The 120,000-nt window shown below is 44.2% G+C and overlaps 3 protein-coding genes and 1 long non-coding RNA gene across 11 annotated transcripts; 3 read left to right on the top strand and 1 right to left on the bottom strand.

The window, feature by feature from the left end:
- Window positions 1-45,826: 45,826 nt before the first annotated feature.
- LOC124004657 (aryl hydrocarbon receptor-like) lies at window positions 45,827-48,220 on the bottom strand. The gene is made up of 2 exons (XM_046313327.1): window positions 47,124-48,220; window positions 45,827-46,634 (listed from the first exon to the last, which is right to left on the bottom strand). The coding sequence occupies exons 1-2, from the start codon at window positions 48,198-48,200 to the stop codon at window positions 46,458-46,460; spliced, it is 1,254 nt and encodes a 417-aa protein (XP_046169283.1). The 5' UTR covers window positions 48,201-48,220; the 3' UTR covers window positions 45,827-46,457.
- Window positions 48,221-54,328: 6,108 nt separating this feature from the next.
- Window positions 54,329-94,785, top strand: LOC124005221 (serine/threonine-protein phosphatase 6 regulatory ankyrin repeat subunit A). 4 transcript variants are annotated; one of them, XM_046314261.1, is made up of 27 exons: window positions 54,802-55,093; window positions 55,906-55,980; window positions 65,601-65,684; window positions 70,686-70,764; window positions 71,404-71,474; window positions 71,587-71,787; window positions 73,167-73,254; window positions 81,557-81,699; window positions 81,920-82,132; window positions 82,517-82,595; window positions 84,350-84,464; window positions 84,724-84,870; window positions 85,200-85,268; window positions 85,398-85,538; window positions 85,759-85,870; window positions 86,078-86,104; window positions 86,280-86,354; window positions 86,842-87,043; window positions 87,549-87,636; window positions 87,857-87,974; window positions 88,183-88,402; window positions 89,261-89,432; window positions 89,578-89,723; window positions 89,834-89,916; window positions 89,992-90,074; window positions 90,209-90,300; window positions 92,967-94,785. In XM_046314261.1, exons 1-27 carry the CDS (start codon window positions 55,067-55,069, stop codon window positions 93,257-93,259), a joined length of 3,243 nt encoding a protein of 1,080 aa, XP_046170217.1. In that variant the 5' UTR covers window positions 54,802-55,066; the 3' UTR covers window positions 93,260-94,785. The 4 variants fall into 4 exon arrangements, with proteins under 4 accessions (XP_046170220.1, XP_046170218.1, XP_046170217.1 ...); XM_046314264.1 differs by lacking the exons at window positions 54,802-55,093; window positions 55,906-55,980 and adding an exon at window positions 54,329-54,352; XM_046314262.1 differs by lacking the exon at window positions 86,078-86,104 and having other exon boundaries at window positions 54,801-55,093.
- A 329-nt stretch (window positions 94,786-95,114) lies between these two features.
- On the top strand, window positions 95,115-106,859 carry LOC124005222. Its single transcript, XM_046314265.1, has 10 exons — window positions 95,115-95,186; window positions 99,175-99,246; window positions 99,762-99,972; window positions 100,070-100,153; window positions 100,962-100,998; window positions 101,247-101,521; window positions 101,983-105,054; window positions 105,285-105,538; window positions 105,879-105,966; window positions 106,097-106,859. The coding sequence occupies exons 7-10, from the start codon at window positions 103,761-103,763 to the stop codon at window positions 106,252-106,254; spliced, it is 1,794 nt and encodes a 597-aa protein (XP_046170221.1). The 5' UTR covers window positions 95,115-95,186; window positions 99,175-99,246; window positions 99,762-99,972; window positions 100,070-100,153; window positions 100,962-100,998; window positions 101,247-101,521; window positions 101,983-103,760; the 3' UTR covers window positions 106,255-106,859.
- A 529-nt stretch (window positions 106,860-107,388) lies between these two features.
- On the top strand, window positions 107,389-118,128 carry LOC124005223. Of its 5 annotated transcripts, none has more exons than XR_006833590.1 (9): window positions 107,389-109,012; window positions 109,415-109,493; window positions 110,020-110,087; window positions 110,200-110,387; window positions 112,322-112,384; window positions 112,871-112,955; window positions 114,327-114,479; window positions 115,760-115,864; window positions 117,838-118,128. It is a non-coding gene; the product is annotated as an uncharacterized LOC124005223 (long non-coding RNA). The 5 variants fall into 5 exon arrangements; XR_006833589.1 differs by having other exon boundaries at window positions 114,327-115,082; XR_006833588.1 differs by having other exon boundaries at window positions 112,325-112,384; window positions 114,327-115,864.
- Window positions 118,129-120,000: the final 1,872 nt, after the last annotated feature.

Raw genomic sequence — 120,000 nt, 5'->3', positions numbered from 1 at the left:
CTCTGTCCCAGGTTGGATACGCCATGCTAGGAGATTCTTCCCTCCATGTGGGGACATAGAGGTTGCCTCTGTCCAAGGTTGGATACGCCATGCTAGGAGATTCTTCCCTCCATGTGGGGACATAGAGGTTGCCTCTGTCCAAGGTTGGATACGCCATGCTAGGAGATACTTCCCTCCATGTGGGGACATAGAGGTTGCCTCTGTCCAAGGTTGGATACGCCATGCTAGGAGATTCTTCCCTCGATGTTTGGCAAGAGAAAACCTATCTTGTGATGTGGACGAAGTATTGTGGCCAGACCCAGGCCGGAGAAGAGATGAAGCGTAGCTTAGCATTCAATTAATTTCAAAGGCCTTAATTGGCATGGGATACATATGTTTACATTGCCAAAGCAAGTGAAATAGAAAATAAACAAAAGAGAGAAAAAAACAATAGAAAATTCGGCCATGTCCGGGGGCTCTGTGGGGTTTGTTTGTGTTTGTGAACAGAGCCCCAGGACCAGCTTGCTTAGAGGACTCTCTCTCTCTCTCTCTCTCTCTCTCTCTCTCTCTCTCTCTCTCTCTCTCTCTCTCTCTCTCTCTCTCTCTCTCTCTCTCTCTCTCTCTCTCTCTCTCTCTCTCTCTCTCTCTCTCTCTCTCTCTCTCTGTGACAAACAGAAATTATGATGAAACCCAGCAGGAAGCCAGGCCCAGTATGTAAGGAGGAACACTAAGTGTTGCAACACCAACAATGGACAAACATAACATGTCTCCTCTACCCTCATATGATCTTAACCGATGATCCATGCATGGGAGGATGGCAGGAGGAGCCATGGGATGATGGCAGGAGGAGCCATGGGAGGATGGTAGGAGGAGCCATGGGAGGATGGTAGGAGGAGCCATGGGAGGATGGTAGGAGGAGCCATGGGAGGATGGCAGGAGGAGCCATGGGAGAATGGCAGGAGGAGCCATGGGATGATGGCAGGAGGAGCCATGGGAGGATGGTAGGAGGAGCCATGGGAGGATGTCAGGAGGAGCCATGGGAGGATAGCAAGAGGAGCCATGGGAGGATAGCAGGAGGAGCCATGGGATGATGGCAGGAGGAGCCATGGGAGAATGGCAGGAGGAGCCATGGGAGGATGGTAGGAGCAGCCATGGGAGGATGGCAGGAGGAGCCATGGGAGGATGTCAGGAGGAGCCATGGGAGGATAGCAAGAGGAGCCATAGGAGGATAGCAGGAGGAGCCATGGGAGAATGGCAGGAGGAGCCATGGGAGAATGGCAGGAGGAGCCATGGGATGATGGCAGGAGGAGCCATGGGAGGATGGTAGGAGGAGCCATGGGATGATGGCAGGAGGAGCCATGGGAGGATAGCAGGAGGAGCCATGGGAGGATGGCAGGAGGAGCCATGGGAGAATGGCAGGAGGAGCCATGGGAGGATGGCAGGAGGAGCCATGGGAGGATGGCAGAAGGAGCCATGGGAGGATGGTAGGAGGAGCCATGGGAGGATGGTAGGAGGAGCCATGGGAGGATGGTAGGAGCAGCCATGGGAGGATGGCAGGAGGAGCCATGGGAGGATGTCAGGAGGAGCCATGGGAGGATAGCAAGAGGAGCCATAGGAGGATAGCAGGAGGAGCCATGGGAGAATGGCAGGAGGAGCCATGGGAGAATGGCAGGAGGAGCCATGGGATGATGGCAGGAGGAGCCATGGGAGGATGGTAGGAGGAGCCATGGGATGATGGCAGGAGGAGCCATGGGAGGATAGCAGGAGGAGCCATGGGAGGATGGCAGGAGGAGCCATGGGAGAATGGCAGGAGGAGCCATGGGAGGATGGCAGGAGGAGCCATGGGAGGATGGCAGGAGGAGCCATGGGAGGAGGAACTGTTTTTTCTATTCCCTGTTTTTCCTGAGTTCAAAGAGTCCTGTTATCTCAGACATAGAAGGTTTTCTTATGTCAAACACATTGATTAGTAAGACAGAGAGAGTGTATCTCACAGCGATGTTACATCATCTCAAGATTCAAGATCAATATGAATCACCAACACTGATCACCAACACTGGACAATTGAGGAGTGGAAAAACACTGCCTGGTGTTTCGAATCCCGGTTTATGTTGTGTCTGACACACGGTAGGTCCCTTGATACCAATTGAGCAATGTTTAATGCCACAAAGAATTCAGGCTGTTCTGGAGGCAAAGGGAGGGGGGTATATCAGCTTACTTGTATGTGTGTTATGCGTACATGTGTCTCCCATGACCAGTTTGATTAAGCATTTCTACATTTTAATGTGTGTCTATTTATCTATTTTTTTTTTCCGTTTAAAAAAAACATTTTTTTTTTATTAACAACAAATCAATACATAAAGCACATGAGGGAACACAAGCATACATGGATTACAAACAATGGACAATCGAGCTAGGGGGTACAATATCACATTACAATTTATCTTTATGTCCACGGTTTGAACATAGTTTTATCATACTACCCAGGGATGTTACAGAATGAAGAGTTTCATCATGCTACCCAGGGATGTTACAGAATGAAGAGTTTCATCATGCTACCCAGGGATGTTACAGAATGAACAGAGTTTCATCATGCTACCCAGGGATGTTACAGTTTGAACAGAGTTTCATCATGCTACCCAGGGATGTTACAGAATGAAGAGTTTCATCATGCTACCCAGGGATGTTACAGAATGAACAGAGTTTCATCATGCTACCCAGGGATGTTACAGAATGAAGAGTTTCATCATGCTACCAGAATGAAGAGTTTCATCATGCTACAGGGATGTTACAGAATGAAGAGTTTCATCATGCTACCCAGGGATGTTACAGAATGAAGAGTTTCATCATGCTACCCAGGGATGTTATAGTTTGAACAGAGTTTCATCATGCTACCCAGGGATGTTACAGAATGAAGAGTTTCATCATGCTACCCAGGGATGTTACAGAATGAAGAGTTTCATCATGCTACCCAGGGATGTTACAGAATGAAGAGTTTCATCATGCTACCCAGGGATGTTACAGAATGAAGAGTTTCATCATGCTACCCAGGGATGTTACAGTGTGAACAGAGTTTCATCATGCTACCCAGGGATGTTACAGAATGAAGAGTTTCATCATGCTACCCAGGGATGTTACAGTGTTTCATCATGCTACCCAGGGATGTTACAGAGTTTCATCATGCTACCCAGGGATGTTACAGTTTGAACAGAGTTTCATCATGCTACCCAGGGATGTTACAGCTACCCAGGGATGTTACAGAATGAAGAGTTTCATCATGCTACCCAGGGATGTTTCATCATGCTACCCAGGGATGTTACAGAATGAAGAGTTTCATCATGCTACCCAGGGATGTTACAGTGTGAACAGAGTTTCATCATGCTACCCAGGGATGTTATAGTTTGAACAGAGTTTCATCATGCTACCCAGGGATGTTACAGAATGAAGAGTTTCATCATGCTACCCAGGGATGTTACAGAATGAAGAGTTTCATCATGCTACCCAGGGATGTTACAGAATGAAGAGTTTCATCATGCTACCCAGGGATGTTACAGAATGAAGAGTTTCATCAGAATGTTAAGAGAACAGAGTTTCATCATGCTACCCAGGGATGTTACAGAATGAAGAGTTTCATCATGCTACCCAGGGATGTTACAGAATGAAGAGTTTCATCATGCTACCCAGGGATGTTACAGTGTGAACAGAGTTTCATCATGCTACCCAGGGATGTTACAGAATGAACAGAGTTTCATCATGCTACCCAGGGATGTTACAGAATGAACAGAGTTTCATCATGCTACCCAGGGATGTTACAGTGTGAACAGAGTTTCATCATGCTACCCAGGGATGTTACAGTGTGAACAGAGTTTCATCATGCTACCCAGGGATGTTACAGAATGAAGAGTTTCATCATGCTACCCAGGGATGTTACAGAATTGAACAGAGTTTCATCATGCTACCCTGGGATGTTACAGAATGAAGAGTTTCATCATGCTACCCTGGGATGTTACAGCATGAAGAGTTTCATCATGCTACCCTGGGATGTTACAGAATGAAGAGTTTCATCATGCTACCCTGGGATGTTACAGAATGAAGAGTTTCATCATGCTACCCTGGGATGTTACAGAATGAAGAGTTTCATGATGCTACCCTGGGATGTCAGAGAGGATGTAAATATGACCAGGTGACAACCTCCCTAAACCACTACCCAACCACTACCAAGGGGTGTTATAGTTTGAACAGAGTTTCATCATGCTACCCAGGGATGTTACAGAATGAAGAGTTTCATCATGCTACCCTGGGATGTCACAGAGGATGTAAATATGACCAGGTGACAACCTCCCTAAACCACTAGGGACCATCCCTAGGTGGAGGTGCCTGGTAACAGGGCTTTCTGAGGTAACAGTCCCCCGTCCCTCCTGCTGGCCCTCCTCTGCCCTAAGAGGAGACACAGCCCTGTTGGGAAATTACCTCCACACACCAATTACCAGTGTAACTGGGAGCCTCGGGAGCCTGCAACATTACATCAGCTCTCTGACGGTGACTCACCACGGCATGGAGAGACCAGGAAAAGCCCCCTAGTCTAGATTACCTGCTGAGGTGTATGGGTAAGATAGGATAAAATCACTTTAAAAAAGAAAGAAAGTACATTTTCTCTGACTGTAGCATACTTTTGCGGCTGGGCCTCATAAAAGCACAAAGGCATTAGAACTGTTGATTTGATGTCTATACCCAATTAGCTTACATCTGGACGCGTTATGGGAGTGAGTTTCCCTGGCTAATGATTGGGCGCTCTCACTTTTATTAGGTTAGCCTGTCTGGCGTCTGTGGTATTTCCTGTTGGACGTTCTGGGTGATGCAGAGGGCACTTTACATGTTGGATCAAATAACACACAAAAAGCTTTTAAAAGGCAGTAATGTTTGGTTCCTCAATTTAAAACAATGTTTGGTGATGAGGCTAATTATAATGCAATAATGCAAGGGAACCCCTGGGAGTCTAGGACGCGCCTGTGGAAGTAAAATAACAGTTTGGGTTTACTTTTTTAGAGTATGTGTTTGCGTGTGTGTGTGTGCACAGTGTGTGTGCAGAGTATGTGTGTGTTTGTGTGCAGTGTATGTGTATGTGTGTGTGTGTGTGTGTGTGTGTGTGTGTGTGTGTGTGTGTGTGTGTGTGTGTGTGTGTGTGTGTGTGTGTGTGTGTGTGTGTGTGTGTGTGTGTGTGTGTGTGTGTGTGTGTGTGTGTGTGTGTGTGTGTGTGTGTTCATGCATGCATATATACATGTACATAGATAGACCTACTGTATATATTCAACAAAAAAACACAGTAATGTACCCTTCTCCTGAGTGCTGCAGCTACTAGAACATAGTTATGATCAATCTATAAAACAGACTATTCCCCTTATTCTGATCTTACATTAGAAAGACTACACTGAGCGTACAAAACATTAAGAACACCTGCTCTTTCCATGACACAGACTGACCAGGTGAATCCAGGTGAAAGCTATGATCCCTTATTGATGTCAATTGTTAAATCCACTTCAATACGTGTAAATTAAGGGAAGTCTTGAGACAATTGAGACATGGATTGTGTTACATTCAGAGGGTGAATGGGCAAGACAAAAGATTGAAGTGCCTTTGAACGGGGTATGGTAGTAGATGCCAGCCGCACTGGTTTGTGTCAACAACTGCAACACTGGTGGGTTTTTCACGCTCAACAGTTGTGTATCAAGAATGGACCACCACCCAAAGGACAACTTGCCACAAGCATTGGAGTCAACCTGGGCCAGCATCCCTGTGGAACACTTTCTGCAACTCAATATTTCCTGGTTAAATAAAGGTTAAATAAAAATAAAAACATTAGGAAGGTGTTTCTAATGTTTTGTACACTCAGTGTTTACTCTTGTGTTAAATGTGAAAGCCCATTTTAAAAGCATCCTAGCTGCATTGTATCCTGACCTACAGGTCAGCGTTCTATCTTTAGCCAGGTCCCTGATGCTATGCTTTCAGCAGGCTGCATTGCTAGGCTTTCTAAATATAGCGGTGGTAGCCAGCAGCCAAACACAAAGGACCACTGAAAACTGAGGCTGTCGCTCCGCCTCTCCGAAATCATCTAACTGATCTATGTGTTCATCTCTGTAGGAAACCATTGATCCACTATTTCTACAGATTGAAAGATCATGCTCTCTTTTATAATAATAAAAAATGTTTGCTAGGTAGCATCAGCTAGCGCTAATCAGCTGGCTACCTGCGACAAAAATCTGGTATTTTTCATCTTTATAGCTTGTTCTCCATCTTCTTTTTAAATAGTGAGCCAACAGTACTCTATTTCAAAATGTGTCCTTGATTTCGCAAAATTATAGATTGGGAATAATATAGAGTTAGAAAGCGAAATAGGGATGAAGACTTGAGTATTTTCAACAACTGCTCAATTCTGAAACATTCTAAATATTATACATACTATTCAATTATATTCATTAAAATAAAACATAAAAAAATATGACTAAACTTATTATATACTCAACTAATGATGGATAGTCGACAGTACATACCCTGGAAGTAACAGTAGTTAACTTGACTTGACATTTTCTCAATGACCTTTAAAGCAGCAAGGATTCCATTCCTAGACTTTGAAAGGTCAACAGAAAAAACGAAGCAGGAAATCAGATTGCCTATAGGAAGGGGTGGCTGTCGCTCATTGTCCCAGAGACTTCCACCTACGCCACAGTTTCTTTTCTTGACCACGGTGAGTGTGTCCTCTCCTGCTGTGTTGTCTCAGAGGTCTCAGACACAACAATGCTGCTGTAAAAACACCTCTTCCTCTGACTATTAACTAAAACAGTGCAGTATTAGCTAGGGAATAGTCCACACAGACTTGACTGCCACCACTGTTAAAATAGTTCATTTCTGTGTTCCAATTTCCAAATAACACCCTATTCCCTATCTAGGGCTCTGGTCTAAAGTAGTGCACTAAATAGGGAATAGGGTGTCATTTGGGATGCATCCATGTCTGTATTAAAATGTAAAAACCTGGAGGGCTAAAGATTGAGGGCCTTGCTTGCTACAGGTGACATTATTGAGGTCTGGGATGTTATTTCAGTATCATATACAGTATACCATACTTAAAAATGCACACAACCCACATGTTTTAGTTGAGCTACGGGCATTTACGAACTACTTGTAAACTGCTGGGCCTGGGATAACTTTTTAAAAAAAAATGAAATAATCACTCCTGAGAGAGTGTCTGACCTTCTATTTAAATTGCACCTAGAGCTCCCAGCTTCCTGTGTTCCTCTCTTCAGAGTGATGAGGCAAGAGGCCAGGGGTCATCCCATTTGTTTGGTAGAAAAGCAATGGCAGACCTCTTACAGAACGTTCACTTCCACCACTGATGAGTCCCTAGTCTCCCAGTCTCCTAGTCTCCCAGTCTCCTAGTCTCCCAGTCTCCCAGTCTCCCAGTCTCCTAGTCTCCCAGTCTCCTAGTCTCCCAGTCTCCTAGTCTCCCAGTCTCCCAGTCTCCCAGTCTCCCAGTCTCCTAGTCTCCCAGTCTCCTAGTCTCCCAGTCTCCTAGTCTCCCAGTCTCCTAGTCTCCCAGTCTCCCAGTCTCATAGTCTCCCAGTCTCCCAGTCTCCTAGTCTCCCAGTCTCCTAGTCTCCTAGTCTCCCAGTCTCCAAGTCTCCCAGTTTTCCAGTCTCCCAGTCTCCCAGTTTCCCAGTCTCCTAGTCTCCTAGTCTCCCAGTCTCCTCCCAGTCTCCCTCCCAGCCTCCCAGTGCCCAGTCTCCTAGTCTCCCAGCCTCCTAGTCTCCTAGTCTCCCAGTCTCCTAGTCACCCAGTCTCCCAGTCTCCCAGTCTCCTAGTCTCCTAGTCTCCTAGTCTCCCAGTCTCCTAGTCTCCCAGCCTCCCAGTGCCCAGTCTCCTAGTCTCCCAGCCTCCTAGTCTCCTAGTCTCCCAGTCTCCTAGTCACCCAGTCTCCCAGTCTCCCAGTCTCCCAGTCTCCTAGTCTCCTAGTCTCCCAGTCTCCAAGTCTCCCAGTTTTCCAGTCTCCCAGTCTCCCAGTCTCCCAGTTTCCCAGTCTCCTAGTCTCCTAGTCTCCCAGTCTCCTAGTCTCCCAGCCTCCCAGTGCCCAGTCTCCTAGTCTCCCAGCCTCCTAGTCTCCTAGTCTCCCAGTCTCCTAGTCACCCAGTCTCCCAGTCTCCCAGTCTCCTAGTCTCCCAGTCTCCCAGTCTCCTAGTCTCCCAGTCTCCCAGTCTCCCAGTCTCATCTCCAGCCCCTGTCTACATCAATCACCCCCACCACCAGCATCTCCTTGTCCTCACAGCATAGACTTTCTCAAGCTGAATTGATATGAGGATGGACACAAGGACCAGGAGGGGATCTGCAGCTCTCTGCTGTGTGTCAGAGGAGAAGTCTGCTGTTCTGCATAACTTCATGAGGATGGACACGAGGACCAGGAGGGGATCTGCAGCTCTCCACTGTGTGTCAGAGGAGAAGTCTGCTGTTCTGCATAACTTCATGAAGATGGACACGAGGACCAGGAGGGGATCTGCAGCTCTCCGCTGTCTGCCAGAGGAGAAGTCTGCTGTTCTGCATAACTTCATGAGGATGGACACAAGGACCAGGAGGGGATCTGCAGCTCTCCGCTGTCTGCCAGAGGAGAAGTCTGCTGTTCTGCATAACTTCATGAGGATGGACACAAGGACCGGGAGGGGATCTGCAGCTTTCGCTGTGTGTCAGAGGAGAAGTCTGCTGTTCTGCATAACTTCATGAGGATGGACACGAGGACCAGGAGGGGATCTGCAGCTCTCTGCTGTCTGTCAGAGGAGAAGTCTGCTGTTCTGCATAACTTCATGAGGATGGACACAAGGACCAGGAGGGGATCTGCAGCTCTCCGCTGTGTGTCAGAGGAGAAGTCTGCTGTTCTGCAGGATGTTTCAAAGATGGGGTCCAAAAGAAGTCTGCTGTTCTGCAGGATGTTTCAAAGATGGGGTCCAAAAACGCAGCACGAGAGGCAATCCATGTGCGGGAGATCTGCACCTCCTACTTCTTAGACGAGGTTGCTGTTCCCTGGCAACACCATACACTACACTATGCACAACCAAAGGCTCATTTAAGAGCCATTCACATTGCAAAAAGAGTATTCTTCAATTTACTTAGCTATGTCAACTGTAGTTTTTCATTTCACAGTTTCTCTCCCTTTGATTTCTACTTCTCAGATGAGGGTGCTGTTTAGGTAAGGGTGTGTGATGTCCGTACAAAAACAAAAGAGGCTATTTTAAGAATTTGAACAATTAGACACCTTATAACCCACACCTACACAGCCGTGTATCAATCTGATTGATGGGTTGTGTTGTGCAGTACGCAGGTTCAGGTGTATAACTGTGGCTCCTTCCACCTTCGAAGAATAGGCAAGAGGGCCGACCATGGAGAATAGGCAAGAGGGCCAACCATGGAGAATAGGCAAGAGGGCCAACCATGGAGAATAGGCAAGAGGGCCAACCATGGAGAATAGGCAAGAGGGCCGACCATGGAGAATAGGCAAGAGGGCCAAACATGGAGAATAGGCAAGAGGGCCAACCATGGAGAATAGGCAAGAGGGCCAACCATGGAGAATAGGCAAGAGGGCCCAACCATGGAGAATAGGCAAGAGGGCCAACCATGGAGAATAGGCAAGAGGGCCAACCATGGAGAATAGGCAAGAGGGCCAACCATGGAGAATAGGCAAGAGGGCCAACCATGGAGAATAGGCAAGAGGGCCAACCATGGAGAATAGGCAAGAGGGCCAACCATGGAGAATAGGCAAGAGGGCCAACCATGGAGAATAGGCAAGAGGGCCAACCATGGAGAATAGGCAAGAGGGCCAACCATGGAGAATAGGCAAGAGGGCCAACCATGGAGAATAGGCAAGAGGGCCAACCATGGGGCCAATATGGAGAAAGAGGGCCAACCATGGAGAATAGGCAAGAGGGCCAACCATGGAGAATAGGCAAGAGGGCCAACCATGGAGAATAGGCAAGAGGGCCAACCATGGAGAATAGGAAGAGGGCCAACCATGGAGAATAGGCAAGAGGGCCAACCATGGAGAATAGGCAAGAGGGCCAACCATGGAGAATAGGCAAGAGGGCCAACCATGGAGAATAGGCAAGAGGGCCAACCATGGAGAATAGGCAAGAGGGCCAACCATGGAGAATAGGCAAGAGGGCCAACCATGGAGAATAGGCAAGAGGGCCAACCATGGAGAATAGGTAAGAGGGCCAACCATGGAGAATAGGGGCCAACCATGGAAGAGGGCCAACCATGGAGAATAGGCAACCATGGAGAATAGGCCAACCATGGAGAATAGGCAAGAGGGCCAACCATGGAGAATAGGCAAGAGGGCCAACCATGGAGAATAGGCAAGAGGGCCAACCATGGAGAATAGGCAAGAGGGCCAACCATGGAGAATAGGCAAGAGGGCCAACCATGGAGAATAGGCAAGAGGGCCAACCATGGAGAATAGTAAGACACTTCATTATTTCTATAACTACTCTGTATTGCTTGTCCTCGTGTGTCTGTGCATGTTTTTCAGTATTCAATACTCTGCAGCCACTTAGTGTGGAGACCAGATGAGGCCAAACACACATATTCCTGTTGAACACTGTCTCTTTAAATACCGTATTTTCTCAATAACAGTCTCTCTCCTCCACTTCACCCCTCTTTCCCCTTCTCTCTAAATCCTCTAGGTTATATCAGCTGTGTCGGTGAACCCCTCCCGCATCTGAACTGGCTACATAGAGGGCACAGCATGATCAGAGGTGAGAGGTCACTTGGTCGGGTCAACAGGAAGTATTGTTAAACAGATGCTTTACAATGAAATACAGATAGAGATGTACTAGTCCCCAAAGTCAGTTTTGCATTTCACCTCCTGATGATTATGATGACTGACAGTGTTAGAATAAAAAAAACACAAGACTTAAACATGCAATCTCTCTCTCTCTCTCCATCGGTCTCTCGACTGCAGGTATGTTTTGATGTGAGAGAGGATGCCAACCCCGAGTCCTGTCATCGCCACCTCACCTGCTCAGGTCGACTGGGAGCCATAGGCTGATTTTCAGACACCACTAGAGACACTTTTATGTAATTGTGATGAACTGAGAGAATATTAGGGTAGCACTGTGATTCATTAATCATATCCTGTCTTCCCTGTTGCTCTGTTCTTACCTCTTTCCCTTTCTGTCTTTTACATCTCTCTCACCACCTCCTCTTTCTTCCTCTGTATTTATAATGCACAACAGATGTGCATTGGAGTACAGATTGAACTAATATTACAAGTATAATATTTATAATGCATGTATTACATATTTATAACACTTGGATAATGAACTTCTTTCAATAAAGCGTCTCACATTCTCTACTGGTTTATATTAAGTCTCTAATTTGATGAAATACTACACCTATCCTGTGTTTATCAGATCAACGCAGATGAAGGAAATTAGATACTGAGATGAACCGGTTTTAGAGAATATACATGATGTATAGGAAGTATAGTGTACTGTTTTATCAATTATATTTCTGTATATATGAATTACAAATCAGCCTTTACCTAGTTAAATCCTGGTTCTAGTCTATTTGATAGTTACAATGTGTAACCATTGCCGTCCCAGAACCAGGATTAGTAAACACTGTTGAAGTGTATAATTGTAATACATACATGCAGACAAAGCATCATTCAAAGACAAATATTTGATACTCCTGGTATTGGATATGACTGAAAAATAATCTCACAGGCGTTGGACTAGTAACCGGAAGGTTGCGAGATCGAATCCCCGAGCTGACAAGGTAAAAATCTGTTGTTCTGCCCCTGAACAAGGCAGTTAACCCACTGTTCCTAGGCCATCATTGAAAATAAGAATGTGTTCTTAACTGACTTGCCTAGTTAAATAAAGGTTAATTAATTAATGAAATACTTGAACTGCACCTTTAGTTGCCAAGGTAGAGTATATGATCAGTGAATATATTAAATGTACAGGCTACAATACAGTGGTGGAAAAAGTACTCAATTGTCATACCTGAGTAAACGTAAAGATACCTTCATAGAAAATGACTCAAGTAAAAGTGAAAGTCACCCAGTAAAATACAACTTGAGTAAAAGTCTAGAAGTACCCATGGATCCATACACAGATCGGCTACATAGCTGGCTACATAGCTGGCTACATAGCTGGCTACACATCCATAGGCATACAGGTAATTTTATCCTCCACTGCACAATAAGCAAGAAAATAGTTAGCTAGCTGTTAGCTAGCTACGTTACCTTGGCCTCATTGCATGGAAAATATTAGCAAGGCAAGCGTACACAATTGTTCATTACATTTACAGTAAATGCTTTAGCAGCTATATTCTTTACATCCACTGTTTCACAAGACGACTGGTTGTTTCAGGAGTCGATAAAACATTAAACAACTAGAATTACAATTTCATATTCATGTCACAACACCCATAGAGCTAGCCAGCTAGCTGGCTAATGTTAGCTAGTCAGATAGCTGGCTAATGTTAGCTAGTCAGATTGCTTGCTAAATAGTGATTTTCATAAATGAACTTAATGACAAAAAAATGCATAATCGTTTGTCTCTACATTAGTATTTTTGTCAGCCATCTTTGCTGAATAAAGTCTCCAGCCTTAGGGTCTCCTAGCATCAAATTGGTAATGGGAACCACTCAATATGATTGATCATCGCCCAGTGGTCGCCACTGGTGATTTGCATAAAGTTGGGAAATGTTGAACTTTTTCACTGCCTCCCACGCCACCTACGCGCCGCACAAAGGACTCCGCCCTCTCCGCTTCTCACCGCTTTCCTCCCATTGGAAATGAATGGGAAGCGGTGTGTCACAGCACGGCACCGCCTGCTAGTGTACAAGGTGCATAAGGGTAACGATAGGTAGGACAGTGGGTCCATCTGGGATAGAAACCCAAATCCCTCTGCAACAGTGCCCCCTGGAGGTACACTGTGAATGCATTACTTACCTGCAAAAAATGTCCCACCCTGCAGTAAAGACAACACACACACACACACACACACACACACACACACACACACACACACACACACACACACACACACACACACACACACACACACACACACACACACACACACACACACACACACACACACACACACACACACACACACACACACACACACAGAGATAAACAGACACCAGACACACATGCACACATACACACACACACATGCACGCACAGACACACACACACATGCACGCACACACACACCCCATGCTGTGTTAGGGAGCGGCTGCAACGTCGCTGACCTCTCCTTTCATCTCAGATCCAGTAACAACCATGTTGACTTTTCAAACCAGCCCCAGTAATAACACTGGGACTAACAAGCTTTAGACTGATATCCCTAACATCCACAGACTGGGAGCAACAAAAACCATTACATTCGTCTCAGAACTATGGGATCTGATGAAGCTGAATGGGAGATATTTCAGTTTTATGCCTCTACTGCCTAAAACACATGCAACCTGTGACAAATCTGTTGAGCCACAGAACAACATGATGAAAAAAAGAGAAGATTTCATCAAACATTTCAACCCTGTTCCCTTTACTAAACAAGGCATGTCAGAATAAGCCAGTGTACCTCTTAACATTCTGAACATAGAAAAGAGAAATCAGAAACTGAGGGGAAAACGCTAAAGATCAAAAGAGCCTTTTCATGCTATCGTGTTTCTGCTCTGCCTGCTGATGATGCTAATTGATGTTGAAATGCACCACATTCTTGGTGTTTGTAGAAAACTTTTCTTCTTTCCTTTCCAATAACTTCAGAAGCCTTTAACACATTTCTCTCCTCTCTCTACAATATACATGATTGATTGACATTTTCCTTTGCCTTTAATGTGAACACGATGGATCTTCCCCATTGGGTTCTCCACCGCTTCTGGGAAATGGTCAATTCAGTCAATGTCCTGGTGGAGAAGATCAGACCGTCGGAACAACACCCAGTTAAAGGAGAGAAAGCAGAGGATGATCCCAGGTTGTCACCTCAAAGGGAGGAAGATTATGTTGAGGAAACAGATGGGCTGGTAACCTCTTTCACACCTATCTGGACAGAGGGTCTTTACGAGGGGTTGTGGGGGGACTCTTATATCCTTGGATCTCCAGGGCCAGTCAGAGTCAGTGTGTCCAATCCCTGTGTAATCCCCCACCAGTTTGTTCTGCACATTTCACGCCAGGTGGGGGGAGGGGCATAACTCACAGGCCCCATAACTCACAGGCCCCATAACTCACAGAATGGGGTCTGGCTGCTTCAGGCGAGGTGGTAGGTACCCCTGTCAGATGAAAGAAGACAACAAAGACAGCCCCTTTGGACACAGAGCGTGGCAGCCCAGGGGAAAACGGGCACCCCAGTGGCTGATGGGACGAGATGGGGAGGAGTGACACCTCGTGACTCTGTGAAGTCTGTTGAGGGTCTGTTTCTGCCATCAGGATCAGTAGACGTCTCAGTGACAGCATCACATCATTCTGAAGATCCAAGTCATCACCAACCTGGGCTCCATGTTTTACAGGACTAACTGGGAGAAGAGGATATTGGGCAAGGGCATTCTGGATCTCTACAGGCCCTTGTTATAATATGGGGGGGAGGTTCGTGTTATAGACAAACACACTACCATGATACACTTCCACACTCCATCCCCAGGTGGCAGCACTAAAATGGTCTATCTGCTGAGCCAAGCTTTTATTTGCACACAGGTGCAAATAGAGAGAGAGGGGAGGTCGGAAACCTCTCAGTGTCATGTTTTGTCATTGGTTATCATGTCTTGTCTCTGTGCTTCCCTTCTATTCGTTTCCCTCTGCTGGTCTTATTAGGTTCTTTCCCTCTTTCTATCCCTCTCTTCCCCTCCCTCTCTCCCTCTCTCGCTCTCTCTCCCTATCGTTCCGTTCCTGCTCCCAGCTGTTCCTCATTCTCCTAAACTACCTCATTTACTCTTTTCACACCTGTCCCCTATTTTGCCCTCTGATTAGAGCCACTATTTCTCCCTCTGTTTTCCGCTTCTGTCTTTGTCGGATCCTTGTATGATGTTCGCTGTTCTGTGTCCTTGTCTCGCCCTGTCGTGTTTTATCTTCTTCAAATGCTGCGTGTGAGCAGGTGTCTTAGTCTGCTACGGTCGGTGCCTTCCCGAAGCAACCTGCAGTCTATGGTCGAGTCTCCAGTCAGTCCTCGCTACTGACGAGTGGATTTAAGTTTTTCCTGTTTTGTTTTCTCCTTGATATATCCAGGATTATTACTTTTGTCATTTACTGGAATAAAGACTCTGTTTTCGTTAAGTCGCTTTTGGGTCCTCATTCACCAGCATAACACTCAGAGGCCTTTCTTTGTGTTAGTCAACCTCTGAAGTTGGGAATGCTTTTTTGTAGTTATTTTTTGTTGTACATATTTACATTGTCATCATGAATAATCTGCTTGGATTGTCCGACCATTGGAGTCATGACGGAGCTGGCCCTGGCCCTAAGGTGGCTGTCTCCTGGGCACATTCAACACCTGGTCGCATATACTTACTTCTCACGTTTATGCACACATCAAATCTGAGCACTGCTGCACTAGGGAGAGAGGCTTGCTCTCTATTGCTGCAGCTGCGGAGGGGCCGGTGTTTGTGAGATGGGAGTGTGCAGATGGAGGGAGAGAGAGGGAGATGCTGTAGCCAAGGCAACTCGGCGACAGCCAAGCCTTGCTAACTTGTAGCAGTCACAACGTTATTTATCATCCCATATAACAGTGCCTGTCTTGACTGGAGTAGCCTAGAGAAGCTAGCTACACAGTATAGCTAGCTAGGCTAATTGAAGCTACATGCTGTGCCCATTCGGATAAGCCACAACCCCATTCAGTAAAATCCAACCCCATTCAAATGAACCACAACCCCATTCACATAAACCACAACCCCATTCATATAAACCACAACTCCATTCACATAAACCACAACCCCATTCAAATAAACCACAACCCCATTCACATAAACCACAACCCCATTCAAATGAACCACAAACCCATTCACATAAACCACCCATTCACACAAGCCCATTCATATAAACCACAACTCCATTCGGGTAAATCAACAGGCTACCTGTTGATTGCTTGTTGTAGCCTATTCCTGTTCATTTCACAAACTTTTAATTCCGTCATTTTATTCCAAGTTGCATTGCATTAGTGAACTCTGCTACACACTTGCTACACATTGAGCCTCTTTGCTGCTTTGACTGGGCAACGTAAACAACAAGCTCCACATGGGTCGGCCACCGGTCTATTTATGGGTCGGCCACCGGACTATTTATGGGTCGGCCACCGGTCTATTTATGGGTCGGCCACCGGTCTATTTATGGGTCTATTTATGGCCACCGGTCTATTTATGGGTCGGCCACCGGTCTATTTATGGGTCGGCCACCGGTCGGCCACCGGTCTATTTATGGGTCGGCCACCGGTCTATTTATGGGTCGGCCACCGGGGGTCGGCCACCGGTCTATTTATGGGTTTCTATGGGTCGGCCACCGGTCTTTATGGGTTCTATTTATGGGTCGGCCACCGGTCTATTTATGGGTCGGCCACCGGTCTATTTATGGGTCGGCCACCGGTCTATTTATGGGTCGGCCACCGGTCTATTTATGGGTCGGCCACCGGTCTATTTATGGGTCGGCCACCGGTCTATTTATGGGTCGGCCACCGGTCTATTTATGGGTCGGCCACCGGTCTATTTATGGGTCGGCCACGGCCACCGGTCTATTTATGGGTCGGCCACCGGTCTATTTATGGGGCCACCGGTCTATTTATGGGTCCCACCGGTCTATTTATGGGTCGGCCACCGGTCTATTTATGGGTCGGCCACCGGTCTATTTATGGGTCGGCCACCGGTCTATTTATGGGTCGGCCACCGGTCTATTTATGGGTCGGCCACCGGTCTATTTATGGGTCTCTATTTATGGGTCGGCCACCGGTCTATTTATGGGTCGGCCACCGGTCTATTTATGGGTCGGCCACACGGCCACCGGTCTATTTATGGGTCGGTCTATTTATGGGTCGGCCACCGGTCTATTTATGGGTCGGCCACCGGTCTATTTATGGGTCGGCCACCGGTCTATTTATGGGTCGGCCACCGGTCTATTTATGGGTCGGTCTCTATTTATGGGTCGGCCACCGGTCTATTTATGGGTCGGCCACTATTTATGGGTCGGTCTATTTATGGGTCGGCCACCGGTCTATTTATGGGTCGGCCACCGGTCTATTTATGGGTCGGCCACCGGTCTATTTATGGGTCGGCCACCGGTCTATTTATGGGTCGGCCACCGGTCTATTTATGGGTCGGCCACCGGTCTATTTATGGGTCGGCCACCGGTCTATTTATGGGTCGGCCACCGGTCTATTTATGAGACGCACTTCATTGAAAAGTTTGTTGTTCTATTTTTTTTACAATTTCACATGTATACTGACATTTTATTTAGAAAAAGCCTTTCAGCGTTAAAATACATGAAAGTGTATGAAAATACAGTGACATAGCAGACATTGTTTGTCAAATAAAGTTGAAGTCAAATTATAGTTTAAAATTAAACAAACAAGAAAATACATTCCTTTACCTTTAAAAAAATATATATATATATTACAGAACAAGAAGAAAAACACAGAAAACACACAACATTAATCTAACATAAACACTTGCGACAGCCTCTTTAATTTCTTCCATTTCTCATCCATACATGATGAGACATGAATGATTCATGGCCCAGCATGCACTGGGACAGGAAATGGAAATAAATAGAGGGAGGCTTAGGTTGCGTCCCAAATGGCACCCAATTCTTTATAAAACACTGCTTATGACCAGGCCCGGGGAATAGGGTGCCATTTGGGACGTAACCCAGGCTAAAACCCCAGCCAGCCAGGTCCCCCAGCCCCAGTCCCCCAGCCCACCTCTCAGCTGCAGCCTGTCTGAGTGACTGAGAGAGCCCCTCTGTGGCGCAAGGCTACTCCCCCGGTAAGTGCAATGGGGAGTATCAACATTCCTCCAACTAGGCTATACAACAGTACAGCACTGCCCACTCATTTATAAAAGAGAAGCTGTTGTAGGATAAATGTCGTGGTCTGTCTGTAAGGACTGCTCTGACCCTCTCTCCCTCAGTGTGGCTCCAGCTGCAGGTGATGTTGCATGGGGAACATTGGAGTAGAGGAGTGAGGAACATGACTGGAAATGAGGGATGAGTTACCCTACATACAGTACTGTGTAGAATGTTCTCCACTAACAACACTGAGGGATGAGTTACCCTACATACAGTACTGTAGAATGTTCTCAACTAACAACACTGAGGGATGAGTTACCCTACATACAGTACTGTGTAGAATGTTCTCCACTAACAACACTGAGGGATGAGTTACCCTACATACAGTACTGTGTAGAATGTTCTCCACTAACAACACTGGAGGGATGAGTTACCCTACATACAGTACTGTGTAGAATGTTCTCCACTAACAACACGGAGGGATGAGTTACCCTACATACAGTACTGTGTAGAATGTTCTCCACTAGCAAAACTGCAGTGTCAGAATTAGATGTTTTCTAAGGTTTCATCCCACATCAGTAGTGCGCTATATAGGGAATAGGGTACCATTTGGGATATACATAGATAATGTACTGTATATATGGCATATAGCTAATGTATTTATAAAATATATATATAAATCAAATCAAATCAAATCAAATATTATTTGTCACATACACATGGTTAGCAGATGTTAATGCGAGTGTAGCGAAATGCTTGTGCTTCTAGTTCCAACAATGCAGTATAACCAACAAGTAATCTAACTAACAATTCCAAAACTACTGTCTTATACACAGTGTAAGGGGATAAAAAATATGTACATAAGGATATATGAATGAGTGATGGTACAGAGCAGCATAGGCAAGATACAGTAGATGGTATCGAGTACAGTATATACATATGAGATGAGTATGTAAACAAAGTGGCATAGTTAAAGTGGCTAGTGACACATGTATTACATAAGGATGCAGTCGATGATATAGGGTACAGTATATACGTATGCATATGAGATGAATAATGTAGGGTAAGTAACATTATATAAGGTAGCATTGTTTAAAGTGGCGAGTGATATATTTACATCATTTCCCATCAATTCCCATTATTAAAGTGGCTGGAGTTGAGTCAGTGTCAGTGTCAGTGTGTTGGCAGCAGCCACTCAATGTTAGTGGTGGCTGTTTAACAGTCTGATGGCCTTGAGATAGAAGGTGTTTTTCAGTCTCTCGGTCCCAGCTTTGATGCACCTGTACTGACCTCGCCTTCTGGATGATAGCGGGGTGAACAGGCAGGTTGTGGTTGATGTCCTTGATGATCTTTATGGCCTTCCTGTAACATCGGGTGGTGTAGGTGTCCTGGAGGGCAGGTAGTTTGCCCCCGGTGATGCGTTGTGCAGACCTCACTACCCTCTGGAGAGCCTTACGGTTGAGGGCGGAGCAGTTGCCGTACCAGGCGGTGATACAGCCCGCCAGTATGCTCTCGATTGTGCATCTGTAGAAGTTTGTGAGTGCTTTTGGTGACAAGCCAAATTTCTTCAACCTCCTGAGGTTGAAGAGGCGCTGCTGCGCCTTCTTCACGATGCTGTCTGTGTGAGTGGACCAATTCAGTTTGTCTGTGATGTGTATGCCGAGGAACTTAAAACTTGCTACCCTCTCCACTACTGTTCCATCGATGTGGATAGGGGGGTGTTCCCTCTGCTGTTTCCTGAAGTCCACAATCATTTCCTTAGTTTTGTTGACGTTGAGTGTGAGGTTATTTTCCTGACACCACACTCCGAGGGCCCTCACCTCCTCCGTGTAGGCCGTCTCCTCGTTGTTGGTAATCAAGCCTACCACTGTTGTGTCATCCGCAAACTTGATGATTGAGTTGGAGGCGTGCGTGGCCACGCAGTCGTGGGTGAACAGGGAGTACAGGAGAGGGCTCAGAACGCACCCTTGTGGGGCCCCAGTGTTGAGGATCAGCGGGGAGGAGATGTTGTTGCCTACCCTCACCACCTGGGGGCGGCCCGTCAGGAAGTCCAGTACCCAGTTGCACAGGGCGGGGTCGAGATCCAGGGTCTCGAGCTTGATGACGAGCTTGGAGGGTACTATGGTGTTGAATGCCGAGCTGTAGTCGATGAACAGCATTCTCACATAGGTATTCCTCTTGTCCAGATGGGTTAGGGCAGTGTGCAGTGTGGTTGAGATTGCATCGTCTGTGGACCTATTTGGGCGGTAAGCAAATTGGAGTGGGTCTAGGGTGTCAGGTAGGGTGGAGGTGATATGGTCCTTGACTAGTCTCTCAAAGCACTTCATGATGACGGAAGTGCCCGCCCCTCTTCTTACCAGAAAGGTGTTTGTTTCTGTCGGCGCGATGCGTGGAGAAACCCGTTGGCTGCACCGCCTCGGATAGCATATCTCCAGTGAGCCATGTTTCCGTGAAGCACAGAACGTTACAGTCTCTGATGCCCCTCTGGAATGCTACCCTTGCTCGGATTTCATCAACCTTGTTGTCAAGAGACTGGACATTAGCAAGAAGAATGCTAGGGAGTGGTGCACGGTGTGCCCGTCTCCGGAGTCTGACCAGAAGACCGCCTCGTTTCCCTCTTTTTAGTTTTTTTGGGTCGCTGCATGCGATCCATTCCGTTGTCCTGTTTGTAAGGCAGAACACAGGATCCGGGTTGCGAAAAACATATTCTTGGTCGTACTGATGGTGAGTTGACGCTGATCTTATATTCAGTAGTTCTTCTCGACTGTATGTAATTAAACCTAAGATGACCTGGGGTACTAATGTAAGAAATAACACGTAAAAAAACAAAAAACTGCATAGTTTCCTAGGAACGCGAAGCGAGGCAGCCATCTCTGTCGGCGCCGGAAGTAGCATATAATAAGAATAAGAATTATTGTCTAGAAACAGTGACAAAAGGACAAGACGTTAAGAGAGACATTATTATGACATTATTCAAATCCACTCCAACACAGTACTGTAGATGTGCTGTAGGTAGGAGCAGTGTAACCTCTAGATCACCTGACCAGCTCTCCACACCACATTTCTGGTGTTCCTATCATGACAACACACTGAGATAGACTCCAGCTCTCCACACCACGTCTCTGGTGTTAATATCATGACAACACACTGAGATAGACTCCAGCTCTCCACACCACGTCTCTGGTGTTAATATCATGACAACACACTGAGATAGACTCCAGCTCTCCACACCACGTCTCTGGTGTTAATATCATGACAACACACTGAGATAGACTCCAGCTCTCCACACCACGTCTCTGGTGTTAATATCATGACAACACACTGAGATAGACTCCAGCTCTCCACACCACGTCTCTGGTGTTAATATCATGACAACACACTGAGATAGACTCCAGCTCTCCACACCACGTCTCTGGTGTTAATATCATGACAACACACTGAGATAGACTCCAGCTCTCCACACCACGTCTCTGGTGTTAATATCATGACAACACACTGAGATAGACTCCAGCTCTCCACACCACGTCTCTGGTGTTAATATCATGACAACACACTGAGATAGACTCCAGCTCTCCACACCACGTCTCTGGTGTTAATATCATGACAACACACTGAGATAGACTCCAGCTCTCCACACCACGTCTCTGGTGTTAATATCATGACAACACACTGAGATAGACTCCAGCTCTGGTGTTAATATCCACAACCACTGAGATCTCTGGTGTTAATATCATGACAACACACTGAGATAGACTCCAGCTCTCCACACCACATGCCTCTGTTTAACCTCACACACACACATACAGTAGATGAATATACTCAGGACCCTCGTCCACTTGACCCAGCTGCATTCTTCATGCTCTGAAAACAGCCGTTCATTGCTCTGTTATCCCCTGCTAACATTATACTGTAGCAAGATAGGAGGGATGCTGACATCCCTCAGACAGACTAAATGTAATCAGAACACATCAGAGCATAAAATCCAAATATAGACCGCCCCAAGAGGATACGTCCCAAATGGCACCCTATTCTCTGATATAGTGCACTACTTTTCACCAGAACTGTTTTCAGCCATGGTCAAAAGAAGTGCACTAAATAGGGAACAGGGTGCCATTTGAGATGCAACCCAAACCTCTGAGGCCATGCACTATAAACCTGTCTCTCACCTCTCAGCCTTCCTCCTTTCTCTGAGCCGCTGTCTGTCTCCACTCCTTCCCAATCTGGCAATACAGTACATATCAACAGTCCCAATCTGGCCCTGCCCAGAACTACATATCAACAGTCCCAATCTGGCCCTGCCAAGATCTACATATCAACAGTCCCAATCTGGCCCTGCCAAGATCTACATATCAACAGTCCCAATCTGGCCCTGCCAAGCACTACATATCAACAGTCCCAATCTGGCCCTGCCCAGATCTACATATCAACAGTCCCAATCTGGCCCTGCCAAGTACTACATATCAACAGTCCCAATCTGGCCCTGCCAAGATCTACATATCAACAGTCCCAATCTGGCCCTGCCCAGAACTACATATCAACAGTCCCAATCTGGCCCTGCCAAGAACTACATATCAACAGTCCCAATCTGGCCCTGCCAAGATCTACATATCAACAGTCCCAATCTGGCCCTGCCAAGCTACATATCAACAGTCCCAATCTGGCCCTGCCAAGAACTACATATCAACAGTCCCAATCTGGCCCTGCCAAGAACTACATATCAACAGTCCCAATCTGGCCCTGCCCAGAACTACATATCAATAGTCCCAATCTGGCCCTGCCAAGATCTACATATCAACAGTCCCAATCTGGCCCTGCCAAGCACTACATATCAACAGTCCCAATCTGGCCCTGCCCAGAACTACATATCAACAGTCCCAATCTGGCCCTGCCCAGAACTACATATCAATAGTCCCAATCTGGCCCTGCCAAGATCTACATATCAACAGTCCCAATCTGGCCCTGCCAAGATCTACATATCAACAGTCCCAATCTGGCCCTGCCAAGCACTACATATCAACAGTCCCAATCTGGCCCTGCCCAGCACTACATATCAACAGTCCCAATCTGGCCCTGCCAAGATCTACATATCAACAATCCCAATCTGGCCCTGCCAAGAACTACATATCAACAGTCCCAATCTGGCCCTGCCAAGCACTACATATCAACAGTCCCAATCTGGCCCTGCCAAGCACTACATATCAACAGTCCCAATCTGGCCCTGCCCAGCACTACATATCAACAGTCCCAATCTGGCCCTGCCAAATCTCCCAATCTGGCCTGCCCAGGTGTTACATATCATATCAACAATCCCAATCTGGCCCTGCCAAGATCTACATATCAACAATCCCAATCTGGCCCTGCCAAGAACTACATATCAACAGTCCCAATCTGGCCCTGCCAAGCACTACATATCAACAGTCCCAATCTGGCCCTGCCCAGCACTACATATCAACAGTCCCAATCTGGCCCTGCCAAGATCTACATATCAACAATCCCAATCTGGCCCTGCCAAGATCTACATATCAACAGTCCCAATCTGGCCCTGCCAAGAACTACATATCAACAGTCCCAATCTGGCCCTGCCAAGAACTACATATCAACAGTCCCAATCTGGCCCTGCCCAGCACTACATATCAACAGTCCCAATCTGGCCCTGCCCAGCACTACATATCAACAGTCCCAATCTGGCCCTGCCTCCAAGTCACTCTCATATCAACAGTCCCAATCTGGCCCTGCCAAGATCTACATATCAACAGTCCCAATCTGGCCCTGCCAAGAATATCTACATATCAACAGTCTACATATCAACAGTCCCAATCTGGCCCTGCCCAGAACTACATATCAACAGTCCCAATCTGGCCCTGCCAAGCACTACATATCAACAGTCCCAATCTGGCCCTGCCAAGATCTACATATCAACAGTCCCAATCTGGCCCTGCCCAGAACTACATATCAATAGTCCCAATCTGGCCCTGCCAAGATCTACATATCAACAGTCCCAATCTGGCCCTGCCAAGAACTACATATCAACAGTCCCAATCTGGCCCTGCCCAGAACTACATATCAACAGTCCCAATCTGGCCCTGCCAAGCACTACATATCAACAGTCCCAATCTGGCCCTGCCAAGCACTACATATCAACAGTCCCAATCTGGCCCTGCCCAGAACTACATATCAACAGTCCCAATCTGGCCCTGCCCAGCACTACATATCAACAGTCCCAATCTGGCCCTGCCCAGCACTACATAACAACAGTCCCAATCTGGCCCTGCCAAGATCTACATATCAACAGTCCCAATCTGGCCCTGCCAAGATCTACATATCAACAGTCCCAATCTGGCCCTGCCAAGATCTACATATCAACAGTCCCAATCTGGCCCTGCCAAGATCTACATATCAATAGTCCCAATCTGGCCCTGCCAAGATCTACATATCAACAGTCCCAATCTGGCCCTGCCAAGAACTACATATCAACAGTCCCAATCTGGCCCTGCCCAGAACTACATATCAACAGTCCCAATCTGGCCCTGCCCAGAACTACATATCAACAGTCCCAATCTGGCCCTGCCAAGCACTACATATCAACAGTCCCAATCTGGCCCTGCCAAGAACTACATATCAACAGTCCCAATCTGGCCCTGCCAAGCACTACATATCAACAGTCCCAATCTGGCCCTGCCAAGATCTACATATCAACAGTCCCAATCTGGCCCTGCCCAGCACTACATATCAACAGTCCCAATCTGGCCCTGCCAAGATCTACATATCAACAGTCCCAATCTGGCCCTGCCAAGAACTACATATCAACAGTCCCACATCTGGCCCTGCCAAGACTATCTGGCCCTGCCAAGATCTACATATCAACAGTCCCAATCTGGCCCTGCCAAGAACTACATATCAACAGTCCCAATCTGGCCCTGCCAAGCACTACATATCAACAATCCCAAATCCCTCTAAACAGCATATATACCATAATGTATACATAACTTACTCATTATAGGAAAGCTATTACTATCATGTATCACAAGTAGGTGATCAAATAAATTAAGATCCTACATCTGTAATATGTACATTTAGGTAGGAAAATTAGTGTCCGTGTGTGTGTGGGGGGGGGGGGGGGATTGCGTCATCTATGAATCTGTTGGGGCAGTATGTGAATTGGAGTGGGTCCAGGGTGTCTGGGATGATGGTGTTGATCTGAGCCATGACCAGCCTTTCAAAGCATTTCATGGCTATAGATGTGATTTATACGGGGCGATAGTCATTTAGACAGGTTACCTTGGCGTTCTTAGGTACAGGGACTATGGTGGTCTCCTTGAAACATGTAGGTATTACAGACTGGGTAAGGGAGAGATTGAAAAAGACACTTGCCAGCTGGTCAGCACGCATCCTGTATCCTGTATCAAATTGTACTGAAAAGTAGGTGAAATGTGCTGTATAAAACATGCATTTATGAAAAGTTATGGAGAGATGTTTTCAGCCTCAATCATTTCTGAGGAGATACTGTGAAAAGTACATAGCTTGAATGGAAAACTACATTATATTTTATCATAAGCGCATGACACAGTTTATCAAGTGATTTGTTGGCACATAGCTAATATTCTTGTTTATTGCCAGACAGGCATGAAACCATTTACTTCCTGCCCTCATAACTAAATGCTAAGTAGGTAAATAAATAAATACAAGAAGCATTTGACAGAAGAGCACACTGTTGCCTAGTAACCTAATGGCATGCTGAGGATTCATCTCGGAATTAAACAGAACGACTACCACAGCCTACAAGCCTTTCAATGGTCCTCTGTAGAATTCTCTATTCCCAAATGACAATCATGTACTACAATATACAGCACAACGTACACATATAGTCTCCCTACTGGCTGATGTATAGTAACTGTACTGTCTGATGTATAGTAACTGTCTGATGTATTGTAACTGTACTGTCTGATGTATAGTAACTGTCTGATGTATAGTAACTGTCTGATGTATAGTAACTGTACTGTCTGATGTATAGTAACTGTCTGATGTATTGTAACTGTACTGTCTGATGTATAGTAACTGTCTGATGTATAGTAACTGATGTACAGTAACTGTCTGATGTATAGTAACTGTCTGATGTATAGTAACTGTCTGATGTATTGTAACTGTCTGATGTATAGTAACTGTCTGATGTATAGTAACTGTCTGATGTATAGTAACTGTCTGATGTATAGTAACTGTCTGATGTATTGTAACTGTCTGATGTATAGTAACTGTCTGATGTATAGTAACTGTCTGATGTATTGTAACTGTCTGATGTATAGTAACTGTCTGATGTATAGTAACTGTCTGATGTATAGTAACTGTCTGATGTATAGTAACTGTCTGATGTATTGTAACTGTACTGTCTGATGTATAGTAACTGTCTGATGTATAGTAACTGTCTGATGTATAGTAACTGTCTGATGTATAGTAACTGTCTGATGTATAGTAACTGTCTGATGTATAGTAACTGTCTGATGTATAGTAACTGTCTGATGTATAGTAACTGTCTGATGTATAGTAACTGTCTGATCTATAGTAGGATATTGATGGACCATAAACACATTCTATAAGTCAAAAATGGCATTATTTATATTGTTACTGCCTATATATCTACTGTACGTATGAAACTTACAGTAATAAGGTTAACTGCTTTATGTTGTTGAAACTGATTCTATAATGCATTTCAATTTGTCAAGTTAAAACTGATTACTGTTGGTGAAAATGCTGGTTAAATTGACGGCACACATTTTCAAACGTGTGAAATTCAATGTGTGAAATATGACTACCGTCAGAGCTTCTCATTTCGGTTCACATATGGGCAGTAATCACATAGCAAAATATGATCGGGTTTTTTTGCCCCCAATTTTCAAATTTTTAGATTAGTAATGTTATTTTTTACACAGTCATGTTATAAAGCACATGACTGTTGACTACTGTGCTGTATATCATTCCTCTGACCAGTGTCATCATACATACTTCCTCTTCCTCCATCCCAAATGCCACCCTATTCCCTATATAGTGCAACGACTTTTGACAAGAGCCCTGGGGGGAATAGGGTGCCATTTTGGACACATCACTGTTGTGAACCTCAGTACTCCCAAACCCTACACTCTCACATCACTTTAACTGTCATTAGTCTGGTGAAAAGGCCAACAAGGGGGCTCCCAAAGGCCATTTCATATCAAGAGAATAATAAAAAGAACCAAATGTTCAGCATTTCTTCTTTCAGTTCCCTTACATGTCCCTCTCTACATTACAGGTCAGGTGTCAGTAAGATGTGAGGGAAAACACAGCCCGACACACTGTATAACAAGGCAGCAAATCAAACCTGCTATGGAGACATCTACTATATCAAAGGAGTGTTTGTGGAACAGAAACTATGATGACCAAGTCATTCAACAACAGGCCTTTAGTTTCAATTCCCTCTAAACTACAAGGCAATGCACACTTCTCTTTACTGTGACAAGTCCCATTTGAAACAATATCTACGTCCTAAATGGCACTCTATTCACTCGACAGTGCACTACTTTTTACCAGGGCCCATGTTCAACAAGTGCTGTTCCAACTGGTTGAATGAACACATTCACAGGCATTATTCTTTCCTGTGTACAATGTGTCAAAACAATAAACAATTATCATCAAACTCAGTAAACACATTACATTACATTCACTTTGCATTCACAGTGTTATCGCAGAATTGGGCCGACAAGTAAAATATCCAACTAGACATGAATGTATTGTTAGTGTGTGTTGACTAGCAGCACATACTGTGCTGTGCCCCATTGGATCTGACTTGCCAATGTGCTTAGTAATATGGCCACACCTCTACGGACGTACATGATCATAATCTACAAGTGACTAACAATACCTGTCAAATCAACGTGTTTCGTCCCTCTGTATTTAATCCAACAAAATGTTTTCATCTCAGCAACATTTTGGTACCATGAAACTGAGGTCTGCATCCCAAATGGCGTCCTATTCCTTATATAGTGACCAGCTCTGTCAAATGCAGTGCACTATATAGGGAAAAGGGTGCCAATCAGGATGCACTGTGTCAAACCTACTGTAAGTACATGGAGCTGTTAAAATGACTCGGTCCATCCATGACACAGTTCAGATGGTACCTGCCCCCTCAAGCCATCTGAACAGCACAGAGTGGACATCTGTGAGCCCTCACACTGCCAAGATAAAGTCTGATGTAAAAATATCATCATATTCTGAGGTGGAGAAAAGACTGAAGGGTTGTTTGCACGTGGTCTGAGATGGGCTTTCATATCAAAACACATGAGCATTTTGTTCTTGTCACAGTTGAACATGTCAAGTGAATACTGGCCCCCGCTTCCTGTGTGTTCTCATTACCGCGCCGAAATAACAGTTGGCTTTTGTCAACATCTGACACCTCGAGACAGAACATTGGCAGATACAATAGCTTCATAAAACCTGAAATTTACTCAAAAGTGGAATCAAAGCCATCTAGCAGCATGTCTGCAATAAGTTACCATAGGAAACTTGGCAACTCAAACACTGGAGTCAACAAGACAGTCAAATATGCCCTTTCACCAACATCACAACATCCCTACAGCCAATGCTGATTGATATTTCATTGAGCTGTCCACTCTTGGATTTAGAGTGAAATCTGAAAAATTATTTTAAAATCGCAAGGAATCAATGTTGACATCCTGTTTTTGTATCTTAAGATACGTTTGATTGTGTCGGGGGAATGGGGGGGATATCACTTACCACTAGCTGGATCTGTTGGTTGTATGGTTGTCTGTCAGACGTACCGCTCGTAGGCGATCAGCCAGGATGACCGTGGTGGGTTTATAACTGTGCTGATTTTTTCTTCTGTGCTGTTGTCCTGTCTTTGCTGTTTGGCTGTTTGACTAGAGAAGGTGACTGTAGAACAAGAGATCCACAGATATTATGATGCTGATGAGAATGGACCATCTCTGTAACCAACAGGTGAACAATCTAGATAAGGGATAATACAGATATACTGATAGCGTGTACTGTAAAGCCACACACACACACACACACACACACACACACACACACACACACACACACACACACACACACACACACACACACACACACACACACACACACACACACACACACACACACACACACACACACACACACACACACACACACACACACACACACACACACACACACACACACACACACACACACACACACACACACACACACACACACACACACACGCACACACACACTCACCACATGAGGTGGGTGGCACCTGAATTGGGGAGGAAAGGCTTGTGGTAATGACTGGAGCAGAATTAGTGGAATGGTATCAAATACATCAAACACATAGTTTCCAGGTATTTAATGCCATTCCTCCCCTCAGCAGCCTCTACTGACATACATAGCCATATAAACCTTATGTAAATGCATTTAAACAACCACTTTTTTAGTCAGCTGCTTTACACCATGTCTATCTATCTGTGGAGATAATAGCAGAGATGATACTGTTGCAGGCAGCTAACTCATTGTTACTTCAGTCACGTCTGGTGGTGAGATCATACATGTGGGCATTGGTCTATTTATAGTCTGGCTGTGGTACTGCTTGGAGACAGAATCAATGCGCATGGCATTTTATCTGTCTACCAGCGTAAAACAATAAGGGGGACAATATCCGGTAGTTTATGCTCCTGCAGATTCATGTGAAGTATGTGCAATATGAATTCAGTGAGGTGATTATTAAGTAAAACATTTTGGTATCATGTAATAAACAACCACTTAAAAAAAAACATTAAAAAGCAAGTGGCAAGATACAGGTGGGCTATGAATGAAAACATGGAAGTCACTTTTGAACTGTGATAAAATACAATTAAGTTCAGACCAAACTAGAGTTGACAGTAATAGGCTAAATAACAGTAATACATTCCGATTCAAATCAGTAAATTCTCTACTAAAAACATAATGTTTGCTACTGTAACGAACTGATGCACTATTGTATCTCATTGCAAAGATTTGACACTAGCTATCTTACCTTCTGTACAACAAAACCACGTTGAGTTGAGAAGAAACTCGGTTGGATGAATTTGGCAACGGTAAAGTGAATGTAGTACCCTGCTCGAAGGCAGATAGAGGGCTTCGGGTCAGGCGAGCGCTGTGTTTTAAAATCGAAGCGAATAGAAATGCTCAGTGTCTAAAAGCGGTATGACGAATGGGCTAAAAATAACTACGAGGAGAGAGCAGGAGCGGTACAATCAAAATTATAGCCTATGCGGTATTGAGGGATTGTAGACATAGCAACGGTGTTTATAAATACATGTGGATATAAAGTGATGTTATATTTCAACCTCTACACGATTGCACTGGATAAAGAAGAACTAGTCTTAAAAATCATGCCTTGTTACAGGTGCCAGAGAATATCTTGATAACAGATTACCCTACATACATTTAAATAATACTAGACTACCTTGTGATTGTGTTTTTACTTTGTACTGCTATTACAATAGATTGAATGTCACAAAGGAATGTTATTAATGAGTGATAGGGTTTATATTGAAGTTTGCCTTTGTGAGAAAGTGCAGTGAGTATGCTGCAGAACAGGCTGCTTATGTTCTGTTGGTTTGGGCTGTCTGAGGTGTCTGGGGTCCACTGTGGTGGGCGGGAAGCTGTGGTCTGTGTATGTGTATGGGTGGCGGGGGTGGTTGTCCTCGGGGCCACTGAAGAGAACTTTCTCCCCTGGGTGTCTTGTGGCAACCTGGTCTCAGAGCATATCGTATTATTCTGTAGGATGATATGTTACGTTTCGTATGGTATGAATTAATTTGTGGCTGTCCATCACTCATTTCATATGATATGGTACCAATTACAATTAGTATTATATGTTACGAATTTGCAAAATGTACAATGTGTTATAGATTTGTAAATGCATGATATGTTACGAATTCTAGCTAGGTGGCTAACGTTACCGAGCTCGCTAATATTAGCTAGTCTAGCGGTTGGGATTAGGGTTAGGGTTAAGTTTAGGATTTAGGTTAAAGGGTTAATGTTAGGGTTAGGGTTAGGGGAAAGGTTAGCTAAAAGGTTTAAGGTAAGGGTTAGGGGAAGGGTTGGCTAATGTGCTCCACAAGCACTTCGTATTATTCTGTATGAAAATCCAAGGCTAGCTTTTTTCAAACAGAAGTTTGCATCCTGTGGCTCTAACTCCAAAAAGTTTTGGGACACTGTAAAGTCCATGGAGAATAAGAGCACCTCCTCCCAGCTGCCCACTGCACTAAGGCTAGGTAACAATGTCCCCAACGATAAATCCACGATAATCGAAAATTTCAAAAGCATTTTTCTACGGCTGGCCATGCTTTCCTCCTGGCTACCCCTACCTCGGCCAAAAGCTCCACACCCCCCGCAGCTACTTGCCCAAGCCACCCCAGCTTCTCCTTCACCCAAATCCATATAGCAGTTCTTCTGAAAGAGCTGCAAAACCTACCTTTCTGTTTTTCTATTGTGTTATTATCTGTACGCTTGTTTATTCCATGTGTAACTCTGTGTTGTTGTTTGTGTCGCACTGCCTTGCTTTATCTTGGCCAGGTCGCAATTGTAAATGAGAACTTGTTCTCAACTAGCCTACCTTGTTAAATAAAGGTGAAATAAAAAATATATTAAAACAACACTCCATTTAGTATGATATGTTATGTTTAGTATGGTTACATAAGACAGATGGTTACTTAAGACAAAATGGAGGGTGGTTGGGTGGGAATTTAACGTGAACGTCCATAAGTAGTTGCAAAGTAGCTCAAACGTAGGAAGTAGTTGAAAAGTTGCTACTTAGGTAAAATGCTAAAGTTGTCTGTGATGAGATTTGAACTTGCAACCTTTCGGTTGCTAGACATTTGCGTTAAAAGCCCATCCAACCACCATCCTTTAGTTTTTTCTGTCTTATGCTACCATACCAAACAAAGTATACTATACTAAATGAAGTGTACCAGATTTACATACAGAATAATACGAAGTACTCTGAGACCAGGTTGCTCCCCTGTTGGAGGAGGGGAGCCACGATGAGGGATGAACTCTGATTTACTGAGGATTTATATGATTTATGGCTGTAGTGTAAAGTATGTGAGGTATTTGTCAGAATCAATTGTCGTGGGAGTGTCAGGACAAAAACTTACCTGAGGATTTCAGTAATACTGTCTCCTAAATGGCACCCTTTTCCCCATAGAGCTCTGGTCAAAAGTAGTGCACTTTGTATGGAAAATGGGTGTCATTTGGTACACAACCAATGTGTTGAGGTATTTGTTAGAATCGTCATGGGAGTGTACCTAAAGTGTACCTGAAGATTTCAGTAATACTGTTTTCCTAATTTTGACCACAAAAATATACAACCTATGTCATTTATGCATGCCAATAAAACAATCACTCAGAGTTATGTGAGGAAGGAAGGGTTATACAGAGAAGCACTTGAACAAATAAACAGTGTTGCTGTCTGTCAAGCTGCAGCTGGGTGCAGCAGGAAGGAACAGATAAAACCCTGGTGTTCACTCTTCACCTTCTAGGAAACAGCTTCCCCTGCTGCCTACGTCTGAAGTTGCATGGAGGTCCAACCACTGTCTTATAGCACGTCTGTACCACTTCAACAGTTATCCAACAGTGGCTATGTACCAACCAATAATCTATCACCACCAGCTAAGCCTATGCTGCACTAGGTACATATTTATGATTCTCTACTGGAGCCCATTCTACACTAGGGACATATTTATGATTCTCTACTGGAGCCCATTCTACACTAGGGACATATTTATGATTCTCTACTGTAGCCCATTCTACACTAGGGACATATTTATGATTCTCTACTGTAGCCCATTCTACACTAGGGACATATTTATGATTCTCTACTGGAGCCCATTCTACACTAGGGACACATTTATGATTCTCTACTGGAGCCCATTCTACACTAGGGACATATTTATGATTCTCTACTGTAGCCCATTCTACACTAGGGACATATTTATGATTCTCTACTGTAGCCCATTCTACACTAGGGACATATTTATGATTCTCTACTGTAGCCCATTCTACACTAGGGACATATTTATGATTCTCTACTGGAGCCCATTCTACACTAGGGACATATTTATGATTCTCTACTGTAGCCAATTCTACACTAGGGACATATTTATGATTCTCTACTGTAGCCCATTCTACACTAGGGACATATTTATGATTCTCTACTGTAGCCCATTCTACACTAGGGACATATTTATGATTCTCTACTGTAGCCCATTCTACACTAGGGACATATTTATGATTCTCTACTGTAGCCCATTCTACACTAGGGACATATTTATGATTCTCTACTGTAGCCCATTCTACACTAGGGACATATTTATGATTCTCTACTGTAGCCCATTCTACACTAGGGACATATTTATGATTCTCTACTGTAGCCCATTCTACACTAGGGACATATTTATGATTCTCTACTGTAGCCCATTCTGCACTAGGGATACCTTTACATATTTATGATTCTCTACTGTAGCCCATTCTGCACTAGGGATACCTCTACATATTTATGATTCTCTACTGTAGCCCATTCTGCACTAGGGATACCTCTACATATTTATGATCCTCTACTGTAGCACATTCTGCACTAGGGATAACTCTACATATTTATGATTCTCTACTGTAGCCCATTCTACACTAGGGATACCTCTACATATTTATGATTCTCTACTGTAGCCCATTCTACACTAGGGATACCCCTACATATTTATGATTCTCTACTGTAGCCCATTCTACACTAGGGATACCCCTACATATTTATGATTCTCTACTGTAGCCCATTCTACACTAGGGACATATTTATGATTCTCTACTGTAGCCCATTCTACACTAGGGACATATTTATGATTCTCTACTGTAGCCCATTCTACACTAGGGACATATTTATGATTCTCTACTGTAGCCCATTCTACACTAGGGACATATTTATGATTCTCTACTGTAGCCCATTCTGCACTAGAGACATATTTATGATTCTCTACTGTAGCCCATTCTGCACTAGGGATACCTCTACATATTTATGATTCTCTACTGTAGCCCATTCTGCACTAGGGATACCTCTACATATTTATGATCCTCTACTGTAGCACATTCTGCACTAGGGATACCTCTACATATTTATGATTCTCTACTGTAGCCCATTCTACACTAGGGATACCTCTACATATTTATGATTCTCTACTGTAGCCCATTCTACACTAGGGATACCTCTACATATTTATGATTCTCTACTGTAGCCCATTCTACACTAGGGATACCTCTACATATTTATGATTCTCTACTGTAGCCCATTCTGCACTAGGGATACCCCTACATATTTATGATTCTCTACTGTAGCCCATTCTGCACTAGAGACATATTTATGATTCTCTACTGTAGCCCATTCTGCACTAGGGATACCCCTACATATTTATGATCCTCTACTGTAGCACATTCTGCACTAGGGATACCTCTACATATTTATGATTCTCTACTGTAGCCCATTCTACACTAGGGATACCTCTACATATTTATGATTCTCTACTGTAGCCCATTCTGCACTAGGGATACCTCTACATATTTATGATCCTCTACTGTAGCACATTCTGCACTAGGGATACCTCTACATATTTATGATTCTCTACTGTAGCCCATTCTACACTAGGGATACCTCTACATATTTATGATTCTCTACTGTAGCCCATTCTACACTAGGGATACCTCTACATATTTATGATTCTCTACTGTAGCCCATTCTGCACTAGGGATACCCCTACATATTTATGATTCTCTACTGTAGCCCATTCTACACTAGGGATACCTCTACATATTTATGATTCTCTACTGTAGCCCATTCTGCACTAGGGATACCCCTACATATTTATGATTCTCTACTGTAGCCCATTCTGCACTAGGGATACCCCTACATATTTATGATTCTCTACTGTAGCCCATTCTACACTAGGGATACCTCTACATATTTATGATTCTCTACTGTAGCCCATTCTGCACTAGGGATACCCCTACATATTTATGATTCTCTACTGTAGCCCATTCTGCACTAGGGATACCTCTACATATTTATGATTCTCTACTGTAGCCCATTCTGCACTAGAGCCCTGAGGGGTGAAATTAGTGTATGTGGGCCCTGGTCAAAAGTAGTGCCCTATATATGAAATAGGGGCCCATTTGGTACACAACCAGGGTCTTCTCTTGTTCCCCATCGAAGTATGGGGTAGGGTGGGTTGGGGTGGGGTATGTCACGGTGTGTCACAACAGCCGGTTGCTCACTTCAAAGCCAGTCAGTGAACCAGAAGCTGTGGGCCCTCAGACCTGACACTTTCCCACTCCTCTGGTGACATCACCGGTCATTGCTGGGAATGTAAGGAGAAGAGAGATGCTTTTATCTTAACCAGGAGCAAAGGCATGCACGATTAGGGCAGATTATATGCAGATTTGTCATCGTCATAAATCCACAGCTGTCCAGGGCCTCACATTTTTATTTGTCACTTCAAAGGCATTCTTCACTGTCTCTCTTTGGTTCATTGTTTTGGTCATGGACTGCCGGTGGACAAATGCATTTTCAGTCAGTCAGTGTGAAAGTTGTTTTTCAACAATGCATATTGAAACAATGTTTTTCTGACATAAAAGTAGTGTTCTGTCAGGGCCAATGATTTGGATGTCCAGGGTGGATGGTGACTACAGAGCTGTCCATTAAATTCCCTCTGCTGGGTGACTGGCTGATGACCCAAAACTAAAGAGGAGAATGTAAGACGTTCCAAGGCCACACTAGCATGTCTCCAGTGACCACCTGAAGCACCAGTAGCAGCCATGGCAGGACATTATCAGTCTTGATTATGCAGAAAGGCCTTGTGGCCCATAACCATTACACCCCTGCAGCGATGGGAAATGACTGTTGAGCTGATGCAGTTCCTGTTCTTCTTGTTCTTGTTTTTGTTCTTCCCCTCTTCCCCCTGCTTCCCTCCTCTTCCTCCTGCTACCCTCCTCCTCCCCCTCAGTCTGCTCCCCTCCTCCCCCCCTGCTCCCCTCCTCCTCATCTCCTCCTTCTACTCCTCCTCTGCCTGCTCCCCTCCTCACCCTCCTCTCATCTTCCTGCTCCCCTCCTCCACTCCTACTCCCCTCCTACTCCTCTCCTCCTCCTGCTTACCCTCCTCTCCTCCCTCTGCTCCCCTCCTCCTCCACTCCTCCCCTCCTCTCCTCCCCCTACTCCCCTCCTCCTCCTCTCCTCCCCCTGCTCCCCTCCTATTCCCCCCCTCCTCCTCCTCCTCCCCCCTCTCCTCCCCATACTCCCCTCCTCGTCCTCTCCTCTTCCTGCTCCCCTCCACCTCCCCCTACTCCCCCTCCTCCTCTCCTCCTCCTGCTCCCCTCCTCCTACTCCTCCTCTGCCTGCTCCCCTCCTCCTGCTTACCTTTCTCTCCTCCTCTTCCTCTCCTCCTCTCCTCTCTTACTCCTCCTCCTCACCATGCAGCAGCAGCAGTAACAGCTGAGTGACCTGGTGGGTGACAACTCTTTCATCTGAGGTTCTCCTCTCCACTGGCCAGCTGTTTGCTATTCCTCATTCTGACAGCCTGAGACAGAGGACCAATGCTTCCATGCTGAATCTCTCACACTCACACACACTCACACACACACTAGCACTGTGAGGGTCAGCAGTCTTTTCACCTGCAACCATCTGCAGTTGCTAATAACTATGAGCAACCGCCCGACTATAATGTGATGAAGGTCAAATCTGAGGCCAGCACCAGACCTATGAAGGCCAGCACCAGACCTATGAAGGCCAGCACCAGACCTATGAAGGCCAGCACCAGACCTATGAAGGCCAGCACCAGACCGGCTAATAAAGACAATGCCCTGTAGTCAGAGACGGCAGAACGATTTCTGCAGGATTTGTATTGTTTGATTGAGATATGTTTCTGCTTATAATTTTAAACATTTTGGCTATTTGTTAGTCAACTTGTCTGTAATTAGATACATGCAGCCTCTCTTCTGTCATTATACGTTGCCCTAGAAGACTAACCTTGCTCACCAGAACAATGTCATGCATTGATACAATGAATGATTCAATCTAGTTGACATTGGTAAAGTTTTCTCTGTGATCTCTGCTTCTTTCATGGAGAAAAGACGTTTAGGGACCAGGGAGAAAGTCCAATAACAAAAAATAAAGGGAAAAGTTTGAGCGGTTTTAGGGAAATATAAAGCTGTGAAAACAACCCAACATATTTCTGATAACATTTCAGTTCGGCTTGGATGCACATTTTATGTGGTTGAAATACGATCGGCTTTTATGACGCTGATAAATATAGATACTGTCTGTAGAGGCGCTATCTGCACATTCATAGAGGTGCTATCTGCACATTCATAGAGGCGCTATCTGCACATTCATAGAGGTGCTATCTGCACATTCATAGAGGCGCTATCTGCACATTCATAGAGGCGCTATCTGCAAATTCATAGAGGCGCTATCTGCACATTCATAGAGGTGCTATCTGCACATTCATAGAGGCGCTATCTGCACATTCAGAGAGGCGCTATCTGCACATTCATAGAGGCGCTATCTGCAAATTCATAGAGGCGCTATCTGCACATTCAGAGAGGTGCTATCTGCACATTCATAGAGGCGCTATCTGCACATTCACATTGGCTCAAGATCAACATTTCCCCACTCCTGTCCCTGAGTAAAAATGTAGCCTATATTCGGTGTAGTCCTGTCATTAAACTGTAAGAAATGCTTGATTCTTAAGGCTATGTGAGAGGTTATAGACCGACAGTCAGTGTCCAGATTTCAGTATCTATTTAACCCATCTGAACAGTAGGATACAGTTCCCTTGACGGGCCACAGGCCTATTTAAGTCACTGTCTTGTGACTGTTGAATTCATAGCACCTCACAATCATCACACACAACACATCCGGCACTGCTATCATCCTCTTTCACCACTTCACCAAATCTTTCCTAAACATGACGTTTCTGGCCCTTCATTGTCTTTACTTTCAACTCTCCATTTTACAGCTTTTCTCTTATTAAATTAAACTCGGATATTGTCCTTTTTCCTTCTGTGTATCGACCCCTTTCCCAAAAAGAGCCATAAAGATTAGGTGTATGCACTAATGCCACTGATAAAATAATTACAAAAAAAACTCAATGTAGCCTTAGAGATACACATTTCACAAAAATGATACCTGCATTTCTTAAGGTATTGTTTTCTCTTTGTTCAGTTCACCCGCCAACAAACTGCCTTTCATCCACACAATCTCTCATGACCACCCAAAACCCGCCCAGCCTGTGGATATAACCGCGGTAACTGCAGGTTATTAGTCAACCCGCGCATCACTAACACACACACAGACACACACACGCCACTGTGGCCCACTGCAACACAGGATACAACCACACCTGGACTGAGTAGCCCAATCATCAGATCAACATCACGCATCAGGTCCTAGTGCCATAGATCCCTGCATTAGCAGAATATACAAGCTGGCCTGGGCTTCCTCAGTAGTCAGGGGAGAGAGGGTAGAGCACAGGTGCTACAGGTCAGTGTACACACATTACAGAGTCCAGGGATGGGGGTGGAAGGGGGAGGGGGTTAGGCTGCTGTTCAGGAGAAAGGGGGTTAAGATCAGGGTGAGGCATGTGAGAGCGAAGGGCATCTGTTTTCTCCATCTCCCTGTGTTTACTCCCCTTCTCCTTCTCACCCTCCTTTCTGCTCCTCTCTTAATTCAATTTGTGGGAACCCCCATCCCTCCGCTCTCCCCTCCCTCCCATCCAGCTGTCCCCTGTGAGAGTGCTTTCCAGCTGGGGTTTCTAGGGCCTTAGGGGGGCTTAGGGACAGATCCTGGAGGATTACCTCTGGCTAAAAGGGACCAACCCACCCAAAACCATCAATTCAGTGGTGGAACTACACACCATGGCTGCCATACCCACCACCTTTCCTCTCTCCCCTCTCTTTCTCTCCTTTCCTTGAAATGTGAGACCGCCAGGCATAACTGGTGAGCATAACCCACAAGGAGCTCTCTCTTTCTCTCTCTCTCTCTCATTCTCTCTCTCTCTCTCTCTCTCTCTCTCTCTCTCTCTCTCTCTCTCTCTCTCTCTCTCTCTCTCTCTCTCTCTCTCTCTCTCTTCTCTCTCTCTCTCTCTCTCTCTCTCTCTCTCTCCCCCTGTCTCTATCTCTTTCTCTCTCTCTGCCTACTACTAGAACAGTAGGACATTCACCAGAGAGTGATAATGAGTGTGTTCAGTTTTCAGTCTCCCCAGATAGATGAGAGTTGACACCACATCCTGACCTGGCTGCTCATGGCTCAACTGTGGAAGGAAGAGGCTAGACTTGATCTGTGATGTAATGGCCACCCAATGGGACAACTATACAGGCTGTATCATAATCGGCCGTGATTTGGAGTCCCAAAGGGTGGCGCACAATTGGCCCAGGGTCGTAAAGGTTAAATAAATAAAAAAGTCTCATCAACAGAATGGCTGTTTGGTTCACAATATGTCTGTATTTGCTGTGCGGTTATTTAACTCTTATTTTACCAGGTCAGTTGACTGAAAACACATTCTCACTTACAGCAACGACCTGAGGAATAATTACAGGGGAGAGGTAAGGGGGATAAGTGAGCCAATTGGAAGCCAGAGATGATTGAGATGACACCAGGGTTAACATCCCTACTCTAACAATAAGTACCATGGGATCTTTAGTGACCACAGAGTCAGGACACCAGTTTAACGTCCCATCCAAAAGACAGCACCCTACACAGGGCAATGTCCCCAATCACTGCCCTGGGAAATTGGGATATTTTTTTACACCAGAGGAAAAGGGCCCTCCAATACCACTTTTTTTTGTAATGGCTGGTTGATACTTTGTGAGTTACAGTTGAGCAGTGGTAACTGAATTATAATACCATTCATGCTATCATGAGTTACTTCAACTATTCTAATATTGCTTTCAATGTTAAGGAATATGGGACATTTTTGTATCAATTATTTTTCTGTCAAGGATTCATTAGCACTCTTGAGAGAGTGAAAAGGTCATATTTAAGTTAACAGATCATCATGAGCACAGAGGAGTGTGAAAGTCTCCTAACACGGAATGTTAGCCACAGCAGCTGATGATGCAGGACAATAATCTCCTCTGGATGGACAGTGGAAATAGCTCCGACAGGACTGGCCGGGAATGGAATGCCAGCGTGGCTTAGAGCCAGACAGAACTGGCAAGGAATGGAATGCCAGCTTGGCTTAGAGCCAGACAGAACTAGCAGGGCACCAGTGTGGCACAGAGCCAGAGGCTTGGACACAAGAGGGGCAGTGTGTGGAGCACAATCGACCAGTTCCCACAAACCAAATCCATCCTGACTCTAATGGTTCCAATGGTCATGTCACATTCCTAGCATGGCAAAAATCCCTGTCATTGATAGCTTGGCATTTTAGAATATTTTTTGGGGAAAGAAATCTGCAGTTGTTCCCCTGTCTGGAAAGAGATGCCTCACTCTGTCAACCTGATGTGTAATTTAGACCTAAATATTGCACATTCTCTCATGGCTCTGGTGATGTCGTGGTTTCAGGGAGAGTAGACAGCAGGGGGCGGTGTGATACCACAAAGACAATACTAAGACCTATTATATCTGTCTAAAATGAGGAAAATACTCTCAGCTATTCTAAAATAAAATAAAATATATACAATGTTTGTCTACAAAAACAAATAGTATCTATAGATTTTCACAGAAAAAGCTGTGAGAACTGAATGCCACCAAACTAGACGATTCACATTCCTCAACAATCAACCGAATTAGACATGTCAGTTTAGCCACAAATAAAACATGTCACATTTTATTCTCCCATAGACAACAGGCCTCGTGTGTTTCAACATGACATAACACATAAACAATGGGGTTAACAGGTTGTTACTACCAGTCGATAGAAAGTTATGGAACGGCAATCCTTTCTGCCTACCTACTTCACATGTTGTATTACTGTGAAAACACCCTCAGAACTGGGACATCTCTGGTTAAGTATCATCATGAGATTCCAGGAGCCAAGATGTAAACATTCCGTGAGGAGCACAGTAGTGGTGATCTATATAGGTTAGTTACCATCATAGTGGTGTTCTATATAGGTTAGTTACCATCATAGTGGTGATCTATATAGGTTAGTTACCATCATAGTGGTGATCTATATAGGTTAGTTACCATCATAGTGGTGATCTATATAGGTTAGTTACCATCATAGTGGTGATCTATATAGGTTAGTTACCATCATAGTGGTGATCTATATAGGTTAGTTACCATCATAGTGGTGTTCTACTGTATATAGGTTAGTTACCATCATAGTGGTGGTCTACTGTATATAGGTTAGTTACCATCATAGTGGTGTTCTACTGTATATAGGTTAGTTACCATCATAGTGGTGGTCTACTGTTTATAGGTAAGTTACCATCACTGGGGAACGGAGGTGATATTGTAGCTGTGTTATCAGGGTTAAGACACACTTTTCCATCATTATGGACTGGTTTCCAAATGGCACACTATTCCCTTTTTTGTGCACTACTTTTGACCAGAGTTGTAGAGAATATTGATAAAGCTGAGGATGAATGGGCTTGAAGGAGGATAGGACTCAACATGCTCTGCAGTGCAGCAGTCCATGGGTACTGCTCTGACTGTCAAAGCTACAGTGCAAAGGAAGAAGCGCCTTGGCTTGCAGTCTAACTAAGGTTCATTGAGGATTTGGAGCAAGCTAGATGTGTGAGAGTCACTCTAGGACAATGGAAGTTGAATTGAAGATGTTTATTATTGAATGGTGCATTTCATCCTTCTTCAGGGTGTTATAAAGCTGCATCAGCTCTACTGTGTTCCTGTCTGTCCAGAGTGTTGGGGTTTTACCTAGCGGCACTCTAAAAAGTTTTTTAACTTTCAATAATTTTTTTGTCATTTAGCACATCAAGGGGCCATGTTTGGTACTTCAGATTATTACAGGTGTCTAATCATCTCTTGGCCCACTGTGTGGCCTCATCACATGTAAAATATGAAATCATTCAAGATGACAACACTGTAAAACATTTTCCTAAATATCAACCAAACTTAGCAAATACCATCAGTGTTAAATATGAGGGTTTCAGCATAAAATATCCTTTATATATTTTGCTACTATGTCAAGATGTATTTGTTATCAATGTTTTGCCATCAAACTAGTGGCAGCTGTGATAAAAGTCAATAGTTGAAAGAGTTGCAGAGTCAAATGATAATAATGCCATTGTTGATTAGATGCTTTTTTCCTTAGTTAAGCGTATTTAGAGAAAATAGCCTGAGGCGTCAGCACAGATCTGGGTTTGATCCCCATCTGTGTCGCAGACGGCCATGACCAGGAGACCCATGAGGCAACGCACGATTGGCCAAGCGTCGCCCGCGTTAGGGAAGGGTTTTTCTTTCCGTCCAGGATGTCCTTGTCACATCGCGCTCTAGCGACTCCTGTGGCGGGCCGGGTGCATGACACGCTGACACGGGCACCAGATTTTCCTCCAGAAACATTGGTGCGGCTGGCACCCGGGTTAAATCAGCAGTGTGTCAAGAAGAAGTGTGGCTTGGCAGGGTCGTGTTTCGGAGGGCTCTCAACCATCGCCTCTCCTGAGTACGTATGGGAGTTGCAGCGATGGGACAAGACTAAACTACAAATTGGATATCACAAAAATTGTGGAGAAAAAGGGATCCAAAGTACAACAAAAAAGTATAATAAAAAAGTATAAATGACTGAACTTAACAGAATTTATTGCAGTCTATGTTAATTACCAAAATTATAGAAGATTCCAGTAACTTTGGTAAATTACCGGTAGCTTTACAAGCCTAACTTATTTATGACAGAAAACCTACCCTGTACAGCAGTATAAATAAAACCCTTCAACTGTATTTGGTCAAGGGCTAGTGTAAATAAAACCCTTCAACAGTACTTGGTCAAAGGCTAGTGTAAATAAAACCCTTCAACAGTACTTGGTCAAAGGCTAGTGTAAATAAAACCCTTCAACAGTACTTGGTCAAAGGCTAGTGTAAATAAAACCCTTCAACAGTACTTGGTCAAGGGCTAGTGTAAATAAAACCCTTCAACAGTACTTGGTCAAAGGCTAGTGTAAATAAAACCCTTCAACAGTACTTGGTCAAAGGCTAGTGTAAATAAAACCCTTCAACAGTACTTGGTCAAAGGCTAGTGTAAATAAAACCCTTCAACTGTACTTGGTCAAGGGCTAGTGTAAATAAAACCCTTCAACTGTACTTGATCAAGGGCTAGTGTAAATAAAACCCTTCCACTGTACTTGGTCAAGGGCTAGTGTAAATAAAACCCTTCAACTGTACTTGATCAAGGGCTAGTGTAAATAAAACCCTTCAACTGTACTTGGTCAAGGGCTAGTGTAAATAAAACCCTTCAACTGTACTTGGTCAAGGGCTAGTGTAAATAAAACCCTTCAACAGTACTTGGTCAAGGGCTAGTGTAAATAAAACCCTTCAACAGTACTTGATCAAGGGCTAGTGTAAATAAAACCCTTCAACAGTACTTGGTCAAGGGCTAGTGTAAATAAAACCCTTCAACAGTACTTGATCAAGGGCTAGTGTAAATAAAACCCTTCAACTGTACTTGGTCAAGGGCTAGTGTAAATAAAACCCTTCAACAGTACCTGATCAAGGGCTAGTGTAAATAAAACCCTTCAACAGTACTTGGTCAAAGGCTAGTGTAAATAAAACCCTTCAACAGTACTTGGTCAAAGGCTAGTGTAAATAAAACCCTTCAACAGTACTTGGTCAAAGGCTAGTGTAAATAAAACCCTTCAACAGTACTTGATCAAGGGCTAGTGTAAATAAAACCCTTCAACAGTACTTGGTCAAGGGCTAGTGTAAATAAAACCCTTCAACAGTACTTGGTCAAGGGCTAGTGTAAATAAAACCCTTCAACAGTACTTGATCAAGGGCTAGTGTAAATAAAACCCTTCAACAGTACTTGGTCAAGGGCTAGTGTAAATAAAACCCTTCAACAGTACTTGATTAACATCAGCGTGTGAAAGAACGGAATAACGGTAAACTTTCTCTTCCTGCAGTGTCATGATTGCTCATTACATAAATTATACACAATTTCATACAAAACACAAACAAATGCAAAACTGAACATTTTCATTGATTGAATTTGAACATATCTAAAGTTTGATTTGTCTTTTGACAAAATAAATTAAATAAACCCCGACTTTCACATAATTATTATATTATGATCTCCAAACAAGGGGTCTAATGTTCCACTGCACTATTCTGCATAGCAACATGAACATGATTGGCTTAGTTAAACAAGGTACATTATTTATAGTGCTACATACAACAGTCTTCTACTTTCACTAAGAGTGCAATAGGTTATTTTGCCATAAAGAAGTGCATACATTTTCTTCAAGTTAGATATGTAGATCAAACACATTGATCTGCCACTTGAACTCAATGGCAAAGACCCAGATGGCACCCTATTCCCTATAGATGGCACCCTATTCGAAATATAGCTCACTACTTTGACAAGAGCCCTATGGGTCCTGGTCAAAAGTAGTGCACTACATAGGGCATAGAGTGCTATTTGAGATGTAGAAAATGTCATTGGGTCTTGGACTACTAACTCATCTATAAATCATTATTACTTTGCCTGTCTTGCAATGAAAGTGAGTGGGCTGAAGAACAGATAGACAGGATCCATAAAGCGATCAAATTGCTCAAAATATTACTTCATGATTTAGTAGGATTGTCAATGCATTCTGTACAGAAATATCAAGCACTGTGTAGACAGATACTCCATCTCATGGTTGCTCAAATAGCTTACGGTTTGCTTCATTCAACTGCACCTTTACATGCAAGTGATTATTTCTAAGCAATCAATGGCTTATATATATTTAAAAGCAAGGCTCCGTATTCAGAAAGTGTCTCAGCGTAGGAGTGCTGATCTAGGATCAGATCCACCCCCCTTCTCCATATAATCATATTCATTATGATCTAAAAGAAAACACTGATCCTAGATCAGCAGACCTACTCAGAGATACTTTATGAATATGGGCTCTTTGGATTGGTAACATTTGAGTTCTGCATCATCTCATCTTACTCATTGACCAATGGAAGAACTGCTTGTTCAGTATTACATCAGGTTCATGAACTGGCATGCTGACACACTGACCAGTAAACCATGACTGCACCAACAGGATGTTTTTCTAGACAAACAAAATGGCTGACAAGAGTTTTCTTTTTAAAGCAAGTCCACATTCAAACAGGTCATTAGTCCATTACATTTCTATGCACTACCTGGCATGATGACTCCTTGCTGTCCCCAGTCCACCTGGTCATGCTGCTGCTCCAGTTTCAACTGTTCTGCCTGCGGATATGGAACCCTGACCTGTTCACCGGACGTACTACCTGTCCCAGACCTTCTGTTTTCAACTCTCTAGAGTCAGCAGGAGCGGTAGAGATACTCTGAGGGATCGGCTATGAAAAGCCAACTGACATTTACTCCTGAGGTGCTGCCTGTTTCACCCTCTACAACCACTGTGATCATTATTATCTGACCCTGCTGGTCATCTATGAACATTTGAACAGCTTGGCCATGTTCTGTTATAATCTCCACCCGGCACAGCCAGAAGAGGACTGGCCACCCCTCATAGCCTGGTTCCTCTCTAGGTTTCTTCCTAGGTTCTGGCCTTTCTAGGGAGTTTTTCCTAGCCACCGTTCTTCTACACCTGCATTGCTTGCTGTTTGGGGTTTTAGGCTGGGTTTCTGTACAGCACTTTGTGACATCAGCTGATGTAAGAAGGGCTTTATAAATACATTTGATTGATTATCCATTTCCTCTAGTCTCCCTCCGTCTGTCTGTCACAATCTCTCTGTCTCGGACTGTCCCTCTGCCTGCTGTCTGACGTTCAGACAGTCTCTCTGGATGTGAATCTCACTTTTACATTTGAGTATTTTAGCAAATGCTCTGATACAGAGCGACTTAGTTGTGAGTGCATACATTTTCATACTGGTCCCCCATGGGAATCGAACCCACAACCCTGGCGTTGCAAGTGCCAAGCTCTAACAAAATGATCCACACGGGACATCTCCAGTCCAAGTCCTCCATATTCCCAGACATGCCCTGGTTCCTGTTTTAGATAGCAGCCCAAATTGTACCCTATCCCCTATATAGTGCACTACTTTTGACAAGGGCCCATTTGGGAAACAGTTTTAGTGGTCGCAGGGGAGCCATATGCAGCTGGGTGCCAGACAGGAGGATCCTTATCCCTCTAGCCTCTGTTGTGTGGTGCTGTCGTCAGTCAGGGCTCTGCTCCCTCCGAAGGACCGGGGGCAGCTGTCTGGCCTTGAAATGTCTGGTTCTGGAGCCTCCAGGGAGGAGGGCCTTCAGTCTCACATAAATCCACTCAGAGGGAGGTCAGGGTAGGGCGTGCTCTCAGCAGAGGGAGGAGGAGGCTGGTGAATTGGCTGCTTTGCTGCTGCATGTCCATGGTCTGCCCCCCTGGAGGACCCAGGGTTGGGTACAGGGCCAGGGGCTGGACCAGCCTCCTTCAGGCTCCCGTTCTGGAACTGGAACAGAGCAAAATGGCCGACTTAGCTAAGCCTCTCTTTTCTGGTCTAAATTGCCTTGATGTGTAAATACCCACTGGCTTTCAATGATCAAATGATAATGACCTTCTGTTTCTAAAGTCTCATTCCCTTGTTAAATCTGATGCGCAGGTAAGTATGTGCCATTGGTATTCAACGTTCATATGATGAGCATATAGCTAGAGGAAGTAAAGCGCATAGGTCTAACATTTTACATAATTAGTTCAGGGCCCTAGTCCCTGTGCTGCTACATCTGCATTGCTTGCTGTCTGTGGTTTAAGGCTGGGTTTCTGAATAAGCACTTTGTGACATCTGCTGATGTAAAAAAGGACTTTATAAATACATTTGATCGTGTTCCATGGGGCACAATTTTGTATTTATTAGCATTTTTATTAGACAAGTTCAGGTAGGACCCCCTTTACCTGTTTGACACCTAATGAACACTACCCAGGTTAGTGTCACCTTTCTTACCTGTGTGGTGAATGGCCACTCTGCTCTATTGACCTGGCTGAGCCCCATAGACAGGGGATAGGCATGCTGAGCGCAGCCCCGGCTGGTGGCCTGAGACTGAGCCAGGTCGTCAGGGAGGTGCCTCTGCTGCTGGAACACACCCAGGGCCTCCACCACACTCCACTGGAGGGCTCCCCTACCATCCTCTGTCCCTCGGGGACCACTGGACTCCAGGCTGCCCAGCAACTCCTCCAAATTCTGGGGCATGAGCTCTCCGTCCACCCCCTGGCTCTGGAGGCCCGTGGTGGGTACATAGGAGGAGAGCACGGAAGAGCGGCTAACAGACAAAGTGTTCAGCTGGTTCCTGTAGGGGAGTTCCAGGGAAGCTTCCCCCAGGCAGAGGTGCCCATGCTGGGGGTGGCCGTGATGAGTCTGGAGCCCCCCTGGCTGCTCCACATTGAACAATGGAGGAATCTGCTGCTGCTGCTTGGTGATGTCTTTCTGTCTTTGTGTTATTGAACCCGTCCCAGTCACCTGCATGTGCTTCAGTCTGTTACACAGCTGCTGCTGCTGTTGGTTTGGCAATACCTGTCCATTTAGATGGCTCTGTTGCTGCTGCTGTGTTGCCTGTGGGTGGGGCTGTGTGTGTAAACACTGCTGCGGTATTGGCTGCTGTGGGTAGTGGGGAGGAGACCGATAGTGGTGAACTGATAGGGGATGGACTACAGGCAGCTGTGGTGGCTGTATCTGTGACTGACACTGAGGCACTGTAGAAGAATGTGGTCGTGAGGTTGATGGTTGGTGTAACAGAACTGTAGTAGAATGTAGATGTGGGGTTTGTGATTGTTCCATAGATGGTTGGTGTATCAGCGTGGTAGGGCAGCTATAGTCCTTTTCCCCTAACTTAGCCCACCTGCAAGAGAATACAGTCTGACCCCAGACCGACCTCTTCCTCAGAGACTCCTGTACGTAGGAGAGAATCTCGTCTGTCAGGTCAGGAAGGAGGCAGTCTCGGCCAGTGTCCAGATCCACATCGAGGAACATCTCATCCTGCTGGAACAGCTCCAGGTCCTCCCTACTGATGCCCAGGTTCATCATGAAGCTCCACAAATCCCTGTCTCTGTCTCAATCAAATCAATATCTTTATAGTCACAATTGGGAAATGTGTAGTGCAGTCAAGGTTACATAAACAGTAGCAACCACACAGATACACATAAGATAAATATTAAGTGGTCAGTTACCTGTCCTCTGATGAGAAGCCGTCGATCCCCCCGCCACCCCTGACCCCCAACGGCTCCTGCTTGAAGAGAACACTCTCCGACAGAGAGCGGATGCTGCCCTCCTGCCAGCCACTGGAGAAGACTCCCCCACAATCCCCCTGTGGAAGCCCTGCCACCTCCTCCTGTGGAACCCCTGCCACCTCCTCCTGGAGTTGGAGATCGTTCTGAGTGTGAGGGGAGCAGCAGTAGATGGACTTGTCCTGTTTCAGCAGAGAGCCCAGCAGTGAGTCAGGGTCCAGGGTTCCATCCTGGTTGTCGTTGGTGATATTTCCTGCAGGGCTGGTGGTGTCGCCTGGCATGGGAAATGAACAAGAAATTACAGCAAATGTACTATTGATAAAAACATGGAGATAGCATCATGTATGAGAGAAAGCTCTCTTTCTTTCTTTCTCTCGCTCTCTGTGTGTGTGAGTGTATGTGTGAGATTCTATGGTGTGTTAGTGTCTCTTTCTATCTCTCTGTCTCTCAATTTCAATTCAATTCAAGGGCTTTATTGGCATGGGAAACATGTGTTAACATTGCCAAAGCAAGTGAGGTAGACAACATACAAAGTGAATATATAAAGTGAAAAACAACATAAATTAACAGTAAACATTACACATACAGAAGTTTCAAAACAGTAAAGACATTAAAAATGTCATATATATATATACAGTGTTTTAACAATGTACAAATGGTTAAAGGACACAAGATAAAATAAATAAGCATAAATATGGGTTGTATTTACAATGGTGTTTGTTCTTCACTGGTTGCCCTTTTCTCGTGGCAACAGGTCACAAATCTTGCTGCTGTGATGGCACACTGGAATTTCACCCAGTAGATATGGGAGTTTTTCAAAATTGGATTTGTTTTCAAATTCTTTGTGGATCTGTGTAATCTGAGGGAAATATGTCTCTCTAATATGGTCATACATTGGGCAGGAGGTTAGGAAGTGCAGGTCAGTTTCCACCTCATTTTGTGGGCAGTGAGCACATAGCCTGTCTTCTCTTGAGAGCCATGTCTGCCTACGGCGGCCTTTCTCAATAGCAAGGCTATGCTCACTGAGTCTGTACATAGTCAAAGATTTCCTTAATTTTGGGTCAGTCACAGTGGTCAGGTATTCTGCCGCTGTGTACTCTCTGTGTAGGGCCAAATAGCATTCTAGTTTGCTCTGTTTTTTTGTTAATTCTTTCCAATGTGTTAAGTAATTATCTTTTTGTTTTCTCATGATTTGGTTGGGTCTAATTGTGCTGTTGTCCTGGGGCTCTGTAGGGTGTGTTTGTGTTTGTGAACAGAGCCCCAGGACCAGCTTGCTTAGGGGACTCTTCTCCAGGTTCATCTCACTGTAGGTGATGGCTTTGTTATGGAAGGTTTGTGAATCACTTCCTTTTAGGTGGTTGTAGAATTTAACGGCTCTTTTCTGGATTTTGATAATTAGTGGGTATCGGCCTAATTCTGCTCTGCATGCATTATTTGGTGTTCTACGTTGTACACGGAGGATATTTTTGCAGAATTCTGCGTGCAGAGTCTCAATTTGGTGTTTGTCTCATTTTGTGAAGTCTTGGTTGGTGAGCGGACCCCAGACCTCACAACCATAAAGGGCAATGGGCTCTATGACTGATTCAAGTATTTTTAGCCAAATCCTAATTGGTATGTTGAAATTTATGTTTCTTTTGATGGCATAGAATGCCCTTCTTGCCTTGTCTCTCAGATCATTCACAGCTTTGTGGAAGTTACCTGTGGATCTGATGTTTAGGCCAAGGTATGTATAGTTTTTTGTGTGCTCTAGGGCAACAGTGTCTAGATGGAATTTGTATTTGTGGTCCTGGTGACTGGACCTTTTTTGGAACACCATTATTTTGGTCTTACTGAGATTTACTGTCAGGGCCCAGGTCTGACAGAATCTGTGCATAAGATCTAGGTGCTGCTGTAGGCCCTCATTGGTTGGTGACAGAAGCACCAGATCATCAGCAAACAGCAGACATTTGACTTCGGATTCTAGAAGGGGGAGGTGTGCTGCAGACTTTTCTAGTGCCCGCGCCAATTAGTTGATATATATGTTGAAGAGGGTGGGGCTTAAGCTGCATCCCTGTCTAACCCCACGACCCTGTGTGAAGAAATGTGTGTGTTTTTTGCCAATTTTAACCGCACAGTTGTTGTTTGTGTACATGGATTTTATAGTGTCGTATGTTTTACCCCCAACACCACTTTCCATCAGTTTGTATAGCAGACCCTCATGCCAGATTGAGTCGAAGGCTTTTTTAAATCAACAAAGCATGAGAAGACTTTGTCTTTGTTTTGGTTTGTTTGATTGTCAATTAGGGTGTGCAGGGTGAATACATGGTCTGTTGTACGGTAATTTGGTAAAAAGCCTATTTGACATTTGCTCAGTACATTGTTTTCATTGAGGAAATGTACGAGTCTGCTGTTAATAATAATGCAGATGATTTTCCCAAGGTTACTGTTGACACATATTCCACGGTAGTTATTGGGGTCAAATTTGTCTCCACTTTCGTGGATTGGGGTGATCAGTCTCTCCCTCTCTCTTCTCTCCCTCTCTTTCTCTGAATGAAAATGTAATTCAATGTCTTGAAGCCAGAGGTGCATGATGACTGATGGGATGTGTGCTCTCAGAGTAAACATTAACAAACACCATCAGGACGCTCTCAGAGTAAACATTAACAAACACCATCACTGAGGACACTCTCAGAGCAAACATTAACAAACACCATCACTGAGGACACTCAAAGTAAACATTCTCAAACACCATCACTGAGGACACTCTCAGAGCAACCATTATCGAACACCATCACTGAGGACACTCTCAGAGCAAACATTAACAAACCATCACTGAGGACACTCTCAGAGTAAACATTAACAAACACCATCACTGAGGACACTCAAAGTAAACATTCTCGAACACCATCACTGAGGACACTCTCAGAGCAAACATTAACAAACACCATCACTGAGGACACTCTCAGAGCAAACATTAACAAACACCATCACTGAGGACACTCTCAGAGTAAACATTAACAAACACCATCACTGAGGACACTCTCAGAGTAAACATTAACAAACACCATCACTGAGGACACTCTCAGAGTAAACATTAACAAACACCATCACTGAGGACACTCTCAGAGCAAACATTAACAAACACCATCACTGAGGACACTCTCAGAGCAAACATTAACAAACACCATCACTGAGGACACTCTCAGAGTAAACATTAACAAACACCATCACTGAGGACACTCTCAGGGCCTCATTGCCAAAATATTTAAATATCCCTTTAACGTGATTTAACACCATTACTGAGAACACTTTCAGAGCAAACAACATTACTGAGGACACTCAGACATGTTGCCTCAAAACATTATCAAACAACATTACAGAGGACACTCAGACATGTTCCTCAAAACATTATCAAACCACATTACTGAGGACACTCAGACATGTTGCCTCAAAACATTATCAAACAACATTACTGAGGACACTCGTGGCTTCTCTCTGCATCGCCTTAGTGGTTCTTACATAGAAATAGAATCAATGGATTCCACTTCTATGGGTTCTTCCTTTTAGACACATCCCTCTTACAGTCATTGACATTTTCACCTTCGATGGCCACTGGAACGCTGGAGAAGTGTGCTCTTCACGGATGAATCCCGGTTTCAACAGTACAGGGCGGATGGCAAACAGCGTGTATGGTGTCGTGTGGGCGAGCGGTTTGCTGATGTCACCGTTGTGAATAGAGTGCCCTATGGTGATGGTGGGTTTTATGGTATGGACAGGCATAAGCTATGGACAATAAACACAATTGTATTTTATCGATGAAAATTTGAATGCACAGAGATACCGTGACAAGATCCTGAGGCCCATTGTCGTGCCATTCTTCCGCCGCCATCACCTCAGATATCCAACAACTTCGCACAGCCATTGAAGAGGAGTGGGACAAGCAGAGGCACTGAGTTTCAAGGTAGGCCTTGAAATACATCCACAGGTACACCTCCAATCCATGTCAATTAGCCTATCCGAAGCTTCTAAAGCCATGACATCATTTTCTGGAATTTTCCATGCTGTTTAAAGGCACAGTCAACTTAGTGTATGTAAACTTCTGACCCACTGGAATTGTGATGCAGTGAATTACACGTGAAATAATCTTCTGTAAACAATTGTTGGAAAAATTACTTGTGTCATGCACAAAGTTGATGTCCTAACCGACTTGCCAAAACTATAGTTTGTTAACAAGACATTTGTGGAGTGGTTGAAAAACAAGTTTTAATGACTCCAATGACTCCAAGTGTCTGTGAACTTCCGACTTCAACTGTATATGTACATATTTACCTAACCGTGTACCCCTGCACATGGACTCTGGTATCCCGTTCATATAGTCAAGTTATCGCTACTCATTGCCATGTTATAAATGTCCTATTCATCTATGTTTTATCTTTGCGTTGTTGGGAATGGCCGTAAGCAAGCATTTCACTGTTGTTTACCAAGCATGTGACGAATAACATTTGATTTGATTTGTATAGCAAACAAGGCATTTTACTTTGACTTCGGCAGTGCATGGCCGGATGAACCAAGTCTGGGGCTCTGGGAAGTCCACCTCTTGGCATGGAGATACAATTCTGCAGGTTTCAAGCTACTTTCCTGCAATTCCTCATGTCTCTGTTTTGGTAAAAAGCTGAGGGACGGGCCTGGAGAAATTTAACCAATCTCAAATTCATAGACAGAGCTATGGATGCAAGGACTTACCATCCATGATATCAACATGATAGTTTAAACCATGTTTTGAGGCTATACACTGTTTACATTTATATTGTTTACAAACAATGGAGTAAAACAAGGTTACATCTTAGGTTATGATGGGGTACTACAGTTGAACTAAGCTCCTGAGGCATTTATAAGTTAGATTCTTCAAGAATCACTGGATACATGTTTGTATGTATTAATTAAGGATTCTAGCTTTAAATTACCGTGTATTTATATAAACAAATTATAATAATTTGTGGGGAATACAAGAAGTGTTACATAGAAAAATGTAAAATTGGTGGAGCACTGTGGATATCAATATCCCTGTGAGCCTCCCAAGCCCATGTTGCCCAGGGTTAAAAACAGACATTTTAGATTCAAAATATTACATTGTATTGTATTACACCGTCTACACTTATTCAACGGGTTGCATGGCCTAAATTCGTTGTTGTTGATAGAAATATTCGTTAAAAAAAAACAAATAATAACATATTTTTGAAAGACTTGCTTTACCTGGGGGTACGTCCAGTACCTCCGCAGACCCCCACTTTGAGAACCCCTGCTTTACACCAATTACTGTTAGATCTGGGGAGTAAATCTTTAACTTTATCGACATCTAGTGGCTAAATGTAGTTTTGTTTTTCCGATGAACGCCCCATTTAATTTCATTTTATTGATCAATTATGATGTCTCAAATGACACTCCAGCTCATGTAGTACACTGCTTTTGAGGTGACTGGTCTAAATATTTGTCATTTGAATTGTGCAGTATTTGGATGAAAGTAATACCAGAAGGCTAAAACATGATTGGTGATAAAATACTGTCTGAATTTAAAACGGTCCTAGAAGCAGTAAGAGGTAGGAATATATTATTCGCGGCTACCAAAAGCCTGCCACTAATACCCTCAAAAAAGATTCGTTTAACTGCCGCAAATACTGCGTCCAAAATAACACCGTTTTTTTTACTGCAGTAATTTAGCAGTGTTTTCGGCAATTACTGCGTCCAACATTGCATAGTTACAGCAATTTCAAAACTGCAATATTTTTGGTATCCTCATGTGCTGACATGGCTACGCTCGTTGTTATAGTTTCGACGGGTGTGTGCGCAGTGGTGTAGGCTGATTGGTGGTAGTGCTTGTGCTCCCTATCACTCAGAAGTTATGTAGCGAGCTAAGGTGACAACAATGCCTGCCATAGACGTTTTCCATTTACCTCGAATGTTAAAAATCACAGGGTAAGAACACTTAAAGCCTTTCAAAGCGAGTAATTATGGCTAGCCACAGCAGTCAACTAGCTAGTTGTTTAGCTTTCTAGCACATTCACTCATTTGTTTGTAAACATTTATCAAACCAGCTACCCCACATGTTCTTTTCAAACTGTCAACAGAGTAGCTAGGAGGCACCAATATATTCCAAGTCTAAAAACCACTTGAGGTCAAATACATCCGATTACAGATTTGTATCTGACATTAAACCATTTGAAATATCCGATTCCATGTGCTTTTTACTCGTTCAAACTGCAGGGAAAGGAACAGATTCAAATCGGATATGAAATAGGATTTGAGTCACTTCAAACTGCCAATGTAAACACGGTTTTACTAATCCCAATCCAACTAATTTAATTCCACCTGTCATTTGCGGGTTATTCTAGGACTGTTCGCTGTATCAGTGGTCTGATGGTGTTAGGCGACAACTGAGCATCGTGTGACCAACCACCAACCCTGTTACTCTGTTCCAGTCGTTGTTTGGCCAATGAAATTGCTTCTTTTAGGGAGGTCACACACGGTGGCGGTAATGTTATGGAGTTTTTCCCTTCAAGTCTATCAGGTTGAAAAACATAGGCCTCATAGTAATTGGCAACTAAGAAGCTGGAGTGTTGGGCCAAACATTCAGATAACGAACAACATCATTTTATACTTCTGCATGAGAACAAGTAAAACTATAGCAAGATGGTGGTTCTCAAAATCCGAGACCAGGTAAGTGATCCGTCTTGTCAAAACGAAGGTAGCTAACGTTAGCTAGCAAGCTAGTGAAATTGCTAGCACGTTCTCAACAGCAGAATGTGCAGGCAGGGCCACACTGATGTAATGATGGATAACTAATTAGCTAAATGATGGTATTTGTGAGATGTAACGTTCAACTAAACTCTATAAGTGCGTACTCGAGGTCATAGGTGTTCGTGTAGATCAGTAAACAAGTTTATCTAACGTTGGCTAATTAGCGCACTGTACCCATCTAGCTAGCTTAGCCATATGGTAGCTAGCTATGCCTATGGTAAACTAGCTGGAAACGCAATTTACTAGCTAGCTAGCTAAACTGGATCTGCGTGAAGCTAGCCACAATAGTGGAATTTGCTATTCGCCTTCAAAATAAATGTCCCCCATTGAAAGTGATGCAAATGTATACAAATGATAATGCTAAAAAAAGGTCGGAATGTTATATAAGTTCAACAAAAGACAATTTGAGCAAAGTAAAAATCTGTTAATTGTACTGTGGATGTATTCGAGTTTAGAATAGCATTGGGGGCATACCTACTGTATATGTACTGTACAGCCTAATGTATGGATGTTGCACCCATGAAATAGGTTGTCTACTTTGTTACACTCACAGAACTCAAGTATTAGTGTCTTAACCCTTATTGTGGGATTATAAAACTGTGCAAAATTAGCCACAATCTTTCAACCTATGTTACGTATTGGAAATGCATAGTTACACTTATTGTGGGACTTTGAACCTGGCGTGAAAGGAGCCAAATGTAAGTATAATGTGTAACGTATTCCTGTTTCAGACCAGGCCAGAAGAAGTTATGCAAAATACGGTCATATGTCTTGTTGACCCCAAGATGGCCTGCCATACAACCATCGTGAGTAGAGGTCACCCGATTATGATTTTTTTTTTATGCCGATACCGATTTATTGGAGGACCAACAAATCCGATACCGATTAATCGGCCTATTTTTTTAAACTATTTTTTTTATATATATATATATAATTGTAATAATGACAATTACAACAATACTGAATGAACAATAAACTTATTTTAACTTAATGTAATACATAATCATTTTAGTCTCAAATAAATAATGTAACATGTTCAATTTGGTTTAAATAATGCAAAAACAAAGTGCTGGAGAAGTAAAAGAAATACGGCCCTTAGTTCCTCGATTTTACCATATTAATGACCTGTCATTTCGAAAACAACGTTTATTCTTTCAGTGAAATATGGAACCGTTCTGTATTTTATCGAACGGGTGGCAACCCAAAGTCTAAATGTTGCTGTTACATTGCACAACCTTCAATGGTGGATACGAAAAACCAGTTTTCTGCCTATCTTTATCTTTGGGCACTGTAGAAAAGACTGAAAACTTGCAGTAGGAGGTGACTTCTCTGGATTGCTTTTTTTGCGTAGGAATAACTACTTGGTTCTTTGTTTGAAGGTACATTTCACTCCTTGACAAGTCACTAGAGACTCAAAGCACGAGGGTAGAACACATTTCAAACTTTGCTTGTGGTCATGTAGGTAGCAACCCTTTCGAGAAGGCACATCTTTAACTGCTTGAAAGGTGGCACAAGTCAGCTGTTCTGACCAAGATCAAACTCTGCTGAGGGTGCAGGATGGCCTGACGGGATTCGGAGTGCTTCCAGATCGCTCTCTTAATCTAATGGCATGCTCACTCTCCTTTCTTTGTGCTAGTCTGGCTGCACGCCCATCCCGTCTCTCCCGGTGCTCTATCTCCAACTCTGCTGTTCAAGCTCTAATTGTTGTTGCTTCAACCCCCCCCCCACACACACACACCTCATCAGCCTCTCCCCTCCGGAAGGATCTCCTACACCGAAGCAGTACTCATCAACTCCTCGACCACTGCTCTCGGAATTCCACAATGCTTTGAAATGACGAGGAGATTAGTCTTTATACATTTATCTAGCATCTACCATGTAGGGTTTTCCACATGCTTCCAACTTAAAGTACATGGCTTGTTTATTTTATTAGCCTGTGTGTTTATGCAACTTTCCAAATTATTCCCCCAATTTTATAACCCTTATCAAAACAACTGGAGTGCTGGGCCAGCAGCTCTTAAATAGCACCTGGGCCAGCACAAGTGAAACACCTTCCCACTAAAGAGATGGAAACCAGCACAGGTGTAACATGTACTGATGTCACCTCGTTATTCAATCGGTGCACCCTACGTGCTAAGGAGACGCACGTGCTAAAGTCCAACCTCAAAACAAATGGATAAACCAAAGCCTGTAACAATGTTCAGTTTGTTTAATAGGCTGAATGCTTAATTTGGATAATTTTGCACTGGTGTTGAGTTCCACAATAAGAGCTAAGATGCTAATATTTGTGTAAACTCTGCGTAGTTGTGTTCTGTGAGTGTCACTGATTAGGCTGATACCCAATTTCATGCATGCAACATTCATAGGTTAGGCTGTACAGTGCGTATAAGTATCCCCCCAATGCAATTCTGAAGTGTGAGATTTCAACAGATTTGTGTCAAATTAACATAGTCTTTTGTTAAATTACTATAACATTCAGACCTTGTTTAGCATTATTTAGTCCAAATATGGCATGATTCAACTATTTCTGTTTGAATCACTTTCAATGGAAGACTTTTATTTTGAAGGCAAACTGCAAATTTCCCTATTGTGGCTAATCCCTATTATGGCTAGCTTCACACAGGTTTAAACTGGTAGGTTAGCTACCAAGCTAAACCACGATTAATAGTGTGCCAGAGTTCCAGTTTGGTTAGCGAATATTAGCTATCCCAGGCAATGTATTATAGCTAGTGTTAGTTAGTTATAGCTACCAGCTAAATAATCCAATTGCCACTATTGTTGAAGGAGAGCTAGAGCTAGCTAGGGACCTAACTGCCTACAGTAGTACTGTGATGACACGCATCACCATCACTTTTCAACAACTTGAACTGAAGCCAAGGAATGCAAGCATGTTGAGCTGGGTAGTGGAGCTGGTTTTCAGTGTCACTGTGTATGCTGTATTGTTTCACCTACCTCAACATCACTACACAAATAGGCCTTTTTGGAACAATGTTTCCTTACATTGTGTTACTTGCGACTATGGTTCGTTATCAGGAAATGGCTGGCTATAGACCTTAGTGATTCTATCATGCAGGCTATAGACCTTAGTGATTCTATCCCACATTCACTACTGCACTTTCTCCAAAATTGTTACTTACATAGCCAAATTTTGTATCCTGAATTCACAGCAGCATTTTGCCTAATAAATCAGACTGATACCAGCTTTCTGGTGTACATTCTGAAATAAAGCACTTGGAAAGTTTCCTTACAAGCTAGAATGTTGAATAAAATTACATTTGAACCTACTCTACTTTTTGCTGTTGGTCCTGAGACAAAATATCCCCAGGACTGTATTATTTCCCTGACTCTGTAGAGCGCCGGAACTGCCTTTGAGATTTACATCACCTGGCCCAAGTTTGCTTAGTATGGATGCATTGCATGCGCGTACTTCCATCTTGTGGCAGCAGGTAGCCTAGTGGTTAGATCACTGGCTCAAACCCCTGAGCCGACTAGGTAACATTTAATCTGCTGATGTGCCCTTGAGCAGGGCACTTTGCCCTAATTGTTCGGGGTAAGAGCGTCTGCTAAATGACAAATGTTGTACCTGTGCCTTAGGTGATGAGCATACAAATTGTGACTGTCACACAGAGACCTGCGATTGGTAGTCGGTTTAATAATACTTTTCCTGTGGATATTCTGTCTAAAAAATAATACTAATAATTCACCAGCAGAAGGACAATCAGAGGACAACAGGCACAGTAAGTTCAAATGAAGTTTATTCAATATTCTGACTTGTAAAAAGGGACTGTTCGGTAGTTTTTGATTGTCAAAGGTCGAGACGAGAGTGGCCATTACACACTCTGACATGTTGAGGCTAAGCAGCTTTTGGTTAACTGGTACTTGCACCCTAAAAGATCCAGACATAGCTCTCCAGTCTACCTCTCCTATATCAGTGTATGCCCTGGGCCTGCTCTTGTCCAGCCTCATCTCATTTCTAGATCTAGGCCTAATTCATGCACGATAACTTTCCTGAGCTGTTGCTCTACACATCTCAATATTCTCTCATTGAGACAGTATAATATATGGAATGTTTTAAATGAATGTGAAAAGTAGTGTCACTGTGCTGTACTGCATCCATTGCTGTTGATAATACAAGGCCTTACATAGACTAGATGATCATGTTGTTTTGAATAGAAGACCATGGTCACTAAAATATTGGCATGTCATTTTTTTCCATTGGGTTATTGAATAGTTTTATAAAGGGGTCATGGTGGAGGGGTGGTAAAAGTGTATGTGTGATTTATTGACAGTTGGAGAATGAATAACGAAAGGCTCTACTGTGCCACACTTGTACTTATCATAGCCTGAATAGCTTGCTCTTATCACTACTGGACCGTCTTTATCACACCGGCAGTATATGCTGCATGAATGCTAGTAGCTAGGCTTTGTGTTTGCACATCGGTCCTGTGTGCTAGTCTTTGTGCTTTCAAGAGTGTACCAGAGTCTGTCTCAGAGTTATGTGTGCACACATGCTATACTTGAGACATATGTATGCGCATGTATCCCCTCATTGTGTTTGTCATAGATGATCATGTGACCAGACTCCAATGAGAGAGGCTCAGGAGTTGCCAAAGAGCTGTCTCCATGGTGACGGTATTAACTAGACTGGATTGTATGAGGTGGTGGTGCACTGCAGGGTCGGTTGTGCTGCTGGAGAGGCTTAGAAAACCTATTACACTGGATCAGGGATAGTTGTCCGTCGCCCTTCAGAGAGAAAGACAACGGGACATCTTTTTAAACAAAACATTTCTTGTAGCACAAGTGCTTACTTGTTACTACACTGGATCTTCTAACCTCAATTGTAGCCTGCATTTTTAATAGCAGAATGAGGGGGAGTGCCTGAAGCAAATTCTATTCAAAGCTTCTTTTCAATAGACATCAGGAACTGCCCTGCTAGTACAGCTGACTGTTTAGGGCTGTAAATGGCCATGTTTTCTTCTAACTATATTTAGCTGTCGCTCTCTAGCATCACATGGTTGACATTGAATTTGTGTATTCTGTAGTGTTGTTTTGAGAGGTCTTTCCAATCCTATCTACGGCGATACATTAACATGTTGATAAAGGCCCAAGCTATAGGACAACAGAATCATGTACCAGAACTAGGACTTGGCTCTGTGATCTTGCTCATTCAGAAGCCTAGAAATTAGAGGTCGACCGATTTATGATTTTTCAACGCCGATACCAATACCGATTTATTGGAGGACCAAAAAAAGGCGATACTGACTAATCGGACGATTTAAAAAAAAATGTTTTTATTTTAAATTTTAAATTACAAAATGGTAATAATGACAATTACAACAATACTGAATGAACACTTATTTTAACTTAATATAATACATCAATAAACATCTATTTAGCCTCAAATAAATAATGAAACGTGCTCAATTTGGTTTAAATAATGCAAAAACAAAGTGTTAGAGAAGTAAAAGTGCAATATGTGCCATGTAAAAAAGCTAACGTTTGAGTTCCCCGTTTGAGCTCAGAACATGAGAACTTATGAAAGGTGGTGGTTCCTTTTAACTTTCGAATCCGGAGGGGGGGGCTACGTCGTGGTTTCAACTTACTGTTTAGTGTTTGAATAGTAGAATACTTAAGGTGCAATTTCTAAATGCGGTTGTGCACCACCAGCTTTCTCTTATGTCAATCATTTAGTCACTCAATTAGCCCATGTCCGCTACCATTTTTATTTTAGTCTTGCCAGCTAACATATCTATCTAAACTTGTAGTATTCATGGTCAAATCCCGACCAGGCATGCAGGGCACGTGCCCAGGGGCCCTGACCTCCAGGGGGCCCCCATTGATTTTGTTAGTCACTCTGATATCATACTAATATAGCATAAGCCATTCAAAATGTGTAGAACTGCAGGAAATTAACTTTAAAAAAAAGGTTTTTAAAAATTCTCTGTCGTCAAAAGGGGGTGCACTCTAACCCAACCAAATCTTGCTTGGGGGCCCCAAAATGGACACATGTTCATGAGCATGGGTCCCAGGCTTGGGTCCTTGGGTCTCATTTGGGTCCCAGACTAAAACATTTAAGAACCCCTGATCTAGTCAGTTGACAACCTTTTTGTGTGAAAACAGAGAGTGTTATTGTCATGATGTGATTGGTACATACCACTAGCTACTAGCCACCACCAACATGGACAATGATGTGAGTCAAGTCAAACAATTACCAGATTTAGAAATGTGATCCTACAGTGTTTTCTGACATGTAGGAATGCATGAGACTGACTGGTGTTTTGTCTCAGATCTGATTTGAAACATCGCTGACTAAGCAAAGACTGAGACCAACAGTCAGTAGGCCTATTCAAACAAACGTGCATTGCAAGGGCATTGGAATGAGAGCGATGTAAATCTGAAGGCCATAGGTCTGCTCTACTGTATTTTGTCCCTCATATGTCAGTTCCTGAATCATTGTAAGTATGTATTGACAGGGGAGAATGGATGGAGCAGCCCATCAGGGTGTAGGCAGGCCCAGGGTTCGGTCTCAAATTGCACCCTATTCCCTATACAGTGCACTACTTTTGATGAGGACCCATAGGGTTTTGGTGCCATTTGGGATGCCATCTGTCTCAGAAGGCTGTGCAGGGCAGCGCTAGAGGGCTGCTGTGCTGATGGAGGAGGAGGAAGTGCATTCGCTAATTAGCTGGGCACTGGAACACATCAGATGTCCTGAGTGGTTTACTCATCATTTAGGCCCCGTCTCCTCCTCTCTGCAAGAAGAAAAACAAGGGCCCCAAACAGGCTGCATCCATTACAATGGTACTTCAACTTTATGGTATAGTAATGAATGGTACTTTATGGTATGCTGATTAATGGAGGTAAAGGATGTGAGGTATGGACCCCAGGAACAGGAATTCATGGCGTCAGCTAATGGGGATCTGAATAAAGATGAACGGTGCTGAAAGTACACATGCAGGCTGGAGCACAAAGCTAGTTGTCTGTCCTACTCAGAATACACTAGAAAACAATGGTGAGCCTACTGGTCATATCCTTTCTATTAATAAATAATAATAATAATATCATCAGTTACCGTCCATGCCTTTGTCTTTGCAACCGTCCCCCAGAGAGGTGGGAAGTGCTTGTCAGTATTAGCCAAGCAAAACTTAATGGAAAGTAAACAACCCTCTGAGTAGGCTAATTTCACCCAGTGATTTTGTCTGTTTACTTGTTGGCAGCGTGGATGAAGTCAGAGTTAAAGGGTTTGTGTACCTTCTGGCTCTCATGGGCAATCAGGCCCTCAGAGCCTCTGCGTCCCAAATGGCACTACATTTGTTGTGCACTGGTCAAAAGTAGTGCACGTACACTACTACATAGTTTGGGATGCAGCTCCTGGAAGTGCTCCCCTGCCCTCAGAGAGTGCTCCCTATCCTCCAGGTCAGTCAGTACCCCCTCCCTCCAGGTCAGTTAGTACTAGAGGTCGACCGATTTAATCGGAATGGCCGATTTTAATTAGTGCCGAAAGTTTTCATAACAATCGGAAATCTGTATTTTTGGGCGCCGATTTTAACCCAATTCTTTTTTTTTTACACCTTTATTTAATCTTTATTTAACTCGGCAAGTCAGTTAATAAGAACACATTCTTATTTTCAATGACTGCCTAGGAACAGTGGGTTAACTGCCTCGTTCAGGGGCAGAAAGAAAGATTTTCACCTTGTCAGCTCGGGGGATCCAATCTTGCAACCCTACAGTTAACTAGTCCAACGCAATAATGACCTGCCTCTCTCTCGTTGCACTCCACAAGGAGTGTTACGCGAATGCAGTAAGTTGCTAGCATTAAACTTATCTTATAAAAAAAACAATCAATCAAAATCACTAGTTAACTACACATGGTTGATGATATTACTAGTTTATCTAGCGTGTCCTGCGTTACATATAATCTGACTGCGCATTTAAGTATCTGACTGAGTGGTGGAAGGCAGAAGCAGGAGCGTAAACATTCATTCAAACAGCACTTTCAAGCGTTTTGCCAGCAGCTCTTCGTTGTGCGTCAAGCATTGTGCTGTTTATTACTTCAAGCCTATCAACTCCCAAGATGAGCCTCGTGTAACTCAAGTGAAATGGCTAGCTAGTTAGCGCGCGCTAATTGTCGTTGTGTTGCTGGTTCGAGCCCAGGTAGGGGCGAGGAGAGGGATGGAATCTATACTGTTACACTGGCAATACTAAAGTGCCTATAAGAACATACAATAGTCAAAGGTTAATTAAATACAAATGGTATAGAGGGGAATATTCCAATAACTACAACCTAAATCGTCTTACCTGGGAATATTGAAGACTCATGTTAAAAGGAACCACCAGCTTTCATATGTTCTCATGTTCTGAGCAAGGAACTGAAACGTTTGCTTTCTTACATTGCAATATGTGCTCTTTTACTTCTCCAACACTTTGTTTTTGCAATATTTAAACAATTGAACATGTTTCATTATTAACTTGAGGCTAAATTGATTTTATTGGTGTATTATATTAAGTTAAAATATGTGTTCATTCAGTATTGTTGTAATTGTCATTATTACAAATAAATAAAAAATTGGCTGATTTTTAATCGCCTTTTTTGGTCCCCCAATAATTGGTATCGGCGTTGAAAAATTCTAGTCGGTTGACCTCTAGTCAGTACCCCCTTCCCTCCAGGCCAGTCAGTACCCCTTCCCTCCAGGCCAGTCAGTACCCCTTCCCTCCAGGCCAGTCAGTACCCCTTCCCTCCAGGCCAGTCAGTACCCCTTCCCTCCAGGCCAGTCAGTACCCCTTCCCTCCAGGCCAGTCAGTACCCCTTCCCTCCAGGCCAGTCAGTACCCCTTCCCTCCAGGCCAGTCAGTAACCCTTCCCTCCAGGCCAGTCAGTAACCCTTCCCTCCAGGCCAGTCAGTAACCCTTCCCTCCAGGCCAGTCAGTAACCCTTCCCTCCAGGCCAGTCAGTAACCCTTCCCTCCAGGCCAGTCAGTAACCCTTCCCTCCAGGCCAGTCAGTAACCCTTCCCTCCAGGCCAGTCAGTAACCCTTCCCTCCAGGCCAGTCAGTAACCCTTCCCTCCAGGCCAGTCAGTAACCCTTCCCTCCAGGCCAGTCAGTAACCCTTCCCTCCAGGCCAGTCAGTAACCCTTCCCTCCAGGCCAGTCAGTAACCCTTCCCTCCAGGCCAGTCAGTAACCCTTCCCTCCAGGCCAGTCAGTAACCCTTCCCTCCAGGCCAGTCAGTAACCCTTCCCTCCAGGTTTGCAATGGAAAAACAAAACAGCCCCAATGGTCACCAGCAGTCACACGGCTCTGTGTTATGTTACACTGTATTGCAGATTGAGTGACGCTGCTGCCTTGGAGGTGAATGGGATATTATATTATCAGAGGATTTACCATAATGGATGAGCTGTACAATATCTGACTGCATGTTGATGTGTCAATCAATTCCCCCTCAGCTTTGGGCCTTTGTGATTTAGAGAGGAGCCCAGACACAGATTTACATACAAAACATGTAGTAGATTTATAGGATTTGTGTGCCCAGCAGCATGTATAGCAGCATGTATAGAAATGTCCCATTTCAGTAATAAAATGGGACATTTCAGTTTTTCACATTGTGTAATGTAGCGCTTTGGGGCTGTTTGTTGAATAGCCATTGATCCCTCTAGAAGGGAAGTGAGGACAGGAAACCAGGACTGTATGTGATTAGTCACCCTGTAAAAAAAATAGTAAGTCTTCTTCCTCTGCTTCTTCACCCAGTTGTGATGGGAAGCAGGGTCCTGGGTGGGAGGGGCATGTGTAAGACATTCAACAGAGCTCCTCCCCCCATCTACAGGAATGGCATGTTCTACTGAGTTAAAAAAATAAGGATAAATGCTGCTTTGTTTTAAGAATAGGACTTTAGCCTTCTGTACAAAGTGTGGAGATGGGTGGTGGGGGGGGTTGTTAATGGTTGACTGTAAATGAAGTCGCGTTGCCTGGTTTCATTTGTGAATTCCCTGCGAAGCTGCCACCCTCTTAGTGTGTGTGTGTGACCTTCTGGAAGTTGCTGCTCTCATCTCTGTTTTATAGAAGGAATTTTTGTTGGACACTAGGACTAGCGTGTTTTGTGAGTGAATGAGTCGTGTGTGTGTGTTGAGGAGGATGAGAGCTCTAGTTCTCTTGATACCATAGTTAGGTATTGGGCCAAAGGACTCCAGGTTAGCTGCCTTTGCACAGCCACAATGAGGTTGTCGCCATGGTTCTAGTAGTGACTGTATAGGCTCCATGTCTCACTATAGAGTTGAGATTTGAACCTACTTGGTTTTTATTCTTGGATTGTTCCTTTTGTGTTGGTTTTAGCTAAGCTGATTGAATAGTAACAGGTCTTTGAGAGGCACTGACTGTTCAAATCAATGAATGACACTGTCCCCTGTCTCTTTCTGTCCCCCCCCTCTCTTCCAGCCTGGCCTACTGAAAGCCATCTTCAATGTGGACCCAGATGAAGTGCGCTCCCTCATATTTCAGAAAGAGGATGTGAATGTTCAGGTAATCATCCCAGCTGTTTCCTACCATTATTCCCACCCTCCTGTCTGTCCTCTGGATAGTAACTCTTTTTTTTCTTCTTCATACTTATAACTGAAGTCATTTGTTGCCAAAATCCAGGGTAGCAAAATTCTAGAAACTTAAATGCCCAGGTTTTCCCAGAAATCTCGATATGAAGACTTCCTGAATCAGAATGGAATAAGTAGGAATTCCGGAACCCTCTGTCTAACCAGGATTTCAGGAAAAACCTGTGAATGTTGGTGAAGTTACTGGAATTTTGCAACCCTACTGAATGTTTTAGCCTGATCAGAACGGTTAACTCCTTTCATCAGCCGTAGGCACATTCTTCCTCGTTCTTATAGGCTGGAGCAGACTTGATTTGTCTCAAAATACGACCTTTTTAAAGAGCTGTAGCCTTTTAGCAGGGTTTCCTAAACTTGGTCTAGGGGCCCCCCTTGGGTGCACATGTCGTTTTTTGCCCAGGCACTATGCAGCTGATTCAAATAACCAACTCGGCATCAAGCTTTGATTATTTTAATCAGGACCAAGTTTGGGAAACCCTGTGTTCAAGTACGTACACTGCCGTTCAAAAGTTTGGGGTCACTTAGAAATGTCCATGTTATGTTTCACTATATTGGATCACTCCAATATATTGGTATCACTTCACGGCAGAGGGATACATCCGAGGTGAGGATTTACAGATTTACTCCAGTGTACACTTGTTTCACGGCTGGGGTGCGCCCCTATATATAGACCCCATGATACACATTTTCTCGGCGGACATCCGTATGGTTGATATACAAACTTTCTGAAGTTCGCTTGGTAGGTCACTGGTAAGTGTAATATCTTGGGGGGAAGTATACTCACTGGCTGTTTGCAGCCTGGAGCAGCTCTCAGAACCCTCTTCAGTGCTCTACTCGCTGCGTGTGGTTGATCTGTATCTTCCGCCCGTGGTTTGTCTTGCTGGTTTCCTTAGCGTTACACTACAACTCTGTGTGTATCCATTAATATATTGGTTGCTCTGGCTGCCACAAACAGTATTTTACTTACACAACTTGCTGACTGGCTTGTTCTGTGTGTTGTGAATTGCTTTAACCTTTCTAGCGCTAGTGGAACCCCTCGACAACATTGCTCTGAAAAGGCAGCGCGCAAAATTTCAAAATATTTTTTTGAAATATGTAACTTTCACACATTAACAAGTCTAATACAGCAAATGCAAGATAAACATCTTGTTAATCTACACATCGTGTCCGATTTAAAAAGTGCTTTACAGCTAAAGCACAACATATGATTGTTAGGTCAGAGCCAAGTCACAAAAACACACAGCCATTTTTCCAGCCAGAGATGGGAGTCACAAAAAGCAGAAATATAGATAAAATGAATCACTAACCTTTGATCTTCATCAGATGACACTCATAGGACATCATGTTACACAATACATGTATGTTTTGTTTGATAATGTGCATATTTGTATCCAAAAATCTCAGTTTACATTGGCGCATTACGTGCAGTAATGTTTTGATACCAAAACATCCAGTGATTTTGCAGAAATACTCATAATAAACATTGATAAAAGATACAAGTGTTATTCACAGAAATAAAGAGACTTCTCTGTCGGGAGCGCGCGTCATGAGACCAAGGCTCTCTGCCAGACTACTGACTCGGGTCTCATGAGCCCCTCCTTTATAGTAGAATCCTCAAACCAGTTTCTAAAGACGGCTGACATCTAGTGGAAGTGCAACCTCATCCAGATCTCAATGTGTATTCGGTTGGCCAAGCTTTGAAAAACTACAAACCTCCAATGTCCCACTTCCTGGTTGGATTTTTCTCAGGTTTTCGCCTGCCATATGAGTTCTGTTATACTTACAGACATCATTCAAACAGTTTTAAAAACTTCAGTGTTTTCTATCAAATACTAATAATAATATGCACATATTAGCATCTGGGACAGAGTAGGAGGCAGTTCCCCCTGGGCATGCTGTTTATCCAAAAGTGAAAATGCTACCCCCTATCCCAAAAAGGTTAACATGCCGTTCTCTGCTGATTACCCTACAGGGTTTTTTTTCTTGTTCTTTCCCCTGCAGAATGTAAGAGTATCGTGGTGGGCTTTCACTTCGTTGATACGTTAACTTTGGAGTTCCTTAACAGAGTTACTCCATATGGTGCTGTTTTGTTTTCTGCTTGCATATTAAACCAGCTAGGTAATATCGCAGTTGGTGTAAAAAAACAAAACGACCCATAAATCAATTCCATTACCTGGTTGCTGTTTTTTTTTGTCTGCCTGTTTTTTTGCAGAGGTACTAGGTATTTTATCAAATCAAAGTTTATTTGTCACGTGCCCTGAATACAACATTGAAATGCTTACTTACAAGCTCTAACCAATAGTGCAAAAAAGGTGTTAGGTGAACAATGGGTAGGTAAAGAAATAAAACAACAGTAAACAGACAGGATATATACAGTAGCGAGGCTATAAAAGTAGCGAGGCTACATACAGACACCGGTTAGTCAGACTGATTTGAGGTAGTATGTACATATGGTTACTATGCATATATGATGACCAGAGAGTAGCAGTAGCGTAAAAGAGGGGTTGGTGGGTGGGACACAATGCAGATAGCCCGGTTAGCCAATGTGCGGGAGCACTGGTTGGTCGGCCCAATTGAGGTAGTATGTACATGAATGTATAGTTAGTGACTGCATATATGATAAACAGAGAGTAACAGCAGCGTAAAAAGAGGGGTTGGTGGGGGGTACACAATGCAAATAGTCCAGGTAGCCTTTTGATTATCTGTTCAGGAGTCTTATGGCTTGTGGGGAAAAACTGTTGAGAAGTCTTTTTGTCCTAGCTCCGGTACCGCTTGCCATGCGGTAGTAGAGAGAACAGACTATGGCTGGGGTCTTTGACAATTTTTGGGGCCTTCCTCTGACACAGCCTGGTGTAGAGGTCCAGGATGGCAGGCAGCTTGGCCCCAGTGATGTAATGGGCCGGACGCACTACCCTCTGTAGTGCCTTGCGGTCAAAGGCTGAGCGATTGCCGTAGCAGGCAGTGATGCAACCAGTGTCAGCATGCTCTCGATGTTGCTACTGTAGAACCTTTTTGAGGATCTCAGGACCCATGCCAAATCTTTTTAGTTTCCTGAGGGGGAATAGGCTTTGTCGTGCCCTCTTCACAACTGTCTTGGTGTGTTTGGACCATTCTAGTTTGTTGTTGATGTGAACGCCAAGGAATTTGAAGTTCTCAACCTGCTCCACTACAGCCCCGTCGACGAGAATAGGGGCGTGCTCGGTTCTCCTTTTCCTGCAGTCCACAATCATCTCCTTAGCCTTGGTTACGTTGAGGGATAGGTTGTTATTCTGGCACCACCCGGCCAGGTCTCTGACTTCCTCCCTATAGGCTGTCTTGTCATTGTCGGTTATCAGGCCTACCACTGTTGTGTCGTTCCTATTCCTCGAAGCGGGTCACGATATAAGCTCTCCCTGGGTGTCAGACCCCTGCTCCGTGGCCTTGCTGGCTTGGCTGAGCTTATGGCTTCCCTTTGATAGGTGTGATGGTGACATCCTCCCTGGAGATCCGCATTCCTTGTGCATTGCCTGGGTTTGAGCCACACGGAGAGGGCGGTGGAGTGCCTTACTGGATGCCTGTTTTGTGTGGTGTTCTCAGAGCGCCTGGTGTGATTGGAGGCCATGTGCGAGTGGGTCGGCCAGGCACAGGCTGGGGATGAACTCCCTCCCTCAGGAGTGGTGAGCCAGCGAGCTGTTAGTCCCGCTACTGAGTCCAGTAGCGTGGATGGAGCCACTGCAGGCAGAGCTCTTCTGCTGCCAGTCCTGGATGGCGGCAGGAGTCGGACCACTGGGACAAACTTGAACGGAGGGCGCATGCCCTGCGTCAGGAGGTTGATAGCTTCGATGGCGACAACAGCTGTTCCCTGTTGGCCAGTGATGGGCTGTTCATGTGGGGCGATGCTGAGACTGTTCACCTCTGTGAGCGGGGCTACCAGGCTGACGGGCCATCAGAAGCCGGCAGTGAGGCTTCATTGCCTTGAGGCTTTGAGGGGCCTACTCACTCGGGTAGCCTCTGCACTGGACATCAAACTAGTGGACATTTATGACTCTCCATTTGTTTCCATCTCTGCTGAGTTCTGTGAGGCCTTGCAGGAGAGCTGGGCCTCTGCCAGGGGGTGCTTCCTGACTCACAACAGAGACTGGACCAGGGAGTTATGCTGCAGGGTGCAGAGTCACTCGGCCTCCGGGAGTACCCAAGCATGGACACCATGATAGCTGCCATTGTCCTCCCGGACCGGGAGATTATAGGGTGGAATCCACGGCTGAAGCCGGGACCCCCTCAGAGTCTTTGATGCGGACTTGAAAGCCACATGGGTCCCTTTGCTCTCTTGGCCGCCTTACCAACGCGGCCATGCTGCTGCAGGCCTACCTGCAGACTCTGTTGCCCCGGCTGCAGGGGGGCACAGAGGAGCGTCTCGCCTGCTTTCCCTGCTCCAGAGGGATGTGGCCTGCTCCAACGGACAGGCCATGGCGCAGGTGATTACCTCCCAGCACCATCTCTGCCTGGCCCAATCCCGTTTGGCCCAGGGGTTAATGAAATTCTAGAGCAGACCGATGAGGTTCATAGGGACCAGAGACCCTGAGACGGTTCATGCTGCCTCCTCAGGCCCCGGGTTTAAGGCAGACGGACCGTCGCCACCCACCTGCACCTGAACAACGGTGACGGTGGGGTCCCTCTCCTGCCCCATCGCCTCGTGCTGAGGAATGACAGCGGGGAGGAGCACAGCGTGCGGTGGAACAACAACCTGTCAACCTTTCACCGCCATAGGGATGTGCCTGGGGAACCCAGTGTAGGCTAGTTAGAGCTATACATATCCAGCTGTCATCTGAAGTATCCAAGCCATAACAATGTATAAACGAGAACAATTAAAATCAAATGTATCCCTGTATCCATACTAGCTGAATATGAAACAGCTATAACGCTTCTCGGCTCTTCCCTACAGGACAATGAGAAGCGGACACCGTTGCATGCTGCTGCCTATCTAGGAGATGCAGAAATTCTAGAGCTACTCATACTATCAGGTACGGTTATCATTGAAGAGAAGGATTACACTGACTTCTGTTTTGATGCTTGTGTTTGAATGTGACCGTTTCACTCCTACTTACCATTAAGATCTTATGTCCAGTCGATGTATTTACAAAAATTAAGTCATTACACTGAAGGACATTGACAGCTGAAACGTCCCAATTTTAACTTGATTAGTGAAGTATCAAGATTTTAATTCGTCGCACCTGTTCCTCCCAAATGTCCTCATGATTTCGGTTGCACCTCATCTCACGTTGGTTGAGCTCCTTCTACTCCTCTCCACTCAGTGACATGACATTTTCTTCAGAGTGTTACTGTGTAATGAAAGTCCAATTCCCAGAATAGCTCTCTACAAGAGGCTTTGAGTGCATTATAAATGGCACCCTATTCCCTATATAGTGCACTACTTTTGACCTGAGCCCAATGGGTAGGCCTATGGGACCTGGTCAGAAGTAGTACACTATACAGGCATTAGGGTGTTGTTTTGGACACATCCTTTCTGTGCTCCAGCTATTTAAGATGTTGCCTTATTAACCCCAGTGGCCTAACTAACCTACGTCCCCGTCTCCCCCGTCCCCCTTTGTCGGTCTGTGTCCCCCGTCGGTCTGTCACCTGTCTTTCTGTCTGTGTCCCAGGAGCCAGAGTAAATGCCAAAGACAACAAGTGGCTCACTCCTCTGCACCGGGCCGTGGCTTCCTGCAGTGAGGTACGTGTACTGATAGACACACCTGTGCATATGCGTTTTACTGTTAAGTGTGTTGTGATTTCAAAATGCACTTTATACAAAGTTGAACATGATTTGAACTGTGCTCCTGTAGGAGGCAGTCCAGGTGCTATTGAAACACTCTGCTGATGTGAACGCCAGGGACAAGAACTGGCAAACGCCGCTCCACATCGCTGCGGCCAATAAGGCGGTCCGCTGTGCTGAGGCCCTGGTCCCTCTCCTCAGCAATGTGAATGTGTCGGACCGGGCCGGGCGCACAGCGCTCCACCATGCAGCCTTCAGCGGACACCTGGAGGTTAGCAATTAGCATGGACATGATTACACACTGTAGTCTACACTTTATACCTGTCCTATCCCCAGGTTTATGGTGCATCCGATTAGCTACATTGGTTGTATGTAGGGCTGTAACGGTAATTGGATAACCATGACAGTTTTGGATGAAGACCACCATGAAAATAAAATTACCGTCAAAAATGCCAACATGTTTTTAATCAACTTTATTTTGATGGAGATATACTTTACCCATAGCAGCAGTGGTAACTATTTATTATTGTTTTGCTGACTTAGTCCATCTATTAAACTGTATACATCTCTTCTCCATCTATATTTTGATGCGCCACACTGTTATGTGCTGATAGGAGAGAATATTTTGAAGGTCAATTCAGTTCATTGGGGATGAGGGGAAACGTGAGGACCGGGGGCTAACTATAGTATCTATAGATCTATCACCTACAGGCTGGGAGTGGGTGGGTAGCCTCTGCCCTTCACCTCTGACATTTCTCATTGTTACAGTAGGTTGGAGGAGTAAGGTGAAAAATATTGCTCTCATTGCAACAACAAAAAAGCATACCATCACCTTTTTGGGCACATTTCAGTTTCAAACCTAACGACGATGGAGACTCCGATGACTTGGACCAGCCTGTTTGCAGAATATGTGCAAAACCCGTAGGCTAACATAGCTTGGAAAGCAATTGGCTATTGCTTCAAAGAGAAGACAATGAAAAGACTAATCTGTCTTTTTAATTATCAAGATTCTGAACTTAATTGAGCGAACAGTATTTTTGGCATCGGCTATATCCCCGGTGAGTGTGCATATTCACTTTCTTTATCCCTGGGTCAGTGCCACTTGAAAGTCATATTGAACAATATTCTGCTAATCTCTTTAGTTGTATAAAGTGAAGTAGAATTGCATGATTAAAAAAATGACTTTTCCCATGAAAATAAACATATCTGATAAAGCCTAGCCTTTCTCCACCACACGCTGCATTGAACAGATGTTTTTTTGCGAACAGTGATTCAGTTAGATTCTTAGCCTAAATGATGACTATCCAATTTACTAATCACATTAACAAAAATGTCATGATGCATAGAATGCTTTATATATTCATGGTGAAAATTCGCTTCCCCTTAACTTGAGACTTGCGCGCCTATGAGCAAGACAGTTAGGCCTAAACACTAATGTTTTCCTTTGCTAATATTTCGTCCGTCGGCTGTCAGTTATGTCGATGACTGTGTACATACGGCACACCAATCACCGACACCGGAAGTCCCATGACCGTCACAGCCCTAGTTGTAGGCTTGAGTTTGTTCAAGAGAGGCTTTGACGTCAGATTTTAGCAGATTTAGCTTTAGTTATCCTCAGCCTGTGTTTTGTTTCTCTCCTTCTCCTGTTAGATGGTGAGGCTGCTTCTCTCCAGAGGAGCCAACATTAATGCTTTTGACAAGAAGGACCGCCGAGCAATCCACTGGGCTGCTTACATGGGTAATGAGTTGACCACATAATTTACATTCTGACTAATGTGACGGAGTCCATCCAAATCATCTTGGCTCCTGGACTCAGTCCAGGCATTTCAAGGCTGCGTTGAAACAATGACTGGTAAATGATCCAAGACCAGCTCAGTTAGTCCCCACCGTTGTGACAATGAGTCGTCATAATTCTGCATTAAATGTACATGATTTTAGGGGCATTGGCAGACACAATGTAAGTAATTTAATTGATGTACCCCTAATTGCACCCGAATACATCTGTTTATCCTACAGCTATTGTATGCAGTAATCATGAGCCCCTATAAACCAGAGTTACACTGTTAGCACTGAGGTGGTGTGCAATAGTAGAGAAGCTCCAATGTAAATAACATGAGTAAGTCTACCTGTTTTTAATGCTTTCCTGGGAAGCTTATCAATCAAGCAAAAAATAAAAATGATAAAAATAGCCGACATTAACATATGTAGCCTAAGAAACAAGGTCCATGAAGTCAATAACTTGCTTGTAATAGATGACATTCATGTTCTGACTCTCTGAAACTCACTTAGATAATACCTTTGATGATACAGTGGTAACAATACATGGTTATAACATCTACCAAAAAGACAGAAATGCCAACAGAGGTGGTCTATATTCAAAACCATATTCCTGTAAATCTTAGAGACGATCTAATGTTAATTACTGTTGAAGTAATATGGCTACAGGTTAATCTGCCTCACCTAAAGCCCATTCTTGTGGGAAGCTGCTATAGACCACCAAGTGCTAACAGTCAGTATCTGGAGAATGTATGCGATATCAACAGAAGTATATTTTCTGGGTGATTTTTAAATATTGACTGGCTATCATCAAGCTTGGGGCGACAGGTAGCCTAGTGGTTAGAGCGTTGGACTAGTAACCAAAAGGTTACCCGACTTCCGTCATCATGAAGTGCTTTGAGAGACTAGTCAAGGACCATATCACCTCCACCCTACCTGACACTCTAGACCCACTCCAATTTGCTTACCGCCCCAATAGGTCCACAGACGACGCAATCGCAACCACACTGCCCTAACCATCTGGACAAGAGGAATACCTATGTGAGAATGCTGTTCATCGACTACAGCTCAGCATTTAACACCATAGTACCCTCCCAACTCGTCATCAAGCTTGAGACCCTAGGTCTCGACCCTGCCCTGTGCAACTGGGTACTGGACTTCCTGACGGGCCGCCACCAGGTGGTGAGGGTAGGTAACAACATCTCCACCCCACTGATCCTCAACACTGGGGCGTGTTCTGAGCCCTCTCCTGTACTCCCTGTTCACCCACAACTGCGTGGCCATGCACGCTTCCAATTCAGTCATCAAGTTTGCAGACGACACTACAGTGGTAGGCTTGATTACCAACAACGACGAGACTGCATACAGGGAGGAGGCGAGGGCCCTCGGAGTGTGGTGTCACGAAAATAACCTCAACGTCAACAAAACAAAGATGATCATAGATTTCAGGAAACTGCAGATGCAGCACCCCCCAATCCACATCGACGGGACAGTAGTGGAGAGGGTAGCAAGTTTTAAGTTCCTCGGCATACACATCACGGACAAACTGAATTGGTCCACCCACACAGACAGCATCGTGAAGAAGGCGCAGCAGCGCCTCTTCAACCTCGGGAGGCTGAAGAAATTCGGCTTGTCACCAAAAGCACTCACAAACTTCTACAGATGCACAATCGTGAGCATCCTATCGGGCTGTATCACCGCCTGGTACGGCAACTGCTCCGCCCTCAACCGTAAGGCTCTCCAGAGGGTAGTGAGGTCTGCCCAACACATCACTGGGGGAAAACTACCTACCCTCCAGGACACCTACACCACCCGATGTCACAGGAAGGCCATAAAGATCATCAAGGACAACAACCACCCGAGCCACTGCCTGTTCACCCCACTATCATCCAGAAGCTGAGGTCAGTACAGGTGTATCAAAGCAGGGACCGTGAAACAGCTTCTATCTCAAGGACATCAGACTGTTAAACAGCCACCACGAACATTGAGTGGCTGCTACCAACATACTGCATCAACTCCAGCCACTTTAATAATAGAAACATTGATGTAAAAATGTATCACAAGCCACTTTAAACAATGCCACTTAATATAATGTTTACATACCCTACATTACTCATCTCATATGTATATACTGTATTCTATACCATCTACTGCATCTTGCCTATGCCGTTCTGTACCATCACTCATTCATACATTTTTATGTACATATTATTTATCCCTTTACACTTGTGTGTATAAGGTAGTTGTTGTGAAATTGTTAGATTTCTCGTTGGTTATTACTGCATTGTCGGAACGAGATGCACAAGCATTTCGCTCCACTCGCATTAACATCTAAACATGTGTTTTTTTTTTTTTTTTCACCTTTATTTAACCAGGTAGGCTAGTTGAGAACAGGTTCTCATTTGCAACTGCGACCTGGCCAAGATAAAGCATAGCAGTGTGAACAGACAACACAGAGTTACACATGGAGTAAACAATTAACAAGTCAATAACACAGAGAAAAAAAGGGGAGTCTATATACAATGTGTGCAAAAGGCATGAGGAGGTAGGCGAATAATTACAATATTGCAGATTAACACTGGAGTGATAAATGATCAGATCATGTACAGGTAGAGATATTGGTGTGCAAAAGAGCAGAAAAGTAAATAAATAAAAACTGTGGGGATGAGGTAGGTGAAAATGGGTGTGCTATTTACCAATAGATTATGTACAGCTACAGCGATCGGTTAGCTGCTCAGCTAGCTGATGTTTGAAGTTGGTGAGGGAGATAAAAGTCTCCAACTTCAGCTATTTTTGTCATTCGTTCCAGTCACAGGCAGCAGAGTACTGGAACGAAAGGCGGCCGAATGAGGTGTTGGCTTTAGGGATGATCAATGAGATACACCTGCTGGAGCGCGTGCTACGGATGGGTGTTGCCATCGTGACCAGTGAGCTGAGATAAGGCGGAGCTTTGCCTAGCATGGCCTTGTATATGACCTGACGCCAGTGGGTCTGGCGACGAATATGTAGCGAGGGCCAGCCGACTAGAGCATACAAGTCGCAGTGGTGGGTAGTATAAGGTGCTTTAGTGACAAAACGGATGGCACTGTGATAAACTGCATCCAGTTTGCTGAGTAGAGTGTTGGAAGCAATTTTGTAGATGACGTCGCCGAAGTCGAGAATCGGTAGGATAGTCAGTTTTACTAGGGTAAGCTTGGCAGCGTGAGTGAAGGAGGCTTTGTTGCGGAATAGAAAGCCGATTCTTGATTTGATTTTTGATTGGAGATGTTTGATATGGGTCTGGAAGGAGAGATTGCAGTCTAGCCAGACACCTAGGTACTTATAGGTGTCCACACATTCAAGGTCGGAGCCATCCAGTGTGGTGATGCTAGTCGGGCATGCGGGTGCAGGCAGCGATCGGTTGAAAAGCATGCATTTGGTTTTACTAGCGTTTAAGAGCAGTTGGAGGCCACGGAAGGAGTGTTGTATGGCATTGAAGCTCGATTGGAGGTTAGATAGTACAGTGTCCAATGACGGGCCGATAGTGTATACAATGGTGTCGTCTGCGTAGAGGTGGATCAGGGAATCGCCCGCAGCAAGAGCAACATCATTGATATATACAGAGAAAAGAGTCGGCCCGAGAATTGAACCCTGTGGCACCCCCATAGAGACTGCCAGAGGACCGGACAGCATGCCCTCCGATTTGACACACTGAACTCTGTCTGCAAAGTAATTGGTGAACCAGGCAAGGCAGTCAACCGAAAAACCGAGGCTACTGAGTCTGCCGATAAGAATATGGTTATTGACAGAGTCGAAAGCCTTGGCAAGGTCGATGAAGACTGCTGCACAGTACTGTCTTTTATCGATGGCGGTTATGATGTCGTTTAGTACCTTGAGTGTGGCTGAGGTGCACCCGTGACCGGCTCGGAAACCGGATTGCATAGCGGAGAAGGTACGGTGGGATTCGAGATGGTCAGTCACCTGTTTGTTGACTTGGCTTTCGAAGACCTTAGATAGGCAGGGCAGGATGGATATAGGTCTGTAACAGCTGCGGGGGGGCTGGGGCTGTTGGACGAGGTAGGAGTAGCCAGGCGGAAGGCATGGCCAGCCGTTGAGAAATGCTTGTTGAAGTTTTTGATAATCATGGATTTGTCGGTGGTGACCGTGTTCCCTAGCCTCAGTGCAGTGGGCAGCTGGGAGGAGGTGCTCTTGTTCTCCATGGACTTCAGTGTCCCAGAACTTTTTGGAGTTGGAGCTACAGGATGCAAACTTCTGCCTGAAGAAGCTGGCCTTAGCTTTCCTGACTGACTGCGTGTATTGGTTCCTGACTTCCCTGAACAGTTGCATATCGCGGGGACTGTTCGATGCTATTGCAGTCCGCCACAGGATGTTTTTGTGCTGGTCGAGGGCAGTCAGGTCTGGAGTGAACCAAGGGCTGTATCTGTTCTTAGTTCTGCATTTTTTGAACGGAGCATGCTTATCTAAAATGGTGAGGAAGTTACTTTTAAAGAATGACCAGGCATCCTCAACTGACGGGATGAGGTCAATGTCCTTCCAGGATACCCGGGCCAGGTCGATTAGAAAGGCCTGCTCACAGAAGTGTTTTAGGGAGCGTTTGACAGTGATGAGGGGTGGTCGTTTTACTGCGGCACCGTAGAGGATACAGGCAATGAGGCAGTGGTCGCTGAGATCCTGGTTGAAGACAGCGGAGGTGTATTTGGAGGGCCAGTTGGTCAGGATGACGTCTATGAGGGTGCCCTTGCTTACAGAGTTAGGGTTGTACCTGGTGGGTTCTTTGATGATTTGTGTGAGATTTGAGGGCATCTATCTTAGATTGTAGGACTGCCGGGGTGTTAAGCATATCCCAGTTTAGGTCACCTAGCAGAACAAACTCTGAAGCTAGATGGGGGGCAATCAATTCACAAATGGTGTCCAGGGCACAGCTGGGAGCTGAGGGGGGTCGGTATAGCAGGCGGCAACAATGAGAGACTTATTTCTTGAGAGTAATTTTCAGAATTAGTAGTTCGAACTGTTTGGGTATGGACCTGGAAAGTATGACATTACTTTGCAGGCTATCTCTGCAGTAGACTGCAACTCCTCCCCCTTTAGCAGTTCTATCTTGACGAATAAAATAAAATTTGATTTGACTTACACAAATGACTGATTGGCTGAGATAAATTTATGATAAAATGATTGTGGGGGCTGTCTTGTTAGACTTCAGTTCAGCTTTTGACATTATTGATCATAGTCTGCTGCTGGAGAAACGTATGTGTTATGGCTTTATACCCCCTGCTGTAATGTGGATAAGGAGTTACACTTGTTTAACAGAACACAGAGGGTGTTATTTAATGGAAGCCTATCAAATATAATCCAGTTAGAATCAGGAATTCCCCAGGGTAGCTGTTTAGGCCCCTTGCTGCTTTTTATTTTTTATTTTTTACTAACGACATGCCACTGACTGAGTAAAGCCAGAGTGTCTATGTATGCGGATGGCATAATACTACACATGTCAGCTACTACAGCGACTGAAATGACTGCACTCAACAAAGCGCTGCAGTTTCAGTGGTTGGCTAGGAATAAGTTAGCCCTAAATATTTCTAACTAAAAGTATTGTATTTGGAACAAAACAAAAAAACGAAACTGAATCTTGTAATAAATCATGTGGAAATTGAAAAGTTGAGATGACTAAACTGCTTGGAGTAACACTAGATTGTAAACGGTCATGGTCAAAACATATTGATGCAGTAGTAGCAAAGATGGGGAGAAGTCTGTCTATAATAAAGCGATGCTCTGCCTTAGCAACACTATCAACAAGGCAGGTCCTACAGGCCCTAGTTTTGTCGCACTTTGACTACTGTTCAGTCGTGTGGTCAGGTGCCACAAAAGGACTTAGGAAAATTGCAATTGGTTCAGAACAGAGCAGCACAGCTGGCTCTTGGATGTACACAGAGAGCTAATATGAATAATATACATGTCAATCTCTCCTGGCTGAAAGTGGATTGACTTCATCACTACTTTTAGTTATGAAAGGTATTGACATGTTGAATGCACTGAGCTGTCTTGTTTAAACTACTGGCACACAGCTCGGACGCCCATGCATACCCCACAAGACATGCCACGAGGTCTCTTTACAGTCCCCAAGTCCAGAACAGACTATGGGAGGCACACAGTACTGCATAGTGCCATGACTACATGGAATTCTATTCCACATCAAGTAACTGACATAAGCAGTAAAATTTGATTGAAGAAAAAAAAAACAGATTAAAAAAACACCTTATGGAACAGCGGTGACTGTGAAGCAACACAAACATTGGCACAGATGCATGCGCACACACACATATGGCACTATACAGTTGTGGCCAAAAGTTTTTGAGAATGACACAAATATTAATTTCCAATATTTGCTGCTTCAGTGTCTTTAGATATTTTTGTCAGATGTTACTATGGAATACTGAAGTATAATTACAAGCATTTCATAAGTGTCAATGGCTTGTATTGACAATTACATGAAGTTGATGCAAAGAGTCAATATTTGCAGTGTTGATCCTTCTTTTTCAAGACCACTGCAATCCGCCCAGGTATGCTGTCAATTAACTTCTGGGCCACATCCTGACTGATGTCAGCCCATTCTTGCATAATCAATGCTTGGAGTTTGTCAGAATTTGTGGGTTTTTGTTTGTCCACCTGCCTCTTGAGGATTGACCACAAGTTCTCAATGGGATTAAGGTCTGGGGGATTTCCTGGCCATGGACCCAAAATATCAACGTTTTGTTCCCCGAGCCACTTAGTTATCACTTTTGCCTTATGGCAAGGTGCCCCATCATCCTGGAAAAGGCATTGTTCGTTACCAAACTATTCCTGAATGGTTGGGAGAAGTTGCTCCCGGAGGATGTGTTGGTACCATTCTTCATTCATGGGTGTGTTCTTAGGCAAAATTGTGAGTGAGCCCACTCCCTTGGCTGAGAAGCAACCGCACACATGAATGGTCTCAGGATGCTTTACTGTTGGCATGACACAGGACTGGTGGTAGCGCTCACCTTGTCTTCTCCGGACAAGCTTTTTTCCGGATGCCCCAAACAATTGGAAAGGGGATTCATCAGAGAAAATTACTTTACCCCAGTCCTCAGCAGTCCAATCCCTGTACCTTTTGCAGAATATCAGTGTGTATATATAGTATATACCTGATGCTTTTCCAGGAGAGAAGTGTCTTCTTTGCTGCCCTACTTGGCACCAAGCCATCCTCCGAAAGTCTTCACCTCACTGTGCATGCAGACCCACTCACACCTGCCTGCTGCCATTCCTGAGCAAGCTCTGTACTGGTGGTGCCCCGATCCCGCAGCTGAATCAACTTGAGGAGATTGTCCTGGCGCTTGCTGGACTTTCTTGGGCGCCCTGAAGCCTTTTTGTTACAACAATTGAACCGCTCTCCTTGAAGTTCTTGATGATCCGATAAATGGTTGATTTAGGTGAAAGCTTACTGGCAGCAATATCCTTGCCTGTGAAGCCTTTTTTTGTGCAAAGCAATGATGATGGCAATGTTTCCTTGCAGGTAACCATGGTTGACAGCGGAAGAACAACGATTCCAAGCACCAGCCTCCTTTTGAAGCCTCCAGTCTGTTATTCGAACTCAATCAGTATGACAGAGGGATCTCCAGCCTTGTCCTCGTCAACACTCACACCTGTGTTAACGAGAGAATCACTGACATGATGTCAGCTGGTCCTTTTGTGGCAGGGCTGAAATGCTGTGGAAATGTTTTTGGGGGATTCAGTTAATTTCCATAGCAAAGAGGGACTTTGCAATTAATTGCAATTCATCTGATCACTCTTCATAACATTCTGGAGTATGTGCAAATTGCTATCACACAAAATTAATATTTGTGTCATTTTCAAAACTTTTGGCCACGACTGTACATACACATGGATTTAGTACTGTAGATGTGTAGTAGTGGTGGAGTAGGGGCCTGAGAGCACACAATGTGTTGTGACATCTGAGAATCAAATGTTTGAAAATTGTATAAACTTTGGCAGCAGCTAATGGGGATCCATAATAAATACAAATGTCCTTATCCCAGTGAGTGAATGAATTGGCTGTGTGATAGCCTCACAGCTCAGATGTATGGTCCACCTCTAGTGTGTTATGTCAGAATGATGGACTAAGTATGTTAAGGTGGTTTCAGTTAAACTAACATGTAGGTATTGCTTGTGGTGCTGTGTACCACTGTAAACTAACCTCTGTTTCTCTCTTTTCTCTCTCGCTCTGTCTCACACTCTCTTTCCCCCCATAGGGCACATTGAGGTGGTGAAACTGCTGGCCTCTCATGGATCAGAGGTGTCCTGTAAAGACAAGAAGGCCTACACCCCTCTCCACTCTGCAGCCTCCAGCGGCATGATCAGTGTGGTCAAGTACCTCCTGGACCTTGGGGTGGATGTGAGTCAATGCATACATACACCTCCCCGCATTCAACTGTGTAGTCACTGTTCAATTACAACTCCACGAAAAGACGGAGCTCTAGTGTGTTGTAGAATGATTTCCTTTGGACCCAGTGTGTCGGGTCAGGGGTTTTTCCTAACCAAGTGATCTGATCAGAAATGTTTTGTTCTATCCCCCCTTATCTCTCTACCCACTCTCCTCCCTCTTCTCCCTCCAGATAAATGAGCCCAATGGGTACGGTAACACCCCCCTTCACGTGGCGTGCTACAACGGCCAGGACGTGGTGGTAAATGAGCTGATCGAGTGCGGCGCCAACGTGAACCAGGTGAACGAGAAGGGTTTCGCCCCGCTCCACTTCACGGCCGCCTCGCGCCACGGGGCGCTCTGCCTGGAGCTGCTGGTGGGCAACGGGGCCCACGTCAACATCAAGGTGATGAGACAGGATGATCAACTGTCTGTACCAAATGACACTCTGTTCCCTATGTAGTGCACTACCATTGACCAAGGCCCACAGAGTAAGAAGCCGTGCTGACACTCTTTGTATTCCAAATGGCACCCTATTTCCTTTATAGTGCACTACTTTTGACCAGGGCCTACAGAGTTAGAAGCTGTGATGACAAGAGCTGCATCCCAAATGGCACCCTATTCCTTTTATAGTGCACTACTTTGGGTCACTGATGTAGCACACCGCTTAGTAGACTTGGACCAAATACATTCAGATACCAATGGATTAATCTTAACAATACAAACTAAATGCAATAAAGCGCACCTCCACCTGTGGTCAGCAGCACAGACTGTCTCTCTCTCTCTGCAGAGTAAAGATGGAAAGACCCCCCTCCACATGACGGCCATCCACGGACGCTTCTCCAGATCTCAAGCCATCATCCAGAATGGTGAGTCTCTGTGAATGCTCTCAACAGAATATACACTGCTCAACAAAAATAAAGGGAACACTAAAATACACATCCTAGATCTGAATGAATGAAATATTCTTATTAAATACTTTTTTCTTTACATAGTTGAATGTGCTGACAACAAAATCACACGAATTATCAATGGAAATCAAATTTATCAACCCATGGAGGTCTGGCTTTGGAGTCACACTCAAAATTAGAGTGGAAAACCACACTACAGGCTGATCCAACTTTGATGTAATGTCCTTAAAACAAGTCAAAATGAGGCCCAGTAGTGTGTGTGGCCTCCATGTGCCTGTATGACCTCCCTACAACGCCTGGGCATGCTCCTGATGAGGTGGCGGATGGTCTCCTGAGGGATCTCCTCCCAGACCTGGACTAAAGCATCCGCCAACTCCTGGACAGTGTGGTGCAATGTGGCGTTGGTGGATGGAGCGAGACATGATGTCCCAGATGTGCTCAATTGGATTCAGGTCTGAGGAATGGGCGGGCCAGTCCATAGCATCAATGCCTTCCTCTTGCAGGAACTGCTGACACACTCCAGCCACATGAGGTATAGCATTGTCTTGCATTAGGAGGAACCCAGGGCCAACCGCACAAGCATATGGTCTCACAAGGGGTCTGAGGATCTCATCTCGGTACCTAATGGCAGTCAGGCTACCTCTGGCGAGCACATGGAGGGCTGTGCGGCCCCCCAAGAAATGCCACCCCACACCATGACTGACCCACCGCCAAACCGGTCATGCTGGAGGATGTTGCAGGCAGCAGAACGTTCTCCACGGCATCTCCAGTCTCTGTCACGTCTGTCACATGTGCTCAGTGTGAACCTGCTTTCATCTGTGAAGAGCACAGGGCGCCAGTGGCGAATTTGCCAATCTTGGTGTTCTCTGGCAAATGCCAAACGTCCTGCACGGTGTTGGGCTGTAAGCACAACCCCCACTTGTGGATGTCGGGCCCTCATACCACCCTCATGGAGTCTGTTTCTGATCGTTTGAGCAGACACATGCACATTTGTGGCCTGCTGGAGGTCATTTTGCAGGGCTCTGGCAGTGCTCCTCCTGCTCCGACTTGCACAAAGGCAGAGGTAGCAGTCCTGCTGATGGGTTGTTGCCCTCCTATGGCCTCCTCCATGTCTCCCGATGTACTGGCCTGTCTCCTGGTAGCGCCTCCATGCTCTGGACACTACGCTGACAGACACAGCAAACCTTCTTGCCACAGCTCGCATGTGCCATCCTGGATGAGCTGCACTACCTGAGCCACTTGTGTGGGTTGTAGACTCCGTCTCATGCTACCACTAGAGTGAAAGCCCCGCCAGTATTCAAAAGTGACCAAAACATCAGCCAGGAAGCATAGAAACTGAGAAGTGGTCTGTGGTCACCACCTGCAGAACCACTCCTTTATTGGGGGTGTCTTGCTAATTGCCTATAATTTCTACCTGTTGTCTATTTCATTTGCACAACAGCATGTGAAATTTATTGTCAATCAGTGTTGCTTCCTAAGTGGACAGGTTGATTTCACAGAAGTGTGATTGACTTGGAGTTACATTGTGTTGTTTAAGTGTTCCCTTTGTTTTTTTGAGCAGTGTATATATGAACCAGTAGGCTCTTCAGCATCTTGTCTTTTTGTCTTCAAACTATGATACAGTGGCATAGAGCAATGTTAATGCAACGTGGTTGAACATTTAGCTACGTGATGCCTCTAGGGTCAAGTGGTTGATTATGTGTGTGTATTAGGTGCTGAGATCGACTGTGAAGATAAGAATGGAAACACACCCCTGCACATCTCTGCTCGCTACGGCCACGAGTTACTCATCAATACACTCATCACGAACGGTGCTGACACAGCCAAGTAAGAGAACACAGTTTCCAGCAATACTGCAACATGCATCTGCAATTCTGTCATTGACCGAATTCCTACTTGGAGACTCTCTGCTCAACACATGAAATGGCCTCCATTGAGGTGTGTGGGTGGTTGATAGACTGGGCATTGCAGTGTGCAGTAGGGTTTAATGAGGACTGTGATGTGCTGCTGTTTCTAAACTCAGCTGAATTAACTGGAAGTCGCTCTGAATAAGAGTGTCTGCTTAAAGTATAAAATGTTGTTGCAGACGAGGCGTCCATGGGATGTTCCCCCTCCACCTGGCTGCTCTCAGTGGTTTCTCTGACTGCTGTCGAAAGCTCCTCTCATCAGGCTTTGATATAGACACCCCTGACGACTTTGGAAGGACCTGTTTACATGCTGCAGCAGCTGGAGGGTGAGTGGACTGGTCCAGGCTTTACACCAAGGAATATGTAGTTCATGACCTGGAAAACCCTCTCCTCCTGCAGTATCATTTCTGTATAATATGGCTCCATGTTATGGTGGTATTGACTAAAATGTCTTTATCTTCCTGAAAGAGAAGAGAAACCTGCACACTGCTCTTGCTAGTATCACTGTTTTTATCCTAGCTTTTATTAGCCTTAATAAAAACAGTGATGCTAGCAAGAGCAGTGTACAGGTTTCTCTTTTCTTTCAGGTTCTCTCATTGTTAACATGCACCTGATAGCTCAGAGGGCCTTTCTAAACTTGATATCTTGTTACCAGGAACCTGGACTGTCTGAATTTGCTGCTCAACACAGGGGCAGACTTCAACAGAAAGGACAGCTTCGGAAGGTCTGTCTGTGGCATCAAATAACTTTCATATTTGTTCTTTATGATAATGGGGAATATAGGAATTATTATTGGATATATTGTTTTGCATCTCCAATCAGCTGTTTCTGTTGACTGTTTGTGTTCCTCTAGGAGTCCTCTGCATTATGCAGCAGCCAACTGTAACTACCAGTGTCTGTTTGCCTTGGTGGGGTCTGGGGCCAGTGTGAACGACCTGGATAAGAGGGGCTGCACCCCGCTCCACTATGCTGCTGCCTCCGATACAGACGGAAAGTACGTCTCACACTCCTCTTACTGTTGTGTGTGTGTGTTGTGGTGCCGTGACCTTTCACATTTCACTGTAGTCTGGAGAGTATGTTGAGTGTTTGAATGCACGCTAGTGTTCAATCGGCAGTGTGAAAGCTTGGCCACGTCTCCTTTGGAAAAGTGTCTCTGCTTGATTATCTGTCTGTCTTGATGTTGGTGTAATGATTAGTGAACTCTTGACCTCTAGGTGTTTGGAGTATTTGCTGCGAAACGATGCTAACCCAGGGATCCGGGACAATCAGGGCTACAATGCAGTGCATTACGCGTCTGCATACGGACACCGCCTCTGTCTGGAGCTGGTGAGTCAGAACCACAGGATACTATAGATGCCCTGTATCTACACCATTTTCCCTGCGTCCCAAATGGCTGTGGGGCCCATAGGGCTCTGGTCAAAAGTAGTGCACTATATAGGGAATAGGCTGCCATTTGGGACATAGTCATTGCTATTCAGTAGGTTTTAAGGTGTGGTTGCATGTTTGTCGTCACTCTTGATGTTCTTTTTCCAGATTGCAAGTGAAACACCTTTAGATGTGGTAAGTGCCAGTTGGTAACTTTTCCTCACACTTGCTTGTTTAAGGTATGGATGCAACACCCCAGTATGTCTGCAGAGGCTGGTCACTGAGATTTACCATGTTACACATGCTACTAGACTAACCTTCCAAGTAAATATGTTACAAGTCTGAACTGGCCGTTCTTGTCTTTCCTCAGCTAATGGAAACCTCAGGGACAGACATCCTGAACGACTCTGATGTCAGAGCTCCCATCAGCCCTCTACACCTCGCTGTGAGTAAAGCCTACCTGCTCCTGTAGTGGTCTCCATATGACAAATGGCACCCTATTCCCTATTTAGTACACTACGTTTGACCAGATCCTTATAGGCCCTGATCAAAAGTAGTTCATTACATAGGGAATAGGGTGCTATCTGGGATGCAAGCATGGTGTAGATTTTCCACAGGAAGTTGACTGTCCAGACAGACTCACACACCATATTCCGATCTATTCCTGATTAGTGTAAAATACATGAATATTCTACACAGTGATGATGAGGATGATTTCCTTATTTGCCATTTGAGTTAATCAACCTCAGAGGAGAAGTAGAGTGTTTGTTTCTCAATCCCACGCTTGGCAGGAACATCTGATGTTGATGCTGGGCGGGAGCAAAAATGGGCTCCCGATTGAAAGACTGGTCCACTTTAGAGGTCTAGCACTGTATTTCTGTTCAGGCGTACCACTGGATTTTGCTTGAGACCGTGTTTGTATTTCTATTTAGGCGTACCACGGTCACCACCATGCTATGGAGGTCCTGGTTCAGTCTCTGCTGGATCTAGACGTGAGGGACAGCCAGGGGCGCACCCCTCTGGACCTGGCTGCCTTTAAAGGCCATGTGGAGTGTGTTGACGTCCTCATCAACCAGGGAGCCTCCATCCTGGTTAAAGACTTCACTCTGAAGAGGACCCCCATCCACGCTGCAGGTAGACATAAGGATATCACATAGAGCTTCTGTAATTAAAAAGTTTTCCTGACCAAGATGGCCATTTGTTTGGTCATGTTGGTAGGACGACAATGTCCACTCTAGGGATGTTACATGGTATCGTGTGAAAATTCCCACGAGACACTGATCGAAGGTCATTTTTTTGTCATGTTCTCCACTAATGATTGAGGATCTAGGGAAGGTAAGCTGATCCTAGATCAGTGCACAGGGGAGACTTCTATCCAGAGCCAGGTACACAGCTAGCAGGTGACAGGCTTCGATGGCCTCAGCCCCAAAATTCTTTATCTGCTGTGTTAACATCATGAGGATGTCATCTACCAACACCACTGTTCTAGAAATCTGTCTGTTCATGTGAAGGTTATAGTCGTCCAGCTGTTCATGTGAAGGTTGTCGTCCAGCAATCTGCTCATATCCTCTCTATTCATCCTCTAGCTACCAATGGTCAATCATCTGACATTCTTATATCCTCTCTGTTCATCCTTCAGCAACCAACGGTCATTCGGAGTGTTTGCGTTTGCTGATTGGAAATGCTGACCTCCAGAGTGCCGTGGATGTTCAAGATGGGAATGGACAGTAAGTCAATTAGGTTTTGGATACAATTCCTGAAAAAAATAGATTTTGAAACTGGGAATGCATCCCAAATGACAACCTATTCCCTACTTGGTGCACTAGTTTAAACCAAAGTCCTACGGGCTCAGGTAAAAAGTAGTGTACCATATAGGGAATAGGTTGCCATTTGGGACTCAGCCTGGTTATTACCGGTTTGTAAATGACCTGTTGTCTTGTGTATCAGAACCCCTCTGATGCTATCGGTGCTGAGCGGACACACAGACTGTGTGTACTCACTGCTCAACAAGGGAGCCAGCGTAGAAGCCAAAGACAAGTGGGGCAGAACAGCTCTACACAGAGGGGTGAGGAGAGTTGTACACACTCACACACAGAAAGAGAGGGGGAGGCTTGTTCTGATCTAGGGATGGGGCCAGTGAACTACTAGGGATGGCTTTGGTGTGGGATCTAGCATGGAATATATATTATGCCCAAATATACCTTTTTATGATTCCTTATTATATAATTGATTATGACTTAATCAATTCCATTCTTGTCTCGCCACCCTACCAGGCGGTGACTGGTCATGAGGAGTGTGTGGAGGCCCTGCTGCAGCACAGCGCCAGCTTCCTAGTTCGGGACTGTAAGGGGCGGACCCCTGTTCACCTGGCGGCTGCGTCTGGACACATCGGGGTGCTGGGGGGGCTCCTACATGCAGCCCAGTCAGTGGAGACCCTCCCTGTCATCACAGACAACCAGGGCTACACGCCACTACACTGGGCCTGCTACAATGGTACTAACTGGACTGGAGCTCTATTCTGATTCCCTCTCCAACACTGTAAACCTGTCCCTGAATTAGGCAGGCCTTACAACGGTACTAACTGGACTGGAGCTCTATTCTGATTCCCTCTCCAACACTGTAAACATGTCCCTGAATTAGGCAGGCCTTACAACGGTACTAACTGGACTGGAGCTCTATTCTGATTCCCTCTCCAACACTGTAAACATGTCCCTGAATTAGGCAGGCCTTACAACGGTACTAACTGGACTGGAGCTCTATTCTGATTCCCTCTCCAACACTGTAAACATGTCCCTGAATTAGGCAGGCCTTACAACGGTACTAACTGGACTGGAGCTCTATCCTGATTCCCTCTCCAACACTGTAAACATGTCCCTGAATTAGGCAGGCCTTACAACGGTACTAACTGGACTGGAGCTCTATTCTGATTCCCTCTCCAACACTGTAAACATGTCCCTGAATTAGGCAGGCCTTACAACGGTACTAACTGGACTGGAGCTCTATTCTCTTTTCCAAGAAGTGTGCACTCATTCACCCCCTCTTGTGGATTGAAAAGCATTAGATTGGTCTTGATGTTGCAATGTGGGGGAATGAACAAGACTACAACACTGTGGGAGAAGTAGGGTTATGACTCTCAGTGGTGGAGCTTACACTGAAAGAACTTTGTCAGGGATTGACATAGTATATGTTGTAGCTAAAACGTTTTTTGTGACTTCACCATTGTCAGATCCTTGGCTTTCTCTGAGGGTATTGTGGTCTACAGTGACGTCATCTTTTTGCTGTATGTAATGTTTCCCGCTAGAGCAACGTATTACTTTGATTCATTTAATTTAGAATTAAATCTTCCACTAGGCCATGACACGTGTGTCGAGGTGCTGCTGGAACAGGAGGTTTTCCACAAGACCGAGGGAAACTCCTTCAGCCCCCTCCACTGTGCTGTGATCAACGACAATGAGGGGGCTGCAGAAATGTTGATTGACACTCTGGGACCAGCCATTGTCAACGCCACTGACACCAAGAACCGGTAACTACGGCACACGACAACGTCCTTTTCTTCTGGAGAATAATGTTGTGAAAACGACCTCTGGGGTTGGATGAGGGATTGTAGAAACTATACTTGATAATAACACTACTCCTCAATATCAATGAAAACAGTTTCCTCTCTCCAGGACCCCACTGCATGCGGCAGCCTTCACGGACCACGTGGAGTGTCTTCAGCTGCTGCTAGGTCACAATGCCCAGGTCAACTCCCCCGACGCCTCCGGGAAGACCTCCCTCATGATGGCTGCTGAGAATGGACAAACCAACGCTGTCGGTATGCAGTCCCCTCTCCTCCGCTTTGCCTCGCCAGCCGGCTAAAGTTCAACAATTTGAATAAGTAGCTTAATTTCCTAATGTAATTCCTTTTATGTTTCTCTGTCTCAGAGCTGTTGGTGAGCAGTGCCAAAGCAGAGCTCACCCTGCAGGATGCAGTCAAGAACACTGCTCTTCATCTGGCCTGCAGTAAGGTGAGCAACCCCACATGAACATGATGTTCTCTTTGGTTTGAATTTTGTCTGACATGTTTGACTCTGTTTTTAAAGGGGCATGAAACCAGTGCCTTGTTGATATTGGAGAAGATTACAGACAGGAACCTCATCAACTCGACTAACGCAGCCTTACAGACGTACGTATGGTTCAGCTGCATTAATTGGGCCATAGGGCCCTTGGTCAGAAGAAGTGCACTATATAGGGAATAGTCTGGCATTTTGGAGGTATCCTAATTTTCTGCTGGCTAATCTGATGGTACTTTCCCCTCAGGCCGTTACACGTTGCAGCCAGAAATGGTCTGACCGTGGTGGTGCAAGAGCTGCTAGCGAAGGGTGCTAGCGTGCTCGCAGTCGATGAGAATGGTAAGATCCGTAAGGCTAACACCATTTTCTTTGGTACTTTTCTTCTCAATGTGTCCACAAATGTTTCTCTCTAATCCACTGCTTGGAAAGTTCTGGGACACTAAAGTCCATGGAGAATAAGAGCACCTCCCAGCTTCCCACTACACTGAGGCTAGGATACACTGTCACCACTAATAAATCGAGAATTTCAATAAGAATTTCTCTACGGCTGGCCATGCTTTTCTCCTGGCTACCCCAGCCAACAGCTCCGTACTCCCCACAGCTACTTGCCCAAGCCTCCCAGCTTCTCCTTCACCCAAATCCAGATAGCTGATGTTCTGAAAGAGCTGCAAAAACTGGTCCTGTACAAATCAGCTGGGCTAGACAATCTGGACCCTCTCCCCCTAAAATGACCTGCTGCCATTGCTGCAACACCAGCAGCATACCACCCTGCATACCTCTGCTGGCTTGCTTCTGAAGCTAAGCAGGGTTGGTCCTGGTCAGTCCCTGGACGGGAGACCAGGTGCTGCTGGAGGGCCAGTAGGAGGCACTCTTTCCTCTGGTCTAAAAAATATCCCAATGCCCCAGGGCAGTGATTGGGGACACTACCCTGTGTAGGGTGCAGTCTTTCGGATGGGACGTTAAATGGGTGTCCTGACTCTGAGGTCATTAAAGATCCCATGGCACTTGTCGTAAGAGTAGGGGTGTTAACCCCGGTGTCCAGGCTAAATTCCCAATCTGGCCCTCAAACCATCATGGTCACCTAATAATCCCCAGTTTACAATTGGCTCAATCATCACCCTCCTCTCCCCTGTAACTATTCCCCAGGTCGTTGATGCAAATGAGAACTTGTTCTCTCAACTTGCTTGGTAAAATAACGAGAAAAAAAACAAACTATTACTAGTCTGTTCGTATCGTCCGAGATTCATTGGAAAGCTGCCGCGGTCATCTCCCTCTTCAAAGGGGGTGATACTAGACCAAACTGTTACAGACCTGTATCCATCCTGCCCTGCCTTTCCAAAATCTTCAAAAGTGAAGTGAAACAGATCACTGACCATTTCGAATCCCACCGTACTTTCTCCGCTGTGCAATCCGGTTTCCGAGCTGACGACGGGTGCAGCCACACTCAAGGTACTAAACGATATCATAACCACCATTGATAAAAGACAGTACTGTGCAGCGGTCTTCATCGACCTGGCCAAGGATTTCAACTCTGTCAATCACCGTATTCTTATCGGCAGACTCAACAGCCTTGGTTTCTCAAATGACTGCCTTGCCTGGTTCACCAACTACTTTGCAGATAGAGTTCAGTGTGTCAAATCGGAGGGCCTGTTGTCCGGACCGCTGGCAGTCTCTATGGGGGTACCACAGGGTTTAATTCTCGGGCGAACTCTTTTCTCAGTATACATCAATGATGTGTCTCTTGCTGCGGGTATTTCCTTGATCCACCTCTACACAGACGATACCATTCTCTATATGTCTGGCACTTCTTTGGACACTGTGTTAACAAACGTCCAAATGAGCAACAATGCCATACGGCTCCTTCCGTGGCCTCCAACTTCTCTTACACGCTAGTAAAACGAAATGCATTCTCTTCAACCGATCACTGCCTGCACCCACCCGCCCATCACTACTCTGGACGGTTCTGACTTAGAATATGTGGACAACTACAAATACCTAGGTTTCTGGCTAGACTGTAAACTCTCCTTCCAGACTTATATTAAGCATCTCCAATCCAAAATTAAATTTAGAATCGGCTTCATATTTTGCAACAAAGCCTCCTTCACTCACGCTGCCAAACATACCCTCGTAAAACTGACTATCCTACCGATCCTCGACTTCGGCGATGTAATTTACAAAATACGCTACTCAACAAATTGGATGCAGTCGATCACAGTGCCATCCGTTTTGTCACCAAAGCCCCATATACCAACCACCACTGCATCCTGTATGCTCTCGTCGCCAGACCCACTGGCTCCAGGTCATCTAGAAGTCTTTGCTAGGTAAAGCTCACCATTATCTCAGCTCACTGGTCATCATAACACCCACCCGAAGCACGCGCTGCAGCAGGTATGTCATCCCCAAAGCCAACACCTCTTTGGCCGCCTTTCCTTCCAGTTTTCTGCTGCTAATAACTGGAACGAATTGCAAAAATCACTGAAGTTGGAGACTTATATTTCCCTCACTAACTTTAAGCATCAGCTATCTGAGCAGCTCACCAATCGCTGCAGCTGTACACAGCCCATCCAACTACCTACCTCATCCCCATATTGTTTTTATTTATATTTCTGCTCTTTTGCACACCAGTATTTCTACTTGCACATCATCATCTGCACATCTATCACTCGTGTTCATTTTCTGAATTGTAATTACTTTGCTACTATGACCTATTTATGCCTTACCTTACTCCATTTGCACACACTGTATATAGATGTTTCTATTGTTATTTACTATACTTTGTTTATCCCATGTGTAACTCTGTTTTTTTGTCGCACTGCTTTGCTTTATCTTGGCCAGGTCGCAGTTGGAAATGAGAACTTGTTCTCAACTGGCCTACCTGGTTAAATAAAATTGTCTTAACACCAGGCTAGGAGATGCCAAGTTATTTAATGTTTTTCACCAAAAGTAGTGTTGTAAACAGTGATGCTCCTGAAGTTATCCTCTGTGGTTCTGTTTGTACCCCTCAGGTTACACGCCGGCCTTGGCCTGCGCCCCCAACAAAGACGTGGCAGACTGCCTTGCACTGATCCTGGCCACCATGATGCCCGTGTCCCCCTGCACCCCGGCACCCAGCCTGACCTTCAGTGCCATTAACCACTACACTACCAGCCCCTCCAAGAGTGTTACCTTCGACAGCCTGCCCGTGCTGCGCAGCGAACACAGCTCCTACTGCAGCTTCAACAACATCGGCCACCGCGGCCACGACGAAGGCTTCTACAAGGATGAGGAACTCAACGACTCAGACTCGGAGACTTACTGAGAGTGGTGGTGGTCGCTGCCCAGCAGGGGAGCCAGAAAGAAGGGAGGCAAGTGCAGGCGGATGGACAGCGAAGTGGGGCAGAGGCCACAAACAAATACACACCTACACACACCGTGTCTTAAATCACCATAGCCAGCTTTGGGAGGGCACGAGCCAAGACAGTCCGCACAGGAGCCTTAAGAGTCCCGCAAATAGAGAAAAGGAGGGAGAGGGGGAGGTGCAAAAGGCTGGCTGGCCCACACTCATCCTCTCGTACCACCAGGTTCCCTTCCAGCAGATACTGGACTTCAGAGGAACTGCTGCTGCTATACCCCATCTTTACCTTTACCCACAAAGGTCCTAAATGGTAGAAACTGTCTGGCAAACAGACAGACATACACCTTATGATGGCAATAACCTGTAGTCCAAGGGGATAGTAGCACTTCACTGAGAGCAAAACAGACAGGGACCAAAAGATGTGGAAGAAGCCTTTTTAAAACCTGTTTTTACTAGAAATTGGTCTGAGAAAAAACATGAGTGATGTTTCATGAGAGTGATTGTCATGTTTATCCGCACACTAAAAGACAGTCAGAACGCACCTAGCCTCTTGTCTGTAATCCATGTGGGAGGGGAAATCATTTATTTTCTATGAACACATTTTAATAAAATCATTCGTCTTAAGCTCTGTGGGAAACAACAAATTGTAGTATTTGCTCTCATGAGTAATTTCAAAGATTAAATGGAACCCTATACTGAAGAGTACACTACTGTTGAACAGGGTCCAAAAGCAGTGCACTCTAAAGGAAATAGGGTGCCATTTGGGATGTAGTTTTGCATACCGGTATGTGAGCAACAGGACTTTTTAAATGGATAAATATTACATTTGTGTTATTAAACCTTCCTGTCCTTTGCCCTCTAGAAAGTCTTTTAGAAAGTAAATTATTCATTCATGTATTCTTTCTTGTGATATTTGTCATTTTGTGCCTTCGTTAGTTACTGAGGGGAGGTTAGGAGAGTAAGGGCAGCTGTATGAGCGAAAACAATGATGCACACTAAGTACTACAACGTTTGTGAAAAGCACTGATATTATTCCGAGGCATGTGAGGTGGAAAACATGTCTCCCTTGGAGAGGAGAAACACTGTACACCAATGGTAGGACAGCAGCATTTAGATTTTCTTCTGTTGGAAAATAAATATCTTATGTCTTTGATCTTATAATCAATGTTTTTTGACAGGTTTTGCTTGCTTTAACTTCAAAAAATGAAACCACTCAATCCTTTTATGTGATTGCTTGTTCAAGTCCCCATGTGTCTCTTTTTGAAGATCATTTTAACTGGAAATATGTACAAAACATTTGCTATGTTCATCAAATCAGGAACAGGAGGTTCACAGGTTTTGTTTCCTTATCTATCTTCTAAAATGATGAAACTAGCATGTACATATGAAATAGTGACAATTTGAAACTTCCATGAATTATTTCACTATCTGAAGATTGCTGTATATTTTATGAGTAATAAAAGAAATGAGTTATGTTATTTAATGATGAACTATGGTTTCTGTTTTATGTGACAACTGCAGTATAAGTCCATTTCTAGGTGTCAGGCAATGACTGGTGCCAATAACCCAAAAGAAAGGCTACTAGGAACAAGAATGGTCTCTTATTGGCAGTGATAAATTGCATGTACCTTGGCCTAACGGTGTGGGTTATGTATATTATTTTGCATTGTGTCCTCAACATTACTTTAAGGGCAATAATAACCTACATTTATTTACAACTCGCAGGATTTCCATGGGTGAGCTTTCAACCCAAATCTGTACAGCATTGTTAGTCTTCACTGATAAGAAACCGCGGGAGCAGTTGTCTGATTCTCGCTCGTGCTGGAGGAGCGTTCATTTTGGCAAGGAAATGTGCAGATTTTGCAACTACATGGAGAAGAAAGTGTTCAAGGTAGGCATGTTATATTTTTTAATTCTCAATTATATTACTGTGGATTAAATATTGTTTATAAAAAACGACAAAGTCTATGGCCGGGGAGTCTTGACAGTTGGTTAAAGGTACGTTAGAATCTGCTGTGGGTCAAGGGCTATAACACCACCCTCATATTTACGTCGTAAATTGCACGCTATTCCCTATGTAGGCTAGTGCATTACTTATATATATATATTTTTTATTTATTTTTATTAACAACAAATCAATACATAAAGCACATGAGGGAACACAAGCATACATAGATTACAAACAATGGACAATCGAGCTAGGGGGTACAATATCACATTACAATTACACAAGGACCTTAAGGGACATGCATATACTTACAATTCTAACAGCTTTTTTGTTAGTAGAGCATTTAACCGTCTTAAAATACAGTTCAATTTCTTTTTGTAGGATACGAAAATGTGGTTTTCTGTTTGTAAATTTACATTTGTGTATATGAAATTTGGCCAAAAGAATAATGAAATTAATTACATAAAAATGATTCCGCTTATTTCTATTGTATGTAAAGAATCCAAACAGTACATCTCTCCACAATAGTGTTAAATTATAAACCTACTGATGTCTTGCCACAGTTTTCTTACATGCATACAATGCCAAAAAAGATGCACAACTGTTTCTGGGTGGTCATTACAAAAGGAGCAATTTGAGTTGATGTTTTCCTTAAACTTCTTCATATAGTGGTTGGCAGGATAATATTTATGAATAATTTTAAAGGAAACTTCCTTAATTTTGTTAACAAGTAGGTATGTTTGTGGCAACATCCAAACTTTTTTCCAACAGATATCAATAAATCCATTCCAATAAGGCATGACATAAGGTATAGATACAACATCCTGCTGAAACAAGGATCGTATCGCTCTGTTGTTGAATGGACCAAAAGAGAAACAAATCTTTCCTACTGATGAGTCAACAGGGTCAATAGAAGGTAGGCTCTGAGGGTCAGGTCTTGACATGTTCCTGAATAACATAGCAACACCTGAGGGAATGGCATCTAAAACAATTGCAAAATCTTTAGGTGTTACAGGGACCTTGTAAAGTGATAAGAATTCTTTATAACTGAGTAAAAGACCCTCTGCATTTACCAGTTGGCTCACCAATAGGATATTATTTCTGAACCAATATTCTAAAAACAGAGGTATTTTTATACAATATATCCCGATTATTCCATATATAATATCTGTGTGGAGAAAAATTGTTTATAAATTAAGGACCATGACAAGAAAACCTGCCGATGAAAAGCAGAAAGTTTCACTGGAACTTTGTCAATATTATAATTGCAAAACAACATGAAGTTAAGGCCACCAAAAGTAGAGAAGACATGATGAGGATAAAATTCCAGATAGAAGTGGGTCTTCTTAGGAATTGTTTTATCCAATTGATCTTGAAAGTATTATTTAAAGTAGTAAAATCCAGAAAATTCAGTCCACCATTCTCTTAAGTGTTCATTACAACAGTTTTCCTAATGTAATGGGTACGGTTTCTCCAAAGAAAGTTGAAAAGCATCTGGTCTATCTCCTTGCTTATTTTACGGTCAAGATATAAAGATAGAGCACCATATGTTAGTCTAGAGATACCTTCAGCCTTGGTTATTAGGACTCTACCTTTTAAAGATAAGTCCCTCTGTAGCCATTGATTTAGTTTCTTCTGGGTTTTTTTAATAAGAGGGTTAAAAGTTAGTAAAGCCTCAAGACTTCTGATCCTTTGTAATGGTTATGCCTAAATATGTAAGTTATGCTTTTACTGGATGCATTACTTATATCCAAGAGCCATACACAGGTTGGCTGACGTCACGAAAAACAATGGCCTGAATGCATGTATCTTATGACTAAACCTCAGCTAGCAACAATAAACTGCGTGTGGAGAATCGTAGATTTTCAGCTCGTATCTTGTTATTGATAACACGACTTGTTTGGAGGTATTTTGACTGATATGTCTGCAATTGTAGCGTGTGGTTCATTCTGCGTTGTGTACTTTTAATTAGGACGCTGCCACAACTGAAGGTCTGCTAGTTGAATTATTTTTATTTGCCCAGCACACGAAGAGACAACACACATTATGTTAACCCTTGGCGTGGTCCTAGCTCTCGGGCACCTTACTAGCCAAAGGTCAGGCAAAAGAGCGCCAAAAGGAAATAACAGGTGCTGCGTGCACACATTCAATGCGCAACAGCACACCATACAATACAAGTAAAATTATACGGGACATAATTAGGACAAAGTAAAATACATACCTGCACACAAAGAGACAAGACACATGTTAACTGTTAGGGTTGCGTAAATTCAAATCTGGTATCAGGATAAATATAACAATGAGTCACCGATTTTATACTATGTATTTTTTATTAGCTAAGTAATAAATGGCAAATGCAACTTTAGTGTATACGGGCTCACTGTAATACCACGCAGGGCAGAACAGAGAACTGACAAGACGTATGTAAAACAGTATTCTTTACTGTGATAGGCCAACAGACGGGTTGGAACTATCACAGTAGAGGCTGGGCGTGCACCTGCGCAAGCACATGGACACTCAAACACTGTCCCAAGTACTCACAAGTTACAATAGATACCCTAGTTAGCGAGCTTTGTGAAACTAGTTAACATAAATCTTTATATTATCCACATTATAACAAACGTATGGTAGCATAACAGTACATTGTGTAACATTACCACGGTTTTATATAGAACCATTTCGGAGCCAAGGACAACATACCTTGCTAGCCGAAGGTCAGGCAAAAGAACAATAAGGGGGTACGGAAATACAGATAACCCGCGATAGACCAAACCAAAATATACACAACTTTTACAATCACATGTATGTACAATATTGATGTGGAAAAGTGTTTGTAAACAAAAGAAAAACATTAGCTATGCAGCTGTAATTAAATAAATAAATACACTGAATTATGATTATTATCAAATTATTAACATCCCCTCTTGACCTGACCTATTTGAATTGGTCCTTGTGTGCAATTTGGTGCATAAGCTAGGGGAACAACATCATACTGCTTGCTACACAATGGTTAAAATTCACTACCTAGCTAACCAACAACATCTGTAACAATGTATTTCAGACAAGGACTCATTGTGCAAATGTATTTGTTTGCAATAAACATCGAGACAAAATATTGTTTAAGCAAGCACGGTTTTATTTTGCCACATAGTTGCATTCAAGTTTTCTTGCTAAACAACCAACCAGTGATAAGAGCCCCACAGTAAAGTTGTCATAATACCCATAAAACCTAGCGGTCAAACAGGGAAATGGTTCCAATCGTTTTTCCTCCATTTCTCGTATAGGCGATTTTAGAAACACACCAAATTATAGCTGTGTTTCGTGTAGACTTACCCTGGCGTGACGTTTTTATAACCATGTACATCTCTCACAGACAAGGTGACTTTTATATACTTCGGCTCTATTTCATCTCAGATTATAAAATGCTAATTAGCATCAAAATAGACATGCAAAACTACAAATCCCTGCAAGCTCCTAAACTTCATCTCTATCTGACACCTTTGCATCTATTTAAAACTTGCACTTAACAGTCCAGAGTTGTCAATTTTTAAAGAAATGTAGCCAATGTATTCATTACATTTAGCTAACATAGATAGTAAGAATCTCTTGATTAACTTTTGTCTCCATTAGCATGATTGTAATGACATTTGTGGTTCTTTATGATAACCACATTAGCATTCCATGTTGGGTAAATACAGGCGAATATATTGATAAAAGTCACCTTGACCTAGAGATTTACAGATATCAAACTGTCACACCAGGGTTAACCTACCTGAACCACAGCCCTTATTTTGTGAAAATGGAATGGAATGGTGGAAAAACAATTGGAACCATTTCCCTGTTTGACCGCTAGGTTTTATGGGTATTATGCCTCATACTGTGATACTCTATAGGGCTCCGGCCAAAATAAGTGCTGTCTTTCTGTAATCAGTGGGAATGACCTCACCCTCATAGACCTGGGTGACCCCATCAATGACGGTGATGTTATGAAGGAAGAAGACAGGTAAGTGATTTACACTAATGACACATGTGACTGGTTACAGGATCACATAGGCCTACAAATACAGATTCTGTAGTAGGTCAAAGATCGCCACCTATGGAGAGGTAGGCCCAGAGCCATGTATTTGGTAAGTTGGGACATTCAAATATCTGCATTATGTTGCATTTACATCAATATGTATACATTACACAGTATAATCAAAGATATCCATATGAGAGCTGGCTCCCCATGGGCAATATTGACATTTTAACAATGCTATGTAACCGAACATTATTTTATAATTGACTTGTAAATGAAAGGCGCTAACATGGAGTCATGCCTAAAAGTTGGCAGAATTCTCTAAATATATGACTCTGGATAGGCCGAGTCATCTCATAGTATTGGGACCATAGAATGAGTGATTCTATTCAAATTCTAGAATGATTCATTTTACTTCTATGATTCTAATTCTATAATTGGAACACATCCTCACACTCACATGATAGTGACCTTAGAGAGATTCCTTTTTCTGTATCTAGATCTGATAAAGATCACAGAGAGGTTGAGAGACAGACCAAGTTGGAAGAGGCTGTTCTAGAGACAGATATCCCAACTCTGTGACTTGAGGATGAAGGAGAAATTAAGATGCAGGATGCTGATCTGAAGACAGATGGCACATCTCAGTCACAGAAGGTTGAAGGAGAGAGTGAGTTGGACGATGCTGTTGTCATCCCATCTCAGTCACAGGAGGTATGATGCATTGCGTTTTGTGTTTTAATGACGCAGTGAAGATTAAAATGCTAAATTAATTTCCCAAGCTTTAGCTTATAAAGGTCTTCTAATCTAGGAGGCCAAAGGAGAGAGTGAGTTAAATCAGGTTGATCTGAAGATATCCAGACCTACACACCTTTGTGCAGGACATGAAGGATGGGTAAGTTGCTCTTTGGCTTCCCCATGCATCTTTTATTTTTTATTTCATTTTTACTTAACCAGGTAGGCTAGCTGAGAACAAATTCTCATTTACAACTGCGACCTGGCCAAGATAAAGCAAAGCAGTGTGACACAGACAACAACACAGTTACACATGTAATAAACAATAAACATGCCAATAACACAATAAACAAATCAATGACACAGTAGGAAAAAAAGAAAGTCTATATACGGTGTGTGCAAACGGCATGAGGAGGTAGGCAAAAAAAATAAGCCATAGTAGCGAAGAATTACAATATAGCAGATGAACACTGGAGTGATAAATGAGCAGATGATGATGTCCAAGTAGAGATACTGGTGTGCAAAAAAACAAAAGTATATAAAAACAGTATGGGGATGAGGTAGGTAGATTGGGTGGGCTGTTTAGAGATGCTTCCCCTAGATATGTTCTCTATTAGAGCCTTGGTCAACAATAGTTCTGTATTTAAGGAATAGGGGCCATTTGGGATGCAGACATAGGGACAATCTCAATTGCATTCTCCTCGAACCCTCTCTTCTCAAAACCCCTTGGACGACGAGAAAGCCCTCCCCTTTGACCTTCTCGTCCAATGGGTTTTTGAGAAGGAGGTGAGGAGATTGAGATTCTCCCATAGTCTCAGGCAAATACAAAGGACTCAACTGATCAAATGACCAATCAGGGATGTTTGGATGTGGCCTACTTCCCTAGAGGTCCATCCATAACGTAATCTAAGAGAATAGAGGTAATATCATGTGGTTTATTTGTGTACCTTTTTTTATTTACTTTTCAGCCATTGGAATCTGCTGAGTGAGAATATGCGTGCCGGGGTGAGTTATAGTCACTTCTAAAGTAGTTCATGTTGGTAAGATGGACCAAACATTCCAAACTCTTATTGGTGGAAATCGTGCAGGACCTTTAATTCAGAGGTTCCCAAACTTTTTTTACTCAGGCCCCCCTTTCCAGCATTGTGGAACATCCTGAACCACTGCTTTAATTGACTAGCTTGAGTAAACACATGGTGCAGCAGTGCAGCTCCGTTAACAAACTAACTCTGTATGGTCTTTTAACATTTCAGATGAGCAGAGATGAGTTTAGTGCTAGGTGCATGGATATTACAAATTGTGTGATGGAGTCTACATGCACTGTGGTCGTTCCTGCCCTTGACCTCACTATGCAGATCAGGCACTCTGATTCGTCAAGCTCTTCTGGATCAGGAAGTAATGAGGCTAGAGAAGTGACCTCTCTTGGCCGCAGCGTCAGATTCAGCTTTTGTGGTGGACCCAGTAGACGCACCAGTTCTGGAACTGCTTGAAGCACACAAACTCCCACGCCTTTCCCCTCCTCTCACAGGTACCTACCACTATCCCCTCCTCTCACAGGTACCTACCCCAATCCCCTCCTCTCACAGGTACCTACCCCTATCCCCTCCTCTCACAGGTACCTACCCCTATCCCCTCCTCTCACAGGTACCTACCCCTATCCCCTCCTCTCACAGGTACCTACCCCTATCCCCTCCTCTCACAGGTACCTACCCCTTTCCCCTCCGCTTGTAGGTCTTTCTAAAAACATTATTCCCATGTCCCTTATCATAAGTACAAATATCCATTCCGGATCCACTTAGCAAGAAATACTACACAACCACTCTAAAAGGTTTACTCTAAATGTTAATATTTGGTCGTGTGTCATTTGAGATGGTTCACAATGCTTCTTTTGAATAACAATAACAAGGTTGAGTTTGTGTCCCAAATTCTTGGATCATGTTTTTTATTTTGTTACCATGTACTATTTCATTTCTGTTGTGCATTCTGCAGGTCCATGACCTCTTTGCTGAGTGATGACGAAGAGCGATATGTCTCCTCACCTGAGGGTGGTGATAGAGAGATGAGACACAGACCCCACTCGGTACCACTGAGTTCTGTGTTTGGAATCTCTGAGGATTCTGTCTTCAACATGGTCCAGAGAGGCCAGTCGCAGAGTGACATCGTACTGTCGTCCAGTTGGAGTAGACGGGAGAAATACAGACCTGTCAAAATACCAACGGACACCAAGTTTATGATGGGTATTGTGGAGTTGGCTGTGAACCTTCTCAACTCTAGATTGGCTGAGCTAATGCGAAGTTTCAGTCAGGGAACTCTATGTCCGCTGTCTGGTAGTATCTCAGCAAGTCAGCAGTTTGCCCAAGAAATGCTAAGCGTGGTGTTTGCTAAGATGTATTCCCATGCCATAGAGCATATTGCGCACGGCCACAAGTCTCATCCAAGTCAATTTCTGTCCCACAACAGAATGACAGAAGTGTCATCCGATGTTGTGGATCTTGTACTTGAGGTTTTTGGGATAACAGGATTTTTGGATAGCAGGAGCCCGTCAAGGCTACAGAGTGCCTGCTCCTACAACTCAGCTAGTGGAGCAATAGATATTAGAGCTCTTGCTGGGGACTTGGTCAGACAGGTGTCTGTCAAACTCAGACCCTTTGTCTCTGAGAGTCAACTCTCCACCATGTCCATGACAGATCTGTCATCTATTTCTGACTCCACCTTGAAGCAGTTGTGTTGTAGCTCTGCTGTTGCAACTAGCCAGAGACCTTTGAGGACATGGATATCCCAGACATACTCCAGGGCCCGTGGCCGTTTGAGGAGGCTGCTATGATAAAGCACCCAGAGATGTCCACCTCGACAATATACAGGTCTCTGCTTCTCGACTCATCTCTCGCCTCCTCTAACATGATCACTGAGAGCATTATCTTCAACAGCCCACGCCCATCAGAGGAGAATGTGAGTATTCAGAATGTGCTCCCTGCTGATAAAGTTGACATCCTCCATGGTCAACCAGTGGAGGGGTATATCGTCAAAGCTGAGCAATGCATCACTCAGGTCATTCAGGATGCAGCTGTGACATATACTGGCGTGCTGGATAAAACCGACACTTGTGGGAAACTGTCGGAAGTTCTGTCTGTCTGCGTTTCCGCAGAGAATATTGAGGATGCATCCTCTGATCAATTTGGTGGATTTATTTCCGACCTGCATGATGTATCTGGAGGTCTATAAGACCTCCATGCGTACGAAATCAGGTCGCAAAATGTTCTGGATGGAAGTGAGTTCAGGTTCCCAGAAGATTTATACCAAAACCCTGGACAATCTGAGGAAGCTTTTCACCCCTCACCTTCTCACTGAGGGAAAAATTATCCAAATTGAGCTCTATGACATTGGACTACTTGTAACTGAGACAACTGTGGAGGTATCTCCTGTACAGAAGACAGACATTAATACCTCTTCAATGTCCTCAGCCCACCAGCTCACCCTCGACACCTACACTAAAGAAGTCATCAAAAAGGTATTCTCGGTGCTGAGGGTGGAGACTTCAACCAGAAGATGGACTCAATTTTGAAATTGGAGAGCCTCAGCCAAGATTGCCAAACTCACGCGATCTCGTAGTGCAGCCAGCAGAAGCTCTAACATTTCCATCCAGAGCTTTCACAGTGCTGAGTTCCAAGCTACGGCCAAACAGATTGTGCGTGAGCTCATTCTCAGAGCTGCTAGCGAAGCAAACTGTTCTTTGCCACAGAGCATGCCTAGCAGCACCTTCTCACACCATGTGGTTTCTACAACTGAAGATAGTGAATATGATCATGCAAGACCTTGAAAGTCTATCCCAGTACATAGTGGAGGACGCAGACTCCTTCCCACTAGGAGAGAAAAGGCTGCAGTCCCAGCTCAATCCCAGAGTTGTCTTTGACACCTTATTGGATGCTGCTCAAACCATGTACCACAGAGTAAAGGATAGACTGAATGTCTTTTTGTCTTTTCCACCCGTGTCAGTCACCATAGCCAAAGATGTGCTGGACTCGACCCCTGTGGAGACACTCAGATGCTCAAAGTCCCCTGACACTGCTCTTGTTAAGGACAGGAGCCGCCCTCCGTCTGTGAGAAGTGAGAAGCCATTTTCAAAAGTTAGTTTGACTAAAAGGTCTAAAGCCCTTGTGTCTTCGAGTGGCTCCTCCACAGACCACCGTGTAATTAACACATGCAGTGAGGATGTCACTCTGCCTACCAGGAGTATGTCAGTTGTGAGCAACACCAGTTTGAAGAGAACCTCTCCTCTCCATGGTAGTGGATTGAGTGCAAGTTGTGAACCTCTTGTGGCTCTACAAGACGGAACGGTGGCAGTCAGCCAAGAAGGCTTTAGCAAAACTGCAAAGAAGACGCTCAGCTTGATCCTAAATGTGATCAAGTGCAGATTGGCCAACTCTGAGAGTTCATCTGTTGGTCAGAATGCAAGTGAGGAGTGTCTGGTAGCCACTAACATGTTAGACTCGCTACTGGAGAGCCTTGACCTGTTGCCTGACATGAGTGCTGCCAATGAGATCACAAGGACAGAATGCCATACCTCTAACGCAATGGACAAGACAGGTTCACAGTCAGCGCTTGTGAATCAACAAGAAATAAACATATCTGACACCAGTATCATAGTGAAAACTATAATGGACACATTGAAGACAGACGACCCGGAGATGACTTCAGCAGAAGAAAATCTGGATAGGCTCCTGTCAATTGAAGCCCTTCAAGATGCGTCTGGCAACCTGATCGCAAAGGTCCATGGTCTCATTCAGGAGATAACCATAAGCCGCCAGCTTCAATCCACGACTGGCCACAGAAGCCTCTCTCAACCAGCTCTGCCAAAGCCAGCACTGAGGAAGCTGTCAAAGGACGATGCGTCAGAGCTCATTTACAGCTTTGCCCAGACTTCTGTTAGCAGACTCCTGGGACAGTGTTTGGGTAGGCCTATGCCACCCACCGCTGACAGGGTTTTGGATCAGGTCATCAAGTTGATGACAGACATGGTGATGGACAGCCTGACTGATCTGTCCAAGTCTGCAATGGATGATGGTAAGTGAAAGTACCTCTTCATCTGCATAGGACTTCATTGTAACATGATGCTCACTACATTGCATTTTATGATGTAAACTTCACTGGTTGTGTCCAAAATGGCACCTTCAATGTTTAGTGCACTACTTTTGACCCTATGGGCCCTGTTCAAAAGTAGTGCACTATAAATGGAAGAGAATGCCTTTTGGGGCACAGTGACTGATTTCCATTGTTGCGTCCTTTTCTCCCAGTTATTGTACCCAGGTCGGTCACACCAACTGGCTCTTCTTACTTAGACACCAGCAATGCCGCAAGTGACATCACTCATGGTGTTGTGGCTGACCTTAATGCTACTGAGGAATTCCCTGCCAGGGGCCTTAGCCCGGCTAATTTAAAGGCTGACGGCATGGCCCACCTTCCCTCTGCCAGGGGGGAAGAGACTAAGAAGAACAGGAAGTGGCATTTCCTACCCAAAATTGTCAAGATTCCAAAGATCAGGATTAAGGTAGAGGGCTCAGTGTCTTTAGATTACCTCTGTAAGGCAGGGCTGAAATGTACCCTACAGATTCACTAAACCCCTATTGTCTCTGCATTAGAACAATGCTGTTGTCATTGTCTTTAGGAGGTTGAGTGAGGCCGCTGTAATACAATCCTAATACACATGGGAGAGAGTCAATGGTTGTGTCCCAAATCGCATCCTATTCCCTATATAGTGCACTACTTTTGACCAGAGCTCTATGGACCCTTGTCAAAAGTAGTGCCTTACATAGTCAATAGGGTGTCTTTTTGGGTGCACGACAGTTATTTTACACAGGCTCAGTTGTCCTGATGTGTTTTGTCAACAGCTGTACAAGACAAAAGGGGAACCGAAGAGCCACCCTGAACAGGATTCTTTGCCTACCAAACGTCTCAGAGAGACTCCTATTTCACAGGGTAAGTGATAAGCATCGATGCTGTCATATTGATGTATCACACTATGGCCAGCTTGTTAAAACGACAACTACAGATACAGGCGGACAGATACACACATTAATTTTCTGATTATGAAATATTCGTATCACAGATGCTGAGTGTGAGGTTCCATCCACTTCCCCACCCAAGGAGGCCCTGACAACCACACTGGCCCCTGCTCCCCAGGAGTCCCAGTCCCGTAAACGACATCTAATAGTCAGGGTTGTTGCATCCCCACACCTACCAGTGAAGCACCACAGGCTAGTATGAGCGGTAGCTCTGGGTTGTTGTGAACTAACACCTGGCTACTATTTGTAAGTCGCTCTGGATAAGAGCGTCTGCTAAATGACTTAAATGTAAATGTACTAAGTAGATGTGCTTTTCAGGATGCCAAGACACATAGGCTTTTCTGGGACCATTCCCATTTTACATCTTTCTGCAGTGGAGCGGTCATAGGCTTAACTATGGTAGTTAGATTTGGAATGAATTTGCCATAATAGTTAAGGAAGGAAAGATAAGACCTGAACTCAGTGGTGTTTCTAGGAACGGGAGCCTTCTCAATAGCTTCAGTTCTGTTTCATGGGGTGTATCCCCTCTGCATCTATCACATGACCTAAATAGGCTATGCTGTTCTGGAAGAAAGAACATCTCTCTTTTAACCTTCATATTGCAGACTTTGTCTTTTTGGGACTTCTTCAAGATTTCTCATGTGCTCTTGTGTCACGCATATCATCAATATAACAGATTACCCCTTCTATACCTTGTAGGATCTGAACCATCATTTTCTGAAAAATGACGCACAGGCAACACCATAAGGAAGCCTGTTGACCTTAAAACAAGCCCTTATGTGTATTCATGGTGAGATAGTGCTTAAATCGCTCCTCTAAACTGTACTTGCTCGTATGCCTGTGACAAATCCAGCTTTGTTAACATCTCACCCCAGGCAGCTTTTTGAACAAGTCCTGTGTTTTTGGTAAGAGATACTGATCTACTTCTGGTAAGGGATACTGATCTACTTCCAGCCACAGATTGATAGTTACCTTGTAATCTTCACATATTCTTACAGTACTGTCTGTTTTCAGGATACACTCAATTGGAGCAGCCCATTGACTGTAGTTAACTGGAGTAAGGACCCCTTCTGACTCCAACGTAACTAGCTGTTTTTCAACCACTTCTCTAAGTGCATATGGTACTGGGCAAGGACTGCAGAACTTATGTGCAGCCCTATTAGTTACATGTAGCTTGGCTGTGATACCTTTTAGCATCCCTAGCTCTGGCTGAAACACATACAGATTTTTTTCACACAAACCATCTACTGTCTCTACAGCTGTTACTGTGTACATGTGACCAGTCTAGCTTCAACTGACTGATCCAGTCTCTACCCAGCAGGGCAGGACCATTTCCTTCTACCACCACCTACTCCCATTACACTTGACCTTGACTAAGATTTCCCCACTTAGAACTAATGACTGTTTACTGTATGTTTTTAACACCCAGTTTGCAGGGCTCAATTTTGCACTTTTGAACTTGCGGTTGTACAACCTCTCTGACATCAAACTGCTGCACCTATATCAACTTCCATGTTGAGTCTCACATCATCTATCCTTACATACAAAGTCTTTACGTCTACTGCAAACAGTTCAGTTCCTTTTACTTTACCCAACTCATAGTCAGTGGTGAAAACGGCTGAGGTCTCTTTATCAGAGTTTTCACTCATTTGAGATGTAATGCTCCAAACTCTGGCACTTGAGTGCGATGCAATGCTCCTGTGTTGAAATGACGTTTTTGTCCCCTCTCTCGCTGGTGTGCGTTGCCCTGATCATCGTTGCTCCACTCGTCTTCCTGCAGTCACAGTAAGGAGGCCCCTCTCTCTTCTCAGTAGCATCCGGGTGCTTATTCAATTTCACTTGCCTCGTTTAATTGTTTCCCACTTGACGCGAGCGGCAAGTCATGGCTACGTGTCCTTTCTTCTTGCACGTAGCGCCACTCATCTGGCTTGTGCCTTTTCCCACACAATGGTAACATGGTTTACAGGTTGCCTCCGTTTTCTTGGCAACGCTTTTCTCCTCAACTGCATTTGCTTTGAAAGTATTTTGTAAAGACTGCAGTGTGCTTTTCCTTGTTACTTCAAAAGAAAATCCCATATCCACAGCCAGTGCTAATGTTAAATCTTGTGTGAGCTACATTCAGGTAAACGGTCTCTCAGCTCTGCACTTTTAACACCACACAGATATCACGTACTGACAGACTGAATTTTCTTAAACTAGCCAAATACTCACTAATCGACTCTCCCTCGAGTTGACTCCTTGCATGATACTTACATCTTTCAGCAATACAATTTGTCATCGGTATGTAGTGACCTTTCAACAGCGCAACCAACTGTCAACGTTGTTTCACTTAGTTTCTGTGGCGCATTAAAGTCCTGTAATGACCTGACTAGATCATAAAGGAACAATTGTCCAGACAGATGATTGAGTTTACAAATTGACGGTTTACATTAACCCAATTTTACGCAGACTACTGTTTGGCCGTAGCCAACACCAAATAAATTAAAGATAATCCACAAGCCGACCGTGACCTTCTCTTGTGAAAGCCAGATGTAAGAGAGTGAAGAAAGGCTAAACCTGGATTTAATTTCCAACGCTCCATCCCCCTGCCCAACCCCCTCCACGCCACTCCACCAACCGCCAGCATTCCCGGAATCAGAACATTCCAGGCATTACTGTGATTGGCAGATAGCAGGTTGATTGACATGTCGGACCCCGCGAACACTGGGTACTGGTAAGTAAAACACAACCTCCTTACTATAGCCTAACACATAACACACAGCTGTCTGTGCAGGTCGCTACAGTCCATTAACAAATTGTAAATCTTTCTGCCAACAATCGTCAGAAAAAATGGTTTTAGACATATCCTCGTACTTGAGCCCTTAACGTTTTAGCTTCAAAACATTCCTCGAAGTGGAAATTCTCGGCCTCGCCCAGCGATCTCTTCCGTGCTAGCTTTTCTACAGACTGTCTCGATGGAGGTAGCACTTTCTTTTTCGCTCTGTTCCCCTTCGGACAAAAACTACGATACCTCATCGCCAATCTGTTGCATCCCTGGTTAAGGGAAGCGGGTTGTTTTTAGTTATTGTGAAGAAAAAGTCAACAGTATAAAGCATTAACATCACGAAGATGACAGTGGATACTAAATAGCTGGTTCCAAGCGGAGCCCATCTTGCACCCTTTCAAAGGAAACAATTGAATAGCTTTAGTGTGTAGGCTAGTTACAGCGTGTAGCCTAGTTAGAGCCATAAATATCCAGCTGTCATCTGAAGTATGCAAGCCATGACAATGTATAAATGAGTACGATTAAAATCGAATGTTTCCCTGTATCCATACTAGCTGAATATGAAACAGCTATAACGCTTCTCGGCTCTTCCCTACAGGACAATGAGAAGCGGACACCGTTGCATGCTGCTGCCTATCTAGGAGATGCAGAAATTCTAGAGCTACTCATACTATCAGGTACGGTTATCATTGAAGAGAAGGATTACACTCTGACAGTTTTGGTGCTTGTTGTGTTTGCATGTGACCGTTTCCCTCATACTTACCATTAAGATCTTATGTGCACCCGATGTATTTAAAAAAAAAAAATTCTAATGAAGGTCATTGACAGCTGAAACGTCCCGATTTTAACTTGATTAGTGAAGCATCAAGATATTAATTGTGAGGGAGTCGCACCGGTTCCTCCCAATGTCCTCATGATTTTGGGTTGCACCTTGTCTCTTTTGGCTGAGCTCCTTCTACTCCTCTCAGTGACATGACATTTTCTTCAGTGTTGCTATGTAATGAAAGTCCCAGAATAGCTCTCTTACAAGAGATTTTGGTTGATTTCTAAATGGCTCCCTATATAGTGCACTACTTTTGACCTGAACCCTAAGGAAATCCCTATGTGCCCTGGTCAGAAGTAGTGCACTATAAAAGGTATTAGATTGTTTTGGACACATTTTGTCTGTACTCCAGCCATTTAAGATGTTGCCCCCCCCCCCAGGAGCCAGAGTAAATGCCAAAGACAAGTGTCTCAATACTCTGCACCGGGCCGTGGCTTCCTGCAGTGAGGTACGTGTACTGATAGACACACCTGTGCATATGCATTTTACTGTTAAGTGTGTTGTGATTTTTAAATGGACTTTAAACAAAATTGAACATGATTTGAATTGTGCTCCTGTAGCAGGCAGTCCAGGTGCTATTGAAACACTCTGCTGATGTGAACGCCAGGGACAAGAACTGGCAAACGCCGCTCCACATCGCTGCGGCCAATAAGGCAGTCCGCTGTGCCGAGGCCCTGGTCCCTTAGCAATGTGAACATAATAATAACATGTCGGACCGAGCGCTGCACCATGCAGCGGACACCAAGAGGTTAGCAATTAGCAGGGACATGATTACACACTGTAGTTTACACTTTATACCTATCCTATCCCAAGGTTGAGTTCACGATGCATCCGATTACCTACATTGGTTGTATGTAGGGCTGTGACTGTTTTGGATGAAGACTGCCATGAAATGAAACTGTCAAAACCAAAACAAACAAAAAACTTTTTTAATCAACTTTATTTTGATGGAGATATACTTTACCCATAGCAGCAGTGGTAACTATTTATTATTTTTGCTGACTTAGTCCATCTATTAAACTGTACATCTCTTCTCCAACTATATTTTGATGCGCCACAATCAGCAGATCTGCTATACAGTTGAAATCAGAAGTTTACATAGACTTTGTTGGAGTCATTAAAACTCGTTGTGCAACCATTCCACAAATGTCTTGTTAACTATAGTTTTGGCAAGTCATTTAGGACATTTACTTTGCATGACAAGTAATTTTTCCAACAATTGTTTACAGATTATTTCACTGTATTACAATTCCAGTGGGTCAGAAGGTTACATTCACTAAGTTGACTGTGCCTTTAAACAGCTTGGAAAATTCCAGAAAATTATGTCATGGCTTTAGAAGTTTCTGACAGGCTAATTGACATAATTTGAGTCAATTAGAGGTGTACCTGTCGATGTATTTCAAGACCTACCTTCAAACTCAGTTGGAAAATCAAAAGAAATCAGCCAAAATCTCAGGGGGTAAAAATGTAGACCTCCACAAGTCTGGTTCATCCTTGGAAGCAATTTCCAAATGCCTGAAGTTACCACGTTCATCTGTACAAACAATAGTACGCAAGTATAAACACCATGGGACCATGCAGCCGTCATACCGCTCAGAAAGGAGACGCATTCTGTCTCCTAGAGATGAACGTACTTGGTGGGAAAAGTGCAAATCAATCCCAGAAAATCAGCAAAGTACCTTGTGAAGGTGGAGGAAACAGGTACAAAAGTATCTATATCCACAGTAAAACGAGTTCTATATAGACATAACCTGAAAGGCCGCTCAGCAAGGAAGAAGCCACTGCTCCAAAACCGCCATAAAAAAGCCAGACTACGGTTTGCAACTGCACATGGGGACAAAGATCGTACTTTTTGTAGAAATGTCCTCTGGTTTGATGAAACAAAAACAGAATGGTTTGGCCGTAATGACCATCGTTATATTTGGAGGAAAAAGGGGGAGGCTTGCAAGCCAAAGAACACCATCCCAACCTTGAAGCACGGGGGGGGGGGGGGGGCAGCATCATGTTGTGGGGGTGCTTTGCTGCAGGAGGGACTGGTGCACTTCACAAAATAGATGGCATCATGAGAAAGGAAAATTATGTGGATGTATTGAAGCAACATCAAAAGTCAGGAAGTTAAAGCTTGGTCGCAAATGGGTCTTCCAAATGGACAATGACCCCCAAGCATACTAACAAAGTTGTGGCAAAATGGCTTAAGGACAACAAAGTCAAGGTATTGGAGTGGCCATCACAAAGCCCTGACCTCAATCCCATAGAAAATGTGGGCAGAACTGAAAAAGCATTTGCGAGCAAGGAGGTCTGACTCAGTTACACCAGCTCTGTCAGGAGGAATGGGCCAAAATTCACTCTACTTATTGTGGGAAGCTTGTGGAAGGCTACCCGAAATACTAATTAAGAGTAGGTAAACTTCTGACCTGCTGGGAATGTGGTGAAAGAAACAACTATTTTTCAGTTTTATTCTGTCAGCAATTGTGAAACTGAGTTTAAATGTATTTGGGTAAGGTGTAAACTTCCAACTTCAACTGCATGTGCTGATAGGAGAGAATCTATGAAGGTCAGTTCATTGGGGAGAGGGTGAGGTGAAATGTGGGGACTGGGGGTAACTATAGTATCTATAGCCTACAGGCTGGGGGTGGGTGGTTAGCCTCTGCCCTTCACCGCTGACCTTTTTCATTGTTCCAGTAGGTCGGAGGAGTGAGGTGGAAAAGTCGGCTCTCATTGAAAAAAAAAAGAGAAAAAAAAACGGTAATTGTGCATATTCACTGTCTATCCCTGGGTCAGTGCCACTTGAAAAATATTCTGCTAATCTCTGTAGTCATACAGTTTAGTAGAATTGCATGATAATTTTTAAGGCCACCCCCCCAAAAAAGAGAAACATCTGACATAGCCTAACTCCACCACATGCTGCATTGAATAGTGATCGAGTTAGTCTAAATGATGACTACTCAAATTAGTAATAGTCAGCTATCTTACATAAGTCCGTAAATGAGATTCATGGAATACTTAAAAAAAAAGAAATTGCCTCACCTTAACTGTCTTGCTCAGAGGCCAGTAAGCTAAGCGTAAACACGCTAATGTTACGCCCATCGGCTGTCAGTTATGTCGATGACTGTACATACGGCACGTCACAGCCCTAGTTGTAGGCTTGAGTTTGTTCAAGAGCGGCTTCGACGCCAGATTTTGCTTTAGTTTTCCTCAGCCTGTGTTTTGTTTCTCTCCTTCTCCTGTTAGATGGTGAGGCTCCTTCTCTCCAGAGAAGCCAACATTAATGCTTTTGACAAGGACCGCCAAGCAATCCACTGGGCTGCTTACATGGGTAATGAGTTGACCACATAATTTACATTCTGAATGTCCTTATCGGGCTGTGTGTTAGCCTCACAGCTCAGCTGTATGGTCCACCACTAGTGTTTTATTATGTCAGAATGATGGACAAAGTATGTTGATAAGATGTAGGTTTACAATTGTACTAACATGTAGCTTCAGCACCAACGTCATCAGACGGCCCAGTTGCAGCCTCAGTAGAGTACTCATAGTCAGACGACATGCGCCTCAGTTTACAGGTCATCATTTGCAGGAGTGCTACCATGGTTTGGAGAGGCGTGTTGCTGTAGAATACCTGTCTGTTCTACACGGTCTAGGCCAAATTGCCATTTATGTTGACCAATATGCACCCCATGCAGTTCTAAAAGTATGTTTCAGGCCTTAACTTCTCTGGCTTGTTTAGCGTCAGACCCTATGGATCGGAGCAAGGCCAGGGCATGCACAATGGAGACGTCATTTGATGACAGCTCTGAAAAATTTAGGTTAAGGTACACAAGCAAAAGGTTTGACAGCATTATTTAGACCGAGTTACTCTATGCTGTTGAATGAGTGTCAAACACAGCAGCACCATAGACAGTGACAAAGAACATAGCTAGAAGGGTTGTGGAAATAAACATTTACCTCCAAGTCTCCTCTGCAGAGAGACTTGATCTTGCTTCTGGGACTTTCCAACAGGGTAACAAGAAACTGAGGAGAAAGTGTTGACAGAAGTTGAGTTCACACAAAATATCTACATATATTAATAGCATATTTCCCAAACAAACTCCTTCACTCCAAATAAAACATTAGTGAAGCAACCTTCAACGACCCCCACAGTCAACACAAAGCGCAGCAATTCTCACACACCTCCCATGATAAGGATATTAGTCTTTGTTATCAACAGGTAATGTCTTCCCATCATTACAGATATAAATGCAATATATGGAGTAGAAAAGATTGCCTGCCCACCAACAAGAATCAACACATGTTCTACATGGTCTATTTATATCTGAACGTAACAACTCAATCAAGCTTGTTAATTGATCGTTACGTCATGTTTTGTCAGGTGAACAAAAATGACCGTTTACCTGACAAACATGACGGTTTGAAAGAAGTAGGCCTAATTATTTTAGGTGTAATCTTCAAAGATATTAGGGGGGAAATAAACACTGTACCCAAATCCACGTTTTACAATGCTCCTGGGAAATGGGTAGGCCTCCACCTATAGTCCTTCACAGTTTTACAGGTGTGATATATTTATTTATTTACATAGATCACATACATAAATAAATATGTTAGCTGTAGGTAGCGTTGAGATCAAATTCCCATATTCTATTGCTACTAACATAAATCCTAATATATCATGTTTTCCTCATTTGCTCTGTAGGAGGTTCGTCATATGAAGGACATTCAAGTGGATGTGACCCCTAACCTGCAATAGGGGCTCAGTGAGGTGACAGACATCCTGTAATGGATCTCCAGCTAGTGTCTGAGGACCTGGAGAAGGCTGTGTCTACAGCTGTGGGGCAGGACAAGCATGGTAACCTAACCTCACTGTATGAAGGATTTTATTGTTATGGATAGTCATCTCCAATCTGTTCAAATATCACTGTTGTTGATAACACACATTACCAAAATGATTCACACTTGTCTTCCTATTTCCACATAATCTGTCATGGTTCCCCACCCCAACAGGGCATAAAAGCAACCTCTCTTTATTGCTACTGCTAATACACCCAAATCCAACAGCGTTTGAGTATCTTTTTGCTTTTCTTCTAACCCTGAATGGCAACATTTTATCCTAGTACACAAGCATGTCACTTTATCCATCCACACCCACTCTACTGCCGCATGGCCACTGCGGCTGAGACTTTCACCCTCTCGTTACAGGTATAGCAGGTAACCAACCCCACCCGGGTCTTACCCCCTAGGACTTACCCTTTACAGGTACCTGCCTGCTCGGGCTTACCTTCCGGGACTCACCCTATTCTTATAGTACTACCAGGAACCAACCTACTCGGGATTTACCCCCTAGGAGTTCCCCTCTGCAGGTTTGGGTTTACCTTCCGGGACTTACCATATACCACAAAGCTACGACCGGTCGTAATACAATGGGACTACTGAATAAGCTCAGGCTTTCTAGGTTCGTACCCTATAATTGGTTCATCCTACGACTCTCATCTCCCCAAGATGTCAGAATTAGTGATAACGGGTGTAGGAACTGTGCCGACCTTGTTTCTGTTTCACTGATTCGGAATCTCTAGTTCGACTGCAAATCGCGGTGAACCCTGCTCGCAGTGCCAACTGTTAGGTTCTAATTCTCAGAGTAAAAACTCGACGGACACTATGAATGCTTGAACCAAGTTTATTCTTCCCAGAGGGTCAAGACCGCTGCATTAGACAAAAAACATATTCACACAAGCACTGATATTTAATACTCTCTCCTATGCTGAGTTTCCTCCTACACCTCTAAACAGCCAATGCATCTCTGTTGCTAGACAGAACCTTAGTGATATCTGTTCTTCCTCACTTCATCTGACCTGACCGCTACCTCAAAGTGCTCACTCCTCCCCAACTCAAGGCTGACATGGTGATTGGTATCAGACTGTGTCTCTTCTCATCCCAGAGGATCCCACCCATAGGATGCCTGATGGCTAACAATAACATATCCTGACATAATGTAAATGTTATACATTAAGCTCTCTCCCTCAGTGACATGAATTAGTATATTTCATATTCTCAGAACCCAACAGTAGGTTTTAAGGTGTGGCTGCATGTTTGTCGTGGACGCATCGTCACTCTTGATGTTCTTTTTCCAAGTCTGAACAGGCCGTTCTTCTCTTTCCTCAACTAATTGAAACCTCAGGGACAGACATCCTGAACGACTCTGATGTCAGACCTCCCATCAGCCCTCTACACCTCGCTGTGAGTAAAGCCTACCTGCTCCTGTAGTGGTCTCCATATGACAAATGGCACCATATTCCCTATTTAGTACACTACGTTTGACCAGATCCTTATAGGCCCTGATCAAAAGTAGTTCACTACATAGGGAATAGGGTGCTATCTGGGATGCAAGCATGGTGTATATTTTCCACAGGAAGTTGACTGTCCAGACAGACTCACACACCATATTCCGATCTATTCCTGATTAGTGTAAAATACATGAATATTCTACACAGTGATGATGAGGATGATTTCCTTATTTTGCCATTTGAGTTAATCAACCTCAGAGGAGAAGTAGAGTGTTTGTTTCTCAATCCCACGCTTGGCAGGAACCTCCGATGTTGATGCTGGGCGGGAGCAAAAATGGGCTCCTGATTGAAAGACTCTGGTCTACTTTAGAGGTCGAGCACTGTATTTCTGTTCAGGCGTACCACGGGTCTACTCTAGGACATTGATTATATTAAGAGTGAATATCTGGACCTGACTGCCTTAAAAAGCCATGTGGAGTGTGTTGACGTCCTCATCAACCAGGTTAAAGACTTGATAGAGGAAAATATAGTTTAGATGATCAATTATGTATACATTAATGATTAGAACCATTTATGCTAATACTATTATGTTATGATTTGAAAAGTATGGGTTCTTAATTGTACTGTTACTGAAAATGTAAGCAGAAATGAATTGTGTCTGTGTCTCCTGGGAAAGTTTAAGAAGGAGGGATAAGATAGTTTTTCAAACAGATAAGAATGTTTTGGTTGGATTCCATTAGTGGAGAGAAGTATATCCTTTAGGCAGGTTGGAATGTAGTTTATGAGGGGAGTGAAACTATCTCCAGGACCGAATACTACGCCATTGTAAGGCTGGGAGAGGGGGTGTAACTGATGACGTCATTTTATGTCTTCTTTCTTTAAAATGTAATGTTCTTTGTATTTTGGGTCAGTACTCATCAAGAATAAATGCTGAACTTGTTTTTAAGACTGGTCTCTTGCTAATTCATGCAAATGATAAACTTACAACTTATCATGAATTAGAAATGAGTGCGAATTGAATTGATTTTGGCAATAAAACATAAAGGGATTAAGAATTCCTCTATCAAGACTTCACTCTGAAGAGGACCCCCATCCACGCTGCAGGTAGACATAAGGATATCACATAGAGCTTCTGTAATTAAAACGTTTTCCTGACCAAGATGGCCATTTGTTTGGTCATGTTGCTAGGACGACAATGTCCACTCTAGGGATGTTACATGGTATCGTGTGAAAATGCCCACGAGACACTGATCGAAGGTCATTATTTGTCATGTTCTCCACTAATGATTGAGGATCTAGGGAGGGTAAGCTGATCCTAGATCAGTGCACAGGGGAGACTTCTATCCAGAGCCAGGTACACAGCTAGCAGGTAACAGGCTCCGATGGCCTCAGCCCCAAAATTCTTTATTAACTGCTGTGTTAACATCATGAGGATGTCATCTACCAACACCACTGTTCTTGAAATCTGTCTGTTCATGTGAAGGTTGTAGTCGTCCAGCAATCTGCTCATATCCTCTCTGTTTATCCTCTCTGTTTATTACAGCCTGGTTATTACCAGTTTGTAATATGACCTGTTGTCTTGTGTATCAGAACCCCTCTGATGCTGTCGGTGCTGAGCGGACACACAGACTGTGTGTACTCACTGTTCAACAAGGGAGCCAGCGTAGAAGCCAAAGACAAATGGCACAGAACAGCTCTACACCTAAGGGTTGTCAGGAGAGTTGGCTGTACGCGCTCACACACAGAAAGAGAGGGGGAGGCTTGTTCTGATCTAGGGATGGGGCCATTGAACTACTAGGGATGGCTTTGGTGTGGGATCTAGCATGGAATATAAATTATGCCCAAATATACCTATTATGATTCCTTATTATTTAATTGATTATATATTATTCAAATCCATTCTTGCCTCCCTTCCCTTCCTCCTAGGTGCTGTCGGGGTGCTGGGGTGGCTCCTACACACCGCCCAGTCAGTGTGGACCCTCCCAGTCAACACAGACAACCAGGGCTACACGCCACTACACTGGGCCTGCTACAACGGTACTAACTGGACAGAGGGACAGCGAAGTGGGCCAGAGGCCACAAACAAATACACACATAAACATAGCGTGTCTTAAATCTCCACAGCCAGCTTCGGGAAGGCACGAACCAAGCCATCCGCACAGGAACCTTAAGAGTCCATCAGAGAGCAAGAGAGAAGAGGGAGGGATAGAGGGAGGCACAACAGGCCCACACTCATCCTCTCGTACCACCAGGTTCCCTTCCAGCAGATACTGGACTTCAGAGGAACTGCTGCTGCTATACCCCATCTTTACCTTTACCCACAAAGGTCCTAAACGGTAGAAAATGTCCGGTCAACAGACAAACGCACACCTTATGACGGCAATAACCTGTAGTCCAAGGGGATAGTAGCACTTCACTGAGAGCAAAACAGACAGGGACCAAAAGATGTGGAAGAAGCATTTTCAAAACCCGTTTTGACTGTAGAAATTGGGTGTTTGTGTTGAGAAAAGACAGGAGTGATATTTCATTTAAGTTTCATGAGAGTGATTGTCATGTTTATCCGCACACTAAGACAGTCAGAACGCACCTAGCCTCTTGTCTGTAATCCATGTGGGAGGAGGGAAAATCATACATTTTGTATGAACAAATATTTTAGTAGTAATTGTAAAGATTTAATGCATCCCAAAAGGAACCCTATACTGAATAGTACACTACTGTTGAACAGGGTCCATAGGGTTCTGGTCAAAAGTAGTGCCATTTAGGATGCTGGTATGTGAGCAACAGGACTTTTTGAAGGGACATATTACATTTGCGTTATTAAACCGACCTGTCCTTTGGCCTCTAGAAAGTATTTTAGAAAGTAAATGATTAATTAATGTATTCTTTCTTGTGATATATAACTTCTTCAAAAAATGAAACCTCTCAATCATTGTATGTGATTGAATGTTCATATCCCCGTTTTTGTCTCTTTTTAAAAATCATTTTAACTGGAAATATGTGCAATACATTTGCTATGTTCACCAAATCAGCAACAAGAGGTTCACAGGTTCACAGGTTTTTCGTGTCATTATCATTCTTTTAAACGGATGAAACTAGCATGTACATATGAAATGGCTTTTTAAGGCAGTCAGGTCCAGATATTCACTCTTAATATAATCAATGTCCTAGAGTAGACCCGTGGTACGCCTGAACAGAAATACAGTGCTCGACCTCTAAAGTAGACCAGAGTCTTTCAATCAGGAACCCATTTTTGCTCCCGCCCAGCATCAACATCGGAGGTTCCTGCCAAGCGTGGGATTGAGAAACAAACACTCTACTTCTCCTCTGAGGTTGATTAACTCAAATGGCAAATAAGGAAATCATCCTCATCATCACTGTGTAGAATATGCATGTATTTTACACTAATCAGGAATAGATCGGAATATGGTGTGTGAGTCTGTCTGGACAGTCAACTTCCTGTGGAAAATCTACACCATGCTTGCATCCCAGATAGCACCCTATTCCCTATGTAGTGAACTACTTTTGATCAGGGCCTATAAGGATCTGGTCAAACGTAGTGTACTAAATAGGGAATAGGGTGCCATTTGTCATATGGAGACCACTACAGGAGCAGGTAGGCTTTACTCACAGCGAGGTGTAGAGGGCTGATGGGAGGTCTGACATCAGAGTCGTTCAGGATGTCTGTCCCTGAGGTTTCAATTAGTTGAGGAAAGAGAAGAACGGCCTGTTCAGACTTGGAAAAAGAACATCAAGAGTGACGATGCGTCCACGACAAACATGCAGCCACACCTTAAAACCTACTGTTGGGTTCTGAGAATATGAAATATACTAATTCATGTCACTGAGGGAGAGAGCTTAATGTATAACATTTACATTATGTCAGGATATGTTATTGTTAGCCATCAGGCATCCTATGGGTGGGATCCTCTGGGATGAGAAGAGACACAGTCTGGTACCAATCACCATGTCAGCCTTGAGTTGGGGAGGAGTGAGCACTTTGAGGTAGCGGTCAGGTCAGATGAAGTGAGGAAGAACAGATATCACTAAGGTTCTGTCTAGCAACAGAGATGCATTGGCTGTTTAGAGGTG

Source organism: Oncorhynchus gorbuscha, linkage group LG19 (assembly GCF_021184085.1).
Source record: "Oncorhynchus gorbuscha isolate QuinsamMale2020 ecotype Even-year linkage group LG19, OgorEven_v1.0, whole genome shotgun sequence".
Taxonomy (NCBI): Eukaryota; Metazoa; Chordata; class Actinopteri; order Salmoniformes; family Salmonidae; genus Oncorhynchus; species Oncorhynchus gorbuscha.
This window is presented reverse-complemented; position numbering and strand designations above follow the sequence as displayed.

Bases quoted from the DNA above. Each gene is read 5' to 3' on its own strand.
- LOC124004657 (XM_046313327.1), bottom strand. From the start codon at position 48,200: ATGATGAACCTGGGCATCAGTAGGGAGGACCTGGAGCTGTTCCAGCAG. The intron at 46,635-47,123 runs GTAAGAAAGGTG...GCTCTGTTCCAG, and splicing joins AGTGGCCATTCACCACACAG to TTCCAGAACGGGAGCCTGAA.
- LOC124005221 (XM_046314261.1), top strand. From the start codon at position 55,067: ATGGTGGTTCTCAAAATCCGAGACCAG. The intron at 82,133-82,516 runs GTGATGAGACAG...CTCTCTCTGCAG, and splicing joins GGGCCCACGTCAACATCAAG to AGTAAAGATGGAAAGACCCC. The intron at 89,433-89,577 runs GTAACTACGGCA...TCCTCTCTCCAG, and splicing joins GCCACTGACACCAAGAACCG to GACCCCACTGCATGCGGCAG.
- LOC124005222 (XM_046314265.1), top strand. From the start codon at position 103,761: ATGTGGTTTCTACAACTGAAGATAGTGAATATGATCATGCAAGACCTT. The intron at 105,539-105,878 runs GTAGAGGGCTCA...TTTTGTCAACAG, and splicing joins TTCCAAAGATCAGGATTAAG to CTGTACAAGACAAAAGGGGA. The intron at 105,967-106,096 runs GTAAGTGATAAG...TTCGTATCACAG, and splicing joins AGAGACTCCTATTTCACAGG to ATGCTGAGTGTGAGGTTCCA.